General features: G+C 44.3%; 1 protein-coding gene and 2 pseudogenes across 1 annotated transcript; all 3 read right to left on the bottom strand.

Moving 5' to 3' along the window:
• Window positions 1–379: 379 nt before the first annotated feature.
• On the bottom strand, window positions 380–107,366 carry ARHGAP31 (Rho GTPase activating protein 31). Its single transcript, XM_036243259.1, has 12 exons — window positions 107,166–107,366; window positions 43,223–43,325; window positions 39,881–40,025; window positions 32,565–32,647; window positions 31,714–31,821; window positions 30,904–31,046; window positions 21,831–22,029; window positions 19,432–19,556; window positions 14,445–14,507; window positions 11,691–12,266; window positions 10,720–10,997; window positions 380–7,015 (listed from the first exon to the last, which is right to left on the bottom strand). The coding sequence occupies exons 1-12, from the start codon at window positions 107,263–107,265 to the stop codon at window positions 4,583–4,585; spliced, it is 4,356 nt and encodes a 1,451-aa protein (XP_036099152.1). The 5' UTR covers window positions 107,266–107,366; the 3' UTR covers window positions 380–4,582.
• Window positions 69,026–70,250, bottom strand: LOC118617562 (annotated as a pseudogene).
• A 26,353-nt stretch (window positions 107,367–133,719) lies between the features above and the next one.
• Window positions 133,720–134,205, bottom strand: LOC118617722 (annotated as a pseudogene).
• Window positions 134,206–142,090: the final 7,885 nt, after the last annotated feature.

Genomic DNA, 142,090 nt, shown 5'->3' on the forward strand with positions numbered 1-142,090 from the left:
AACTGTAAGAGAGTGAAGTTGCATATGTTTGACAAGTACCAAGAGGTGAAATAAAAACGAGAAATTTACCAAAGCAAATCATCAGGACTTGAAGTAATAAAAAATCACATCAAACAGAACAAACTAGAACAATGAGTCCGATGCACACAGCAATACCCTTGTCCTATTACCGATGTTGATGTCCCCATGTCCTCCTGTGGTTTACAGTGTCATCATCATAAACATTACACTTTATATCATTTATTAGAGTACATTTTTTTAAAGCATAACAATCTGTTTTAATTACACTTAAATGTCTCTATGGATAGGTTTAATATTTATACTTTTTTAATTAATAGAAAAACATTTTGATTATATCTTTGGAAACATATTCGTCAAGCTCAACAAACAGCTGAAATCATGTGACTTTCTAATAGACTCCTTTGAAAAAGTGCTTTACCTTGCAGAATTAGAAGCCAGGAAGTACGATGGCATTAAGTTATTGCAAAGCATTGTGATTCATCCAGTAAAATGCGTGGCTATTTACTTAATGGGTTTCTTTTATTTCGTTACATCCCTCCTCCATCCTCATAGAGAAGTAGAAGTGATCCCTGCAGTGCCTGTGAACCTCAAGGCTACTAAATGATCCACTGTGTGCCAATCAGTCTTTGGTGTTCCCAAATGTCATCCTATCTGGACTGACACTGATCTCAGGCAATTACCCTTCAACAGTCTCCGCCTCCTCTTCATGCGTGGCGAGGTGCCCTCGCTCCCCCCTCTGGCCTGACTTTGCTAGAAAAGGTGTTGACAAAGGACCTGTTCTTTGCTATTCCACATTTTGAGCTGATTTTCCTGCTGGAAGTGCCTCAAATCATACTCTTGGCAACACTTAACCCCAAGACTTGTATTGTCAACAGGACAGGTCGTGGTAGAATTTAGCTCTAATCAATCCTGATGGGAATTGGACCTACCCCGAACATTTCCCATTTCAACCTCAGATAAATGAATCTTATGTTCCCCAGCACCTCTTCAGGCAGGAATCCAAGGCCCGTGTAGACCAATGACTGTCCCACCCAACTTCATTGTCAACAGGAGTTAATCCATGTTGTGAGGATGGAAGTCCCTAAAACAACTCTCAAGGAGTATGGGACACTGGTATGACCTCACACATCTGCAGAGATCCAACAGGACGTCATAGCCCAACAACCAGTAAAGACCACAGAAAACCTCGGGACTATTTATTCTTAGTTCCTACTCTCTGTTTATTTTAATGATCAAAGCAAAAATCTCAGTGCCCGGGTGTCTCCCTAGTACTTTCTATTGAACTTGCAATTGTTTAATTTGATGACAGCCAGTAGGTAACTTGAACACTAGTAATAATCCTATTAAGAGATGCCATTTGCTACATTTTCCCCTTTTTGCTTTCATTTGATAACTTAATGGTTTTAAGTCTTGCTCCTGATTGTTTATAGGCTGTTACGTTTGCTCCCATCCCTCCCCCTTTTTTCATTAGCCTCTTCGAGGATTGCAGAGTTCTAAAGTGCCCAGCCACAATGTTACTAAGCTCTTGAGAAATATTATCTGTTGAGGGTTATAATGTTTACATTTTTTATTTCCCCAGAATTTTGATGTAAACAATTGTTTTGAATTTTAGTCTAACAGTAACTTAATGGGGTTCTTGGTCAGGTCTCTTCATAGTCCACATGAAGCAGAGAATAAAAACCAATTTCTTCTAGTCCACTGGGCAAATATATATATGTTACTATCTTCTTAAGCAACCATTAACACTGAAAGAAAACACTTCAAATCTGACGTTTAAAATCAGCCAGCCCCATTTAGAGGACGGATAGTTGAGGTAGCCCTTTGAGGATTTGGTTCTGCAGCCCTTTCTAGGGCATCTGCAGCTCCTCCCAACCACAGTAGTGCCTCTCCTGTCCCTCCCAACCAGCCATTCTCAGGGGTTCATTTTTCAGTCCCAAGTGGGTGACCAGATAGGTAATCTGGGGGCATTCTGAGGAACAGTTTCAGGGACAATAGATGATAAGTTTTCTGTGCATTGGAATGGAATTTCCTCAGAGCCAGGCTAGCCCCAGCCCACAGGAAGTTAATGAATATGTTCTGACAGTTGACAGGCTGGGTGACAAAGGAGAAGCCCACACTTCCGCAGTGGGACATTGAGAAGTGAGTCTGCTCCCGAGGCCTTTTGGATTGCCTGGCTAGGGAAGCTCAGAGTAAGAAATATCTCCAGACAGGTGTCACCGTGTCTCAGGAGGACATCTACATCCCCACCACGCTCCTGAAGATGATGCTACAAATGAGAGATGTCAGCCTCAGGAACACATCAGCCATTTAATACATCCACTTGGGTGCCTCAACTTGAACTCACTTGTTAATATGTAAATAGTGGCTTCAAAGCCTGTGCCCAAATAAAAAGATAGCCTCTAAATGTTACAGACATAAATTTAAAATAATCACAAAATAGTTTAAATGTTTCATGACTCGGCTCGGAGTTCTGCTGGCGCAACAAAGTGCGGTCCTTCCCTCCAGTGCATTCCCACTGGAGCAGGTCTTTATCAAAGTGCAGACACCACTGAGATGGGCAGAAAGCCTCGCTATCTGCTCACATTCTCTGATAAGGCAGGAATGCGCTTTCCAAATCTCCTGAACATGGCCTTTCTCATCTGTCACCACAATATTTCTTCACCTTGCTTTCCTTGGGGGGAAGAATGCCATACCCTTGGACTTTTCTTAGGGGTTGACATCTCATTGGCTGTTGGTCCGATGTCTTGCTCACCTAGTGGGAATGTAAAGAAACTGGCCAAAGGCCTACTGACCACTCCCCTGCTGGCTCATCTCGGGGCCCCTGAAAGCAGAACACATACGCTGGCCTGGTCCGGCTACAGACACTCACCCCTGCTGCAGACGCCAGCTTAAAGGGGACAGGACTGGGCCTCCAAACTGCAAGGCTTATCAGGGAAGAGGGGGAGAGAGGAATATGTATCACTGGAGGAGATAACTCGAGTTCATCTTCTTTCCAGCCCAGCACCAGCCTTGGATGTGAGGTACTGCCCAGAGGGACTGCTGGCCTTTAGAGAAATTTCTGCAATGACTGAGCTTCTGGACAGAGCTCTGCCAGACTTGAACCTGAGAGGAGGTGCAGAGGGCTGAAAATAGGTCTATTTTTCTTGTTTTTCAAACAAGATAGTTGTCTTAGAAGGTTTAAAGGTGTTGATACCCCGATGGGTTTGGCCTTGAGAAAGGCTCCTGCAAAGCCCTATTTGAGGGAGCACCAAAATCTGCCAGCAGGTTATATTACTTCTTCCTCTCTCCAGCTGAAAAGGAAAGAACCATTTGAAGTTCTAAATAAGTGACATAAAATCAGGTTGGCTTATTGCTTCTGCTTTTATATAGACAGGAGAGGGCAAGTTTGAGTGCCTGGGGTGGGGGGTGGATGAGGGGGATTGCGGAAGGGTGGCTCCATCTGTTCTTGAGCAATGAAGGGATAGGGAGGAAGGAAGGCATCCACGGGCTAAGATGAAAAACATCTTCAGAAGGGCGGCTGCCATCAGGTGGTGGGGATGGCCGCCCTGCTAGGGCGCCCCACCTTCTCCTGCACTTTTCTCCCAGCCGAGCGTGAGAGCGTGAAGCTGAGCTGGAGGCGACTGCTGCTGACGCCTCACCAAAGTGAACACATTCAGCGTGGAGCGTAGTTCTGTCTACGTGTCAGGCTCTCCTCCAAGGTGACCTCCTGTTTCTGGACTAGGATGCTGAAATGGAGGCAGATCTCTATTGCACACCTGAATGGAGATGCAGCACCTTTCATGGAGGTAGCCCTCAGCTTAGCCCCCACCCCCTACTGGATTTATAAATCGGAGAGAGAAGGATAGTGGCTGCTGGAGTCCCGAATGAATAAAAGCCAGAGCCAGAGAGTCTCCTTAGATTGTGCCAGTCTGAGTTGGCTCTTCAGTGTGGATTCTAATTTTCTATGCTGATATAAAGAGCTGTGTTGGGCAGGTCAGCAGAAATTCCAGAGAAAGAGCATGAGTAAATCCACCCACTGGGAGATCTAAGTGTACGTTAGTTTGCTTTTCCAAATCTGCTGCTATTCTGGAGAGTACACTTTTACAAAGCTTATCAGAAAACTGGTCTAAAAGAACACATGCCTTAACGAGCATTACAAAGCAGGAAGTAAAGAGGAGGCCTTCAAACCGCAGTAGCAACATTTTTCAACACAAAGGATCTCTCTTTCAAGGGTCAGTATCACGTCCAGCTTGCCACAGGAACACGGAGTGGCAATGGGGGGTGACGCAACCCACAGACAAGCCCCAGATCTCACTGCGGGCGAGCATTTCATCCTCTCCCTTCCCTGACCCTTCCCACCTGCTCACGCAGACTTATCTATTTCATCCCTGGTCCTTCCCTTGACCTCTCCTCTAACAAACGGACTAATTAATACATGGTCAAAAGGCTAACGGAAGAGAAGAAGAGGCCAAAGTAAGCCCAGGCTTGGATAACCTGTGTCTGGACTAGTGGTAAGTTGGCCCTATAATACGTTCCAGATGAATCGTGGCATCTTCTCCAGACGCCAGCAGAGGAACCGAAGTCACTCTATTTGCCTCCCACTTCTTCCATCCAGAATCACCGACCTCCGCTGGGGCTGGTAAAAACAGCTGGTTGAGGTCTCTAGTCTCTGGCCATTCTTAGGAATGGTCATTTTATTCCTAAGGGTAACCCCTTCCGGGGTGACCCACGTGTTTTCTGCCAAGTCCCCACACAGAAGGCCAGGGGAAACTGTCTGGGTGGGACTTCTGATAGGGGACAGCAGGGCCTTGGAATCTGAACCTGTGGAGGAAGGTGGATGGTCCATGATGGGGAAAGGAGGGCTGAATAAGATTAGGCTCTGAGGTCTTCCTGGTCTTGACCTGTGGAAAGGCTTAGCACCCCCTGATGGTCGCTCTAGTTTTAAAGAAAGAAGGTTGTCCCCAGATGGCTCTGTCTCTGATGAGCGCTTTCGGCACTGCGCTCCTGCGTCCTGGGTGGAGAGCAAGTTAGCCGCACCCGGTTCTGGAGAAACGCTGGGCCCCTCACACATACAGGATGTGGTGGCATCCACTGGCAAGGACTCCATGGCTCCTGTGTCTTGCTTTGGTTTCTCTTCCCTCGGGCTTTCCAAGGAAGAGAGAGAATCACCTTTGGCAGGTTTCCAAGAGGTCCCACCAGTTGAGCTGGGTTCCTCTTGGCTCCTGTCCAGAGGCTGCGCCCCATCCTCCGCTGGGCTCTGCGGGGGCAGGGGCTGTGGGATCTGTGTGTACTGAATCTTGGGTGGAATGACTGGCACCGCCCTGGCCTGGCACATCTTGACCATGAAGGAGGTCCTCACAGCTGACACGCTGACGGGAGCTGAGTTACGGCGGCCTGTCAGGGCGTGAGCGACAATGTCCAGGTCCTGAGAGTCCTGGGAGCAAACCCTCCAGGGGTCTACTTTACAGTGAGATGAGGCCATCCACGTGGCCTTTGGGTCTTCAGGCTCAGAGAGCTGCATTCCAGGTGAACCGAATGAGGCCACATTCTCAAAACGAAAGAGGTCAGTGATGGGGATGGCAGAGTCCAAGTTCAGGGAAGAAGGCCTATTTTTCCCTTTTGGGGGCCCACCCTCAGTGCTCTTCAGCTGTAACTTTGGGGGAGGCTGTCCAGGCGAGGTGCTGTCCTGCACACGAGGTGAATTCTCCTTGCTGCTCCCTGGTCTAGGCACACTACCTTGCTCTTTCTGAGGGTTGCAGTGTCCCAGGTGTGTCCCCAGTTCCTTTCCCTCTGCTGGGCTGACAGGGCTGGTTTCTGCTGCCTTGGGCTGCAGACCACCTGGTCCCTTCTGGCTGGGAAGAACCTCTGTCCCTTTCAGGCCAGAGAGCTCTCTGAAGGATCTCAGGGCTTTCTCATCCCATCCAGTAATCTCTCTCCGGGGTGCCAGGGGCTGCAGAGGGTCAGAGTTCCTCTCTGCTTCAAGGTCAGCACAGCTGCTGGAGGAGGGACCCTCGAGAGTCCACTGGCTCTTGGCCGTGGTTTTGCTGTCCAGAGAATGGCTCTGGCGAAGGCTCGGCCTGTGGGAAAGCCTCTTCTCCAAGCGGTGGCCCTGAGGGGCCTGCACCTGGGCCTCTTGCACATTTTTCAGGGTGGGGGAATGAAGGGGACTTGTCACCCACTGGGGCTCCTCCCAGGGCTCCACCATCTCCAGGCCATGCTGGGCAATGTCTGTCACAGTATCATCTTCGTCACAGTCTGAGGGCTCCTGTACTGAATGGGCTGCGTCCCCCTCTCTTTGTTGGGAGAGCTCAACCTCCTTTCCTGGGCTTGGAAAGCCAGAGCCTTTCGCATCCGGAGCAGCATTCTTTGACTTTTGTTTCTCGCTCTGTCCTGCAGAGGCCTTGTCTCCCTGACAACGACTGGAGACCCCAGGGCTGCCTTGGGACTTCAGCGGGTCTACATGTGGGTTTGCCCTTACATTCTCTGATGCGTCTTCCTTCTCAGGGCCATTCTTCCATAGCTGGACTTGAGGTGCCTCCTCCAGAGGAGTTAGAGGGGGTGGAGTGGGCGGGAGCAGAGGAGACAGCTCCCCTGGGCCTCCCACTTCCGCCCTTGCTTGTGGAGGAGCTGTCTCAACTGGAACGATTTCTAGAGGAGCCGGGCTGGTGGTGTCTGGGCGCTGGCCCTTCTCAGTCTCAGATCTGTGGAGGCTGCTGGTCGTCTCTGGCTTTTCTCTACTGGCTGCTGTGGGAGCCCTCTGTGTGCTCTGTTTGCCTGGATCCCTAGTCTGCTCCTCCAAAAAGGTGGAGACTGGAGCTGGGGTGGAGACACAGGGCAAGCTCCCAGGAGGCTCTGGGGTAGCAAGAGGCTTTGGACTTGACTCAAGAATGGGCTGAGATGGGCTACTCTTCACAGCAGGCGGTGGCAACGAGGACAGTTCCTCCTCAGATTCAACGATTTTCAGCTCCTGTTGAATCTCAGGCCAGATCAGGGTGCTGGCCAGATCATCTTCATCCTGAAAAACATCAAGAGACTGATCATTTTAGAACCAAGGAGTCTCAGGGCTGTCGTCCTCACTGTCTGCCAAGAGAGTGAAGGGACTGGAGCAGTGCCAGGCTGTGCTTCCTCCGCAGATAAAGGGTACAGCACTAACAATGGTTGGATGTTTACTCAGTGCGTACCATGTGCCTTAACATACAGTTGGCCCTCCATATCTGGGATTCGGCCTCTACAGGTTCAACTAACCCCAGGTCAGAATGTTACTTTGTTGCTGACGTGTACTATGTAGTTAGGCCTATGATACCTGTACTGAACATGGTCAGACTTTTTTCTGATCACTATTTCCTAAACAATGCAGTATTAACAGCTATTTACATAGTGTTTGCATGGTATTAGGTATTATAAGTAATCTAGAGATGATTTAAAGTGCTGGAAGGTATGCACAGGTAATATGCAAGTACTATGCCATTTTATTTTTTTATTTTTATTTTTTGGTATGTGCCCCTAGTGAAAACCGAATCCAGGACTCTCTGGTCTGCAGGCTGACGCTCCAACTGCTGAGCCAAATCGGCCAGGGCCTATGCCATTTTATATATAGAATAGTGGATTTTGCTCTCCAAGGGAGCCTGAGAACTAATCCCCTGAGGATACCAAGGGTCAACTGTACTTTAACTGTATTTTCTTGTTTAATTTCCCCATCAACCCTCAGAGATAACTATTACTATAATTACTTCCACTTTAGAGATGAGGAGACTTATGATCAAATAGATTAAACAATTTCCTCAAATCACACAGGAGCACAGCAGGATTGAAAGCCAGCTGAGTCTACATCAGGACATAAGCACATAATCCCTGTGCACTGATGCCTTAGGAAAGAAACAAAGCGCCTGGTCTTACTGAACTGCAGGTTTACAGAATGGTGCATGAGGAGATTCTCCCTTGGAATGAAAATGTGAACTCCTGCCCCGAAACCTGCTGTGCAAAGAAATACATATAGCTTTTTTTCCTTGTTACTAAAAAAATACACACTTCACATGGAAAAAAATTTAACACATATTAAAAGAAAGAAGAATACAAAAACAGCAAAATGTTATATTCCTATGACCCACAAATAACCACTGTCAATGTGATGGGGTGCCTCTTCCTCCACCTGGTTTATTGTCTTTTGTCTCTCCTCAAGTCCAGTTTCTCTTTGTTCGACTTCCCCCTTGCCCTACACAAAACCCAGGCTGCAGACACGAAGGGGATGAAGAGGGGCCTGGTCAGCTCCAGGGAAACAGTTTCCAGTTCCTTTCATTTCTTGTCTCAAGACCTAATGCTGTTCCAAGGAGAAGCATCCGGGAGGCATCTCCATCCTGTGGGGGTGTGGGTCTTTCTGAGAAGTCTGACCAGCTGCCAACCTGACATCACTTCTCACCTGGCTCTGATCACCTGTCGTTTCATATTACACTTTGTTTGGTGCTTGTTTCATCGTTTCTAGTGGACCGTGAGCTCCTTGAGGCCAGGGACTGTGTTTCATTTGTCTTTGATTCCTCAAGGCCAAATGATGCCCAGTACACAGTGGACAGTTGCCCAATAAAGGGTCTGCTGAGCCCGGCCTGTGTGGCTCAGTGGTTGATTATTGACCCATGCACCAAGAGGTTGCTGGTTTGATTCCTGGTCAGGGCACATGCCCAGGTTGTGGGCCCGATCCCCAGTGGGGGGCATGCAGGAGGTGGCCAATCGATGTTCTCTCTCATCGACGTTTCTATATCTCTCTCTCTCTCCCTTCCTCCCTCTCTAAAATCAATCGGGGGGGGGGGGGGAGGTCTGTTGAATTGAAATTGATTCATTGTTTTCTTTTGAGATATTTTTTTCAAATAACTCTTTATTTGTATGTTTCTATTTCATTACTAGGCTGTGCCTTCTTCAGGGCAGGGGAAGCCTTTCACTCCTCTTTACTCTCCTCAGCACCTACAGCAAGTAATCCCTCGCTAAGAAATCAATAACTTTAGGTTAATAAATGAACATCTAACCCTCCCTGCACTCCACTCTCTGCCCTATCAGTAAGTGAACTATGGTGCATTTTTTTGCTCAACTCAGAAACCTCCTAGGTGTCCTTGACTCTTCCTTCTGTCTCACTCCTTATTCAACCCTTCACCAAGTCCTGCTCACTCTGCCTTCTCCGTAGCTCCTAAAGCCTTCCATCCTCAGTGCCCCACACTGTCTTCACACCTGCTCTGCACACACTAGCCTCCTAACTGGCATCTCCCTCCTCTCTGCCCTTTTCCAAGCCATTCTCCTCACGGAATAGCATGACCTTCAAAAGATAAAATTCTAAACAAATCAGAGGAGTGTCCATTGCCCTTAGGTTCATCTCTAAGTCCCTTCCAAGCAGCCCTGCCTCTCATGGCCTCTGCTTTCCCGCGAGCCTCGCTTTCTCTGGCCCAGGTTCCTGCTCTCTGGCCTCGTTCCCATTCCTTAAACCTTTCATGCTCTTCCCCACCTCAGATTCACGGCACAGCTTACTCTTTTTGCTGGGGAGCCTTTTGCTTTCCATTTTGCTCTCTACCTCTTTCTTCTAGCTAAGTTCTCAGTCTAAATGTCTGTTCTTCACAGAAGCCTTCCCTGACCCTTTGGACCCTCCTCCTCCCTCTGGCTAGGTTGGGTTCTCCTGTTATATGCTCCCACGAAACTCTATACTTCCATATCACCCTAGACATTACTTCAGTGACCTTTCAGACCTTTCACTTGCTGAGCTGCCAGGTCCAAGAAGGCAGGGACAGTGACCATCACGTACACCGCAGTGCTCTCTCAGCAGAGGGCCTGGCACTAAGTAGGTGTCTAGCACAGGATTTTAAATGAATGAATGAATGCGTTGATGACTTTACTTGTTCCCATCAACCCAACCTGGTTCTCCTTCCAGTGCTACTTGATCCCTTCCAAAATGTAATCACTACAGTAATCTCTGTGTCCTTCTCCTACAGATGCAAACATGTCTTACAGGGAACCTTCTACAGCCTCCCGCGGCCACCATGGTGCGCCGGTGCTGCCCTAACCTCAGCACATGGGCCGTTTGTGCATGTCCTGGAAACCAAGACCCTGGACACAAGTGGAAAGAAGAGAGCTGCCTACCCCCTCCGGCACACGCCTCCAGGTCACAGAGCTGCCTCCCAAATGCAGGGATCCTCCATGGAAAACCACCTTACCCTTTCATTTTATGCATGGACACCCCAAAAATCCTTAGAAAGTTCCACCTCTAAAAAGTGGAAGAGGTTTAGTAAGCTCTGGTATCATGTTTTAACTGCTCTAGAAGCCATGGAAGAAGGAATGGATTCTGGAACTAGTACAGAAGATTTTACAGACATAGACACTGTCCATCAGGGGTCTGGAAGAAGAGAGCTGGCTCCACGAACGGGCAGCACCTTTGGGACCGGGATATGACAAGCAGATTTTGTGCTGCTCCTGGGATTGAATGTCATTACAACCTAAGGGCAGATTACTGGTTTATGGTGACTTTGGGTCAGAAATATTTAGAGTTGAGTCTGTCCTAGGGAACCTGAGCTGGGTGATTACTTCCCATTACTGTAGGACCTCTGTGAAAAAAAAAAAAATCCAAGATCTGATTAGAAGGTTGTCTCCTAAAATCCCTTTGGTAGAAATTGGTTCTTCAAAACAAAAAAAAATCTACTTGGGCAACAGAGGACTCTCCTGGCTGGGCCAGACAGTGGTGCACCTTACCATCTCATGGAGAAGCACCCCTTCTGCCCTGGCCGTGGGGCTCTCCTGCAGAGCACTGGACTCCACCTGGCCAGCCTCTCGCCCCTCCTCCCCCTTCTCTGGATCGGGCCTCTTCTCCAATTCACTTGAATGTTGACAGCTCAGGGAGATTTCTGAGGTTTTCTTCTCCTCCAGTTGGGCTCCTGGGTCCAGGGAAAGGCCTTTGCTGCACTCCTCTGTCCTCGCTGCTTCTGGTCCTGGCTTGGCGTCCTCAAGAGCCACCTTCTTAGGTACAGAAGCTGCAATGAGGATGAGAGTTATCGGTTGAAAGAGATTGATAACTCACTTTAAGAGAGGTCGTTCCAGCGGTCACTGACCTGGACTAGTCCTGCTTCCCAAGGATGGAGGGAATTCTCCCAGCTCACTGCTCTCTCACATTCTCTACAGTTTCCTCCTAGCAATGTCCTGTGCTCAGATCCCAGAATCACACTGTCAGAGATGGAAGACCATCTCGTCCAGTGGTTCTCAACTGAAGATCATTATGCTCCTCCCCTCCCCAGGGGACATCTGGTGGTGTCTGGAGACAGTTTTGCCTGTCACAACTGGGAGGTGGGAGTGGTAACTGGTGGGTAGAAGCCACAGGTGCTGCTAAATACTCTACAAAGCATAGGACAATCCCCCACAAAAAAGAATTAACCAGCCCCAAGTTCCAAGGTTGAGAAACTCTGCTCAATCCAATCTTTCACTTCACAGGTAAGTACATTCAGACCCTGAGAAGTCAAGACTTGTTGCCTACGGTCACAGAAATCTTTATTTGCACCAGGCTACAAAGGTACATTGTGACTGTGATTGACAGCTTCTTGACAGGCAGTCTGGCTCACAGCCCACAGTTTTAGCCACTTTAGGACATTGTCTCATAAACTCTGTTTAAGCAAATTTGTCTCGTTTTTAATCTCGTGCAATGGAAAGAGGGCCTCTTCCCGCTGCTTTACCTGTAGAAGTCTCAGCTCCTGGTGGTCTCTCCTCTTCAGGCCAACCTCCACTCTCTGGCCCCTGGAAAGAAAACTCTTCCAGGCTGGACAGAGACTGCAGCTCCTTTGGGGGTGTTCTGCACGGGGTGCTGTTGGTGCTGATGACAGCTGACACGCGGAGGGGCACGGATACAGCAAAGGGCTCAGAGATGTTCAGTGCCTTGCGCTGGTGACGGGGCGAGGGCTCCATCTGGAAGAGGCTGCTGGTGAAGACGGACTTGCTGGGGCTGTCGTTCGAGGTGTAGAACATCCCCAGCATCTTCGGGGCCGTCTGCTCACTTTCAGGATCCTCGATGGGCCGGAACACCTTCAGCTGCTCGGGCGGGGGCCGGGCCTGAGCACCCGGGAGTTGGCTTCGGTCATTGCTCATGTCAAAGCCGCCCTCGGCCCCCGCCGGCATCCCCTCCTGGCCCCAGTCCCCCTCCTGCTTGGTGAGGTCACAGGAGCTGCCAGTGCTAGTTGCGTGCATTTTCGCTGCTGGAATAAAAAATCCACCAGTGGCGACTGTGCGACTGAAATTTCCTTTGGTCTCTTTCCCTAGTAAAAAAGCAGACAAACACCTGGTCAGCAGCCTGGGCACACACACAACTGCACAGCCTTCCAGTCAGGGAAGGCATGCAACACCTGGACAGGCGTAGCATTCAACTGAGGGCATTGCTGCCCTGATCAGACAGGACCGTCACATCTGGTTGACAAGAAAGGAAGCATCTTCTCATGTGCCCGCTGTGTGGCGATGCCCTGATAAGGACGTTTGCTGTGTGTCACGTGTATCTCTTTCCAGCTTTGCAAGTAGAGGCGTTTCCAAAAGAAGGCCACTGCTACCCTGGCCGGTTTGGCTAGTGGTTAGAGCCTGAGCCTGCGGACCAGAGAGCCCTGGGTTTGGTTCCCACTAAGGGCACGTATCTCGGTTGCAATTTGTCCCTGGCCCCGGTTGGGGTCGTGTAGGTGGCACCCAGTCAATGTTTCTCTCTCTCTCTTCCTCCCTCTCTCCCTCCTGCTCTGTCTGAAGGTAAGTGCCAAAAATGTCCTCGGTGAGGATAAAATAAATAAATAAATACTGCTAAGATTGCGAAACAGAGCGGTCATCCACCAAGCAAAAAATGTAGATCATGGAAAAATAAAAAGACGAATGGGAGATGGCAGATGACGATTGTTCAAATTGAAGGAGACAAAAAGGGCAAAATAACAGAATCTTATTTTACTTTTTGGAACTTATTGTTTTAAGCCTCCTCTGGCAGATGGACCCAAACAGGGGTTCGATTTCCAGGCAAGGAAACAAATGCTGTTCTCAGCTAGACCTTTCTCCCTTTTCCCAGGCTTCCTCCTGCTGATTCAGAAGATGAGAAACTAGAAATGCAAATTAATTCCACGTTACAAAGCCCAGTTATGAGGAGTGAGTTCCTGGCTGACTGAGAAATGAAGACAAAGAAGAAAAAGATCTGTATGGGAAACAAGTAAGCTAGGAGATGACACGTGAGTTGCCTGGGATCTGGGAAGTAATCCCCACTAGGGACTAAGTGCTCTGCTGGACATGTGACATTAGGTCTAAAATTCTCACCACTGCTCTGCAGGGGAAGCGTGATAATCTCTAACTCCCGAGGAAAGAGACTGGCGAGGTTAGATAACCTGCCCAACGCCCATGAAAGTGCTGACCTGGATTTGGAAATGTCAAATTCTGTAAAACTGGGCAAGAATTGCCTGAAGGGGTTTTCACAACCAAAGCAAATGGATGCATAGAAAGGCGAGAAAATGAGAAAAATATTGAGTCAATTTAAAAAAGAGTTCACTCAGGGTTTTACAAGTTGATGATTATTTTTAAAAGTTGTTCTCAAGATTTTCTGTATTATTTCAGGTTGCTTCATTTATCAAAGAACAGACTGTTTTCTCTAAAGGGGTCGGAAAGTCACGGGGTAAAGATGGGGTGTGCAGGCTGTTCTAGGGAAGTCCTGTGCCTTGTAACTTGTAGCAGTGCCGTGGGCCATGTAGCAGAAAGGGAGGTACCGACAAGTCAGCCCTGAAGGCTACAGCTGTAAGAACCAAGGTAGTGAGGTGTTGCTTTGATGATAGGTGTCACACAGCTTGCAACTGTGCACACATCTACTCCCACAAGGGGGGACCAGCTACATGCCAAGCTGGTGCTTATCAATGTTTACTGATGAATGAATCTACCAACTCAAACGATCACTTGACAAGTACGATGAAGCTAATGTTTATGGAAACGCGCAAATTCAAGATTCGTAAGCATCGAGGCACAAAACTCTGAGGTATAAACCAGTGCCTGGCTCTTGCCTTGGTTTTCAGGTTCCCTTTTGCCTGGTTCAGGTGGAAACATAAGTAGCTGTTGTCTCCATCTGTGGTTAGAGGATGGCCGTTTAGGCCTTGCCCTGCAGTGGAGTCCAGGGAGGGGTTAATGAAAGGGCAATGTGAGCCCCTTTCATTCCATGGACTGAGAGGTCCTGGTTCAATTCCCGGTCAGGGCACATGCCTGGGTTGTGGGGCTCGATCTCCAGTGGGGACCACATTGATGTTTCTATCTCTCTCTCCCTTCCTTTCCCTCTCTAAAAAAAAAAAAAAAAAGCCAAGGAGGGACTTGGGGGGATTGCGCATGACTGTGACGCGACGAGCAGTCCCAGCAGCTAATGAAGGCAAGTCTAGTGTGGCAACTCCAGCCTCCCAGCGGTCTCCGCAGTTCCAGACACAACTGTAAACTCTCACCTTCCACGGGCACTGAGCACAGCGAGTCCATGCTTTTAGCTGGCCGGATAGTAGCTTTTTCCACTAAAGACAAAAGAAAAAATATCTCTGTTGAATGCACAGTAAGAGGAAGTGTTCAGAACAATAGGTCGAGCTGTCGGCACACAAGAAAACTTTCTTTAGCAAAGTTTTCCAAGTATTTATAATTTCCCCCTGTGGAAAACATTCCCCCACTCCACCCTAGATGTTCCTACTTTCTGAGTGGGACTGACCTTATAAAAACGGTGTCTGTAGATCGGGGCTGTAGTAACAGTATACAGATAAAGATCGATACACCTTTGTCAGATACTAGCTATTAGCAAATGAGGAGTCCTGAGCCCAGTGTTATTGTACAACAAGACTCAAAGATCCGGCTATGGGGTAAACCCACGAGGCTCCAGGCAGCCCCTCCCTTTGGCCGGCCAGAGGGCAGGAGTCTTGGCTACAGCCATATCTCTCTGCCCTGAGGATGTGGTACAACAGGTGAGAGGGCCCGGGGACCTGGTCACCTTCCTCCCACGTGCAGCTCTGCTCCTTGGACCAGACACCAAGCAAACAAGCCTTTTCTGAGCACCTACTGTGTGCCTGGTGGACTCTGCATCTTCATAAGCCACCTAAGCAGGGTTTTGGAAGAGTGAAGCTTAAATATAAGTAAGAACTCATTCCAGGTGCAGGATTAGGCATTTTCACAGATATCTCTTTTGAGGGAGCTGAATTAACTGGAGGGGAAAGAGGGCGGTTTGGAAGCTGAGTGGGGGCCCCAGAACTCGCGGCTTTCAGGTAACTTGAGTCTCCGGATCTGGCCTTGAATCTCAACTCTGCCACTCTTGGGCCCTGTGACTTGAGATAAGCAGTTGATCTCTCCTAACCTTCCGTTTTTCACATGTACAATGAGGACGAATAGAGCTGAGGACTAAATGAGTAATGCATATAAAATAAGTAGACTGCACTGACTGAGAATAGGGTAGATGCTCAATAAAAAGTAACTTGTTGTTGTTATTCGGGAGAGATCAGGGTTCAGCAACAAAAGGGAAGCTGGAAGATGGCTCTAAAAGAAGCACTCAGAGTTGGCCTCAACCCAAACTGAGCTTTGTTCCTCTTTGAAAGTTTCCACCTTTGTCCTCCTGCTCCAAACCCGCTCCTTCTGGAGGCTCTGCATTAGTTCCCGGGCCTCCCGCCTCGGGCCTCTCTTTGCCTGGGGCCCACGGCAGAGAGCACACAGCCGTCTTCACTCAAACCCCTGGGGATGGCAAGGGTGCCTTCACCCTCCTCACCTCCAACGTAAGTCAGAATTCTAATCTTTTGAAGATCTGCTACTTTTACACGTTACAAACTGATTTATTATCCTCAAACTGCCTGGCCAGCGACACTTGGTTCCTGTATCCTGAAACAAGCGTTTCCCTTGTTCCCTGGGAGCTGCACTTCCGCTGGCCAGCCCTGAGGGCGGGGCCCCAGGACCCTGAGTGTCCAGGGGGGGAGCCGCACTTCTGTCTGCCGGGCCATCCGTGTGCACCTCTCCTTGTGGCCTTGGTGGCCACAGCAGCTGCCTTCGGGAACAGTCACCACGGATTCCCTGGCCCCTTTTCTGGATAGACAATAAGCATTCAGGGCTCCTTGGCCCGTGACTATATTTAGATTCTATTTTCCTGTCTGGGACCTGGCAATCTTCCGTCCTTGAGTGCCCTCTTAGATGATCCCCATGGCTTTGGGCTTTTCCCGCTCAAAGGAGTTCCCTTGGAAGGGTTCCCTGGAATCCTGTTTGATAATATACAAATTCCAGTATACCAGTTTATGAGTCTTTATTCAGTCAATGCCCCAATTTTTCTTACTATTTTTGTTCCATTCTCTAAATATGGGTAAACACCCTTTTCCCTGTTGTTCCCCAACCAAAAAAATTCCCAGTGCTATTCATGGTGAATCAATTTTTTAAATTTCCTTAGTTAAGGAGTTTTTAAAAGAGATTAAAATTGATTTAAATATATTAATCCACTGATTAATTAATTCACTTTTTTTTTTTCACGTTCATATTTCAACAAATTGCAAGTGCACAGGCCACTTAGGGAGACCACGCGGGTGGAACATGATCATAAACTCCCCCACCCCCACCCCAGTCCTTAGTTTCTAGGGTTCCAGCAACACTCCTCTGGTGATAAGTGGCCACACAGGCAAGAGTAAAGTTCACAGCGAGCCACTTGTATCAACACCGATGGTTTTTTCATTTCATCCCTGCATCCTATCAAAAAGCAGCCAGTGTGATGATCTGCCTCTGGCTAGTTTGTTTATGAGATATTAATCCAGCAGTTTTCAGCCCTGGCCGCAGATCAGAGTCACCTGGGGAGCCTGTTAAAAATGACTCTGACTTCACCGCAGACCTCCTGCTGCAAAGCTGCAGTGGGCGGGGCCACCCTGTGGGCGGGGCCACTCTGTGGGGGATTTGGAGGTGCAGCCCTGCTGAGAAGCCCTGTCCAGGGTCATGTTGTGCGCTCTGTGAGTTTACCGCCATGTGATCCACCTTGGACTTCTTCCTTTTGGAAACCACACAGGGATGGAAAACTTCCTAAGTCAACACCAATGCAAATCATTTATTTTATTTTTGCTTGTTTTGTTCTGTTGTTTTTGACTTTTCATTACTTGGTGAACTTCTTTGATTGTATCACTGATTCTGTAACTGAAACTCCCTCTGATGTGCTTAAGCAAATCTCTTATTATAGATAAGGAGTTTCTTGCTAGATACTCCTCCCTTTAACTTCTTTGAGAACCCTAATTCTGCTTTGTATCTATCTGATTTATCATACCTGTGGCAACCTACCCTCTTCACCTGGACCATCTTTCCAGGGTAGTTTGTGAAATGTTTCTCTATATCCTGCATATTGATGCCTACCCAGACTCCATTTCCCTTCCCCCTTCTCACAGAGCCCTTGTCCTTCTTAGGAGTCTCCGACTGTAAGCCCATTCCTCAAGCCAGTGATTGGTTCAGGAACCCAGGCCCAAGCCAATCAGCGTAGGGCACTCCCTTGACCATAGGGATGGATCCACGTGACTCAGTGACTACGATTGAGATGGGGGAGCCTGATAGGGGCTTCTGGACAAACGGGGTCCCTGCTTAGAACAAGTGACCAAAATGATGCTCTTTCTCCTTCTGGACATAATGATGGTCAAAGGTAAAGCCCAGAACTATTGTAGCAGAACTAAAGCCCAGTACATCGCAGCAAACGAAGCAGTTTGGGAATGAAGAGGATGCACCCTGGAGGGCATAGCTGAGGAAAACATGGCGATGAGAAAGCGCCACCCGAGACCTTCCCTACATCTCTGTCCCTATAAATCCCTTCACTGCAGAAGCCAGTTGAGTTGGATCTGCTATTATTTACAACCTTAACCACTGTAACTGCTATACCCTGTGACATCCTCTTTACTCCAAGAGGCGAAAGGGAAGATGTTGAACATCTGTGCTTTGTCATCTGGCACAAGATTATCAGTGGGATCGAGAAAAATCCTGAAAAATATTCTCTTATTTTTCCTATAGGCATTCATTTCCCCTCCAAATATTTATTATTAAAAATTTCAAACATACAGAAAAGTTGACCTCTAAATCTACCACCTGGTTGGTATCCGTGGCTGACATTTTGCTACATATTTGCTTTATCTATTTCTGTATCTATATCTACCTACACACCGATGTTTTGCTGAATCACTGGAAAGTGAATTTCAGTATTGTGACACTTCATCCTTATACACTTCAACTTCAGCATGTCTTCTAAGAACCATTAGCATACTATAAAAATTTATAATTCTAATATTCGATGTATTCATCCCCCAAATTATCTTTTGTAGCCTTTTTTTTTTTTTCAAACTAGGATCCAATCAAGATTTGCTCACTGCATTTGTACATTTACCCTTTACTACTTGTTTTTTATAACTATTGTCCCCATTTTAAAAAAATCATACTTTCAATCTGTAACACTAAGGGGTCATGATGGCAAATTTCTTTGGTCTTCCCTTCTAACACGATAAGTACCTGGATTGGTTATACTCTCCTTTGCATAGTGGGTCCTTTGATTCATTCCTGTATTAATTCTTATTTACTACTCAGATATAACTCACATCTCTATTTTAAAATCATGACCCTGACTCTGGGGGAGAAGGGCCAGATCTTTATGGTAGAGTTCAATGAATAAATGTGAAGAAATAATGGAACTAGAAAATGACCATTTGGCAAACATCACAGTAACAACTGCTGTCGGCAAGACCCACTGATGGATGCTAGAATTCATGGAGGAAAGTATGGTGAGAAACATCTAGCGTAGTCTCAAAACATCTCCCGCAAGACACTTATTAACTGCAAAGGAAAAAATAGTAACTTCACAGGAACAAAAACTTGTAGACAGCACTTGAATCAAGTGATCAAAGTTATATCACCAGCCACAAGATATTGAGATCATTTGCCTCCTGATATGACACACTGAGACCGGACAACATTCATAACCTCTATCTAATCGTGAGAAAACATGAGACGAACCCACACTTAGGTGTATTCTACAAAACAAATGGCCAGTACCCTTCCAAAGTGTCAAGGTCAGAAAGACGGACAACCTGTTCTAGATTGGAGGAGACGAAGGAGGCATGGCAACCGAATGCAGTGTGGGTTCCTGGACTGGATCCTGGACCAGAAGAAGGACAACTGGCCAAACAGGAATAAAGCCTGTAATTTGTTTAATAGTATTACGCTGACATTAATTTTCTGGCTTTGATCATTTGATTACGATTATGTAGTATGTTAAAATTTGGGAAAGCTGCGTGAAGAGTGTACGCGCTCTCTGTGCACTCTTTTTGCAACTATTCTTGTAAAAACAGAAAGACTAATGTGTAAGTTTCTCTTTCAGGGCTAGTGAGGTTCATGTGACCAAGCCAAAGACTTAAAGAGCAGAATTGGGGGAAATCTCTCATAGACACGACTGCAGTTGATTCTTACCCGAGAGCCTCTGTCCTCTCACAAACACGCTCCCATTTCTACTCAGCTTTGACTTGGAGTCCGATCCAGAACGTCCCAGGTTAAAGATTGATTTCCACTTCTTCGATTTACTGGAGAGCTTTCTTCTAAAAGAGTCAAGCCATAAGGGGTTAGTGTGGTAACTAGTCATTTCAGTGGGGCTTTTACCTTGAGAAGGAATACCCCAAATGTGTTCTAGTTATGAATAGCTCTGACATTTCAGGGAATTCTTCTCTCAAGTCCAAGTTGAGCGCGACTGTCACCCTGTCTGGGGATGCCCTAGATGACCAAGCTAGGCTTTCATGAGTCAGAACAAAGGACCACATTCCCCAGAGAAGCGGCAGAGGCATGCCATTAAAGGCAGTGGTGGGGCAAACAGGCAAGGACTGATGGGAGACTCAGAGGTCACAAGCAACCACACAGTTCTGGGAATTCTGGTAGGAATTCTAGTAAGCACTTTAGTCTTGGGTTCTCAGCGGTCCCTCTTTTCTGTAGCAGTAAACACTAACACCATAGACCTCAGTCCTGTTATGCTCCCTGCACCGTGGGCCACGCTGCTGTCACATCCACAGGTGAGAAAGGGCCAGTGAAGACATGCATGGACTACAAAGCGGGTGTACGAGAAAGCGATTTGGGAGAGAGTCTGGCCTGGGAGAGTGGCAGTCTGTTGGGTGTGGCCAGTGGTCACTGCAGAGAAATGCCCAGTGTAATTAGGGTGCCTCTCATTCCCTGAAGCCTGGCACCAGGCCCTCCAGGAGGAGGCGGGGAAATGAGAGTGCTGAACTGGATCCCAAGAGCACGGCGCCGCCAGGGGTCACCGCCAGGGGCCACTACAGATGCCTTGCCCAGCTCTGGCCCAGCTCTGGCTCCGCCCGGCATTGCGACTTGGTCAAGTTCCAGGATGAAACCCTGCAACCCACGGCTCCACAAGGAACCTTTTCTCTACAGGGTTCTCATAGAGCACTCAGATATCAAGTCCAGCATGTTTTTTTAGGGGGGCTGTTAATCCTCACCTGAGGATATTTTTTCCATTGATTTTTTAGATAGAGTGGATGGGAGGGAGGGAGAGAAAGACAGAGAGAAACATCAGTATAAGAGACACATTGATTGATTGCCTTCCGCATGACTCAGACCGGGGCTGGGGATTGAACCTGCAACCAGACCCGTGCCCTTGACCTGGAATCGAGCCCAAGACCCTTCAGTCCATCAGCTGACACTCTAATCTCGAGCCAAGCCGTCCAGGGCTCGAGCCCAGCATGTTTTTATTTTTTAATTTTTTACCATCAATCAGAGTGGTGGTTTCTTTGGATCCGACTTGTTTTTTGTCAAGCACTTGGCCTTGGGGTAGATTTGACAGGGTGAGAGAAACTGGGGTATGGTGCACCTCAGGTGTGGTTGAAGGCACAGAGAAAATGCACTTGATGGTTCTTCCGAGGAACTCTTCTCCCTGCTCCCCGGGTGGAATTCACTCTCCAGGAGGGCACCATCCCTGTACTACAGGAAATGGAGGGGTTCCCGCCAGGTGAGTTCCGGGTTCCAGTCACACCACACAGTGTGACGGGTACTCCCCACAGCTGTGCAATGTGGTAGGGCTCCTCCCCCTCCCCCAAGGGACACAGTCCTGCCATCTTGGCCAGGACACTGGCAAGAGCGAGGGGTCTGTTTTCATATTGACCAAACGGGGAGGATGACACGCTCCAATGAAAGATTGCCTTTAGGCCCCTCCCCCCACCATCTGCCTAGGATTTAGGACCCCTCCCCCCACCGTCTGCCTCCTCTTTACAGTGGGGTGTGAAGACCAGGTCTGCAACAGAGAAAGGGAGAGGGAAAAAGGAGGAAAGAAAATATCCTATGGTTTAGATACTGTTCGGTGTGCTTTTGGAGGAGAGGGCGTGCTCCGCAGGCAGGAGAGGGGGCACGGAAGCCAGAGAGGGCATCTCCAAGGGCTGCATGCCCAGCCCTCCAGCCTAGAGCGGCGCTGTCGGTCAGCTTGTCCTCCATTCGTCTCCCTGCCTTTACTAATGCTGGGGGGGGGGGGGGGGGGACAAGTTGTGTTTTTTTGTTTGTTTAGAAAAATTCCTTTTGAAAATGTCAAGCCTGCTTTTTCTAACGAAGGAGTAAGAGATTTTATTCATGACTCTTGACCCCTATGAGCGCCCCCTCCATCCTGGTGCTAGGGTTCTCAGGTGAGGGATCAGGGTCTTGATAACTTTGGGGCAGTGAGAGAGTTGTGGAGACGGCTCCTTTCTCTTCTGGGGTGTTTCCTTATACCCCAGACTGTACCTCCAGCCCATGCTGCCATCATGGCTCTGAGACGGTGTCTTCTTCCTCGGTCTCCCTCCACCCAATCATCTCCCAGAATTGCAAAGAACACCACTTACTTGTTATCTGGTAACTCAAGGACAGTGTGGAAGAGGGTGCCCATGGGAGGGACAATCTCAGGCAGGCTGTTCTCCCTCCTTTCCTTCCTAGCAGGATGGTTAGTGGCGAGGCTCCGGGCCTGAGCTTCCTCCAGGCTCACCAACTTCATGGGCAGGGAGAGGGCTGGCAAGGTCAGGCTCTTCGTGATGGGCCGGTTTTCTGTGCAGAGAAGAGAAGAGCTCATACCACGCGGTGTGACGGGCACTCCCTCCAGCTGTGCAGTGTGGTAGGCTCCTCCCGACCACACTGCAGGAGGCCTGTGCACTGGTCTAGCCAGATCCCCCCTCCACAGCTCTCCCCTTCCTGACCCCGACAGGGGACTCCTCTTGGGCCTGGTGGGGTCTGGGGCAGAGTCTGCATACAGAAAACTTGACAACTCGCCTGGCCAGACTAGCCAGAGGGCACATGGGACCCTCAGGAGGTAAAATGCACTATTTTTCAGAGGAACCATTCATGTATTCATTCATTCCTATGACAGACACACGTTGAGCACTAACTGTGGGCCGGAGTAACAGCAGGGGGTCTCTAACCCTGGAAATGGCTCAGTGCTTTGGCCAGGTGGGAGGTAGCTTCACTCAGGGAGGGTAAGGCGGGAACTTCGTTCTGCAGCTGGAAACAGGGGCTCCGGGGCGATTTATGCTTGGAACCTATACTTTCCCTAGACAACCTAGGCTTGTCTCCCTGCAGTCCGAAGACATTTAACAGCCTATACTATTCTCTAAAAGATAAGGAGCTAGTTACTCAGTCCTCAGTCATCTACTAGTATTTGCAAGCTAATCCTGCCCTTCTATTGTTTTTTGTTGTTGTAGTTGTTTTCATTTATTTATTTTTTTGATTTTAGAAATACAAGTGATGATAGATCGTGGAGTCCAGGGTAATCTCTTTTCTCCAAGTCAGTGATTCTCCACTTGGGGCAATTTTGCACCCTCCCTCCAGCCTGGGATATTTGGCAATGTCTGGTGACATGCTGGTTGTCACAATACATGCGGGAGTGCTACTGTCACCAGTGGGCAGAGGTCAAGGATGCTGCTGCAACCCTACAACGCACAGGACAGTGCCCCTCAACAAGGACTCGTGGGCACTAAGAGTCAATAGTGCCACAGCTGAGAAACCCTGACCTAAGGAAAAAAGAAGCGGTCTAAGTTTGCCTCTCTCTAGTCTTTTGGCAACCTTGCCAGTTTTCCGTAACTTTGGAAGGTGTGAAGAGATTCAGAGATAACTTGGACTGCCCTGGCTGGGTGGCTTAGTTGGTTTGAGCATCGTCCCTTATACCAAAAGGTTGTGGATTCAATCCCCAGTCAGGGTGTGCATGGGAGGCAACTGATCAATGTTTCCTTCTCACATCAATGTTTCTCTCTCTCCTTCTCTCTTTTAAATTCTTTTTTTCTTTATTGATTTTTAGAGAGAGACGAAGGGAGAGGGAGAGAGAGGTAGAAGCATCGATGAAAGAACATTGATTGGCCACCTCCTGCAAGACCCCCACTTGGGATTTGGTCCACAACTTGGGCATGTGCCCTGACCAGGAGGAATCAAACCAGTGACCTCTTAGTGCATGGGTGGACACTCAACCACTGAGCCACACCGGCCGGGCTCTCTCTCTCCCACATCCCCTCTCTCAAAACATATCAGAGGGTGAGGATTAAAAATAATAATAATAACTTAGACTAACCAAGACTAAGAAATGAGTTTTTTGTACAAGACTTGCCTAGTGTTCAGAAAGCACCTTGATAGTACTGTTTCTCTTTGCAGAGCAAGACCCTCTCTGAGTGGAGGAAAATCCAACCCCTGAAAATGGGTCTTGTAGAAAACGGAGACAGGATGTGGCACTGGGGTGTTCTGGGTAGCAGGGTATGGCCGTCAGCCAGCCAGGTGAGTAAATTTGTGATCCTAAAAACTTGTCAGTGACGTTTTGACCTTAACTCGGTTTTTCTACTTAGTCCAAAGGAGGTTAAAGTATTTGAATTTAATTTACTCTCAATATTTGTTTGTAGATTCTAGAATATTATTTTGTTGCTTAATTATTTATTTACTTAAAAAATTAAATCACTCTGGGAGCAACTGGAACGGTGGAAGAAAATACAGGGTCAGGAGACCTCAATTTAGCACCTACCTCTCCCCCTACTGCTAGGCTCCAGGATCCGAAGGCTTACTCCTCAGCTCTGCCTAGATGCTCAACAGGCATCTCCAGCTCTCCACTTCATAACAGAGCTGTGATGTCTGCTCCTCACCTCTAGACCAGCACCTCCTCCCATCTTCTTCAAATTGGTAAATGGCACCATGGATTACCCAGGTGCATAAACCAAAACCTGTAATAGTTATTTTTTCATTCATTCCTTTCTTTGACGTACCCCCCCCCACACACACACATGTACACACACATCCAGACTATAATCAAGTCCTGTAACTCAACTTCTGAGATATATCCTGAATCCAGCCACGTTCCTCTGTTCCCCCAAACACACTAGCCCCGGTCACCATGACGTCCCACCTGCTTTCTGCCATAGCTCCTTAATGGTCTCCCTGGTGCCAGCCTGGTGCCTTTCAGTCTCTCCACCACACAGCAGCCAGAATGCTCAGACCCTGCACTCCCTGCTCAGAGTCCTCCAGTGCTTGCCAGGGCACTGAGAACAAACCAGACGCAGCCTGACCTAAAGGGCCCCCATCTGCTTCCCCTCCCCTCTTTGCCCACTGACCCAGTGGTCTACAAAGATACACGGAAATGTTTGAATGTATACTCCTATCATGTATATATGCATGTATTTGCAAATTACACATACTTACCACTGTATCAGTATTATATACAATTGAAAACACACAAAATCATAGAAGTTGCAAAGCATACAATACAAATGAGTGAAAGAAGAAACTGTAATCGTTTCTTCTAGCGCCCATACTTCGGTACTTTGACCTCTGGTGCCTCACCAGGTGGAGCACCCCACTTCGGAGACCACATTGGCTCTAGCTGCACTGGCTGACCTTCTGCAACACCATGAGCCCCTTCCCACCCCAGAGCTTTCATACTCCTCGCTCTCTGTTTGCAACATGCGCCCCCACATCCTCACATGACCGGTTCCTTTAGTCACTCAGGTTTCAGTTCAAAGATCACTTCCTCAGAGACCACGACCACTCTGTACCCAAATAACACCCCAAGTCACTAACCACTCCATTGGCCCGCTGTCTGTTCTTTATGGCATTTTGGTCTTTGACGTGATAATACATTTATTTGTAAACTTACTTATTGCCTGTCCTCCCAACCTGATTACTGCTCTATGCAGGGCAGCGACGTTGCTGTTTGTGTGACGACACTGTCCTCAGTGTCTAGAACAGTGCCTGGCACATAGGAGGTGCTCAGCACATACTTGTTTTAAGGAATCTTGGATATACAGCACAGTCTCTCTGGCCGCACCACTCGCATTGATCAATTAAAGGTATTGGATTCTATGAGTTCTATCATCTTTCCAGTTTGAAATAGAACCCTATTTCCTAGTCTAAAATTTCAGAGAGATGACTTACTCCATTTTGTGTACACATTAAATATGTTACCTTACCAAACTCAATGCAGATTCATAAGAAGAACATGTAAATGAAATGCATTGAATAGTAAGTACTGGAGACAATGAAGAGTTCAAGGGTCAAGAGTAAACTGGATTTCAACACGCAGGACCAAAGATGGTCAAGGCAATGGTCCCAAAAAGAACAGGCACTTTCAGGTTAGAATTAGGAAAACCTTAACACTGACAGTCATGGAGCTGCTGTCTAGAAGAACACTGTCCCAAAGTCATTCACAATAAATAAACCACAGTGGTTTGTTCATCTATTTTCCTATTTTTTTCCTCACAGAGGCTGCACGGACTTAAGAAATGCGCATAGCTGGAAGATCATAGGTTCAGTGTCAGTCCCACCAGTTACTAGCTGTGTGGCTTTGGAGAGTTACTAAGCTTTTCTGCTTCTCCGGTTCCTCACGTATAAAATGAGGTTGATAACAACTTTATAAGTCAATGAGATGAAGTATGTGGAATGCTTGCCACAGTTCTTGGCACAGAATAAGTCCACAATAAATTACTGGTTGCCTCAAAAGGAAGAATGAATGAATGAATACATATTACCTCTCACTTTCAAAAAGGATTTATATAGCTTATGATATATAATACATCTATAATGGGAGAATTAAAATAAAGATAAGAGAAATGTCAGCCGCTCCTATGTGTATAACCAAGAGAATTGAAAACATATGTTCACACAAAAACTTGTGCATGAATGCTCATAGCAGCATTACTCAAAAAACAACCCAAATGTCCATCAACTGATAAATAAAATGTGGTATATTCATACAATAGAATAGTATTCCACCATAAAAAGAAATTAAATACTGATACATATGACAATGTGGATAAACCTTGAGAACATATAAGTGAAAGAAGTCAGTCGCAAAAGATCATGTATTACATAATTCCATTTATATGAACTATCCAGAGGAGGTAAAGCCATAGGAACAGAAAGTAGATTAGTGGTTGCCTGGATCTGGGAGGAGGGGAAAATGTGCAATGACTGCTTAATGAGTATGGGATTCTTTTTTTGGAGTGATGAAAATGTTCTGGAATCAGATAGTGGTGATGGTTGCACAATTCTCTGGATACTTCCAGTAAAAAACACTGAGTTCTACACTCTGAAATGATAAAATGGTGATTTCATGGTATACAAATTTTATCTCAAAAATGTTTCTTAAAAGAATGGTCATAAACCACATAGGGAACAGGGTGAGATGGGAACAGGAATCAAAAGTTGATGGTAATTGAAATGGAGTCTGATGATTATACTTTGCTTTTCCAAATACATTAACTAAACTGGAAAAGAGCGCTTTGGTCAGCTAACACAAATAATGTATATGTGGTTCTCAGACACCACTGGCTCTCCACATGTGGATGCTGACCACTAGCAGCATCACCTGGAAACTCGTTAGAAACATATATTCTCAATAGCACTCCAGACATGCTGAGTCAGAAACTCTGGGGATGAGGCCCCGTAACCTGTGTTTTAACAAGCCCTCTAGGTGGCACTGATGCACACTGATGTTGGAAAACCACTGCCACACAAATGGTAGTAACCAGGTTTCTTTTTGTTTATTTGTTTTAATGAGATATTTTTCCTTTATTTTTTCCCCCAATTTTATTTTGGATTGGTTTCAGGTGTATATGCCAGCAGCCAAACAATCATATTAGTGTTCCCCTAGATATTTCCATTATCCCAACTGGCACCATACATAGTTACCGCAATACTACTTACCGTAGTCCCTATGCTTTGCTTAGTCCCCGAGATTATTTTGTAGCTACCACTTTTTTTTTTATATCCTCAATAGAGCAGGAGGGAGTGAGGGAGGAAGAAAGAGAGAGAGAAGCATTGATGTGAGAGAGACCCATGGACTGGCTACCACCCACATGACCCCAACCAGGGCCGGGCACAAACTGCAACCGAGGTATGTGCCCTTAGCGGGAACTGAACCTGGGACTCTCTGGTCCGTGGGCTGAAGCTCTAACCGCTGAGCCAAACTGGCCAGGGCGTAGCTACCACTTTGTACTTCTTAATCCCTTCACCTCTTTCACCCAGTTCCCCAAACCTTACCCCTCTGACAACCAGTTCTCTCCTTGTGTCTATGAGTCTGCTTCAATTTTGTTTATTCACTTATTTTGTTTTTTATAGTCCACATATAAATGAAATCATATGGTAACTGTCTTCTCTGACTTATTTCACTGAGTATAATATCCTCTGGGTCCATCCATGCTACTGCAAATGGTAAGACTTCATTATTTTTTATGGCTGAGTAATATTCCACTGTAAATATGTACCACCATTTTTTTGTCCACTTGTCTAAAGAGGGGTACCTGGGGTGCTTCCATATCTTGGTGACTGTAAATAATGCTGCAATGAACATAAGGGTGCACATATTCTTTCAAATTGGTGTCTTGGGTATCTTTGGATAAATCCCCAGAAGTGGAAAACAGGTCATAAGGAAGTTCCATTTTTAATATTTTGATAAAACTCCATATTGTTGTCCATAGTGGATGCTACCTGTTTGGAGCTACAAAGCGATCCACAGTTTATGGTTGTCTCTGCTGGGTCTGGTGTTTGTGGGAGTGGTCTAGCTGCACACCAAGGCTGGTTTTCATCAGCATGGAGCCCAAGGGCAGGTCAGGAAAAGGCCCACAGCTCCCCGAGATCTGCCCTTGCCTGTGCCAGCTAGATGCCTGCTTGGCCCAGTCCCTGAAAGAGCCTGTGGTGGTACGTGAGTTGCGCAAGGTAGGTTCTCAGTGAGCCGCCAGGTGGGGCGAGTGGTGTTCACCCAACTGGTACAGGTTCAAACTGGGCACCAGTGCTGTGTCGGTGGCCACTCAGGAGCAGTCTCAGGGTACACCAAGGTCAGCTGCCACTCGCCAGGTGCCTATGGACCATTGTGGTGGGGCAGGGTCTCAGAATTTATCAGGGGGAGGCCAGCAGTGTTCATCACGCCCAAACAGACCAAGATTTGGTGTGCGAAGGGAGGGCCTGTGCACAGGAATGGTGGTGCTGGTCTGGTGTGCGAGGGAAAACGGTCCCACCCAAGAGCAGCAAAACTCAGTTCTTCCCAGTCTGTCCAGACCTCCTGGAGACTCTTCTGTACTGGGGGACCAGGCTGGCCACAGCCCACTGAAAACATTGCAGAATGCAAGCTCTGCAGGGCAGGGCCATTGAGACTTGGGAGGGTAGAGCTAGTGGATCTCCCTTGGGAAGTTGGGGCACCACTACTCTGGCCAACGGGTACAGGGCACAACCTCTCATGCACTCTGGGCATGTGTGGCAGCTACTCTGGTTCATGGGGGTGGGGCAATGGTGAGCAGGGTGCTCCGGGCAGGCGTGATGCAGCTACTCTGGCCTGCAGGGGGCAGGGTACAGGTACTCTGGTCCTCAGGAAGCAGGCACCGTATGCTCACTGGTACTCTGGTGCACTGTGGGGAGCAGGAAGGGAAAGAGTCTCTGCCCTGGAACCACACAACTCTGCCTCTGATTCTTCCTGAGCTCACCCTCAAGATCCCTTCAAGAAAGTCTATACCACAAGCTCAGGCAGTAGACTCCTCTGCAGATCATGAGCTCGGCTGGGCAGGGGGATGAGAGGGTGGGGCTTGTGCCATTCCCCCAAGCCAGAGCAGTTTAGAGGGGAGTGCTTGACCCAGGAAAGATAGTGTCTGTGGGTGGTGTGGGAGAGGGACTCAGCACAGGGACCCTGGTGACTGTCCCTTCAACTCTTCCCAGCGTCACACAATCCAGTTTGTCCTCACAAGGCCCTAGTCCACTCTGAGCTGCCCTCCCTCTGCTGGAGCCCTGGGTGAGTGACTGTGGACCAGATTTTGTGAACTGGCCCTTTTAATCCTCACCCGAGGACATTTTTCCATTTTTTGCACAGATAGAGTGGGAGGGAGAGAACGGAAGAGAGAGAGAGAGGGAAACATCGACGTGAAAGGGACACATCGAGTGGCTGCCACCCGCACGACCAACCAGGGCCGGGGACAAACTGCAACTGAGGTACATGCCCTTAGCGGGAACCGAACCCGGGTCTCTCCGGACCGCAGGCAGACGCTCTAACCGCCGAGCCAAACCGGCCAGGGCTGAACTGGCCCTTTTAGAGGGCACCTGGGTCACTAGCAGACTTCCGTCTCTTCTTGGTGAGACCAAATACCTGCTGATTTTTACAGCAAGATGTTATGTGGGCACCTCTTCCTGGCTCTGTTGTTCTGGGCTGGGGAGCCCAGCATGGGGTTAAGACCCTATGTTCCTCAGGGGGGACCTTTGGAACTGAGATACTCCTCTGGATTCTCAGCCACCGTGCATGGGTGTAGGGCCAGCCCTTTTTGTGTTCAGCCCTTCCTACCAGTCTTGATGTGGCTTCTTCTGTAAAACATTGGTTATAAGACTTCTGTTCAGCTAGACTTCAGTTGGTTATTCAGGTTGATTGTTCTATAATTTTGTTGTAATTCCTGTTTGGTCCTGGGAAGAGGTGAGTGTAACTTCCTCCTACTCTGCCACCATTTTCTCCCACCATTTCTTCTTGGTCAATTGGATTTCTGGTTTTTATAAATTAGGCTCTCATGAGTTCAAGCAACATTACCCAATTCATTCCTAGGGTTCACTATGCCATTATAAGTTACTATGGGACTGAAATACACTATTTTGCATCCCACAACATTAGCCCAGCCTGAAATAGCTGGGCTAACTAGTGTATGCTAACTAGTCTCTGCACACACATGCCTACAAACACACTCATTTTTGTATATGTAGTATCTAGTGTAGGGCAAACAAAGTAAGTACTCAAGAAGTGCTTGGGCCCTGGCTGGTTTGGCTCAGCAGTTAGAGTGTCAGCCTGTAGACCAAAGGGTCATGGGTTTGATTCCCAGTCAAGGGCATGTACCTGGGTTGCAGGTTCTAGCCCTGGTCATGGTCGTGTGGAAGGCAACCAATTGATGTGTCTCTCTCACATTGATGTTTCTCTCTCTCCCCTCCCTCCCTTCCACTCTCTAAAAATCAATGGAAAAATATTCTTGGGTGAGGATTAACAACAACAAAAAAGAAGTGCTTGGGAATGCATTCTGAATATACTGCCTCTTATTTCATTCACTTAAGATTTCAAGCTGAAGGCATAAGGGTCTTCTGAAATATGTCATACTGAAAGTAAAGATAAATTCTAATAGTTAAAGAGGGGGATGTTGCCAGTGCCTCTAGATAATAACTTGAGTTTAAGAACTTACTGAAACCAAGAGAACATTATTACGGTTCGCCATGCCACAGTCACGGGCTAGTCCAAGTGTGCAACCGATCAGAAACATGCTATAGCCACCTGCAAACACATACAGATGTATCTCTGCACGATCCCCCAACACGCACACAGTGTTCAGCACATACACAGTGCCAATAGAACCAAGGCCACCCTAACTTATTCTTGAGCCTCATGACTAAGGCAAGAAAGGAGGATGGGCTGTTGGGATGTATGCTAGGAGGAGTCATTACCATCATTCTCCAGTGAACCGGGTGCGCCATTGTTAAAGATTTGATCCACATGATTCAATATGAATTCAACCACCACCTGCTGGACCCGGACAGCAAGGAAGGCTGCATCTCCATTGCAACCAGTAGCTTCGATTTCTTTGGACCTAAATCATGGAAGAAACACATTCAGTTCAGTGAGTCAGCCCTAGAGCAGTAAGGGGGAGCCCGTAAGTCTTTTGTATAAGCCCCATCTCTCCAATGTAAACAGTTTGTTAATCTGTAGAATATTTTAACTATTGAGACCAATGAAAGGAACTCTTCAAAGACCGTGAAGCCCAACACACTGAACAAATTGAACACAATTACCAGGAATTATACATTACAAGACTATAACACTATATTAGTGGATATATAGGAACTGATTTTTTTCATCAGACCTCCTTCCATGTCCACCCAGTTGTTCCATGGGGCAGCTCTTCATTTATGAAGTCATATGAAGCAGCTGATTCAGGTCATAGCCAGCTGTGGCCTCACCAAAACCAACAAAAGCCAATGAGCCACCGAGACAAGAAAGGTCTTTTCAAGAAATTATAAAATACTGACCCATAACCTTAATCACGTTCTGGTGGTAGCCAGAAAATGTCTTTAGAACCCGGAGTTTCCAAGTTTGCAGGCAAAAAAGTAGGCTTTTAAAATCACTTTTAATTCATAGGTGCTACAAAAGACTACAGGTTTGTCATTGAGGGGCTTCAGGGCTGAAGAATCCAGGTTTGTTTCAGTTTGTGGGCTGCTCTGAGCCCGTGGGGTGGGGGGAGGTGAGGGTGGTGTTACCTGAGGAGGTTCGGAGCCCACACCAGGGCCAGGTTCCTGGCGTGCATGTTGGTCTTGCTGCTGAAGGAGGCGATGTGGGCCAGGTGTCGGATCAGGTATTCCAAGGTCCTGTAAGGTTTGTTTTGTTTAGTTGTGTTTTTTCAAAAGTAAGAAACTTTAGGGCCTGTGTGAAGCCTGGGGATAATTTCTACATTTGGATTTGAGAGACTAAATAAATATTTCTACCTCATGAATTCTGGAGGACTATCAAGAAGATCTCAAGACGATGGAAGCAATTTTCTTGACCCTTGGCATGTTGGCCCAGGGTGGGGAAGGGGGATGGTCTTAAATGAAAAACATTTATTATTGCTAGAAAGTTCCTTCTTATACCACATTAAATCTGCCCCTGTAACAGATGGGCGGGCTCAGGGAACACTGGGAAAGGGGCGAGAGCAGGGGCTAAGTTGTGCGATTGAAATGAAAGGATGGGTGTAAGGGATGGTCCTGATACGCAGAGAGATCGGTCAGCCAAATCAGACCCTGTTTTGAAACCATCTTGGTTTCCATAGATTTGGTTACTCTACAAATCTGGGTAAGAACCTAGGATTTCACTGTGAGAATGTCCTTGTGTGATCAGAATTGGGTGGGGCTCTGGGGGATCCTGCAAGTAACTGGGACACGGCTGCCCCTTCCCATCGATGTCCCCAGTCTGACACCAACTCACTCTGAGAAAGGTGACCTGTTCCCCCACCTCAAAATGTCCCAGGAAAGCCACTGTCTACTGAACTTACTCCCTTTTATGATGCCAGCCTGCATCTGTGGTATGACACCACATTGGCCGGCTGTGCCTTTCTTTCACCAAGGACTCTTACCGGTAATGGGATGGGGGAAGCTCCTGGATAACATTTTGGATTCTGGCCAACTGGCCTTCTTCTGGGCAATGCAACACTGCCTCCTGGAGAGAAGAACAGGGAGCACCCAGTGAGTGCCGAGAGGGTGGACACACTCCTGCCAGTTTTACTCAGGCTTCTGGTACTGCGCCTTCCCACCATGCCTGGGCTCCTCCCAAGGGCACGCTCTTCTAGGGAGAACAAACAACTGAAATCTCGGAGGGCTCGTGCTGTGAACAACCTGTGCACCCTTAGATGGGTGTTAGGTGTCTGGTACAGAAGGTATAGAATCTTGAGTGTGTCTTGTGTGGCAGAGAGAGTCCTAGAGACTCCGGGAGAAATACGGAGACAGAGACAGAGGAAGACAGGGTGAGATGGAGATGGAGGGTGGTTCCATGTTTACTCAGCCAGCGGGCTTCTTCAGTGCAGACAGCCACTTCCCATCTAGCCTGCGACTCTTTCGTGACCTCACTACTACTCAGCAGCTGCCTGTTGTGGATGCTGGGAAGCGGGGAAGACGTGCCTTCTCAGCCAGATAAGAGCTTTGTCCCTGAGACCCAGTGGCCCTGCCAGGACTCACTCTGTGTTTCCTGTGTGGGTTATTTCGTGCCCCTCCTCCAGCCGAGGGCCCTTAATTCAGGGACATCAGTAAAGGTAGCGTGACCACAGGCTTGTCTGGGGCTTCCGCACAATGCAGGTGTCCCTGGGCAGATCCCCCTGCACCCTGTCCTGAGAACCTGCCCTGCTGGTGCCCAGGCTCCAGGGCCCCCTCCCAGCACACAGCTGAGAGCTGAAGAACCGCCAGCATGGGCGCATTCAAGGTCAACAGCAATCGCAACTTTCTTTTTATTCTAAGGTGTAATTTACACATATTAAAAATGTCTTAAACTACAGCTACACGCATTCTTTCATATGCATATATCCTTGTAACCCCACCCAGACCAAGGCACACTTTATTTATTTATTTATTTTAATCCTCACCTGAGGGTACTTTTCTATTTATCTTCAGATAGAGCGGGAGGGAGAGAAAGGGAGAGAGAGAAACATCAACATGAGAAGGACACATCGACTGGTTGCCTCCTGCACGACCCTGACCAGGGCTGGGGATGAACCAAAACTGAGGTACGTGCCCTTGGCTGGAATCAAACCCGAGACTCATTGGTCTGCGGGCTGACGCTCTACGACTCAGCCAAACTGGCCAGGACCCAAGGCACACTTTAAAAAGAGCTCCTGAGCCCTGGCCAATTAGGTTCAGCGGTCAGAGCGTCAGCCTGTGGTCCAGAGAGACCCGGGTTTGGTTTCTGCTAAGGGCACATACCTTGGTTGCAGTTTGTCCCTGGCCCTGATTGGGTCGTATGGGTGGCCGCCACCCGATGTGTCCCTTTCACATCAGTGTTTCTCTCTCTCTCTCTCTCTTCCTCTCTCTCCCTCCCATTCTATCTCAACAAAAATATAGAAAAAATGTCCTCAGATGAGGATAAAAATAAAAATAAAAAAAGAGCTTCTGAGTCCAACTACTGTGGCTCAGTGGTTGTGCACTGACCCATGCACCCAGAGGTCGCTGGATCGATTCCCGGTCAGGGCACATGCCCAGTGGGGGGCATACAGGAGGCAACCAGTCAATGTTCTCTCTCATTGATATTTCCATCTCTATCTGTCCCCCTTCCTCTCTCTCTCAAATCAATAAAGAAAAAAAGTTTTTTTAAAAATAAATAACTAAAAGGAGCGTCTGAGCTCACCTCAATCCTTGTGGCCCTGAATCCATAAGCACATTCCACACAGTCTTTTTTTGTTGTTAATCCTCACCCGAGGATATTTTTCCATTGATTTTATTTTATTTTATTTTATTTTTTTTTATCCTCACCCGAGGACATTTTTCCATTTTTTGTTTAGATAGAGTGGGAGGGAGAGGAAGAGAGAGAAAGAGAGAGAGAGAGAGAGAGAGAGAGAGAGAGAGAGAGAGAGAAACATCGATGTGAAAGGGACACATCGAGTGGCTGCCTCCCGCATGACCAACCAGGGCCAGGGACAAACTGTAACCGAGGTACATGCCTTAGCGGGAACTGAACCCGGGTCTCTCTGGACCGCAGGCCGACGCTCTAACCGCTGAGCCAAACCGGCAAGGGCTGATTTTATTTTTTTAGAGAGAGTGGAAGGGAGGGAAGAAGGGAGGGAGAGAAAGAAATAAAGAGAGAGAGGGAAGAAGAGAAACATTACTGAGAGAGCGACATATCAGTTGGTTGCCTCCTGCATGGCCCTGATCTGAGCTGGAGATTGAACCTGCAACCCAGGTAACCAGGTATGTGCCCTTGACCAGGAATCACACCTGCAACCCTTCAGTCCATGGGCCTACCCTCTAACCACCAAACCAAAACGGCCAGCGTGACTTACAGTCTTGTCTTGCCTCCCGGTGCTGGAAACTTGCTTTACATTTATACACAGGGTGGGCAAAGTAGGTTTATAGTTGTTTGTATGGAAAAATACATAATCCAAGAAAAAATAATAATACAAGAACAAACTGTGTTTCATGTACTCACAGCTATAAACCTACTTTTGCCAACCCCTGTATAATGAAAAGCATTATCATAAAATATAATCTTTAATTTGGGGAGTACTGCCCCCTGCAATACCACCAAGGTAAGAGCCTGACGGTGGGGTGGTTTTCTTACATGGTCCACCTCTGTTCAGCACGTAGCTGTCCTCTGCTTGCTGTGTAGAAAGGGTAAAGTTCAAACTCGCTGCTATGAGAATTTTTAGGCACAGAAAACTGGAAGGAAATGAACTTCATGGGGCACCTTCCGTTTGCCAGGCCCTAGCGAGGCCACACTTGCTGGGTCTGCTGTGTTGTAACCAAGGAGAAACTCAAGGCACTGCCCAGCCGCCCTCCCAACCCCCTCTCTTGTCTCCAATTTCCCCCTTAGCACTCACCACCATTGCATATACCATATGATGTGCTTATCTGTTAGGTTTGCTGTTTATTGTCTGTCTCCCTTGCTAGAGGTAAGCTCTGTAAGTGCCCGGAAGTCCCTGCCTGGTAGACAGGCATCCCCTGCAGACTTGGTGAATGACCGACTATACTCCATTGCCCTTCATTCCGGGGCTCTATCCAGTAAGGTTTTTTTTTTTCTTTCCTTTTTTATTTAATTGAAGTAAATATATATATATATATATATATATATATATATATATATATATATATATGTATATAAGCTTACTGTTTTAAAAGGCTATCAAAATTCTCTACATGGGAAAACTTGATATTTTGTTTCCTAACTGGAAGAAGGTGGTACTGGGAGGGTCACAGAGAATAGAGCCAGCATAAGCACGATCTCTCCCCCAATCCTCACCTTTTCTTTCATATATCTTTTAAAATTTATTTTTAGAGAGAGAGAAAGGGAGAGGGAGAGAGAGAGAAACATCGATGAGAGGGAAACATTGATCAGCTGCCTCCTGCAGGCCCCCTACTGGCGATCGAGCAGGAAACCCGGGCATGTGCCTTGAACGGGAATCAAACGGGCAAACCTCTTGGTGCTTGGGTTGATGCTCACTTTTTGAGACATGCAGGGGGTAGAGGGTGAGGGCAAGAATGGGGCTGGCAGTAAGCACCCTGACACCTCTGCTCTCCTCCCCGGAGCAGTCATTTAGAAAACAGATTTGTGGGGAGGACCCTGGCTGCCAAGGAAGAGCTTCATAAAGAGAGCAAGAGAGAGAAGTTCCAGGGGAGGGAAGGGCAAGGAATGCAGTGTGGGCCCTCCCACAGTCTATCCCACAGAGGGGGGGATGGGAGGCCTTCCTCTCCCTGTGAAGCTAGGATGAGCTTGGCAAAGCTAGCACACACACACCCCGCCCTGTCTAAAAATGTATCTGGGGAATAAAGGTGTAGATGAATTTAACAGACCACATGGAAAGTTCTTTTAATATTTTAGGAAGCGGTTAGTCATCTTTGTTCCCTAAGAGGCAGGGCGGGCTCACCCCGTGATGCCCGTAGCTCCCATTTGGGATTGGTGTTTATTTCGTTATTAACAGCTCCTCTCCATCACACCCCAATCCTAAGCAGAAGCTCTCTAGATCCCTGCTTCTCTCCTGGAACAGTGCAGTCCCTGCAAACTGACTTTCCCCAGGCAGCCCTGTCAGCAGGGTGAACCAACTGTGGCTCTTCCTTCCAACTGGACCTCAGCAGCAACTCAGCCTTTCCTTTTATTGTGTATTATTCATTTAAAAATTACAATTTTTACTTTATATTATTTCAAGCAATTAGTAAAAAGGCAACTCGTACACGTAATTTTGAAAACGCGAAGCATCCAAAGGAATACACAGAAGAAAGTTAGTCTTCCTTCCAACTTTAGACCTCAGTCTCCAGAGGCAACCACTTTTTTTATGTATTCTTTGTGTCAATAAACTGTTTAAATATAACATTAGATTTCCTTCAAATTTGATGGCAGTTTGACAGTAGTATTGCTTTGGTATTTTTCTGTTCCTGTGGGAGAACAGAATGATTGGCAATGTCAGGAACAGAAGTGGGGAGAGATACACATGGCTTTTGTTCTGAGCCTATAAACAAGATCTAAGAAGAAACTTTATTTCTGAAATTTCTAGGTAAGAATTCTTATCTAACCCCAATGATCACAGAATTAAATTTAGTTAAAATAAGTTAAATTCATTCCCTTATTTAACACGATGATATTCTATTCTATCATATTCAAGGATGATACTATTGTACTGATGAGGATTAAAACTATGTAGAAAGTCATATGTACTAATTAAAATGACAAAAAGACATATTTTTGGTTGATTCAAATTGGTAAATAATTTAACAAATTGAAAATACCCAGTGTTGAGAGTGTGAGTGTGTGAGAGACACACACACACACACACACAGAGAGAGAGAGAGAGAGAGAGAGAGAGAGAGAGAGAGAGAGAGAAATCTTAAAGTATGTCTCCTAAAACGTTAACAGCAAATATGCCTCAGTGTGGGATTTCAGGTGATTTATACTTTCTCCTTTATACTTTTCTGCATTGCTTTCATTTTTGCAATAAAATTTTATGTTGATTTGGAAAAACAAAACATAACAAAAACACTATGCAAAGAGTAAAAAAATGAAGGAAATATCCAGCTATTAATTGTAGTTGTCTTTGGTCTTTAAGAGGAGAGACCAAGGGTGTCCTCCTACTTCCCTCCATTTTCCAAATTGTCTTTTACTGAGTATGGTTTTTAAAATGAGTAAACAGCCCGGCAGGTGTGGCTCAGTGGATTGAGCACGGTCCCATGGACGGAGAGGTCCTGGTTCGATTCCTGGTCAGGGCACATGCCTGGGTTGCAGGCTCAATACCCAGTAGGGGGCATGCAGGAGGCAGCCGATGGATGTTTCTCTCTCACATCGATGTTTCTATCTCTCTCCCCCATCCTCTCTCTCTCTAAAAAATCAATAAAAGCATACTTAAAAAATAAAATAAAATGAGGAAACACTCACATATGGTGATGGTGATTATAATCTGGCAGACTCACATGAAGCCCACAACCTTTCCTCCTGGTTCCGGGGAAAGACTCCTCTAAGTCTGATGGACAGAGCCTGCCGTTATTTATGACTTAGCCACTCAGATTGGAGGCTCTTTTGCCTTCTGTCTTAGATTGCAAGGTCCCCTTGGATCTCTTAGGGTTCCCTAACCACTGGTACTTCCACATCAGCTGGTATAGGTTGGCATCTCTAGTGGTCAACAGTTATGCCCCAATTTTTTGTGGGTTTTGGCCTAATTTTTTTTTCATTATAATGCATATGATTTTGAAAGAAGCAGAGAAAACTACCTATAATCTCATCATTGAAATAAATGGTTATTAATCTTTTGAACATCTTTCTTTTTAATCATGTCTTAGCATACAACTGTATATCTATTTTTTTCCAATGACCACTATGAGTGTTTCCCTCTGTCATTAAAAACTCATATATATTTTAATGGCCTAAGCCCAATTTTTAAAAAGCACTTACTTATTCTATATCATTTCATTGAAGAACCTTTTATATGCTCAAAACAAGTTTATTACAGGAGCCACGAGAGAGATTCTTTCCTCTAGTTAGAGCCTACATCTGGCTCTTACCAGTAATTGCAACTCTTTCATAACCTTGTTTCAAACATCCCCTCTGACCACCCAATTCCAACAGTCTATTGACCTCACTGGGATGAATAATCTGTTGATCTGCTCACTGTTATACACCCACGTTATAACCTCGTTTCCTTTCTTATTCAGGCAACATTTTATGGTCAATTATTTCAACCACTCCTGTGCATACACCCTTATCTTGCTCACCCTTCTTTTGCTGGTTGAACCTCAACCTTGGTTAACCCCAACTCCCCACCTCCAACCCTGCAGCAAATGTTCGAGACCTATTTTTAATGCTATCCCTACAGGCGTCCTTTAAGCTTTATTCTCCTTTCTGCTTCACTATGGGTGCCCTCTTTGGTGACCATACAGCTGCTATTTAGGTGTTCTTCTCTGCTCTTGCCCGTCTGTCCTCCACCAACTCAACCACCAGTCTATCCAGCGCTCCCTCTTGACGGCTTTTCCCAGATTCTTCTCTTTTCTCAGCTTTCTGACCTCTCTCTTGACTTCTGTTTGTTCTCTCTCCCTTCTCTACTCACCTACCTCTTTCCACAACCCCTAAAGAAACTGAGAAGAAACAGCTTGATAAAAATGAACCAGCAGCCCAGCCGGTGTGGTTCAGTGGTTGAGCGTCAACCCGTGCACCAAGAGGTTGCCAGTTCAATTCCCGGTCAGGGCACATGCCCAAGTTGTGGGCTGGACCCCGGTGGGGGACATGCAGGAGGCGGCCAATCCATGTTCTCTCTCATCAATGTTTCTATCTCTCTCCTTCTCCTTTCCTCTCTCTCTAAACTCAATAAAAAAAAAATATTTTAAAAATATTAAAAAAAAAAAAGAACTAGCAGCGGGTATTGCATCTAGTCTTAGGTTCCTGTCCTGCTGTGTGACATTGAGTCAGTCATTTTACTTCTCTGGTTCCTAGTTTCCTCCCTAAGCATGAGATACACTTGGTTAAATAAACCCGAAGATAATTTAACCCAGCTCTTCAAACAAACAAACATGGTTCTGAAATTTTAAGACAAAAAACTTAGCATGCAGTCCCGCTACCCTCCTTTCTTCACTATACCATCCTCTGTCCATCACCATGCTAAGATAATGTCATCCATCTGGTGAGTATTATTATTGTTATTTTAGTGCTGAAACTCTTCTTGGCCAGTCCATGTGCCCGACCCAGAACCATAATGAAAATCCAAACACTTACCGTGAATTTCTCATAGAGCTCATAAGTCAGGAGGGGGTTGGGCAGCTCCCTAAAGTAGAGCTTGCAGAGTGAGCCTACACAGTGGATGTCCTGGAGGTACACTTCCCTTGTCAGATCTGGACATTGATCTGAGCCAAACTCTTGCCTGAAACAACACAGACAGAGACATAACAATCCCGGGAACATGTGTTCCATGTCAGCAGCTGTTTGGTTGCTTAGGGGTAAAGAGACCCTAAACTGCTGATCTGACTATATTTTTGACCCCGATACAAAAAGACCTTCTATTTCAGGCACAGGGAAGCTCCAGGAAGAATCCCACTTCAAGCCTGGATCTTCCCTGCCAAACAGCTGTGGTGAGAAAGACATAATGCCCACTTACAAATGGCTTTCTCGTGGCATTATGTTCACAGTCTCAGTTGTGAACAGTGGGGAAGTATGAAAACAATTTGCCAAAAAAAAAGCCTGTTGAGATTTCAGTTTTTCTAAAACGTTGTTCTAAATGAAATCCTCTTTCTTGGAGGAGAGACCAAAACCAGGGTGAGTCAGATTGTTATCATTCATATGTTCATGTCAACAAACTTGTTTTATCTGGAGACTCAAACCCAAGGTTTGAGAACTTCAATCGATGATCTCTTTGATGCTGGATGGAACCTTCTAGGCTGTCTGATAGTGACTCCCACAGGATAGAAGAGCTTATAAATGTTTTCTCAAACAATCTATAGTGTGATGTTCAGGAACATCATCAGATTCCAGGCTTCATTTCTAATTAAAAAACATTTTCTAATGAGGTTACATGAATATCCTGACTCGACTAATGTACTTTCAATTAAAAACCTGTTTAAAAATATGACAAGTTTAGCCCTGGCTGGTTTGGCTCAGCGATTAGAGAGTAGGCCCGCTGACCAAAGAGTCACAGGTTCGATTCTGGTCAAGGGCATTTACTTCAGTTGCAGTTCAGTCCCCGGCCCTGGTTGGGGTTGTGTGGGAGGCAACCAATCGATGCGTCGCTCTCACATCAATGTTTCTCTTTCTCTATCTCTCCCTCCCACTCTGTCTAAAAATAAATGTAAATGAAAACATATCCTCAGATGTGGATTAAAACATATATATATATATGACAAGTTTGAGCTTTACTACAGAAAAGAAGTTAGGCTTCTTGAGTAGTCACTTGGTCAACCAAGTAATGGCAAAGTCAACAGGACTCCCATAGCCAACATTTCAAAACAGCTTCCCCTTTCCCCTATAGTCTGCTTCTGCCCCTTTAACAGGGCGGGAAAATCCCTGATGCTGTCAGAAGCCAAAAGAAACTGAGTGGGGCCTTGAAAAGAAAACCAATGGCACCCTGGCCAGTTTGGCTCAGCGGTTAGAGTGTCGGCCTGCGGTCCAGAGAGACCTGGGTTCAGTTCCCGCTAAGGGCACGTACCTCGGTTGCAGTTTGTCCCCGGCCCTGGTTGGTCGTATGAGTGGCAGCCACTCGATGTGTCCCTTTCACATCGATGTTTCTCTCTCTCTCTCTTCCTCTCTCTCCCTCCCACTCTACCTGAACAAAAAATGGAAAAATGTCCTCGGGTGAGGATAAAAAAAAAAAAAAGAAAACCAACGGCCCCATAAATTCACAGGCATGTGTTTTCCTAAGAGGGCAGAACAAGAACAATCCAAAGCTTATTCATTTAGTTAGCCGAAAATTTCCCTTGTGGAGGCTGAGGTCAGACCTTAAATGAAAAAGAACTGGCCATCACCCAAATGTCCTTCCATGATATCAACTACTGTGTAGTATATTTTAGAGCTAAGAGTAAACCATTCAAAAGCAATTGCTGTTGAAACTCCAAAAAATGTCACACTAGTTTATTAGTGAAATTATGTATGCACATAGATCTCTTAAAATCTATGGATGCAATAAACCAGCTATTTTTTTTTAACAGCCATCACTTCTTCAGGAGTAAAAAGGATGTTTTATTCCTTTAGTATAATTTTATTCTAATTGAGATTGAGAAGGAGGGGCAGAAAACTAAATAGGAGGAAGAAGACAAAAATTGAATTACCTGTATAATATATTAAATTTTACATACTAGTCTTGTAACAAGAATGTTTTTATTGTTTTAAAAGTCTACATTTATAACTAAAAACATATAATAAATATATAAAAATAACACCTAATAAATATATGTTCTTTTCCATGTTCAAGTATGTAACTTATTGTTTTAGTCACAGGTGTGTGTGTGTGTGTGTGTATTAGTGTATATGCTTTGTACATTATATATACAGAATGGAGCAAAAGTAGGTTTCCAGTTGTGAGCATGCAAAACAGAATTTATTCTTGTATTATTATTTATTCATTATTGTATTATTTGCCATACAAGCAACCGTAAACCTACTTTTGCCTCACCCTGTATACTCTATATACAGTGTGCATATACTTACTTTATTTTATATGTAATATGCACAGATATCTGTGTTTAGTGTGAACATTACTGTGCTCTGAATTCAATGTGATAGAAATTTCTTCCAAAAAATTCAAGGACAAATTTTAGAATTGCTTAGGATAAATCCGTAGAGTTGGAAATCATCCATCTATCAGTAATTTTTAATACCGGCATTAATTAGAGAAATGCACGTTCACACAGACTTCTGAGTCCTTAGCAGATGAAATATCAAAGGTTGAGTGTGTGCCAACAGAAAAACTCACATCCATCTCCAATTCTGAACACTATGTAAGGGAATCTAACTGAGCTTTGGGTAAGCAAGTGAATTATAATAAATCATATTTTCCTAACTTGTAATTAAAATCATTGGCATTCGCCCTGGCCAGTTTGCTCAGCGGTTAGAGCATCGACCTGCGGATCAGAGACACCCAGGTTCGGTTCCCGCTAAGGGCACGTACCTTGGTTGCTGTTTGTCCCCAGCCGGGGTTGGGGTCGTGTGGGTGGCAACCAGTTGATGTGTCTCTCTCACATCGATGTTTCTCTCTCTCTTCCCCCTTCTCTCCCTCCCACTCTATATGAAGAGAAATGCCAAAAATGTCCTCGAGTGAGAATAAAAAATAAAATAAAATAAAATAAAATCATTGGCATTCAATCAACTCCACCTAAGGAGGGTAAATCTGGTATAAAACAAAGAAACAGATTAAAAGCCCTCAGGAGCTTTTGTTGGAAAGAATTACATCAGACGAGAGAATTTCCTGATTAGATTAAGAACAGGCATCTGAAAACATCAGCACTTGATCTTCTGCCCCTCACCCTCCGCTCACTCCCTTCAGGTTTTTAATACTCCCAACACCTCCAGACGGAGATATGAGCAGAGAATTATGAGAGAATTCTGTTGGGGGCTATTCTTTTAGCTTACTTTAGCCGTTGTATGTTTGAGGTGACTCCGGAAAGCCGATAAATCCCATCCACAATGCCATGAATCTCTATAAATTCTGCACAGCTCTTCAGTACATATGGAACTATGTAAAGGCAAAGAAAAAACAATTAAGTATTAGCTATAAGTCTGACTGTTCTTCAAAGATATTCTTTAAAAAATCCAGGTAACTTCAAAGGGAAATAGGTATGAAACGCTACAAGTGGAAACAATTACTTGTAAATGGTGGATGATGTTCTTTTCTATTTTTAAAAGGCATGGGGTTTTGTTAAAGTTCAGATAACTCATGTATGTTAAGATATGGGTTTTTTAAAAACAACACACAAAAAACAAAACAAAACTGAAAACTATGCAAACATTTCAATTTTGAAACCAGCAGTGACCTTGGAAATCCCACAAGTCAATCTCCTCATTTCACTGGTCCTCCAAGGTGGTTTCCTGATGAACAGCATCAGCATCTCCTGGGAACTTGTTGGGAATTGAAATTCCCAGGCCCCACTCCAGACCCACTGAATTAGAAATTCTGGAGGTGGGCCCAGCAATCTGTGTTTTAAAAAGCTTTTCAGGTGACTCTTGTGCGATAAAATTGGAGAACCATTGCTTATTCTACACACGTAGAAACCAAGGTGCAGGTAAATTTACTCACCTCACTCCAGATTACTTGCTCTTATGAAAACTAATGAACACATGAGAAAATACTTATGATACAAGTAGGTAAAAGAAAAACAAGACACAAAATCAATTATACATTATGAATTCAGCTATGTTGAAAAAAAAAAAAAACTGCAAAGGAAAAAAGACTGGAAGAATATCTGCCAGAATGTTAAAGGTGATTTAAGGTTAAAGTGTGTTGTTTTGTTTTTAAGGTGAGAACCCCCCCCCCCATAAAAGGGAGCAACATGGCCTCTTGAATTCCTGCCACTCCAGACGTTCAGTGCTCCTGTAGAAGAGTCTGGCTATGCTGTTTGCTTTCCTTGGGGCTGACTCTGATTGGCCCAGTTAGCTCAGTGACCCAGAATGGCAGCCATAAACCTTCTGGATGGCATGGAGAGAATGGCAAGTCCCTGGCCACTTTTGTCCTAGGGCAGAGCTAGCTGCGGTCCCTCCCTAAGAGTGCTGTCGCCTGAGTTTGGTGTGGAACTACCCAAGCCTTGAGCACTAACACTTTCAGGCACAGGGGTGGTGTGGGAACTCCATGAACCCGTGTTTGAGATAACACTGTGCTTACTCCCCCAAAACATATCCGATCCATTAATGCCTTAGATTAGACAAATGCCAACCATTCGTGCTTAACATACATGATCAGGCCTGCACACAGCTCCAAGCTGGATTGGCCCTGTACACGGGTAAACATCAGACATTCAGGCTCAACCTTCTCCCTGGATTCTCTATCACGATACTTCCTAAACAACTCCTCCACCATTTCCTTCAACTACTAACTATAATGTCAGGTGCTCAGTAAAATGCATCATACTTAAAGTACTTGGCTCATCTCTCAGGGGCCATGCACTCCCAGAACCATCCCCTCCAGGACACATGGCAAGTCTTGCCCCTGTCCTTCAGGACTGGAACTGGGGAGAAGCTTCTCAGTTTCTCCGGGTGGGAAGTGGGCAGGGAGTGAACTTGGAATTGGAAGTATTGACGCCAGAGGTGGAGGCCCTCCCTGGGAGTGAACACAGGGTGGGAGTGGTGTGGCGGGAGGGGCAGGGAGAGCAGACAGGGGGGGCTCTGCCTGGCTTCGGCTGGAAGAACTATACTCTGATCTGTTTTATAAAACAGGTTTCTAGTTAGATTTTTGTATCCTACCCTCATGCCAATAAATAAATAAGCAAGCAAACAAACAACATTCCAATGCTTTAAAAGAGTTTTGTGGCCCTGGCCGTTTGGCTCAGCGGTTAGAGCGTTGGCCTGCGGTCTGGAGAGACCCAGGTTCGGTTCCCGCTAAGGGCACGTGCCTCGGTTGCAGTTTATCCCCAGCCCTGGTTGGGTCGTGTGGGTGGCGACCACTCGATGTGTGCCTTTCACATCGATGTTTCTCTCTCTCTCTCTCTCTCTCTCTCTCTCCCCCTCCCACTCTATCTGAACAAAATATCAAAAAATATCCTCAGGTGAGGATAAAAAAAAAAAAAAAAAAAGAGTTTTGTGTGTTTTTTTTTTTTTAAATCCCTGTTGTGCACAGTAATGGGGGACTCTTTCCCTGCCCCACCGAGCTGCGGTTCTGGAACCTGCTACATGTGGTCTACGGCCAAGAGCACAGGTTTGGACGCCAAACTGCCTTTGTAACCTTGGACAAAATATATAAGAACGCTGTTCCTCAGTTTCCACACCTGTAAAATGAGGATGACTGAGATTAACCTCATTGCTAAGATTAAAGTGATACCTGTAAACATTTAGCACAGACCCTGGCATATAACAAGCATTCTACAGTGAAAGTTACTGAAGCTTATCTGTGACGTAAATGTATAATTTGTGAGGCGCAATCTCGGTGAAAACAGTTTGCCTCCTACCATCTAATGGGCAACTGGGGTTAGAGCTGACCAAACTCTTACTGGTCAGTACTCGTCTCTACTCTTCAGAATGGCTTCTGTGTCCTCCTCTGGTTAAATGTTTCTATTTGAAGGTAATTTTGCTCGCCTGAGGTTTCCTTCCTATGCATTTGGGTGAATCTTCATAACACAGAGGCAGCACAATCCAACAGTGGACGGATTTTGAGTGGGCGGTCCTGGGGCCAGGCTTGGCCTTGGTGTGTTCCAGTGTGTGTCTGTACTGGGTATGTGGTTGCGGTGCTGTGCAGGGCACAAGTGCCCTTAAGAGCTCTGAGCATTCCCAAGGAGGACTCGAACAAAAAAGCCTGGACTTTCTAAAGAACACTCCACGAAAGGGGTGGTTCAGGGTCACCAACCTGTCCCGCCCAGTTCTCAGATAGGGACCTCCCATTCCCATAGCTCTCCCCTGCAGCCCTCAGGCTCTGTTTGTTTTAAAAGTGGGCAAAACACATTCCCGGATAGAGCCTCTGCCATACATTTACTCTGGCTTTGGTACAGAGGCCCTAGAACCTCTTGTCCATAGCTCTGTTTAAACAGGAGGCAGTGCTAAAACAACCCAAACGGAGAGTCCATGGTCTCAGTCCCTGAGCAGTGTTAGCTTTCCTGGATTCTCACCTCAGGCCGCGTTGGAAGGTGTAAGAATTCTCTATCATACTCAGTAAATTGGAAAGGATCCACTTAACCTCTGCTAATCACCTAGCTGTAGAGCCCAGGGCAGTGGTTCTCAGACTGTGGTCCCCAGGTCAGGCCCAGCAGCAGCGGCTGCCTCCAAGTGTCTCTGATGCACACCAAAGTTGAAGAACCGCTATCTAGACCAAGCTTCTCGTTCTTTAATGTGCACACAGATTACTAGGATCTTGTGAACATACAAATTCCAATGGGGGGGAGGGTGTAAAAAATGTGCATTTCTAACAAATTCCCAGGTGACTGGGGGTACTGTGGATCTGCAACCCACATTCGGGGTAGCAGGGTCGAAAGGTAATACTGGTGGGTGGTATTGCAAGAGCTACTACTAAGAGTTTAGTGAAGTCTCAGAATTCTTTTGACTGTTGTCCCTGGGGTCCAACCAAATTGAGGATACCCAGTATTCTGGGCAGGGTAGAAGCTTGATACAAAATAGCTGAGTAGTTATAGCTGGAAAGATAGCTTCCACTGTCAATTGGGCATGAGCGAGACGTTGGGGTTGGAGTCTCAGAGCTAGTTCTGTGGGATTTATCATGGACCCAAAGAACATTAAGTCTCCTCCTACAGAGGTACACACAGCGGCTGATCATGATATAATAACTTCTTTGAATGGTTTCACTGATGGTTCTCTAAGTCCCTTTTTTGTTGTGTTTTTCCTGGATCAGCAATCTTCAACATTAAATTTTCACCCAAGCACAAAATAAATGTTGAAGTGGTTTCTGATGAAAAAGACAACCTTGCCTTTGATTTATGCTTTACCATTTACAAACATTTTAAAGTCCTTTGTCTCATTTGATCCAACCTGATAAAACTAAAAGACATTTTATACTTATAAATACTGTAGGGTACTTCTTTCCTCAATTCCTAATCTCTTCAAGGGTTTACTGCAGAAAAGGTCCAAAGTCAAATAATTTCTCTGAGTCCCCCCAGAAGTAATGTCTGCTAATGTGCCCCAGTTCCCTGTGTGGCCAGGACCTGATCAGATCTGGGGACAGACTGGAACAAGCCCCATTTTATTCAGTCAGTCATGGGGTCATGGCAGCAGAATTCTTTCATAGTGCAAATTGCATTTGTGTTTCAGGGAAATATGGCATTTCTCCCTCTCCATTCTGCATTTTTCATACTGGCTAGATTTATTTTTTTTATCCTCACCCGAGGACATTTTTCCATTTTTTGTTCAGATAGGGTGGTGGTGGTGGTGGTGGGGAGACAGAGACATCGACGTGAAAGGGACACATCGAGTGGTTGCCACCCACATGACCCAACCAGGGCCGGGGACAATCTGCAACCGAGGTATAGGTATATGTCCTTAGCAGAAACCGAACCCAGGTCTCTCTGGACTGCAGGCCGACGCTATAACCGCTGAACTAAACCGGCAAGGCATACAGGTTAGATTTTAATTTCATCCCCTCTCTGGGTCCTGTGTTCCTGTTCTTGAAAGTAATGTCCAGTGGTGTGTACACACAATGGAATACGACTCAGCAATACGAAGGCATGAAATAACTTATGGGTGACTATCGAAGAGTACATAGAGTATGCTTTCATTTAGATAAAACTCTAGAAAACACAAACTAATTTATAGTGAGAGAAAGCAGGGGAGAGGCAGGAGGTAGGAATTGCAAAGGGTCTGAGGAAACTTTTGGGGTGGTGGATACAGTCATCATCTTGATTGATGTGACAGAAAGGACAGAGAGCCACGGGTGGGTCAAGAAGAATTGATACTTGCGGGGAGATGAGCCGCTCAAGGGGAAAAACCTTTTGAGGATTTGGTGCTATGCACAGGGGAGAGGATTTAAGAAGCTTTGCTGGGCTGTGAATAAACTGGCTCTAGGGCGTTTTTTTAAAGAGTTGAAATAAAGATTTCAACTACTTTCCCATTATTCTTGATTGTCAGCCGAGAACTTCCTAGTTCCCTCTTCCCCATTATCACAATGTCTCCTATAATTTCTCTCCCCCTCTGCTAGTCCCTGCTCTTTATTTCTGGCCCATCCTTTGTCCTATTTCCCCACTTTTCTGTCCCATGCTCCTACCTACTCTCGGCTCGCCTAGAGGTCACTGTCCCCACCAGCTTTCCGTCTGATTCTTTTGTTTTAACTTGTTTCTACTTTCTTCCTCCTGTCTCATGCAGAATTAAAGAAAAGTTTGAAAGCTTGTGGTATTTATTTGTAAAAGTATAAGGTTCTCTGCTTTGTTAATAAAGCTAATTAACCGCTTTCTAATTTTCTAAGAAAAAATATTTAAAAACATGTTTAGACTTTGGCTATTTTCCATGGAGAAAAGTTTCTTTTTTAATATTTAACAGAAAATTTCTGAGATACAATTCAAATGCTGTAAAACTCACCCTTTTAAAGTATACAATTAAGTGGTCTTTAGTATATTTACAGACTTAAGCAACCATCCCATTTCAGAACATTGTCATTACCTTAATTCCAGAACATTTTCATATGAACAAGGTTATTAATTGTAGCAATTTTTGTAACAGCACAAGATTGTCCACCAATAGGAAGCTGCTTATATAAATAATGGAACATCCATACAGTGAAATACTACATAATCATTAAAATGAATGAGGAAACTTTCATAAACTGATATAGGGTGGTCTCCAAGATATTATTAAACAAAATAATAACAAGGTGAAGACCAGCATAACGATAGGCTAGCATTTAAAAAAATTTTTCCTTAATTTTATTTATATTTGTAATTCTGTAAAGTTTTACTACATTGTATTAAGGTTTTGTTTTAAATTAATTTATCTTTGTTACAGATGTTTCTCCTTTTTTTCCCCACAGACACCCTCCTACCCATCCCCCTCACCCCGTCCCCAGCTTTGTTGTCCATGTCCATCGGTTATGCGTACATGCATGTAAGTTTTGTGGTTTATCTCTTCCCTCCCCCTACCATCCCCTGGCTAGCATTTTTTTAAGAGAATAAAAGATTAGATAAAACATTCATTTGTATACATATTAAATACCCGTGGAAGGCTATATAAAGAAAGTATACGTTTAGTTGCCTACAGGAAAAGGAACTGGGAAACTGGGGCTAGGGCTATGAGTAAGAGGGAGTTTGTATATTCTCATTGTATATTCTTTTCGTACTGTTGAATTTTGAACAATAGGACTATATTACCTTTTCTAAAAAAATTTTTTTAATCCTTACCCAAGGATATGTTTTTATTGATTTTTAGAGAGAGAAGAAGGGGGAGAGAGATCAGTGTTAGAGAGAAATATAGAACAGTTGCCTCTCCTCCTGTACACACCCCAACGGGGGATGGAACCCCCAACTTAGGTATGTGCCCTGACTGGGAATCAAACTCACAACCTTTTGGTGTACAGGACGATGCTCCAACCAACTAAGCCATCGGCTGGGGCTAAAATTTTTCATAAAAGTTTCAATTCAGCCCAGCCGGTATGGTTCAGTGTTGACCCATGTACCAAGAGGTCACTGGTTTGATTCCCAGTCAGGGCACATGCCCATCCCCAGTGCGGGGCATGCAAGAGGTGGCCAATCAATGTTCTCTCTCATCGATCTTTATAGCTCTCTCTCCCTCTTCCTTCCTCTCTCTCTAAATTCAATAAAGAAAAAAATTAAAAATAAAATTTCAATTCAACAAATGTTTATTGCAAGCCTCCACTTATCCAGCACTAGGTGCCAGGTGTTGCCTGTACTTATGCCATCTCCATTACTACACTGGGAGCTCCTTGGGCACATTAAGGACAGTATTATTTGCTGAACAGGAGATGGGTCATTTTTCTCCAGACAGGTTTTTTGTGCTCCTTTGATAACTGGGTTCCTCAAAGAAGAAAACACTTATCTGTCAGGCACTGCATTAGGTCCTCCTTTTTTTTTTTTTCTTCTTTTAACAGTATTCTACATTCTATAACCATAGCCAATTCATGAAACAAGTGAAATTCTCTATTTTGAAAATATGAAAGCTGGTTCTCAGAGATGTTAGGTAAGCTGCCCAACATCACACAGCCAGTAAGTGCCAGAGTTGGGATTGAAACCCAGGTTTGTCTGACTCCAAAGTCCATGCTTTCCTTCATGGTACCACAATTGAGGAGGAATAGAAAAAGTGTCAATCCACACCTATCTGACTCAACCCCTCCCCAGCAGGAGGGCAGGTCCCATGAGCTGGTGGCCAAGAATGGAGGCACCATTTGAGGAGAACTAACTGTTTCCTTGACCTTAAATACCCAAATGTCTGAAATTCTTCCACTGCAGGCCCTACCTCACGGTGGTGGCTTTTTTTCCCCCTAAAATAAAGTAGCTATAAACATGCTACTTTATTTATTTAGTCATTTATTTTTTTTTATCCTCACCTGAGGACATTTTTTTGGTTTTTGTTCAGATAGAGTTTGAGAGAGAGAGGAAGAGAGAGAGAGGGAGAGAGAAACACTGATGTGAAAGGGACACATGGAGTGGCTGCCATCCGCATGACCCAACCAGGGCTGGGGACAAACTGCAACTGAGGTACATGCCCTTAGTGGGAACCGAACCTGAACCGCAGGCCAATGCTCTAACCGCTGAGCCAAACTGGCCAGGGCTATTTATTTATTTTAAACTTTTTCCTTTATTGATTTTAGAGAGAGAGGAAGGGAGAGAGAAACATTGATGAGCGAGAACATCGATAGACCACCTGCTGCACGCCTCCCACTGGGGATCGGGCCCATAACCTGGGCTTGTACCCTGACCAGTAATCGAACCGGCGACCTCTTGGTTCAAGGGTCGACGCTCAACCACTGAGCCACACCAGCTGGGCCAATGCTTCTTGATTTCAAACTATACTAGAAAGCTATAGCAAGCAAAACAATATGGTACTGGTATGAAAACAAACACACAGATCAATGTAACAGAATTGAGAGCCTAGAAGTAAATCCATGCATACACAATTAACTAATATTTGAAAAGGGAGTCAAGAAAATTCAATGAAGAAAATACAGTCTCTTCAATAAATAGTGCTCAAAAAATTGGATATTCACATGTAAAAGAATAAAACTAGACCCCTATCTTACATCACTTATAAAAATTAACTTGAAAGGGATTAAAGACTTAAATATAAAATTTGAAACCATGAAACTACTAGAAGAAAGCAGGTCCTGATAATGATATCTTGGATATAACATTGAAAGTACAAGCAACAAAATGAAAAATAAACAAGTAAGCCTACCTCATACTTAAAAGATTTCTGCACAGAGAAGGAAACTATCAACAAAGTAAAAAGACAACCCACTGAATGGGAGAAGATATTCACAAGTGATGTATTAGATAAGCAGTTGATATCCAAAATATATAAAGAATAAATACAATTCAAAAGCAGTCAGCGCTCTTCAGACTTGGATATATTTTTTTATGAGATCTTTTCGGGGTTTTTTGATATAATTTGTCAGATTTCATAATGGTGATTTTTCACTGACATGTGAGTAAGGTAAATGTATACAGTTGTGGATTTAATTGTAAAGAATTCTTTCATATTTAAGTTCCAGTCATTTTCTTTTACCACTGTGTCAGTGTGCAGAATGCAAAGAAAATTTAAAAAAACAAAAACAAAAGCAGAAAAACAAATAATCCAATTTAAAAATGGGCAAAAAAAAAAAAAAAAAAAAAACCAGGAAAGTCCAACAGGTACATGAAAAGCTGCTCAACATCTAGTCATTAGAGAGATCAAAAGCACAGTGAGACATCACCTCAGGCCTGTTAGAATGGCCATGACAGAAAAGAGATCATTGCTGGAGTGGATGTGGAGAAAAGGGAACTCTCATGCACTGCTGGTGGGCTTACCAACTGGTGCAGCCACTATGGAAAACGGTACAGAGGATCCTCAAAATTAAAAATAGAACTACCATATGATCCAGCAATTCCACTTCTGGGAATACATCCAAAGTAAATAAAAATACTAAGTTGAAAAGATATCTTCACCCCATCCCCATCCCCTCCCCTGTTCACAGTAGCATTATTAACAACAGCCAAACATAGAAACAACCTGTGTCCATCGACAGATGGAGAGATGAAGAAGTTGTGATATATATATACCACTAAAAAATAAGGAAATTCTGCCATTTGGGACAACATGGATGAACCTTGACAGCATTATGCTAAGGGAAATAAGTCAGATGGAGAAAGACAAATACCATATGGTCTCACATATACATGGAATCTACAACAAACAAGTAAAAACCCCAAACTTACAGAAAAAGAGATCAGGCTTGTGGTTTTGTGGTTACCAGAGGAATGGGGTAGTGGAGGGGAATTGGAGAAAGGTGAGCAAAGGTACAACTTCCAGTTACAAGATAAATAATTATTAGGGATACAATGTACAGCACGATGACTATAGTTCAAACTGCTGTATGAATATATGAAAGCTGTTAAGTCCAAGAGTTTTCATCACAAGGAAAACAGAATTTTTGTATTATTTTGCCATCTCTTTTTATTGTATCTGTATGAGATAATGGATGATAACTAAACGTATGGTGGTAATCATTTCACAATATATGTAAGTCAAACCCATATTCTGTACACCTTAAACAGATGTATGTCAATTATATCTCAGTAAAACTAGCCCTGGCCAGTTTGGCTCAGCGGTTAGAGCGTCGGCCTGCGGTCCGGAGAGACCCGGGTTCGGTTCCCGCTAAGGGCACATACTTCGGTTGCAGTTTGTCCCCGGCCCTGGTTGGTTGTGTGGGTGGCAGCCACTCGATGTGTCCCTTCACGTCGATGTTTCTCTCTCTCTCTCCCTTCCTCTCTCTCCCTCCCACTCTATCTGTACAAAAAATGGAAAAATATCCTCGAGTGAGGATAAAAAAAAAAACAAAAAAAAAAACCTAGAAAAAGTTTTTAAAGATTAAAAAATGAAAAAGATACACAAATATGCTAAGTGAAATAAGCCAGTCAGAGAAAGACAAATACCACATGATCTCACTTACACGTGGAATCTAATGAACAAAATAAACGGATGAACAGAATAGGTCCAGAAGCATGGAAGAATGAAACAGACTGACAGATGTCAGAGGGGAGAGGGAAGGGGGATGGGAATAGATTAACCAAGGAATTTATATGCATATATGCATAGCCCATGGACACAGCCAATAGTATGCTGAAGACCTGGAGTGGGGTGGAGGCTGCGTGGAGGGAAGAAGTGGGGGAAATAGGGAACTCTGTAATAATATCAACAATAAAAAATAAACTAAAAAAAAAACAAAACAGTACAGAATGTCTCTGTTTTACTCCATGCTTTCTAATATCTTAATTGATTAAAAAAAAAAATGATACCCAGTGAAATGTTAATAGTTACCTCTAGGTGGTAGAAAATAAATGATTTTTGCTTTTCCTTATTTTTAAATTTTGCTTTTCTGATTTTTTGTTTGTTTTATAATGAGTATGTGGTGTAAATACTTTTATAAAAGAAAGAAATAGTTTTTTTGAGAAACAAGTTTCATTAAAGAAGTTGGAGGTGAGGCAATTTCTAAGTGTTAAGGTGCTTTTCCAGTGACCCTGTTGAATAGAAGTATCTGCCTAAACTGCTGGCCTGGTGTGGCCAAGGACCAGCTCTGCTCTGCTGGGCAAGGCTCCTGATGGCAGACTGCGTCCTGGAGTCCCCTCACCTCCTCACTTTCAGGAGCTCAGATGCCAAGTCCATTAGCTCTTTCCTGAAGACGTGGCCCTGTCCCCCTCTGGTCCATACCCTGACTCATTCCAGCTGGGCCCTTAGATCTCTGAGATCAATACCCACACTCCTTCTCAATTACAAAGATTCTCTTTCTACCAACACAGATGCCTTGAGGGCCTATCTAGCCCAAGGGACAAAAAGGAGGATTTGTCCTTGAAAAGTCAAGAAGGGAATGGACAATCACTGTGCTATGTGCTGATCCCTGAGGCTACACTTTCATCCAGTATTTGTACCTAGAGTCCTCACAACCACCTTTTGAGGGAAGTGTTTGCCCTTCTTTATAAAGGAGGTAACTGAAGCTCAGTGGGATTAAGTAACTTGGCCAGTATAAAAATATCAAGCAAAATATGTCAAGGGTCCTCGAGAGGCACTAAAAACGTGATAGGAGTTCTTTTAAAAAGATTGCCCATGATGGGGGAGGTCAGGCAGGGCTTGCCGGTGTTCATGAACAAGAAGAGGAAGCTGCATTTACAGAGAGCCAAGAGGGGTACCCGGCCGACAGTGCTGAGACCTCCCCCCGAGGTGCCCGTAGTGCTGTGAGATAACTGGGGGGACAGGACAAATCAAGGCGATGCAATAAGAACTCTGACAGGTTTATAGGGGTGATCTGAGATGATATGATGTAATAGGATATGATCCAGTGAGATGTAATACATACTACAGCACATGCAGAACCCTTGTTTAAACATCTGGCATATAATAAAGCACTTAGTAAAAGTCACCCACATCCTGGTGGGGACAAAGCAGGGAATGGTATAAACAAGGAGAGAAAGCAAGAAATAATGCGGTGAATTCTAAGAATGCTGACTAAACCAGTCTGGGGGAAGGAAAGCATGTGTTCAGGTAAACTGGGGGAGTTTTTACTGATGGGCTAGGAAGATTTCATTCTATGTTGAACTCTGCCAGACAAATCTTTCTAATACACTACCTTGATGATAAAGCTCTCTTACTCCAAAACATTCAGTGGCTCCCCATTGCCTGTAGAATGATGTCCAACCCAGGCAGCTCTAGGACTAGACCTTCAGCTGCCTCATCAGGGCTAACCCTGGAGTTCTTCCCTTTAACGGAATAGTTCTTTGAGAAAGGTGGGTGGGGGAGAGGGCATAATATGGGAGGAAAGACTTACCACAAACATATCCCTCCAAAAAGAAAAAAGCAGGTGTCCCTTTAGGCTCAGGGGAGAGGACCTCCTAGCTTCCCAGGAGGTGGGAAGGCTCACTCTTTTCTGGCTGTTGCCTGACATTTCTTTAAGAAAGGTAGTGCCTTTTTGATCCTATGAGAAGAGGCTGGTTGGGGGTGGTAAAATATCCGGGACCAGCTAGTTAATGAGCTAGTGGAAACAGCCTAGGAGGGACTGTCACTGGTGCTTCTGGGGAGGGAGGGGACTGTGGCCTCGAGGAAGGGCGGTGCTGAGTAGAGAAAAAGGGTGGGGTGTGATGAAACTTCAGACTCAGAAAACAAACCTCCCAGGAGCCCCACATGTGCTGGGCTTAGGAGCGCCCCTTCACCTTGCACTCAGGGACCCCTTCACCTTGCACTCAAGGACCTCCCCTTCACCTTGCACCTTGCAGGGACTGTGCAGGATTCTGTCTTGGTGCCGTTAGCACAGGCTGCTAGGCTCTGCAAAGACTTCTCTGGGCTCATCCTTCCTACTGTCTGACTTCGTTCTCAGGGGAATTGTGGGGCAGACATCACTCACTCTGTGGGGTTGCTTGCGGATGACTCTTTCAGTCAACCCCCGCACACTCCCCGTTTGTGGGTAGTGATTTCCTTTCCATTGCAACAAATCATGTAAACCCTCAGTTTAACTGGATAAAGACCACGGTCAGCTTGAACCACCAGATCAAGACTTTACTTCCTGGACCAGCAGCCCCTCTTTCTCGCCACCTGCTCCTTGGGATGGCAGGAGTGGAGGTTCTTCCTTGGTGATGGGGTGGATCAAGGGGATGACCCATGATGGGGTGATGGATCAAGGGGATGACCGCAGATGCCTCCAGAGAGAGTGCTGCGGGGGAAGGGACAGGAGCTGAGTAGGTTAATGGAGCAACAGTGAAAATAAACCTGCTTCTTGAATTATATGCTTTACTAACACCAATCATCTTAACAATGAGGACAATGTAAGTTTTTTTTTCTTTTCTGAGGTATTCAGGCCACCTTTTTATTTTATTTTTTGCATGCCTAGGGGGTGGTCATGGGATGTACTAATCAAATGCTATGCAGTGTCCCAGGCTTAACCATCATTATTTCATTGAATTCTCACAACTCTGATGTGTGGTCATTACTATTCTTATTTTGTAGATAGAAGATAAGATTCTGTATTGTTGGGTGACTTGTCCCTTGCCAAACAGCTAATGGCAAAGCTGGGGTACAATTATGAGTCTGTCTGGATCCCAAGCTCATGTACTTTCCAGTACATTTTTAGGCATAAGCTCCACCCTCGGAAAACAGGCACACACTGGGCCTGGGGAGGACCAGAAAGCAGAGGTGATTTCATGTCTCAGAGCAACCTGAGGAGGGAGGACTTAAGACAAAAAATTAAGAAACCTGGGTTTTAGCCTTGACCTCCAAGGATTTCAGACCTCTGAGGAGAGTAACGGTTCTCCTTCAATTCCCCCAGGCCTCTCTCAGGTATGAGGTACCTATCAGTTAAAGCAACATGAACCAGCCGTGTGTCCTCCAGCCAAAACTAGCCCACTCCCAGCCTCAGAGCGTCCTCTGTCCTAGCAGCAGGCTCTGGGTCGGCATGATGGCGAATGTTTCTTCAATCTGATGACCCGTGAAGGTCCTGGATGAAACTGGGGAAGAGACGCTGGGCTAGAAATGAGGAGAGACCCTGCCTTCTTCCTGCAGTGTTCAGGTCCTCGCTCCTACTGCCTCTGGTTTAGATCTAGGTTCTCTAGAGCAACATGGTAGCGTTACTTTTTGTTTGTTAGTTTTGTTTTTCTCACTAACTCCCCAACTCACCCCACCCATCTGAATGAAAATTTGTATGAAATACGAACTTCAATCTCAGAAGGTTTATACATATCTCCTTTGGCATGGCTGGACTGCTGTTAACCCCAGCGCTATTTTTATTATGATGGAGGCTGCAGTCCTCCAGGGACCTGGCTTTAAATGGTGCTGAGTTCATCTGAAGGTCCCCCTGACTGATGTGACTGTGCCCTGAGAGTGAGAACTACCTCCTCTTGCTCATTGTACCTTCTGGTTTCCCAGGAGGCCAGACCTTGGGTTCTTTTTCATTTCGGTGTGCTTTTTTAAAAAAATCAATTTTGCTGATGAAAGATGAGCATTTAGAAAAAACAACCATCGGTGGCCCACTAGGTCTATGTGAAGAAGGGCCAGGTAGGGCTTATCAGCTCCTCCCTGCACCCCGCCCCAGCATCCTTTCATTTCCTGCCCAATATTCCCGAGCCACAGGCAGCCATTGTTTCCAGGCGGCTTTGCTTGGAAGCCTGGGTACCGTGGCCTCCCAGCGCTTCCTGTTGTTACAAGGCCTCTCTTTCCTGCCCGAAACAACGGCACTTCCCTGCTGCATGTAACCCTTTTGGGGCAACTCAATTCTCCCATGAGCTTGTTCAGTGCTTACAAATACTGGGTGCTCCTTCACTTTATTTTACGTAACTTTTTACTTATTATACAAGAACTGCAAGTAGAAAAATTTTTTAAGAGGTAGAGGAGCAAAAGAAAAAACCCCCCACCAAATCTCATGCCCCTCTGTTAGCACTTGAGATCTGGTTGGTGTTCATGCATCACGACCATGCATCTACGTCCACTGGATTTAGCAAAGGGACCCAGGGCTTGAAGAGACCACCATTCCCAACGGTGGGCATGGAGGCAGGGAGGGCAGCCTCCTCAGGTTCTCATACATTGGTGGGCAAAAAGGGCTCTTGACAGCTTAAGGAAAGTATAGACTCCAGGAGATTCCCCTGTAAATTCTGGGCTACCCTCGGAGAAACTCTGAAAGCGATCCTGTTTTTAAAAAAAAGGCATTGAAGGAATTTGAGAGGAGCTGGACTGGGAGGAATTGAGCATGAAGGAGTTGGGGAGCTGACGGAGCAGTGACACAGTTGGGACATTTAAGACTAGGAGTCTCCTCAGTCATCTCCCTGATGGCTGCCAAGTGGGCTTTCAAAAACAGAGATCCACTGTGTCTGTCTCTAGTGAACACCACGGTCCACAGCAGAGCAGGCTGGGTTCTTCGTGACTCTCCCGCGACCCCACCTCTCTAGTCCGGTCAAATTCCCCACAGCTCCCTGAAGACCACCGCTCCAGCCTTTGCACTCTCCTTCTTCTGTCTGAAATGTACACCCGCCCCTCCCCGTCCCTCAGAACCCAGCTAAATCAGGCCTCTACCGCCTTCCCTGTAACCTCAAATAAGATAAATTGCCAAAAAAAAAAAAAAGGGACACAAAGCTCTGCTGTGCTATTGAGAATTCTGGACGACACTATTTCATAATGCACATCAAGATATCCTAATTTTTTATGAGTTTCTGTTTTGCAGCCCCAGGGAACATAGTTGTGGGATATGATGTAGCATATTTTGGAGATGAATACCCGCCCACCCCCCATCTCCAGCTTTCTTTCGGAATCTCAGACACATCCCAACAGAAAGGTATCTCCTGCGGAGACGTCACCTTCACCTTTGCAGGTAACTGATGTGTTATCCTTCCGTAAAATCAGGCAAAACTTAGTAGCAATCTGTGGTTGTTAAATCAGCAAGAGATGATAATACTCAAGCGTTGTTTTTTTTTTATCCTCACCCGAGGACATTTTTCGATATTTTGTTCAGATAGAATGAGAGGGGGAGAGAGAAAGAGAAACATCGACGTGAGAGCAACACATCGAGTGGTTGCCACCCACACGACCCAACCAGGGCTGGGGACAAACTGCAACCGAGGTACGCGCCCTTAGCGGGAACCGAACCCGGGTCTCTCCGGACCGCAGGCCAACGCTCTAACCGCTGAGCCAAACCGGCCAGGGCAATACTCAAGCTTTTATCCCGAGGTTTTGCAGCTCAAAAATTACTTCGTACTCCTTGAAATGTCTCGTACAAAGAACCAGCACCAGAACCTGCTCACCCCTCATCTCACACACGACTGTTACACCCATGTCTCAGTGCTGTCTTAGAAGTAATTTTCAGCAAATACATTTAGGATTAAGTTTCAGTGATAGAGATGGCACCTCCTTGGAGGATGAGGAAGTCATAAATACTCTATAAAGGATGTAGACAACCAGCAAAGAAAATGCTTGTTTACCACTCAGACACATTGAGTTCTAGAGCAAGAGAAACTAGCTATCAAGCTGATCTCTTTAATTTCTAACCTTTATTCTCCTCACCCTTTCTTAAACAGCTTCAGAACTGGAATTTTCTGCTGCTTGCTGTTTGCAGTAGACAATGTCAGCAGTCATATGGTGCCGGGTGGGTATTAGAAATAGCGGGGACACTTTGTAAAGTATATGATTGTCTAACCACTATGCTGTACACCTGAAACTAATACAAAATAATATTGAACGTAAATTGTAATTGAAAAATAATATTAAAAAAGAAATGTCAGCCCTGGTTGGTTTGGCTCAGCAGTTAGAGCATCGGCCCACAGACCAGAGAGTCCCGGGTTCCATTCCTGCAAAGGGCACATACCTCGGTTGCAGTTTGTCCCTGGCCCTGGTTGGGGTCGTGTAGGTGGCAGCCAGTTGATATGTCTCTCTCACATTGATGTTTCTCTCTCTCTCTCGTCCTCCCTCTCTCCCTCTCGCTCTACCTGAAGATAAATACAAAAATGTCCTCAGGTGAGGACAGAAAAAAAAAAAAGAAATGTCAGCAGTCAGATGCTATCCAAGGGTAGGGCAGGAATGGGCAGCTTTTAAACAGTAAGGTTCATGTATGGAGTTGAGTACCTGGAAGGGGTCAGGGATGCCTCTGGGGAGCTCTGGACACCAGAGGCCAACACCCCACTTTGTGAGCAACAGTTAGATGAGGCTACTAATGAAGACTGAGTCTCTACCCAAGCTTCACACAAGAAGGCCACTGCAAAGTTTCCATGAAGGAAATGATGGCAAGAAATCAGTGTTTTTAAAGGTCTGTCAGGATCAGTTATAGTTAGGAGAAACTAGAGGCAGAGAGACCTTCTGAAAACATCCAGGCCCTGTGTGACTCATAACCAGTCACTTCCTCTGGGAAGTCCTCCCTGACCCCTCAAAGGAGGGAGAACTTATTAAACAGTCTTAGAGCAACCAGTACACAATTCACACTTAACTGAGTGGTTTTTGTTTTTCTGTTTTTAAATATCAGCTTGTTTTCTATTCTGTAAACTCCACGTGGAGCTATGTCTATCTTACTCAACTTATCGGACACTGCCCATGACCTCAGCTGGTAGTCCAGCAAGTGTCCCGTGCCTCCAGCAGCACCTGGAACACGGCAGAGTGCACACATGGACGAGCGTGTGAAAGGAAAAGCTGGGTCAGATGCATGGGCATCAGCAAGATCCCATGTAGGACTTGGTGAGATGACAGTGTCTTAGCAAGGTCCAGATTAGACGCAACGTACATTTTTTGTTTTTTTAATCCACACGTGAGGACATTTTTGCATTTATCTTCAGATACAGCGAGAGGGAGAGAGGGAAAAAAAAGACAGAGACACATCGATTGGTTGCCACCCACACAACCCCAACCAGGGCCGGGGACAAACTTCAACCGAGGTACCCTTAGCACGAACCAAACCCGGAACTCTCTGGTCCGCGGGCCGACGCTCTAATTGCTGAGCCAAACTGGCCAGGGCGCAAAGTACATTTTTATCTCCAGTGCTTTTTCCCTTCCCAATTTCATATTTATTTTCTCCTTCCCAGCTCCTTCATTCTCACCCTCAAGCATCTGCTCCGTGTGCCATTCCTCCTCTCGGATGGCGAGTCAACCAGAATCCTGGAATTTTGGAATATCGGCATTGGAAGAGACCTTAAGATCACCCGCTCAACCCGCCTGATTCAGTGCCAGGGCACTGAGGCTGCAGGAAGCTTGGGGACTTGTTCAAGGTCACCGAGCTAAAGCCATGGAGATGGAAGGAGGCCAAGGAGAGGGGACAAGAGTGCTGACATTGATTAGGATTTCATTTCTTCCCAATTTTGAGGATCACGGTCTAAGTGCCTGGCGGGCCTCTCTGCCCCACACTAACTAATCTTTTGATGTCAGAAGTAATTTAGGGTATTTAAATTTAGGTGCACCCTTAGCAGTCAAACTGAATTAAGTATGTTTATTGGATCTCCACATGTAAAACCCTGTGCCAGACTTTTGGGCTTCAAAGAAGTAGCTTATACTTAGAAGACACTGCCCATGACCTCCGCTTACAGTCTAGTTAGTGCAATTACATGCAGTTAAATTGTGGGTAGAACAAAAATGTCAGGAAGAGCCCTTTCTTGCTCATTCTACAGCTGTCAGGCAGGAGTCAGTTGGGTTTAATGATATCCCTCTGGAGAGAGGGGAGAGGGAGTCAGTTGCCAGAGGCTGTCTCTCCACCTCCACCAATTTGCTTTCTCTTCTTCAAAAGTGAGGAGTTGATCCTCAGCAAGGAGGAGGGGTTTGTTATGATTTAAAGACCTCATGATTCCTGTTTAAAGGGGGTGTAGGCTTGCAATGGATTGCTCCAGGCTTAAATTCCCTGAAGAGAGAGACCAGTACGGGTCTGAGGGTGTTCTCAGAGGGGCTGGGGCTGGGCGTGGGGGAGCCTGGGGCCAGGGGCTAAGTGGGAACACGGAAAAAGCAAGCCTGAGCTGGTTGAGGAGATCCAGGGACTCAGTGGGACTCTCAGCTCTACACAGAGGACCGAGCAGCCCTGGCAGCACAGAACCCAGTGGAGGGCAGTTGACTGGTCAGGACCCAGGTGATGTGACTCATTCTCAATCCAGGGGAGCTGAGAGAAACTGAGAACAGGCACTGGGCACCTGGGTGTTCACATAAAAGAGGTGGGCAAACTGACAGCGCCCTTCATGACTTCACCGCGAATGCAGACTTCACCTGGTTCATGTCCCAGCATTTTGGTTCGGAACCACTTGCGTAGCTCAGTTAGTGGCCCACTCTCATCGACCTTTCTTCAAACATATGGGAAGAGAGACAGATCAAGGAACAGAAAGGGGCCCCTGCCCTAGTCCTCCCCATTACTCATACTATGTTCCTGTTCCACCCTCTCCAGGAAGGCTTCCCAGATTCATTTGTCCATCAAGCCATTTTTTTTTTTCTTTGGCACCCACTGTATTCATGGGTGCTGGGTGCCAAGGACACAGTGGAAAGCAAAATAAGAGGCCCTATCTTGAGGGATCTGAGTCTACTAGGAGGGCATTCATCTAAATTAAACTCCTTTACTGTTCCTGGTTAAGAGGACAAGTTCTGGAGCCATTCTGCCTGGGTTCAAATCCTCCGACTGCCACTTCCTACCCGAGACCTGAACATGACTCCTTTAAAGTAGATGCGATAGTCCTGGTGTCCTGGGTCAGTTCCAGTTTACACCTGTTATTCTGTACAATCCCTTTCACTTAAAAAATTATATGGTTATCTTATTTATAATGTTCAGTTTCCTTACTTATAAACTGGACTTAATAATAAAATCACCCAGTGATCCCACTTCTTGGAACATACCCTAAGAAGCCTGAAACACCCATCAGAAAGAATATATGCACCCCTATGTTCATAGCAGCACTATTTACGATTGTAAGATCTGGAAACAGCCCAAGTGTCCGTCAATAGGTGAGTGGATAAAAAAGCCGTGGTACATATACACAATGGAATACTATGCAGCTGTAAGAAAGGAAGATCTCTTACCCTTTGAGATGACATGGAGGGACCTGGAGAGTTTAATGGTAAGCAAAATAAGCCAATCAGAGAAAGACAAATATCACATGAATTCACTTATTTGTGGAAAATAATGAACAAAATAAGCTGATGAACAAAATAGATCCAGAGACATGGAATCCAGATCGACAAACCTCAGAGGAAAGGGGGACGGGAGTGGCTCGGAAGAGATATAACAAACAACTTATATGCACAACCAATGGACACAGACAATAGTGTGGGGAAAGCAGGTGGGGGGTGGGAGCAGGGAGGAGGAGGTCAATGGGGGAAAAAAGGGGGGAAATCTGTAATACTTTCAACAATAAATGTAAAAATAATAATAATAACAATAAAATTTACCTCATAGGGCAGTTGTGAGATTTAAATAAAATAATCTACAAAGTGCTTGCAACAATGTCTTAATAAACTCCCAATAAATACTGACCATTACTACTGTTATTTTTTTTATTGATTGTTTTAGAGAGAGATAGAAACATCAATGTGAGAGATACGTCAATCGGCTGACTCCTACACACCCCTACTGGGGATGGAGCCCGAAACCCAGGCATGTGCCCTGACCAGGAATCGAACCGGGACCTCTCAGGTTTCTCATTCGGCCAGTGTGGCTCAGTAGTTGAGCTTCGACCCATGCACCAGGCAGGAGGTCGCTGGTTTGATTCCCAGTCAGAGCACATGCCCAGGTTGTGGGCCAAATCCCCAGTGGGGGGCATACAGAAGGAGGCCAACTGATATTCTCTCTCATAGATATTTCTATCTCTCCCTCTCCTCCCTTCCTATCTCTCTAACATCAATAAAAAAAAATTTAAATATGGCAACTTTATTCTGAGTCCATGTCTCATTCTTTGCTGCCCATGCTACACAGCGGTGTTCTCGTTGGTCCTCCTAACAAAGCCACAACCACAGGTCTTCCCTGACTCCTATTTGCCCTCTTGGCCAACCCTAGGCCCATCATGGGACACCTCTCACGACTTAGCTCCCTCCAGCATGAGAAGGAGCTAAGAAAGGGTAGGGCAGCAGAAGGTGTGCATGTGCCGAGGAGCCAGAATCCTCACTGGGTCAGAGGCACGTGGTGTCCAGGAGTGTCCATGAACTCCCCTCCCTGCAGAGATAAGGGGAAACCATTTCCGCACTTGGTCTCTGGGAGAACAGGGAGAGCAGGATAAAGCCAGTCTTGATATCTAAGCAGGGTTTCTTTGTCTCCTAAGCCTGACGCTGCATATTCCCACCTCCTGGTGACCCTTCTCCTTGCCTACCAAGTACAATTCTTATTGTATGAGTGTGTAGGAGTACCTTTGTAACTCTCTTTTAAAAAAGGAGGGAACAAGACCAGGTAATCTGTCAGTTTAGGGAGTATAAACTTTTGGAGTACCACCTCCTTCTGCTCCTCCATTTTCCTTGGAACATTTACTGTATTGAGTTAAGTCTCTCATACACATTACTTCATTTAACCCATTCAAGCCTGCACACCAAGTGTAACTATCCTCATTTTAGAGATGAGAACTCAGGGCACTCATGGACACAGACAGTAGTGCAGTGAAGGCCTGGGGGGAGGTGGGGGGGTCAGTGGCGGAAAAAGAGGAGACATCTGTAATACTTTCAACAATAAAGACAAAATTTTTTAAAAGTTAAAGTAAAATAAAAAAGAAATCAGGGCAGAGAGAAGTTTAGTTCCTTGTCGAACATCACTCAGTTTATAAGTGGTGGAGCCAGCATTTCTGCTGAGTCTCTGACTCCACATCCTACTCTTTTTTTTTTTTTTTTTTAATAATTTTTTATTAATTTATTTTTGTTACGGATGTTTCTCCTTTTTTCCCCCATTGACACCTTCTTCTCCATTCCCCCAACCCCATACCTGGCTCCGCTGTCTGTGTCCATCGGTTTTTTTTTTTTTTAAATCCTCACCTGAGGATATTTTTCTATTTGTCTTCAGAGAGAGAGGGAGAGAAAGGGAGAGAGAGAGAAACATCCATGTGAGAGAGACACACTGACTGACTGCCTCCCGCACAATCCTGACCAGGGCCGGGGACGAACTGCCACTGAGGTACGTGCCCTTGATCAGAATCAAACCTGCGATTCTCTGGTCCACGGGCCGATGCTCTAACCACTGAGCAACCGGCCGGGGCCCACATCCTACTCTTAACCAGTCAGCCACTCTGCTCCTTTCCAGGTTTCCCCCGGCACCTTCTAGGTGCTCAATACCCATTTCCTGAATGAACGCACGCTCGGATGTATAAATGATCGTTTTTAGAGCTGAGGAACCACATTTACCGCTGCAGACTCACTGGATAATGCTCATCAGCAGAATGATTTGTCATGAGTTGCATATATATTTTTTATTTTGAACATTCATCAAAGTATAATTTGTAATCAAATATTTCATGGCTACTAATTACAATATTTTGTGTATTTGTTTTTAAATAAAAACGTTTTGGTTGAAGATCCCGAGTTCCATAGGTCTTGACACTCCTAGTTATAGTTTGCATTTGATACAGTGTTTGGGGAGCGTATTTGCTGTGTAATTCAGGATTCAGCTGGCTTTTGGGAGATCATCCTTGTGGGATTCTCAAATCATAGCTTGTGGTCAGTCCCTGCCTTTTTAAGAACTCGACTGAAACATGCTCTGACCTTCAATTTTATGTGAACCATCAGTGAGCAGCAATCTCTGCATAGCTCTGAGTATTCCATTGAGAAATTTATTTTTCTTTTGATCTTGATGTACATTTGGTACTAATTTTTTTTTTTTTTTTTTTTTTGGTGTGTTTCCATTTACACATGAATGACCTCAGTCTGCTTTGAGCAGAGCGCTGCTAGAGCTGGGTAAAGAAGGGGGCTTATTAGCAGAAAAATCCTTGAAGCTGCTGGCCTAGAATAGAACTGCGTTTTCAAAGCACATACAGTCATAGTACATATTCTGTTACACACACACAGAGTCATTGGACATCAGGCTGTGAAATATAGAGGGACTTTACTTTGAGGAATGTGACAACAAATATGAAAAACTAAAACAATCACAATCTTAAGAAAAAAGTGGTGAGGACCAAGTTGGGTACAAGCCGTGCTACACAGGGCCTGGTATGGTTTAGATCAACATTCCAGGAGTGCCCAGAACTCCTAAGTCTCGTGTCAGAAAGTGAGAGGACATCTGGGAGACCCCTGAGAGGTCACAGGAATGTCTGGCGTACAGATTTCTCATTGTTACAGTGATGGGTTTTTCTATTGAGATACGTGCTTGGACAAGCATCGGCATATTTAAGAAAACGTGGGATTGTCTCAGATATCCCTGGCCATATGGCTAACAAAACTAAACTGCTCCAGAAAGAGAGTCACTTAAAATCCGGATGCAGCTTTGGCTTGTGTGCAGAAATATATCTACACCTGTGATGAGAACGAGGCTGAGTACCTCACATCCGTGGGTTTTGATCTGATCCTCATAATACCCTGTAAGGTAAGAATTACCCATCTCACTTCCAGGGGAAGAAACGGAGTCTCAGAGAAAGAGGTCCCTTGTCACATCACACAGCTGGTAGGTAGCCCAGGCTCTGTGCACCTCACACACCTGCTGCTATTCGACTGCAAATGGGGTTAAATTGTCATAGACACTAGAGCTACTCCTCTAATTATTATCTAAAGTCACTAATTCCTACTGGAATTATATATGGCACTTGTGAGTGATGCCTTTGGAGACCTTTGTGGATGTCCAATCTGGGGGTATCATTAGAGCACTTAGTTTATATGACAAAATGAGAACAAATCTCTGTAAGAGATGGCCTCTGGGGTGGACTGAAGCTCTTTTGCTGGCTAAATTATTAATTCCAGCAGACCAGACCCTCCATGTGTGCCATAAATGTGTGACTCAGCAAAATTAGAAATGACTGCACGGGCCCTGGCCGGTTTGGCTCAGCAGTTAAAGCGTTGGCCTGCAGTCCAGAGAGACCCGGGTTCAGTTCCTGCTAAGGGCATGTACCTCGATTGCAGTTTGTCCCCCGCCCTGGTTGGGTCATGTGGGTGGCAGCCACTCGATGTGTTCCTTTCACGTCAAGGTTTCTTTCTCTCTCTTCCTCTCTATCCCTCCTGCTCTATCTGAACAAAAAATGAAAGAATGTCCTCGGGTGAGGATAAAAAAAAAGAAGAAGAAATGACTGCATGGCATGCATCTCACTGCAGATTTTTTTTTTTTTTTTTGTATGTGCCCCTAGTGGGAACCGAACCCAGGACTCTCTGGTCCGCAGGCCGATGATCCAACCACTGAGCCAAACTAGCCAGGGCTCTCATTGCAGTTTTAATTTGCATTTTCTAGTGGCTAATCACAGTGGGCATCTTTTCTTGTGCTTATCCATCTACATGTCCTCTTCAGTCTGCTCATGTCTCTGGCCCATTTACTAATTGGATTATTTGAGTTTGTTTTACTGCTAACACTTAAAAGCTTTTTATACATTCTATATACTAGTCCTTTGTCAGATATGTGGTTAGCAGACATTTTCTCTCGATCTGTAGCTTGTCTTTTTACCTCTTAACCAGCGTCTTTGGCAGAAAAAAATATTTTAATTTTGATGAGGTTCAATCTATCATTTTTTGCTTTCATGAATCATCTTTTTGGTGTCAAGTCTTAGAACTCATTGCCTAGGACCAGATCCCAAAGACTTTCTTCAAATTTTTTTCTAAAAGTTTTATAGTTTTGCATTTTACATTTAAGTCCATGATCCATTATTTTGAGTTCACTTTTGATATTTAGGTCAAGGTTCATGTTTTACACTGGATACCCAATTGTTCCAGCACCATTTTTTGAAAAGGCTATCCTTCCTACGTGGCACTGCTTTTGCACTTTGTCAAAAATCAGTGTGTTTGTGTGGGGCTATTCCTATGTTCTCTAGTCTGTCCCACTGGACTACATGTCTCTCCCTTTGCTAACACCACACTCCCTTTATACTGTAGCCCTAATGTTGGGTAGAGTGATTCTTCTCATTTTCTTCTTCTTTGTCAAGATTGCTCTACCTATTTCTTTTTTTTTTTTATCCTCACCCGAGGATATTTTTCCATCTTTTTGTACAGATAGAGTGGGAGGGAGAAAGAAGGGAGAGAGAGAGAGAGAAACATCGACGTGAAGGGACACATCGAGTGGCTGCCACCTGCACGACCAACCAGGGCTGGGGACAAACTGCAACCGAAGTACGTGCCCTTAGCGGGAACCGAACCCGGGTCTCTCCGCCGACGCTCTAACCGCTGAGCCAAACTGGCCAGGGCGCTCTACCTATTTCAAGTCCCGTGTCTTTCCATCTAAATTTTAGAATAAACTTGTCTATGTCTGCAGAAATCCTGGCTGGGATTTTGATAGGAATTGCATTATGTAAATCTATTGGTCAATTTAGGGAAAAATTGACATCTTTCCTATGTTGAGCTAATAAGACCTTTTTCATTTGTTCCTTCTCCATTCCTGTAACTACCACCCAAAGGAGAATGTCATTCGTTCATATCTGAATTACTTGACCAACCTTATAATGCATCTTTGGATTGTGGTCCTCTGTTGTCCCATTCATTCTGCATAATGATACCAAGAGAATGGACCGTAAGCCCTCCTCCACAAAGTTCTTGTTTGGGAGTCTCAATGGCTTTCTGCTCCAGACCCAGGCCCAGGTTTACTCTCTTCTTCAAACTTCCCCTTTTTGTTCATTCTTGATGTTCCCAGGTATTCATGACTCTGGACCTTTCCTCGTTCTCTGTGTGCTCTCTGCCCTCCACTTGTTTCTCCTCTTGTATCCCTCTTCCCCCCACTCCCAGTGCCACCAGCTGTACCAATGTGAGGGGGACACATTTCCCCAGAGGTTCCCAGGCCTGCCCTGACCTGGTTACTCATCTTCTCCCCTCTTCCCCACCCAGCCCAGAGGAGTTTTTTGTCTCCATTTTGAGGTTCAGGGCTAGGGTTCTTGGAAACCTGAGTTGCTTCTGGCAATATCATCAATGGTGGTCAGTACCTACAGGATTATAAGTGCTAATTAATTTTTTAGCTCTAAACTTTTTATTGGCCTTTTGTCTCCCCCAAGGGGTGCCCCACTTCTGCGTTTAACGCATCAGAACTTTGGTGTCATTGTCCTCAGATACCACTTTGCTGTCCACAGTCCTGCAGGTGGTGGAATTCTGGATGGCTTATATGGAGTGGCTGCTGTCCAGACTGGCGGCAGTAGGTGGAGATATTAGCCTCCAGCTTGACCTTGATGCTCAGCAGGGACTCGTACTCCTGGGTCTGGCACTGCCCCTCTGCCTGGGTCTGCACCAGCTCTGACTTCAGGTGCAGCAGGATCCCACTAAGCTGTTCCACCTGCATGGCATGGCGTGTTTCCACCTCCCTCAGGCTGTTCTCCAAACTGGCCTTCGAATTTCTCATCAAGTCCAGATCAATCTCTAAGAACTGGACCAAACGTCTCAGCTCTGAGTGTCATCTCAGCAGCTCTTATCTCAGCAGTCTGTGAGGTGACCACTATGGTGCTCTCCTCAGTCTGCTGGGACCAGTACTTGTCTTGCTCCTCTTGGTTCTTCCGAGCCATGATCTTGCTGAATTCCTGAGATATGGAAGTATCCAACTCCATGATCAACCCAGAGTTGGCAATCTGGTTTGTAGACCATTTACTTCCTCCTCATGGTTCTGCTTGAAGAGCAGCTCCTCCTTGGGAGCCTCGAGCTCTGTCTCCAGCTGCAGCCAAGTGCTATTGGTGTCATCAGTGACTTTTCAGAGCCCACTGAAGTCACTCTCCACAAACTGGCACATGGCCAGCTCTGTCTCATACTTGACTCTGAAGTCAGCAGCAATATGGGCGTTGTCAGTCTGTAGAACAATGCAGGCATTGTCCACGGAACTTGCTAAGATCCGAACCCTCAGGTCCTCAATGGTCTTGAAATAATGCCCCCAGTCTCTGACCTGGGGACCCTTCTTCTCCAGTTTCTGATATCAGCCTTTACGTTTTGATCTCCAGTTTCTGATATCAGCCTTTACGTTTCTCACCCTCTCCAGGCAGGAGGTCAGACGGTCATATAGGCATTGCATAGTCTCCTTGCTCGAGATGCCCCTATGCCCTCCAGACCCCGTGGCCATCCCCATAGCCAGGCCCCCGGGCCCCTAGCCACCCCACACACTGGTGGAGTAGGACACGGAGATCCATGATCCGGAGTCCCCAGCGCCTGCATAGACACTGACCACGCAGGTGGCCGGCCGGGCCTGGTAGTTGGGCGACTGCATGGAGCCCAGGGTCTGGTAGTTTGTGGAGAAGCTGAAGCAGATACTCAAGCTCATGTTGTTCAGGGAGGAAGGCGAGAAGCTGAGACTCAGGTTCAGGCAGATTTTAAAGGACTAATTTTAAAGGACTTTTATGTACATTATCTCCTATGATTCTTGGAATTTTTAGAAACTGGACATTTTCTCTATTTTGATGACAAAACTGAGTACAGAGAAATTACGTAACTTGCCCCAAGTCACACAGCCAATCAGTGAAAGAACTATGATACGAACCTAAGGTTTCTGCTTCCTATTCTAGTTCAGTATTACATAGAGGAGCAGACCACAATGAAATTATAGTCTGCATAGACTTTTGTTGGTTGGTCTTGGAGCCTAACCACCATTTTAGGCTTTTTTTCTCCATGGGAAAATGAATTTCAAATTTCATGTCACCAGTGTACAAGTGTTCCTCTGAAGTGTAACTCGTTTTTAATTTGGGGGCCGTCTCTATCGTCTCTCCATCAGAGATTTCGTTTTTATTAGTTCCATTATTATACTGGTCTGGTCCCAACGGGAGGATTAAAAACAGTGGCTCTGGAGTCAGGTCCGGGCCTGCCATTCATGAAATGTAACTTAAATAAATTATTTCACTTTTTTGAGCTCAGTTTCCTCTTCTGCAAAACAAGGGCAACATTATACATAGAGGCTTATTGTAAGAATTAAAGGAATAAGGCAGGCGTGTAAAGTGCCGGTGCCGTGCTTGGTGCGAGTCCATCTGTAGTCATGTGCAATGTTGTTTTAAGTGGACAGTCAGGCTGACTACAGTTTGGAATATATCCATTGGCCAGGGATGGCCCTTTTCTATCCTATTGTACAGGTGAAATTATTAATAGCAACCCCTTCCACTTTTAAGGTGCCCCGATATGGACGGTAAGTTGTATGATCACCCTACCCGCAGATGGTTGGCTAGCAGGGCCCAGGAATTGTGATTTTAGGGGAACACGCAGCCCCAAGGCTGAAGCTCTCTAATTATAGGAAAGTCTGTCTTTGTGTCAAGGACATCTCACCAGGGAGCTGCGAGCTACTGTTTGGATGTTTCCAGAAGCAGAGTCTGGGTTCCGTTGAGAGTCTGAAGCCAGGAAGAGAGCTTGCTGGGATTAGGGAGCCCAGCCAAAGGAACCAACAGTCACGCAAACGTCTGGTCGTCCAGGAGCCCTGCCAAAGAGCCAGGCCACAGGGCAGGAGCCAGGCCACAGGCTGAAGAGGGAGCCTAGATGGCAAGCCAAACAGGAGGGGAGGGTGAGCCTCCTGTCAGGGCCACCAGCAAGGGAGGTCAGCAAGGTGCCGGAAAAGTGATGGGACTCTGTGCATAGGAGGAGGTGCTGGGCCGCAGTCCCCCGACCGTATCTGGCTCCATCCTTCCTTATCTTTAAAGGGATTGGGGCATTGTCTAGGGCACATCCGGGTTGCACCCTCCACAATGCCACACACATGCCAGGGTCGATCAGTGACTCTGAGAAGACTGCTGCTGATCACAAGGACCAATCATAATACCATGGGCCGTGCCACTGAAACCTCCCGAGGCAATGTTTCCTCCAGCTGCTAATGTCGATGTGTCACGTTCAATACCAGAATTGGCAGCTTATTTCAATTTTACCTGAGCACTTAGCTTCTCACAAAGTGACTGTCATAAAAACAGTTCTCAAAAATGGGCTGTAATGATCCAAAGCCCTGTTCATCAAGAGGCACGCTAGGGAAAGGAAAGGAAAGGAATAATGGGGCGGGAGTCAGAACAGGCTCTTTCCTAGCTCTGCTTCTTCGCAACTCTGAATCTTGAGATAAGTTCCTTCCCCTCCCTGAGCTCATCTTCCTCCACTGTCAATGACTCCACTGTCAATAGCTCCAGGAAAACAATAAAGTAGCAATATTTTCTAAAACATTTGATCATTTTTATCAAAAAAGAAGCTCAGAAAAATAACCTTATCCTTAAAAGATAATATAGCTGGGGCAAATGTAACAAACAAATTCTAGTGTATTAAAATCAGGACAACTTGAAACACTACAGAAACACTCCTTGACATGCTCCTTGAGGATGTTAGTGGGAGGTGCTCACCTCACTCCTTTCTGGAAACATCTGACAGTTAAAAAACAAGTATCTTCCCAAAAGGTTGGGTGATAGGTCCTTACTAGAGTATTAATATTAACGGAAATTCAGAGTTCCTCTTTGAAGAAGGAAGGATAATCATTTTTTCACAATTTTCACATCTCCTGATTCGAGCTAGAACGTTGAGGTGGGCTGTGTTTCCACCGGATGGAACAAACAGCACCTTTGATCAAGGCCGCGCAGTGTTAGAGAAAAAGCGTGGGCTCTGGAATCTGACGCGCCCGGGCTTCTTTCCAAGCCGGCCCTTGCTGTTTCCCTGGGACTTTCGGCTGGTGATTCAGCCTCACCGAGCCTCGGAGCTCCCACCTGTAATGACTGAATTCAATAACATCTGCCACACTTCAAGTCTAGTGCTTGGCACAGGGGAGGGGACTAGTACACGCAGTTTCTCACTGTCACTACAAAAGCATCTTGACCTCTGCCTTGCACTGCCAGGAAGTCAGGAACAAAAACCACTGCAATTGTTGCAACTGGTGAATGTGAGTGAGCCTTAAGACAAGGCTGCCAAGAAGCTAACCCAGCCCGGGGCCTCGTGAACAGGAGCAGAGGGTCTGGAACGAGAGAGAGAGAGAGAGAGAGAGAGAGAGAGAGAGAGAGAGAGAGAGAGAGAGAGATTATTATCTGTGCGCTCTGCTCTCGTTAGACCACATTTGGAGCTCTGGGTGCAGCTGTGGAAATTCATCTTAAAATACAGGGAATCCAGAGGAGGCTGAAGAGGTGGCCAGAGACCTCAACTCTACCTGCCTTGGAGAGTGTCTGAAGGAGCTGGAGGGTTAACCTGGAAAAGAGAAGTCTTAGGATAAAGTCAGAACTGTTTCCAAGTGGTCGAAGAGTTTCATGCAGAAGTAGGTAAAGATATACTCTTTGTGGTTGTAGAAGGCAAATCAGGACCTCCAGAGAGAAATGACAGAGTGCTGTTTGGCTCCAAGCAGGAAGGACTTGGAGTCAGGTGGAGCCCTTCACATAGAAGAATGTCACCGCAGGCAACCTGGGTCCAGATTCCTGCCCTGGGCTGGGCTGAGATTAGCTGCCCCATGAGGTCCCTTCTGAGTCAACTGAGCCTTAACAGAGCCCTGGTTTTAAATCCTGGTATAATTTTTTGGTTCCTTATTAAATCACATTTTATAAATCTCAACTTCCTCAAAACAGTCGGTCAAGGTGATTATGCCTGAAGACATATTAAAAGCCAGAGGAAATAGTGACTGTGTTAGAGCTGTTTTCCTTTGTCATCAGATTTAGAATGCTTTTGACGATTTTCATTCCAGTCCAGAATGAATGAAGATTTGCTAAACTTTCCAGGCATTGTATACATGCCTCCCCTGACTCCTCCTCCCACTCTCAAAATCCAACCTGGAATCAGAGTCCTGTTTGTTAGTGCTTTGTCTGAAAGTTTAAGTGTTGTTGTTTATTTTTTTAAAGCCCAAAGATAGTTAATATTGCTTTCCTTAAACCCTTCCATTTCTATTCTTTTCTCTCAAATTATTCTGAAGTTCAGAACATATTTGTGCAGAAATAACCCCCCCCACACAGAGAGAGAGAGAGAGAGAGAGAGAGAGAGAGAGAGAGAGAGAAACTGGTTAAAAGGCTGGTTTTATCCTCTTTTCCCTCCGAAGACAGCCATGGAAATGACATTATTTATCTCTTCTCCAGCATGTTGTGCTACAGAAATGTGATCCAGTGCTCAAACAATGTTCAATTTTTCAGCATGGGGTCTCTGGGGCTAAAGATTTGGGGACCCTAAGGTCCTCGCCAAGCACCCTGTGAACCCGTTTGACCAAGGGCAGACCATCAGAAGTGGACATTTGAAACATGTCAGCAGTTTCAGAGGGGCACCCAATGACATTTTAATCTGAAAAATTACAAACAACCTCACTCCCACCACCAGCCTGCCACCTCCCGAGGAATGTGCAGCGTGGCGGGTCTGAAGGAGCCATTGATAAGCACGGCAGCCCTCAAGTGCCGCGTGAGGCCAGCGTCTGACAGCGGGGATTACTCTGGATGCTTTCAAAGGCGCGCACTTTATAAATATATTACACGCAGAGAGCATGGGTCTGCTTCTATACATGGCACGTATACAGGACCTTCTATTTAAAAGCACTTCAAAGCTCATTTAATAATGGCTTCTGCTGAGTGCTTCGGGGTGAGAGATAAAGAGATAAAGAGGTCACTCCCCACAGAACCTAAGGTGCCCTCTGTGACAGACACTTCTCCATCTCCATTTTCCTACTGGACAGATAAAGAAACTGGGATTCCAAGGGAGTGGGGACTTGCTTTAAGGTTCTCAGGAAGTTAGTCCTAGAATCCAGGTTTCTTGTTTTTAATTTGTTTTCTTTATTGATGTTTAGAAGGAGAGGAAGGAAGAGGGAGAGGGAGAGAGCTAGAAACGTCAATGAGAGAGAACATCGACCAGCCGCCTCCTGCATGCCCCCACCGGGGATTTGACCCACAACCTGAGCATGTGCCCTGACCGGGAATCGAACTGGCGACCTCTTGGTGCATGGGTAGATGCTCAACCACTGAGCCACATGTGCCGGGCGAACCCAGGTTTCTTAATTCTAAGGTTGGAGTTTAGTATGTGACAGTGGAAAGAAAATATTCATACTGTAAACCACCAAGCAGTTCTGAAGATTGAAGGCCCTGGGGGCTGGGAGCCTGGTTTTTATCCCAGCAAAGGAAGGCACACCCTGCTCCATTTTTTTGGCCACTTCAACTCAGACCATGGGATGCTCGCACTGGGTCCCAGAACAGTCATGCTGCTGGCATGGAATGCAAGATGACTGGTCACTCCTGTGAACCAGCAAGCCAAGCGCTGGCATCACCCCGCTTGCAATGAGTAGAAACAGCCATGCCATGCCTCACCCCAGTACAGCCCTGGTTCTCTGTAATTGCTGTTTCAATCCACTAACGACTTGAAAAGGCAAATGGGAAAACACACAAACCCCATCCCCTCCACTTCCCCAACATGTAGCTCTTGCCTTCTGAGCCCGGTCTGCCCTTTTTCTGAAGGCTCTGACCACATACTAACTGGCGCGATTAGATCAGTACAAATAATTAGTCAACTGATTGGAAATATCTACCACATCGGTTGGTTTTATGAAGCAACTGGCTGAGTTGCTGAGGATAGTGGAAAAGCCGCTTTGCTTAGACATCGCCTCATTCTCTTCTCCACTGCGACTTCATCAGCGTCTCTGTTAACCCAGACAGGATCTCCATTTACCGGTTTCTCAGGACCAGGGAGGACCCACACAATGGAGCTTGCTTTGGCTAACACTCGGTGGGGACGCTGCAGACGCAGCCTCTCAATACCCTCATGGTTCAGTCACAGAACAGTCCGTCCTTTCACCGGCCACTGTGGAATGAGCGTGCGCTCTGTGAGCCGGCACGCAGGGCATCCTCTGTCTGAGGGCCAAGTCCTGTTTCCAAGTTCCCCGCCGTAACCCTGGATACAGCTGGATGGAGTGGGAAGGTCTGTGAAGGGCCTTTGTTTGTCACTGGAGACTCTCTAGAAGGAGGGTGTGGAGAGCTGGGTTCTGGGCCTGGCAGTGCAGCAGGGAAAAGAACTGGAAAGAAGGAACAGAGCTGTCGCAGCCCCCAAGGCAAGGAGCCAGGCTGGGCCGGATCCACTGCAATAAGCTCTCCAGGTTTTCTAGCTCCCCTTCTACGTCTCTTGGATGTTTCCTTTTAGCTGCTTCCACTCACATAGGCTGCAAAGATTACACACAGGAGAACAGGGGCCTGTACTTGGCATGTGCATTTTTTTCTGGTCCCACGATGGCACCATCAGGCTACCTGAGGTGACTCGAGGTAGACTGTGCTGCCATGTGGCTCCAGGGCACAGGCAGCAGAGGGAGATGAGCGTGGTAGCCTTCTGCCGCCACGATATGAAAGGCGATGAAGTGGCAGGGACCCCCAAAGTCTCTAGCTCAGGGTAGCCTTTGGGGACTCTGCCCACTGGACTCACTTATATTCTCGGACAGACTTTCATCCCGTAGGATTTTTAGATTCCTTCCAAGGTACATGAGGTAGCTACATGATCATGTCATGAAGTCCCATCATGGGTGATTTAATTTTCCAGTAGATACTTCTTGGAATAATAATGATTATTGTTTTTCCAGAAGCTATCTTTGAAGCATCTGTTATATGCCAAACGCCTACTTACATGATTTCATTTCCTCTCCCCAACAATCCTGAAAAGGGTATCTTAAACCCCTTTAATAAATGAGAACACAGAGATTCAGAGGTTAAGGCAACACAGCTAGAAAGGGGCAGAGGCAGCTTTCAAACCGAGGTCGGTCTGACCCAAAGCTTATATCTTTATCACAATAAATACAGATGAGAAAGTACTAAGCAAACACTGCATTCATCTTTTAAGTATTTTATACTTTTTTGTTGCATTATGCATTTAATTTTGAGTATCATCTTTCACATGAGGGCACAGCTCATTGTCCTGCTGGTTATACGGAATAGGAATCACACTGTGTTCAAAGTGTGATGTGGTTGACAAGGACACTGAAATATCTCAGGCTTCATTACCAGAAGTACAGTGTCCAGAAAGAGGGAGAATACCACTCTGCACACCTCAGTCAACACCTGGAATATTATGTCCTGTTCTTGAGAACACAGTTTAAGAGGGGCACAAGCAAACTGGGCCGTGCTCAGAAGAGTCTGAACTCGAAGGCAAGTAGACCCTAAACAATGTCCTATGCAGAAAAACTGAGGAATTGAGGTCATTTGGCTTGGAGAAGAGCTGAAGTCTCTAGAGACATGTAGGAGGTGGGGCGAATGGGGAAGAGAAGGGATATAATAGATACATTCAAAGTTTGAAATGCTGTCCAGAAGAAGAATGAAATTCTCCGCTGTGATGGTAATGAACAACTCTACATACTTATAAAAGAGTATAAAGATACTGCTAACTGCTTAACTGAAGGAAGGGCTTTCCAATACGGGAAACTGCTCAGAGATGGGATAGTCTGCTTTGTGAGGTCGTGAGTTTCCCATTACTGGAGAGATACAAACAGAGAGAGGACTTGGTGTTCATGTGACAGAGGAGACTCAAGCATCAGGACTCCATGATCTTTAAAGTCCCTCCCAACTTCCTAAGATTCACCAGTAAGTTTACCATCCTAAATGTCCTCTCTGATTCTATATTTCTTCCTCCTAATATCTCATTTGCATTTAATCTGCTATGCCTGGTGAACTTTACATTTTCCCTTCACTGGAATCCATTCTATTTTAAAATACTCCAAAATTAAGTTAATCATTGAAGGTTTTATAAAGTTTCCTTGAAGAAATTTTTTTTTAGATACTTGATCTTTTTGATCAGCCAAATATTTGTCCTAGATTTCTAATACAGAACATTCAAAGCAAATCTCTTATCCATCGGGGAAGGCAATTTATGTTTATGAACACATTACTCCAAATTTTCCTACCTAGTGACAAATACCATCATCGTTTACTCTTCTAAAATGGAACAGATGGATTTCTTTTGTTGCTCCTGCCCCTGAACATTGAATTTGCTTGTGTTGGCAAAAGCACTGTATATACATTTAATTCAGTTCATTCATTCATTCGATAAATATATTTTGGAGTGTTCAATATTGCTCCAGGAACTGGAAAACAGCAAACAAAAAATCCTCCGCTCCTATGCAGCAGCCTTGTAATGAGGACAGAGACTGTAAGCAAGAGAAAAAGGTAAAAACAGGTTGGGGTACAAGTAGGTGTACAGTTGTGAGTATGCAAAACAGAGTTGATTCTTATATTATTGTTTACTAATGACTATTATTTTCCATACAAATAACTATAAACCTACTTTTGCTCCACCCCGTGTATCCAAGATAAACTAAATATATATTCGATGGTGACTTGTACTAAAGGGAAGAATAAAGCAGGAAGAAGTGTGTGGGAGGGTGGGGGAAAGAAAGAGGATGTTTCTATTTGAATAGGGTGGCCAAGTCCCCTTACATTTTATTTAAATAGTGGGAGCCACACTAAGAGGTGACAGTTGAGGTTAAAGTCTTAAAGGCAGGAAGTGAGTAAACAGGGTCAGTATGTATGAGAAGAACATCCCAGGCCCAGGGAACAGCAGGTGTAAATGTACCCCTCCAGTCATGTTCTGAACACCTGCTGAGGGCTAGCATCCTGTGTGACACAAGGAAGTAAAACACAGGTCTCTGCACATAGGATCTGGAAGAGGAAAGAACGCATCTGCACCCAAAACAATAGGCAGTCAACTGCCAAATGCTAAATTGTGTAGATCAGATAAAAAATCTTCTCTTCTTTAGTTATATTAGACCAGCCACTGTCCCTCAGAATACACCTTGCATGTTCCCACCTCCAGGCCTCTGATGTCCGCCATGCAGGCCAGAGTGCTTTTTTCATACTTCTTCAGCATTAGAGATCTTATGCAACCTTCCAAGCCCAGCCCAAACATGTCTTCCTGCATGGAGCTCTTCCTGACCACCCAGTGCTCCTCTGTCTGAATCCAAACAGGAACAGGCCTCACCCTTGACCTACTGAATCAGAATGTTATCGTCACAGATCCACAGGTGAGTCATGTGCACACTGACATTTGAGAAGCTCTAAGCCACTGTCTTCAAGTGTGGCTGTCCACTGTCAAACCCTGGGAAGGCTTTAACAATACAATGCCTGGCTCTACCTTCACAAATTCAGATTTAATCAACAGGAGGTGAAAGCTGGGTACTGAGATTTTTTTAAAACTTGCCACGTGATTCTAATATGCAGCAAAGTTTGAGAATTACTGCTAGCTCCTCTTGCTCCCCTCCAACACCCCTCCCCACTGTTCTACTCTAGCTGACCTGCCCTCAGGCCTGGTCATCGGTTTACTTCCTGAGTTCATTTCTGTTTTCTAAATCCTCACTGGAGGATATTTTTCCATTTAACTTCAAGTAGAGTATGGGGGTGGGGGGAGAGAGAAACATTGATGTGAGAGCGACACATCCACTGGTTGCCTCCTGCACCACAATGACCAGGGCTGGGACCGAATCGCAACCAAGGTACGTGCCCTTGGCCAGAATCAAACCCGCAACTCTTTGGTCTGTGGGCCGATGCTCTAACTGCTGAGCCAAACCGACCAGGGCCCTGAGATCATTTTTTCTCAGGCACGTGGTGGCACCGAGAAGAGCTTCCCCTCGGGACCCTGTGCCTGGTCACGTGGGGGCCTTCGTGGAGTGAGGACTGACATAGGGAGCAAGAGGCCTCCCAGCAGACTCCCCACCCAGAAGTGTGGTCTTGTGGGAGGCGGCCTGGGGCAAGCCACTTCCATTTCTTCTCTTTAAAGGGGGAAGAGCAAATACTTTTCCAATCTGCCCCACGGAGTCACAAGGCCTTGGGGAAGATCAACAGAGGTCACACGTGAAAGTGTCTTTAAAACAGTCGGGTGTGAATGTGCCTGAAAGCTGACATGGCTTCTTGTCCAGTACCCTAGGATATTGGTTTAAATCTAAAAAATATCCCTTTCCCTTACTTCCCAAATTTAAGCAAGAATTTTAAACACAACTTTGTTTTAGCACCTGAAAGGATGAACGAGCCTGTGCAGTGTCTGTATTGACACAGGTAGGGGCAATTCTACCTCTCTACACCACGGTTCCCAGAAGGCAGTGCTTCTGTCCCTTGAGGACATTTTGATTAGCACAAACACCCTGAGGTGTCCAGTAAATATTAACCAATGAGGCTTAACTTAAGATGGTACTATGTAAGACCACACCGAGCCTCTATTAAAATGAGGAGTAATACTAATTGCTTACCCACATGGCTGAATTTTTACCCTTTAAGGAAACGGAGTGCATCTTCAGTTAGCCATTCTGCTGATCTGCAAACTGAAAGGCCAAGAGACTCTTACTCATTCAAACTAGGTTCTCTGTTTTACTAAAAGGAGTGGTCCATTGCAAGTCATGGTAAATGCTAAATGCCAGCGGAAGTTCAGAATAGATACAACTGACTGCTTTTACCTAGGCCGAGTGCTAGGTGTTGAGAGAGTACAGAAAGGCTCTTCTGCCCAGATATATTTTTCCCACAGCTCTCCTTACAAATTTTTGGAGGTTCTCCTTCGGGCAGTTTCTTTGAATAGAAACAAATGCCCTGTGAAGGGCAACAAGAAGACCCTAGCACCTTGATGTGAACCAGATGTTGAAAACAGCAATGGTATCCAGGATTTTTGAAATTCATGTCAATTTTAAAAGATTTTGGGTCACTTACGTAGGATTACTAATTTTCTTTTTCTTTTTCTGAGAGAGGACATCAACTAACAACAAGAACTATTATCATTTCATAACAGAACGGGCAGTTCAAAACAAAGTTATAAAGAATGTAATCTCAGAATAAGGGACTGTTCTTTTTTTTTTTTTATAAATTTTTTTTTTTTTTTTAATTTTTTTGTTATCCTCACCCGAGGATATTTTTCCACTTTTTGTACAGATAGAGTGGGAGGGAGAGAGAGAAAGGGAGAGAGAGAGAGAAACATCGACGTGAAGGGACACATCGAGTGGCTGCCACCCGCACGACCAACCAGGGCCGGGGACAAACTGCAACGGAAGTACGTGCCCTTAGCGGGAACCGAACCCGGGTCTCTCCAGACCGCAGGCCGACGCTCTAACCGCTGAGCCAAACTGGCCAGGGCGGGACTGTTCTTCTCAAGAAAGGACGGCTGGAATCTTAAAATTGTGGTGATATATACAGATAGATGCACCACATGATCTCTACTTTTCCTATGGTTCTGCATTTGTGAATATCTATGCTAGACAGCCAGGAGGATTTGACATGAACTGAGAACATTTAGTGCCCCAGAGGTGGGTGGGTGCTAAAGAAGATGATATATTCCAAAATGGGGAGAAGAAAGAAGAGAAGCAAGCTCTACAGCAATAATTTTGCCTAGGATGACATGTGGATACAGACAACAGAGTCCTTTCATGTTGGACGGGAAGGGAACTTCATCTCCTGGTTATCAAGCAGGGATGACAGCTGTCCCACACGACTGACCACCCACAATGGCAAGGGGTCTCTGGTGCTCACTTTTCTTTTTCATTCATGAGTGTAGTCTCTCTCCTTAGGGACCCACCTCTCCATTCCCTGGAGGGAAGGGCAAAAAAAAATATTAAGGGAAAGTGGAAACAATATCAACAGCCTGAAAAACTGGACTGTACTAAAATGCACCGAGGGGAGAACAAAAGAACTGGCCCAGCAGAGCTGGAGACCATCATGATGAAACAAATCCTTCCCTTTCAAAGTAAGGCTGTGAGCCACAGAAGTGATATAAACGTTTTTTATTCAAGATGAGCTCATTTTGCCTGAGAACCTGCAGCTCAGAAGACCATCGCTGGTGAGATCCAGGGCCTTTTGCCCCACCCCAGATGGAAGGTCAGGCCTTGCGCCGGCCCCCACTGGTGTTTCCAAAAGCTTTCCTCTCTGTTGATAGTATGTCATATGTGAGGCAATTAAAACAATTCCCATAAGTTCTGGTGTATCTTTTCTTCCTTTTCTGTTATCAGAAGGTTTTCCTTCTTCCTGGACGTGGTTAAAAAACCAACAAAACCCTTATTTGCTGTTCAGGGGTACCCCACCTCTCTGTTCCTGCTCCGGCACCTTCACCCTGGGGCCAGAGGCCCCCAACCTCTCCCAGGTGCCTGACCAGCCCGAGCCGGGGTCTGGAGTTGAAACGTCTGGTCTCTCCTGGGGATTCCCCACTCCCGGGAAAGTTGCGGTGGGGGCGCCGTGCGGCGACGGCGGGTGACTCAGCCCCACCCGGGCCGTTCCGGGAAGCGGCGGGAGCGAGCGGGGGCGCAGGGCTTTCCCGCCGCCGCAGGGAGTCGGGTTCCCGGCGCGGAAAGGGGATCAGAAACCCGGGGGCGGAGTGGCGGGAGAGGAAGCCAGGACGCGGCGGGGAAGCCAGAGCCGCAGTTCCTTTTGGGAGGGACCGGAGGGACGTGGCCTTGACTTTGAAAGCGGAGGATGCCGTCCCCAGGGGATAGAGGCCAGTGCGCACCCCGGCCCAGGGGCGGGGCGGGGCGGACTCCAGGGCTCCCTGCGGGGGGCAGGCCGCGGGACCGGCTGGGAGAGGAAGTGGCAGGGGGTGGGGTGGGGCGTCTTCTGTCCACCCTTGACAGGGGGGCTGACGCAGCTTCCGCCCCAAACCCAGGTCCCCAAGCACAGGACAGAGAAGCAGGCCGAGGGCCGCCCAGCAGCCCCACAGACTAGCGGTTTCTCCACCACAGACCCCTTTGTTTCCCTTGTTGGCCTCTCCGCACAATGTGGGGGGCTGGGGAGGGAGGCAGGACAGGGCGGTGGGGGGAGTGGAAACAAAGATGGGGTTGTGAGCTGGAGGTGGCTGCATGGACGGCCCAAGGAGACGTCCCAGGCACAGCCACGAGGAACACAGGCTGGCCGCCGAGAAGCGCTGCCATGAGGAGCAAAGGGGTGAAGGGCTCGGCCACAGGCCGGCAAGTTCATAAACAAAATCTCGGCTGCAATAAAAGATGTAAGATGGTGCAGGGTTGTCACTGGGTGAGACGCCTTAACTGCATTATCTTTACAATGAGTAAGATAAATGCTCTCACCCATTACAGAGACAAGGGCAAATCAGAAAGTTGAATTCCAGTCTCAGGCCCCAGCTCTCTAAAGCCAGCCCCTACCCCTTGCTTTTGTCAAGATTTGCTTATGTGAATCAATAACCACCACCCCTGTTTTTTCTTATGTAGTTTGAGTGCCTTCACTCTCAACAACAACAAAAGTCTGGACTAATCACCTTTTAATGCCTTAATGCCAAAATTTTACTTCTGGTAATCTATTCCAGAGAAATATTATAGCATACAAAAGAGTCATATACCTCAAAATATTCATGGTGGCTTTCTTGATACTATTAAAAGAATTATCATCTAAATGTCCAATAATGGTAAGGAGTAAATAAACTGGTATATTTATATGATAAAATATTACAGGGCCTTAAAATAACATTAAATGTAGGGACTGGTAACTAGAATAAAGACTTAGGTTATAATAAGTGAGAAAGAAGACACACATAATATATATATAAAATCACAATTATGTGGAAAGTATAAATACAAAAAAACTCTGGAAGTAAATTACCTCTTTTTGTGATAGAATTAACAAAAGCACTTTTTTCTTTCTAAATCATTTCTATATTTTCCAATTTCTCTACAATGAGGATAAGCATGTATTATTAAAATATTAAAACATTTATTTCAAGAACATTACATATAATATATATTTTATGATTTTATATACACACATATATATGTATATATATATATGTGTGTGTGTATATATATATATATATATATATATATACACACATATATATATAAAATTGTTACTGAACAGGAGGACGTTACCATGCCTGGGTGAAAGAAGATGTACCTGAGCAATTTTTCCATTAATTAAAATATTTTCCATAATTTAAAAGACTATGTGGAAGTTAAAGGAAATGAGGCAATTTTATATATGTCTAAAATATTAATGAAAGGGGAGGACATGTCTCAATGGACCACAGGAGGGACAAATATCTGAGTTTTAGAATACACAAAAAGGAAATGATGAGAGTATAGCTGATTCTTGATTGACAAGGGCATGCTGATTCACAGGTGGAAGGGAAGAATACTAGAATGGAACTTTTAATGGCAAAGGAAAGACTATGTTCATAAGCATAATTACTTATCATGCTTATGTTTGGCCCAAGGTTGTTGATACCAGTATTTTGCGACTCAGTCCAAGCAGATGACAAGTATGCTCATTTTGGGATGGACAATGCCTAACAATGAAGTGGTCCCTTATTCCGGGTCTATTCCTCTTCTATAGGTAGGGAAGAGGAGAAAATCAAGAAAGCCTCATGTCTACATTCCTGGTGATCCTTATATAGCAGCAGAAAATACACACAAAAAGCAGGTTTTCTTTGGTGTGAGAACTGTCCAGTCCTATGTGAGGATCTGGTAGAATGAAGAATAGAGTATTGTCCTTCAAGTAATTCTAACACTAGGTATTGTACGAAAATAACAGATGCAACGTATACTATCTTCAGAACCCATGTTATGGCAGAAGGCAAAGCTCTTGTTCTGGGATCAAAATCTAGATTCTCTGGGTGATGGATGTGGAATTTACCAAACCACATACAGAATGCCCTTTGTCTGGGTTTAAGGACATCTTGAGTGGTTCCAATTTCCCTTGACACTTCTTCCCCTGTCTGGGAGATCCCTTGGTGATCTCACCTCTCTTGCTGGTCTCACCATTTTTGGACTTTTCCCTCATTTTCACTCCCCACCTATTGAAAGCTGTACACCTTTCACTGGAAATGAGGGGGAGGATCTACTAGGTTGAGGGCTAGATCCTGGACCTTTGTGGGTTCACTGCCTTCCCCCAACAACACTCTAGTCTCCCCAACATCATCACTTTCCAGTCCCCCCAACCTAATCACTCTGTTTTGCAATCACTGGAATAGATTATGGGGGTGGGGGGCAGGAGGAACCACACATGGTTCTTTTCAGACTTTTAAAATGAAAGACTACTAGAGCCAGTAGAAGGGTGTTTTGGCACTAGGACAATGTTAGGATTTCTACAAATACTTCTTGGTTAAATAAAGAAACAGGGAGCTCCTGGCTGGTGTGGCTCAGTGGATTGAGCTTCACCCTATGGACTGAGAGGTCCCGGTTCGATTCCAGGTCAAGGCACATGCCTGGGTTGTGGGCTTGATCCCCAGTGTGGGGGCATGCAGGAGGCGGCCAGTCGATGTTTCTCTCTCACATCATTGTTGTTTCTCTCTATCCTTAAAAATATCAATAAAAACATAATTGAAACAAAGAAATAGAGAGCATGTCATTTAGTTGCATATGACTTCATACTGGTGCCTAGATGGAAGGTGGGAACTGTCTGGCTTGCTATCCTGCCACTCATGGAATGCAGTGCAACCTTATCTCCTGAAAGTGTCGTATGCTACAGTGTGCAGTGATTTCTTAATACCTCCCATCAAAATCAAAGGCGGTGGCAGGGCAGTCATCTTATTTAACAATTGCAATGGCAGAACAGAAGGTATTTCTGTTTACTTTGACAAAAATCCAAACAAGCATTTGTAGAACACTTGGGCTTGCAAAAGGGAAGAACTTTCTGACCCTATCCTTAAAAGGGGGAGGAAAAAAATAAAAAAACCACAACCCTCTTGAGACTGTTTTATAAAAATATGTGATGAAATCCAGAAGGTGCTTTTATCTCATAACACCCATACCAGAAGATTAATCTCTGTGGTCGGTGTCTTGTTCTGGTTGCGGCTACGTTTGAGCCCGGCTTTGGAATCTTCTCCAGTAGAACATCTGTTCCACAGTTGTTAATGTTTGTTTGGTATTGCCCAAAAGAAGGCTGTAGAAGGGAGGAATTTTTAACAATGAGTCCCAAGATAGGTTAGATCAGCAGCATTGCTTATTTTGAAAAGGCATTTTTTGGGTGCAATGTGACCTGCATATATATTTTTAAAAAAATACAAGGGCTGGTCATTAGACCAGGAGATGAATGTCTATCTAACACTGGAATGTAGTTTTGCTTGTTTTCTCCACTTCTCAAAAATTCCCCCTCAGAAATACTTGTTTATTGAATTATTACTACATTCCACACTAGCGGAGCTTAGTTTTTGAGTTCTTAGACAGAGACTTGAATGGTTAAGTCAAAATAATCATAAGTGAGCCATTCTACAGTATTCAGTTAGAAGTATGCAAGAATAAAAGGTTCTAGCTATCTTAGAAAGTCTAAGTAAAATATATAAATAATCCCTATCATGTGGAATTTTGCTGCCTCAGCCAAGAAAAGAGGGAACTATCATTTCTTTACGCTATGAGGTTGGGCTACATTAGTTGATCAGTAAGTGAAGTGTCTCATTGTTTTCTAAATAATGTGAGGCTCAAGAAAAATCAAGCTGACCTGCATTTGCAGAGTGGCAGAGCTATGTTTAAGGCAAAGTTAATTATTAGAAGATCTTTTTAAAAGTGATCAGAGTACAAGCCCTCTGTCATTCGTGCTGTTTTAAAATTATTCTTATTACAAGTGTTATTATTCAAGAGTTTCTTCCCGTGGACATAATTTATATCCATTCTTAGTCTTACCCGGTGAAAAACCACTGAGACCTAGCATTTGAAAGCTCTGTAGAAACAGCTGGGTTTAGTTTCAAAGCTCCAAAATTAAATTGAAAGGGGGAAAGAGCCTAATCCCTCAAACCATGTGTTCAGAGAACAGAAACACAAATGACGAGTCTTCAGCTAGAAGAACGATGATGGCTTTCAAACTATGAGTCCCTTTCCTCTTCACCATTTCAACAGATCCTCATATCATCCCTGTGAAGTCTATAAAAGCAAATATTTTTATCGTCACACTACAGATAGGGAAACTGAGGCTCCCTAGTCTCTGTCACACAAAACATCCTCATCAAGGCAGTTCTTCCATCGAGGTGGTTGGCTTCAAAAATTCTAAAGCTACTTTTCTACACCAGCTTCCGATTGCACTCTTCCTTCCTCTCCTCCTTCCTCTCTTTCCCCCTCACTTTTTTTCCTTCTTCCCTTTCCTCCCATACTGATTGGGATGCATCAGCGCTGCCAGAAATCATTCTATGTTGCTAGTGTTAACATAAGAACCATTTATATCCCTGATGGCAAAGAATTAGCCACAGAAATCAAGGGAAGTGGCATCAATGGCAGCCCTTCATCTCTGCCTTATTTCTTTACTGTTTCCATGGAAAATGGAAACTTCACATATCATATAAAACATAAAACATCAGATTGCATATGATTGCTGACCTTTTTTGGCAAGGAACTGACTTTGCGTGTATATTCTGCAGGCTCTTTGTGAAATGTCATATCACAAAACAAAACAAAACAAAACAAAACAAAACAACGCCTGAAATGTCTCAGAAGGAAGGTATTAGGAGGAGGTCAGGAGGGGGCATGGGAGGTAAATGGTTGGCTGGGTTTGTGACCCTCAGACTATAAAGAGGTTTTGCTGATTTGCAGATTTAGGCAGCAGTGGTTTTCAAACTTATTTTTTTTAAGCAGTAAGTGCTGTGTTCAGATACATTTCATCCCAAAACATAAAACAAATAGCACTCAAGACAGCAGACTGCTCTGGTTTAAGCAGGGTGGGGACCCCAGAGCCCTCCCTCCAGGCCTCTCTAGTGGCCCCAGCCACAGGAAAAGCCTAGCACAGATTTAAGGTTATTTGAACTTAAATATCCCTCAAAATAAGCAGGCAAGTCCCATTTCTTAGGATTCAAGTATATGCCCTCAAGCAACTATTTCAGGAAGAGCCCTAATCGAGCCCACTGCAACCCAGGTGTTCAGTGAGCAGAGGCAGGCCAGGAGGCTCTCCTTCCAGGAAACCTGATTACTTACCCTCAAAGCTGAGAAGCATCCGAAGCAGGACACGGGGTGTGAAAATAGAAGGTCTGGATCTGTAGGGAACGGGCTGGGGAGCCTGGATTGTTGTGGGCTGTACTAAGCATATCCAATCCTAAAATAACAGCTCTGTTCAGGGAGGGTTATTCTCAAACACATATTCCTCAGCACCACACTATTTTCAAAGCACACGATTCTTGTGCCCATTATCTTGTCAGATCCCCACCCTATGAGGCAAGCTGGACAGGTATTATATTATCCCCATTTAACAGATGAGGAAGTTAAGGCTCAGAAAGGTGAAGGGAATCCCACTCGGTCACATGACAAACACATAGGTCTTCTCATTCTCTAAGCCAGAGCTATAAACATGCCGGCTAGGTACATAAATCATGCATCCTAGGGAGTAGTAAGTAAAGGACACAGACTTGTCGTTACCAGGTCTGTGCACTTGGGGAACATCAGTGTCCTCATCTTACAGTAGGTGAAGTAATTACCTGCTTCTTCTAACTCACAGGACTGTGAAGAACAGTTCAGATGATTTGGTGAAAGCACTTTGGAAGGTGTCACCTAAGGGTTAGTTACTCCCCCTTCTCATCCCCCACTCTTGGCAGGTTCTCTGTCCTTCTATTAACTTGGACCTCACTTTCATAAACCAAAATAAAACCTGTCTCACACTCTTTGTCAGTATTCTGTAAGTCTCTCACAAATGCCAGTCGGTGGAGAGAGCAGCCAGCTAGACATGCTTTCACACAACTTCAAACAAAAGCATGCTCTCTCTCTCTCACTACACACACACTCTCTCTCACTGCACACACTCTCACTGCACATACACTTTCACTGCACACTCTCTCTCTCACTGCACACACTCTCTCACTGCACACACTCTCTCACTGCACACTCTCTCTCACTGCACACACTCTCTCACTGCACACTCTCTCTCACTGCACACTCTCTCTCACTGCACCCACTCTCTCTCTCTCACTGCCAATTTCAGAGACTCAAAGACGCATTGCCAAAGATTTCCAAGACTACTTTACCCTGAACCCCAAGCAGTGGCCATAAAGACTGTGGGTCCAGCCGATGTGTTAAGGCAGGCCTCAGGGGTGTGCATGGGGGGAGCTGGGCCTCTGTGCAGTCATCATAAGCTGGGCCTTTGTCATATCCTTGGCAGAATCAGAACCTGAACTTGGCATGTTCATCTGACAGTGATCTGTTCTCTGCAATCAAGTTCCAGTGGGATGTCTTTGTCAAGTAAATGGCAATTTCATGGTTCTTTTTTAAACAGGAATTCATGATTGGGTCTAGGCTCTATAGAGATGAGGGCCTCACTCAGGACACCAAGTTGCGTATGACAAAAGTCGTTTCAGGAAAACAACATCAGAACAAAGAAAGTTGGAATAATTTAGAGAATAGGTATGCTTTTACAAAATGAAAACACCTTATTGTCTTTTCAAAGTATAAGCATTATACATGTTCAACATTAAAAATAATTCAGGCGACACAGCAACACAACAAAGTATGCAAAAGAAAAGCATCCATTCAGAGAAGCCATTGTTAATGTTTTGATTATATTCCTCCAGACTTTTTCTTACATATTTAGTTACCCAAATTGGTTTATACTGTATATGATGTTTTGTAAACTTTTTAACTTAAGTATTGTTGGACATTTTTTTTTTTTAAATTTTATTCCTCACCCGAGGATATTTTTCTATTTATTATCAGATAGAGTGGGAGGGAGAGAGAGAGACAGAGAGAAACATCAATGTGATAGAGCCACATCCACTGGCTGCCTCCCGCACGACCCGACCAGGGCTGGGGATGAACCGAACCGAGGTACTTGCCCTTGACTGGAATCGAACCCATGACTCATTGGTCCACGGGCCGATGCTCCAACCACTGAGCCAAACCAGCCAGGGCTGGCCATCTTTCTATTCCAGTAAATCTATGTCATCCTTTAACCAGCTGTACAATAAAGGATATTTTTTCAAGCTGTGAGTAGTCTTATGAATCCTCCTTCTGTCCTAAAGGCACATCATCTGAGCCTCTTCTTCCTTCTCAGGGATCCCTGATGCTGGATGGTTCTGAGAAACACACTGACCTATTATTTCTGGCCAACACTAACAAGTGGCCAGAAACATCACCTGGCCAGCTGCATCTTCTCAGGCAGACTGTTCTACTCTCCAGGGCCCCAGGTTCTCTGTGTGCTAAATGAGAGATCTGGGCAGTGATTTTCTAAGATTCTTTCAGCTCTAACACGATACATCAGCCTCTGGTTCATTTATCTCTGTGTTTGCCTTGGCACGGGGTGATCCTGGCACTGAGTGAAAGGGCGGCCTTGGGAGCCCCAGTGGCGCACCTGCACGACATTCTTAAAGGCCCTGAAGAACTTCCGCTGGTAGCGGATACTTGAAGCTGGCAGGGCTGCGGGAAGCACCAGGGCGTGTGGGGGGTTACCTTAGAAGCAGCTCTCTGATTTCCCTCCAATATGGTGGTTGGGGATGTCTATAAGGAGGTGTCAAATTCATAGCAAATCAGTAAACACAGCCTTTGGGGCCATTCTGCCCCTTTTTGAGCGTAAGTGTCTAAACTGCAGGATAATTACAGTAATTGTTTTTCACTTAAAAAGCTCTTTTGCATGTATTATCTCATCTAATTCTCATTCCCGTCTTTTCGATGAGGAAAGAGATTCAGAGAGTGGGATGGTTTAAGACCAGATGACAACTTTTGCCGAAGGAAGACTGAACCCTAAACTCCACCAGTGGATTCCTCCTTCACCTCCACAGTCTCCACATTGGATACACACAGACACGTGACAGATGCATATATATGTGCAAAATATTCATGCAGCCCTGGCCGGTTTGGCTCAGTGGTTAGAGCGTTGGCCTGCGGTCCAGAGAGACCCGGGTTCGGTTCCCGCTAAGGGCACGTACCTCGGTTGCAGTTTGTCCCCGGCCCTGGTTGGTCGTGCGGGTGGCAGCCACTCGATGTGTCCCTTTCACATCGATGTTTCTCTCTCTCTCTCTGTTCCTCTCTCTCCCTCCCACTCTACCTGAACAAAAAATGGAAAAGTTTCCTCTGGTGAGGATAAAAAAATAAATAAAAAAAATAAAAATAAAAATATTCATGCAGAACACACCCCTCTGTCCCCACTCCACCACTAGCATTGCCCTCCTTCCCTGGACCCATCTACTCACTCAACACATATGTAAGAGCATTATGCTAGGCCCCAGTGATAAAATGATGAAGCAGGAGACATAGCTCCTGATCTCACAGGGTTGACCCAGGGTCATCTAGGGGCTAGATGAGGCAGCAATAGGATGGGGCGAGACTGGTGCACTCAGTGTGATAAGAATGGTAGTGGGGTGGTCCAGGGTAGACTGGGAGCATAGCGGATGGGCACCTAGCCCTTCCTCTCAGGGCTCAGGGAAGGCATCCTGCAGGATGAGACATCCGAGCTGAGACCTGAACCATGGGTTGGAGTTGGCAAAACCTGAAGTGGAGCATAGAGAGAGGGCGTGTTCTGTTCAGAGGAGCGTGCACACACACTTGGCGGTAGGAGGAACACCGTGCTTTTGAGGAACTATAAAAACTATAGTGAGGCAGGTGTCTGAGTGTGATGGGCTGGTGAACCTTGTTGGTAATTACGAAGTTGTTTTTGTCTTGAGGGCTTGGGAAGCCATCGAAGGGTTTAGTGAGTGACACTGGTGACAAGCTCTTTAAAGATATTCTCCTCTGCCTACTATAAGAATCTATGGTTATGCTCTGGCTGGTTTGGCTCAGGGGTTAGAGCATCGGACCACGCACCGAAGAGTCGTGGGTTCGATTCCGGTCAAGGGCACGTACCTTGGTTGTGGTTCAGTCCTGAGCCCTGGTTGATGTGTCCCTCTCACGTTGATGCTTCTCTCCCTCCCTCCCTCCCTCCCACTCTATCTGAAGATAAGTAGAAAAATATCCTCAGGCGAAAATTTAAAAATAATAATAATCTATGGTTGTAACTGATTTCTGCCCCTACTTAAGATACATTCAGGCTACAGTTTCCAGAGAAATACAGTTGCTCAACTTTAGGATACTTATGTTTCAGCTGCCACCTCTGTTTCATCGGCTTTTGCCACTCATCCTGGGTCTCTGTGGCCTGTGCTGGGTGGGCTCAGATGACCAGAGCATGTGATCAAGATGCCATGGATATGCCAGTGTGGAGGCCAAACAGCTTCTAACTGTTCCCTGCTCCCAGCCTCAGCCTTAACCTGGGTCCTAGATTCCAGCTGAAAGACTATGGATTGTCCAGCCACCATCCTTCAGAAATACAGGAAAACAGTTTAAAGTATAATCAGAAGCACGTGAGCTAGCAAAACCCACCCTCATCATAAACAAAGGGAAGCAGTATTAATATTCAGTACAGGTAACAGATACTATTAATGAAAATGATGCATGGCTCATGCAACATATTTGGTAAATATCAACTCAATTGATCAGTATTTACATGAGAAGACAAGCCTTATAGGAACTTGTAAAAAGAGTAAGATTTCTATATAAAGAAATGTTTAAATAAATTATAGTATTTTATAAAAAGCATATATATATTTGCTTGTATATGCACATACTATCTACGGAAAGCTTGGAAAATTAACACTCGTTGCTTTCTGGGGTGAAGAACAGGAGACTAAGAATGGGGACAGGAGGCAGATTTTCTGTTCTACCCTTTAAGAGTCTTACATTTTGAACCATGGGGATGAGAAACTATCTATTCAGCAGAATCCCAGTGCGGTGATTATAAAGAGTGAGATCGAGCACTGATTACAAAAATGGATAGTTTTCCAAGCTCTCCTGTTAGGTAAAACAGCACACTTCAGAAAATACATATGTTGTAACTTTATCTTCGTGGGAACAAAATAAAGAAAATCATTCGATGTGTGTATTTTTTAGTACCTACACAGAGAACAGTGTCTGTGCTGTTCAATACAGTAGCCATCAGCCAATGTGGATATGTACATTTAAGTTAATTAACACTCAAAGTTCAGTTCATCGGTAGCACCGGGCACATTTGAGAGCGAACAGCCCCAGGTGGCCAGAGGCCGCCACTCTGGACTGTGCAGACAGAATGTTTCCCCGTCGCGGAAAGTTCTGCCGACAGAGCTGGTCTAGCTGAACCCAGCCCAGACTGTTCGCCTGAACGGGACTGCAAGGATGTGAGAAGGGCCCTTGTGTTTTGTAAATCTCTGCACTGTTTGATTTTTTTTTTTACAATTACTTTTATTTATTTTTTTATCCTCATCCGAGGACATTTTTTGTTCAGATAGCGTGGGAGGGAGAGAGAGAGAAAGAAACATCGATGTGAAAGGGACACATCGAGTGGTTGCCACCCACACGACCCAACCAGGGCCGGGGACAAACTGCAACTGAGGTACATGCCCTTATCGGGAACTGAACCCGGGTCTCTTTGGACTGCAGGCCGACGCTCTAACCGCTGAGCCAAACTGGCCAGGGCTACAATTACTCTTATAATTTTACTTTTATGGGCAGGTGTTTGTTTATTCCTCATTAAAATCTCATCCTGCATTTCGTCATGACTCTTGTCGTTCCGCTCAGGAGTCAAGGGGTGGTAGAGCGTTGCCAAAGGAGCTGTTCTGGTGAGGGGTAACCACTGTCCAGAGCGGACGCAGGCCTGGAGGAGCCCTTCAGGCAGCAGCTGACCACGGAGCAGGTCTCGCTCCTTGAGGGGCCTCTGTGTTTCAGTCACAAGGGACAAAAGCAGTTTGAATTCCTGCCAGCAAGAGAAGCAGAGGCTAAAGTATATTTAGTTTTTGGAGCTCTGGAATCTGGCAGGGGCAAGGCAGGCACTGGACAAGGAGACCCACCTTTATGGGGCCCCAAGGTGTCCTCATAGATGGGGACGTAGAAGGTTCGGGGAGGACACTGGTCTGCAGGGACAACCACCCCCTAGTGTGATGGGAGCATGAGAGCCAGGCTCCACAGAGCACCAGGGAGTGTAATTAGTACAAACGATGGAGCTGATAGCCGCTTCATGGTTTCTTTAACTGGAGGAGTGACAAGGATGAAGAGGAAGCCAGGAGAGGAAGGAATGGAATAGAGTAGAAGTGTGACCAGAAGGCAGGTGGAAAGAAATGTTGCAAAATTTTTCACCTCAAATAAAACTTGGACATGAAATGTTAAACATCGCTCTGGTTATCATCCACCAGACAGAGAGAAGTGAAGTTTTCTAAGATTATAAACAGATGGAATTAACCCAGAAACTGGGCTATAGCTGCTTGGGGTACCTCACTTTTCTTCCACCTGGGGGAAGTTTATTCCTAGACTGGGGTCCAATTTTTCCTCAACAGCTATAGCAAAAAGGACACTATAGCTTTAACTATGGTCCGAGACTCTTCTTTCTTTATCTATCTGTTACTTAAACTGGCACTCTGTCTTCATCACTCTTGTTTCCCCCTGGAAGATTTAAAATGGTCATTTAGTAAGTCATTCGTTCATCTACACCTAGTCCGGAAAGTGGGTGGCTCATGCTTCACCCTCATTCTCTCTGTTCTTTTGAGAATGCTGGTCCTGCCACACTTTCACATGGCAACACCTTTGCTTACATATTATTCCATCTGGAGTATCTTCCCTCCAGACAGAGACGACACAGATTCCATTCATCTTAGAAGATCCAGCTCCTATGAGTCAGAATGGATGTCACCCACTTCCTATCATGGTGTGTGCAAGAATAAGCTGAGGATGTGTTCATCTCCGGCATGTGACAGTGAGCCCCCACTGGGACATCTGGTACCTGCTCACCCATCTCGGCTGGCCCCGTGTCCCAGTGCCTGGGAAATGTAAGTGCTTAGTAAGTACTGATGTCCATCTCTTTCTCCACTCCCAGAATCACCATCCTATTCCCTTCATTCAAGTTATTAATATCTACCGAGCCAACCATGCACTGTGGGGAAGACAGATTGTGGTATACTGAGTAATGGCGCCCCAGAGAGGTCCATGTCTTAATCCTGGAATCTGCGAATGTTGCCTTAAAAGCTAAAGGGATTTTTGCAGATGTGATCAAACTAAAAATCTTGAGATGAGCAGATTACTGTGGATTATCAGATATAATCACAGGGTCTTTATAAGAGAGAGGCAGGAAATCAGAGAAAAGGTCAGGTGAGGATGGAGCAGAGGGAGCCAAGGTGGTGTGATGAGCAGATGTGAGCCAAGGAATGAGGACAGCCTTTAGAAGCTGAACAGGCAAGGGGGTGGCTTCTCCCTGAGACCCTCCAGACAGTAACCAGCCCCACAGACACCTAACACCATCTTCAATGGGCTCATTTTCTTTTACTCAAAGGAGGAGACAATTTAGGAAAAGGACAGTGGTTGGAAGTGAGAGGTAATGAAGTTCTAGACTTCACCATTCCGCTCACCATCCTAAATATATGTCCGTGTACCAGCTTCGATGGTCGAATGGGGCACTGAGAAGTGAACACAGATTCACCCCATGAAAAGTGCAGTGTGTATCCCTCCGTCCATATGCTCTGCCAACTAAGGCTGTTCATACAGCCTAAGATTGACCCAGATCTGCCTCATTCCATCAACGGGGAAAATGCAGCTGTAGAGCAAAGAATGGGCACATGTGAAATATACAGGCCAGTGAAAACCCGGGCCTTGCATTGCTCCACTGATGATGGAAACAGGAGCCTTTCCCAGATTTATAACTGCTGAAATACAGGTGGGCACTTCAAGTTTGGATGGCTGTCACTATGATTCTAGGCTTTTGCCACAGCTCTTATTTTTACCCTTTTCAGTTTAGTTTTTAGGTTATTTTCTTTTTCTAATTACTAAAAAAAAAAAAAACTGTAAAATTTAGAAAGTTTGCCACAGTCCTACCCCAGAAATACTTATCAATAGATAAGAATCTTAAAACTAGCACTTTCTGCATTCAACCGAAGAAAATAAATCATTCTGTGTATATGAGAGAATTTTTTAAAGGAGAAGAAGCCTCTAGGGATCTATGGGAACCTTGGAATATTTGTACTCAGCTCTCTCAACTTCCACATCTGTAGCATTACTCAAGAAACACATTCTGAGTAATGAGGCTGAAATAGGGTAAGATTTCCAGTCACTAAGGAAATAATACCCATAATTAACACTTATGGAAGGTTTACTAAATTCCAGGCAGTGCACTAGTTCATTGAATCCACATAATGACCCTCTTTGATAGGTATTGTTATTATCATAATCCCCACTTTATTTTTTTTTTTTTTATCCTCATCCGAGGATATTTTTCCATTTTTTGTACAGATAGAGTGGGAGGGAGAGAGAGGAAGAGAGAGAGAGAAACATCGACGTGAAGGGACACATCGAGTGGCTGCCACCCGCACGACCAACCAGGGCCGGGGACAAACTGCAACTGAAGTACGTGCCCTTAGCGGGAACCGAACCCGGGTCTCTCCGGACCGCAGGCCGACGCTCTAACCGCTGAGCCAAACCGGCCAGGGCATAATCCCCACTTTATAGATGAGGAAACTGAGGCACAGAGAGGTTTGGTAGCTTGTCCATGGTCACAAAACTAGCATGTGGTAGAGCTGGGACTGGAACCAAGGGAGACTATCAGCAGAAAAGCCACATGCTAACCACATTATTGCACTGTTTCTCAGAGGAGAGGAAATTGATTTCACTAAACTGCATCTAATAAGGCAGAAAAGCAAACTCACAGACTTTATGAAGATTTTAAAAATAAGGATTGAAACAAAAAAGGCTTTATGGAAATTCAATAAATTAAGACACTCCCCTCCCATTAATAATTTTAACAGTTTTTTTTCTTCTCCCAATTTTAGTAGTAAAAAAAAAACAAAAACATGTTTATTGTTGAAAATTTGGGCAATCTATGTAAAAAGTTTAGTGAAGAAAATAAAAATCATGTGGTTTCACTTCATTGCTTCTTTCCACGGGCTAACGCAATGCTTTTCAAAGTAGGCCAAAGATATCAGAATCACCTGGATCTCATCTTTAAAAATGTGGATTCCTCAGACCTACAAAAGCAGAATATCGGAGGGATTGACGTCAGGATGTTGACATGCAGTCGAAGCCTGCGGCTTGTGGCCTTATCAGTGGTGGAACTGGATCAGTGGAATCGCAGGCTCGGTCTCCGCAGACCTGGTCCTACAGGACCTATGCAAATGCCCACTTGAAACTTTTATTAGATGTCTATTTTGTTTCAAGGAGCCTAAAATGGAACTGAGGGAGTATGCTTAATACTTCTTATAGTGTACTAAATTTAACTACTACTTCTAAATTTTTGAAGTTAAATTAAAATTTAAAATAAAACCTTTTTTCATTGTTCTTGTGCCCAGTAAAGTTTGTGTATCAGCCAGAGGCTGAGAAAGAGAGACCCAGAATTTAAAATGCATACTCTTCCCCCTCGGGACTCCCCCCAGCCCCGCCCCATCCTTTCCTTTTGGAAACCAAATTGTCTTTAAGGCCAGTAAAGAAAGAGGAACTGAAGAAATCATGTCCCATTTGAAAGTTAGGCTTGGGGTGAGGGAAACCAGATTACTCGGTGGGTATATTTCCCTGACTCTCGGCCACAGGCTCTGTACCCAGGGTCCAAACAGCTTCACTGCAGCCCCTGAGGGCCCCCAGCAGGTTGTGTCCTCAGCTCTGAGCCTGATTCAGAGCCTTGCATTTTAGCTTTGCTTTTTCAGAAAGCAAAATGGCTCCTCTCCATTAACAGCAGGCCAACAAAGGATTTTCCAAATATGGACCCAGAAGAGCATGTGTACTTTGAAGGCCACAATGAAGCTTAAATAGCTAAAACTCATTAAAAAGAAAGCCAACAATTGACGCCAAAAGCATGAGTCCTTAAAGAACAGAACAGCAAGACAAAAGCCAGAAAGAGGAACAAAAATATGCATTGTACGGGAGGGGTAGGCAGGGAGGTGTAGATTTATATGGAAGAGTTGACATCATTGTTTCCCAATAATACTCAGCATGCAGGAAACAGATGGGAAAGAAGTGGTGGAAGGGGCTACTTATGGCAATAGGGCATGCTCTCTGCTTCGAATCCCATTTGGGACCTAAATGCTTTACTTTGAAAAACTGGGGAGGGGACCTCCAATGCCAGAAGTTTTATCAAAGTCTAACTCAATCCTGCTGAACTGTCACCTTGGCAAAGCATGATCAAGCAGAGCTGTGCCTATCAGACCCTGATTTACCACCAGCATAGCTGTAGCTGTTTGGGTCCAGAGGAGACAAAGCCATGGAAGGGGGATTTAATGCCAGAGCAACATGGTTGAGCCCTGCTTCTCCCATGTCCTGGCTGGGTGACAACAGTCAAGTGACATACCTCTCTGAGTTGGTCTACACATATAAAAGGAGGGACAAAACAGAACTTCCCTCAGGCAGTGGGGAGAGGTCAAGGTTTCACATTTGTGCCATATAGCTCGACTGAATCAAGACACTCAATTAGGCTCATTGGTTAACATCATTTTTTAAAGTTTTATCTTTTAAGAATTCCTCATCTTCCTGCTCTTGGGCAGGGAACAGACAGAGCAAAACCAATCGTCACTCTTATTATCAGCTGTTCTGCCTTCTCCTGAGGATAGACTTACTCTCCTGATGCTGAAGACAGCCAGGGTCCTCCTGACCAAACCTGGCCACTGTCAGTCAAATCACCCGTTCCCTCCCCACTGTGCAAGAGGGTGTGACCAATTACAGGTGTCAGGCAAAACCATGTGGTTTCCTGTCTAGAAACCAACCACCCCATCTTCCCACATCTCTGTCATTCCTCACAGCCAGATGATGTTTGTTTATCATTTTATTGACTTTGCCCCCTTACCAACGCCCCATTCTGTCTGCTGGTTCTTTCACCGGCCGCCTCACATGGTAACATCCCTGCTCACATATCCTCCAGAGTCCTCATTTCCTTCTTCCTTGTACTTCTTCTAGTTCTTCTTCGATCTTACGCCCGAGCACACTAGGCTGAGAGCAACTTGAGAGCATCTTTGTAACCCAACAGTGTCTAGCACATTAGAGTCCCATTAAATATTTGTCACATTGAACTGAAAGCCTATACAAGATGGTTTCTGAATAAAACATAAAAAGAGCCAGGGAAAGAAATGTGCATAATTACACAAATGAGCTTAACTGCCTTTCACGACGGCTATAGATGTCTTCATAGTTTGCCAGAATCCTACTTTATATGTCAAACTGTTCTCTGGTGTCTCTAACAGTAAGGGCAGGTCTATGTTGCTTCGGGGAGGTTACATTCACCCCTCTCTCTGGGGGTGCAGGTGGGGAGGGGTCCCCAAAGGCATTGTGGGCCAGCATGAGGCCACAAATGTGGTGCTAGGGCCTGGGATGCATTGGCCAAGCTTGCACTAGAACAAAGAGTGCCTGAGACTCAATCCCAGAAACTCAGTTGGTTCTGGGGACCTGCCAAGAATGTGGCTCACACCAAGGAATGACCGGTGAGGCACTAGGAAAAGGCAGTGTTTCTGGGGTGTCCCGTGCAAAGTGGAGCTCAGTTTCTGCCAGGGAGTCACTATGAGCCTTTGAGGGAAACCTTAAACAATCTTAGATTCCTGATATTTCAGCACAACAGCGATGTCTCTGGGCTTGAGCTTCCTAGAAAAGATTTAACACTGGCTTCCTGAGCAGGAAATAGGGTCAGTCAATCAACTGCTGTGTGCTGGCCACGGGGCTCACTCTGAGAGGCGCAGTGAGCAACCCAATCTGCCTGAGCTGCCGAAAGCCACCTGCCTTCCGCGGACCTCACCATTGACCTGCACACTCAAAGCCAGTGAGAAAACAGAATAACATGTAGAATGGAGACCAAATTGGGTGCCTCGGACTTGAAAGCAGCAGGTGTTCCAAGAGGGAAAGAGGGTTGTGACTGCAGCAGGCAGGGAGGGGCCCGGGAGGAAAAGGTGGGGTCTGGTGGGACTTGAAAGCTGGTAGGTTTAGAATAGGCGAGTGTGTGAAAAGCGCCTTGCAGAGGGTAAAATGCTATGCAAATGTGAGTTGTTATTATTACTATGAATGATTTAGGCTGGGGGAAGTACAAAGCAGAGGGAGAAAAAGCTATTTTTGCAGGTTTGTTTTGTTTTATAAAACTGTAGAGTCAATGCCATAAAATATGCTATTCTGGGAGACTGTGTTCATGCCCAAGACCACGGCCTTGGGAGCCAGACAGATCTGGATTTAAATTCTACCTTTCCTGTCTCCATAATCTTGGCAAGTGATTTCAACCTCTTCCATCTCTGCAAAATGGTGACAAATAGCCCATTTTTACAATGTTCAAAATACTTCTTTTATGTATAAAGTGGCACATGGTAAGCAATCAATGCAGAGAGTAACTCTATTAATAAAAATAACAAGCAGGTCTGATTTGAGACACAGCCTTCATTTTGGGTTCCTCCTGCTCCTTGTCCCTTGAGATATTCAGCAGCCTAATGTTTTTATCTTTATTAGAAGTTGCTTAGGAGAAACATCTAGTATCAGTATCTACTCACCTCTGAACGGCAGTCAATATTTCCCTCCAGGGGTCCTGTACTATAAGCTTTAGCTAAAATTGCTTCCTGGGGGAAGACTTTAGGGACTCGGGGTGCTCTCCTAGTCTCCTGAAGTCCTATCAGGCAGTGGCCCCACCTCAATAAGAACTTGAGGGAGGAACACCAAGACCAGTTACAGTTAAACTCGAGTGGCATGTATGTCAGGGCTTAGAGGGACATAGCTCAGAAAATTGGGTGGAGCATGTACTCATTAGTAAAAAGAAAATTAATCTGAAGGGTGGGGAGAAGTGGGAAAATGCCACATTGCCTTAAATACATGGGAAGCAACGAATGAAAAACAAACAGCAACACCCCCCCCCCCCCAAAAAAAACACAAAAAGCAAGTAGCTCCTTGTTCGTGGGCCTCAAGACCACTGTGAAGGAACCACGCAGAGGGCAGTGGAGTCCTGAGACCCAGAGGCCAGGCTGGTCGGGCAGCTCAGCTTGATCCATCTGTGCTGGAGGGAATGAGCACCAGGTAGCCCCAAGGAAAGGGTCTATCATGACGTTGTTCCAAAAATAGTTAGCCACACTATCTAATGGAAAAGGAGTGGGAGGCACTTTTTTGAGTCCTGGATCTCTGGCTCCACCCCTTCCTCCACCCACTGCTAAAATCCCAGGAGACTATCTGCAGTGAGGTGATTCCCTGGGACAAACAGTACTTCAGAACTGCCCTGGTCAGTCGGCTTCTGACTTCGGAATGTGTTCTCCCTTCCTCCCCACTCCCACAGAACAGTTTCTAGGTGAGCCCACAGATGTCCAATGGAATAGGGGAAAAATAAAAAGAACACATGACAAACTACAGCTCTATCGGCACTGGGGAGCTTGTCCACCACTTACAGCCCCAGCTAAGGGAAAATGTGTTCCTAGTTTCAACATGTTTCCCTCTGCCCCAGCATAAGGGCGGGCCTCCAGCTCCCTCCTGCCCCAGCAGATAGTCTGCTTGGCCCCAGGGCAGGTCTGGGGCAACAGGGGAGTGGGCTTCCTTAACATCCCCAAAGTCTGGGCCTCCTGACGCTGGGAGGCATTTGGGTGGCTGCCAATGGTGGTGGGTAGGGGTGGAGGACAGGGGAGGCTATGCCTGGGGTCAAGGAGCTCTTGGCAGAGGTCTGGAGAGTGGGCAAGAGGGAGGGATATGGGTAGGAAGGAGTAGCAGTTTCTATTCTCTGTCCTGTCCCGACTACAGTCGTCCCTTGCCACCTCGCGCTTCAACGTTCGCAGCTTCACTCTATCGCGGTTTTTTCAAATATATTCATCAAAAACTTGATTGAGACAGTGAAAATGATGCAGCATGCGCTCGGTTGTCTGAGTCAATTACACACCGCTGTATTACAATTAAAGTTAAAATTACTGTACGTATGGACTGTAGGCCTATGTATTCGAGCACCCCAGGAATCCTTCAACACCAGGTGCAACCGCTGGAGTCTGGAACGGATTAACCGTGATAAACGAGGGACGACTGTATACAGAGTAAGTTCCAGTTCTGCTTTAGTTTGCTCTGGGTTTGAAGTCTTAATTCTCTTCTTTTGGTTCTTCCTGCTTCACCCTGGGAGCCCAGATTTGGGGATGCCCCTCTAAACTCAAGCCCACAAGGTTGGTGTTCTGTTTCTACAAACTCCATCTCCAGGCCCTACCTTCTTTCTCAGTTCCCCGTGGGCCCAGGAGTGGCTGGGTATCTTTTGCAGGTCTCTCTGAAGGCCCTTTCGGTTCAGGTCAATGTTTTGTTCTGCTATTCTAGACGGATGGTCTGCTCCCAGAGGCTCCAGCAAAGCCCTGCGTGAACTGGCCTTTCCATTCAGAGGGGCAGTCAGTCAGCTTCCTCTTGGTGATCGATTAATCCATCGAACCATACCATTTATTCGTGTCTTTGGAGCCCGCATTCATTCAGTCATGGATGATAAGTGGTTATGCTAGCGCAAGCCCAGGGTGTAAGGATAATAATAGCTACATTACAGCTTATTATATGCATGCCCTCTGCTAAGTGCTTTGCCCATATTAACTCATTCATCTTCACCTCAGGCCACCTATCCCCATTTCAGAAATGGGAAAACTGAGGCCCAGAGGGGGTGACTAACTTGCTCCAAGGTCACTCAGCTGGGGACAGGCAAAGTTGGGATTCAGTCTATTAGACAGAACTCCTGACAGGAATCCCCAGTGAGGAGAACCTGGGAGGAGCAGGGAAGGTTTCCAAAAGCAGCTGAGGCTCAAAGGATGAAGAGTTAGCCAGAGAAGGTGTGATAATTATGTGCCAGGCAAGATTCTGGGAGGGAAACAACGAAGCCAAAGAGAATACTCAGCCCTGGTTCTGCATTTGTTAAATCTTATCTTGAATAGAAAAATATTTACCTTCCTTGCTAAGACTTTGCTGAGTATCTCGTCTATTTAATTGTGGATCAAAAAGCTTTCACATTTTCCTCCTTCTGTTCTCCCTTCATTCATGACAGCCAATTTCAAAGCTTAATTGGTTTCTGAAAGTTTGTTCCCATCCCTTAAGTTACACTGTAAATTTCTTGAGTCTGGGGTGCACATCTCTTTCTCTCCCACAGTACCCAGCACACTGCCTTAATACACATTTGTTAAATAAATGAATACACAAAGTGAGAGAATGCTTTAGCCTCAGAAATGCAGAACAGCTACACCCCAAAGTGCCCATTGCCTTACCCTTGTTCTCTGAAATAATGGGGCTCTCATCAAACTTAAAATTACACAGCACTTACAATGGACATTTATGTATTTGCTATGAGCCTTCTGTCATCCCTCAAATCAAATATATATTTTTTTCTTTTTCTGTTTTTTCCTTTTTCAATCTGATAATAACTAGAAAAAAATCTTCAGGAATAAAAAGGCTCCCATTTCTTACCAAACATTCAGAGGGTGCATTTTGAATGGTCTAGGCTACTTACCTAGGGGGAGAATGGGCTGCAAACTCCTGCACTGCAAACAGTGGATCTTAGCTCTGCCTGCATTTCAGAATACCTAGCTTTCATAACATATCCATGCCTGGGCACCAGGAGATTCTGATTTATTTATTTACTTATTTTTATCCTCACTCGAGGACACTTTTCCATTTTTTTGTTCAGATAGAGAGAGAGAAAGAGAGAGAGAGAGAAACATCTACGTGAAAGGGACACATTGAGTGGCTGCCACCCACACAATCAACCAGGGCCGGGGACAAACTGCAACCGAGGTACGTGCCCTTAGCGGGAACTGAACCCCGGTCTCTCTGGACCGCAGGCTGATGCTCTAATCGCTGAGCCAAACCGGCCAGGGCGAGATTCTGATTTAATTGGTCTGAGAGGGGCCTGAGCATCTACTTGTTTGTTTCTTTGTTTGAAGGGTCCCTACATGATTCTAATGTGCCTACCATCATGGTGAACCACTGGACCAGAGCAATATTATTCTGTGCCAGGGTGTGAGTAAAATGATAGATTGTCTGCAAAGGTGAAGAAGTCCCCAGCCCTTTGAGTGGGGCCAGCATGAAGCAGAGCTTTCCTGACAGGACTCTCACTGGTCCGGTGACATCTCCCAGCCCGGCGGGAAGACCTAGCAGGCTCGGGTCAGAGGGGAGAGGTAGGAAATGCTCGTGGATGCACTCTGGCCTCACAGGACTTCACCCACAGCCTCCCGACCACAGGCGACAAAAACGATGTGTTTCATTACGTAGCTGCAAGCAAGGGCCTTCTTACACAGTGGTCAAAAAGAAGAAAAAGGAAAACAACTATTTTCAGCATTAACGGTGTGGAAGGGATGATTCTTTCCCTCTATTCCAGACAGGAAGAGAAAGTTATCTAGTTCCCAGGGGAGCGCTGGGGGTTGGGGAGCAGCCACTGTGCTGGAGGGGAAGTGAAAGAGGCTGCTGCCAAGTTGGCCAGGAGCAAATTCATGCCATTCTGGGTGTTCTCACCAGGCTGGAGAAAAGTGGTTAAATAAGCAAAAGGGGGATATTGTCCTTCACATTAGGCCTGTGTGCAGCTAAGGATGATCAAGAGCAGAGTCTGAACTTGGCATCTGTGTGAATGCCCACAGAAACTGTATACACAATTTGAGTGTGTGTGTTTTTCTAAGGAAAAGGGTCTCTGTTTTTCATCAGCTTCCTAAAGATTAAGGATGACAACTGGCCCTGAGCAAGATCCGCTGTAAGCTGAACACCTATTTGTCACCCACACACCCTGACCTGTCAGATTGGTCCCACTAAAGGTAGCAGGGCTGAGCCATAGCAAATTACGTAAGTAGATGACATTCATTCTCTATGCTCAGCCTCAGGGGCATAGCTTCCCCACATTCAGATGGCCTGAGCACAGCTAATTGTCACCTGCTTTGTCCTCCACCCCAGCTCGGGGCTTTGCCTCCCTGTCCAAGCACAGGAGCACGCCTGGTTTCCCCACATCTCTTTTCCTCCTTTCTGCCTTGTACTTTCTGACCTGAATCCACTTTTCTTTTCTGTCTCTACCCAGGTCCATCATTTTATCTTTGCCCTCCAAGGTTAAGTAACCATGATGTCAGTTTTCTGAAGTCCTCCCCAGCCTTTTGCTCCCAGTTAACATGGTGACTTGTCACTCTCAGGATTCTGGGCTGAACTTCCAAGGTCGTGGGCAAAGGGACAGTGCTCAGGTCAGCTTTTCCTCCAGGGAGGCAGGGTCTGGGCCTTGGACTTAATTGTCTATTAATCAATATTCCATGTCTATTAACTCATATTCCATGAGGAGGATACGTTGTTTTAGAGAAAACATCAGCCACACTAATGTGTTGATGCTACACATAACAAAAATAAGAGACAACTGCCTAACTAGTTTTAGATGTGGGAAAAAAGAAATCCTAATTCCTCTTATTTATATAAGCAATTTATTATGTGTGCCTAATTCCCACGTGGCAAAATAGTAGTGCATGGATCATGAAGTAGGTCAGTTTCCTTTCATTTCAAAGCTGAACTCTATTCAGGTATGTCAGTCAGTCTTGAAAGTTTGCTAATCCTGTGGCAGGGCTGTCTGCTTTCAATTTAGGGAGGGAAAAAACCATTAGAGGAGAATGTTGGCCTAGACATGGAAGCCAGGAGAGGAGAGGAGCCTGATAGGCCAGGGCCCTCTGAATTCTTCATGATTAACTGTGTGACCTTAGGCAGGTCAGTTTACCTCTCTGGGCCTCCTCTCCTCTTTCCCAGGGTTTGGAACACTGGGACTGGTTTTCCTTTTTTTTTTTTCTTTAAGCAGTAACGCTTCCTTTCTCCCCAAATGAAACATATATAGAACCCCAAAATATAAAGCAAATAAAAGAAAAGCTGCCTAAGGCTGCCTTTGAGGTATCTTCACAGAACCCTGGGGTTCCTAGGTGCAGGACTACCAAGCATCCCATGCAACTCTCATAGCTTTGGAGGGAGAGCCCAAAATAACACCCATGTCCTGAAAAGTGGCATCTCAGGAGCACTGATAGTGTACCTGGACGGTAACTTAAAGGCCCCAACAAAATCAGGTGGAGGGAACATTCATTCTGAATTTCTGAGGGTAGTTAGTGGTTAAGGTGTATACTTGAGCTCCTCACACCTTCAAAAAAAAAAAAAACAAACACCCTCAACTCAAACCTTTCGATCTCAAATGAACCTCTCCGGATTGTTGGAAAGGATGAAACAAATTGACTCGGTTATGTCTCACTTTCAAAAGAGGCAGTTTTGAAACCTGTGGTCCCCCAAGCTCTAAAATACTGAGCCATTTGTCCTAATGACACAGCAGGCTCTGAACTCTAGAATACCGCAGGAATATCACACCACTGCAAATTACTAGGTGGTGCTCAGTCTCTAAAAAAACGAACTGAAACAAAAGCCTTGCTCTGTTTTTGAGATGCACATTTGATATGAGCTAATCACAGAGAGTTTGAGATTATTTTCCTAGAGGCAGAATTATTTCGCACAGTTAAGCAGCCCTTCAGTTACCCCTTTTGTTGTATCTATGTGTAAACACACGGCCCATGTAGTGGATGATTTTCTCTCTCACTGAAGTTTCTAAAGACAAGGCCTTTTTGTCCCGGGTAAATGCAGGGCCAGTCAACCTTACAAAAGGAGTCATTTACTGCTCAATTTCCCCAACTTTCCTATGATTAAAAACTTCTAACCTCAAATGCCTGCTATTGTGTTTTAGATTGTTTTTCCTCCCTCCTCCACCAAAAGTTTAAATTGTCTCTACTCTGCAGGACTCCCTCTATCTCCCCCCCACCATCTGACCTTGAAAACAGAGACCCCCCCCTCCTTTTCTTTAACGTGCCGTAAACTATTTTAAAATCGAGGCCCTCTGACCTTTTTTACAACACTCTTCTTGCCTGACACACCAAATGCTGATCTGAAAGCCAAGACGAGGTAAAGGGTCTTGGGGGCTGGGAAGGGGAGGGAGGGAGGTACTATATATTTGGCATAAGTTCAGAAATTCAGAAAATGTTTGTGCAACCACTCCCCCAGCCGGGACCCACCACACGCCCTGCCTTCCAGCACATTAATAAAAAAAGATGTGAGCGACGAAACTGGAGAGCCGGAGAGGGACACCCAAGGTGGTCATAACTGTGAACGCAGAGAAGCCACTGATCACCATCCCACATGTCCAGCCCTCGTTCCTCCTCCGATATCCAGCGTTTGCCAGGAGACCTCTCGAGATCCCATCCCCACCCCCTAGAAGTACCCAGTTAAGCAGGAGCAGCACCGCCCATTAACGGCTAATGTGAAACAAACGGGACTGACACCACCTCTGCACGTCGGGGTGGCAGCGCTGTGCACCGTCAGAATCATATTGTTCTTTAAAAAAAGGAAAAGTAAAATGAGCACACAGGCCTGGAAAACATTAACTTGTGAATTGACTCTAACACACCCCAGGAGAGTCCATCGCTCCCTCAAACAAAAAGGGGGGGGGGGCGCGCGAAGGCACATTACCATCTTGTCCTGAGCTTTCCAGATATTCGGTCAGGTCACAGCCAAAGGCACTGGTGGCTCCCTTTCGTTTCAGCTTCTGCTTGGCACCCTTGTTCTTCATGAGTTAGTCCCAAAGAGGTTGCCCCTCCGCGTTCCCCTCCCCTCTGCTTGGCACTGCGCCGAAGATTGTCTCCGGGGTTAGATCACCGGCTGCAGCGCGGCTCTGGGGGGCCGCATGGGCGTCCAGAAGAACTTGGGCCCGGGGCAGTGCGCATGGACCCCGCGGGGCGGCGCGGAGCCTGAAATCCACGGCGCGCTCCTCCAGGGCCGCGGTGCCGGAGGCCGTGCAGAGCTGGCAGCGGCGGGCCGGCTTGCTGGGGAGTGTCACTTCCTCACTTGGCGTCCCAGGGACTTTCACGGGCTCCTGCGGTGTCTTCGGGTGTTTTTCTCCGCCGGGGAGGAAGGGCGAACTCGGCTTTCCGCCCTTCTGGACGCCCAGGAGCGGACGCGAGCGCGGGGGACGCGGCGGCCGCGGGCGGCGAGGGGACGGCGCGGGGACGGCGCGGGGCTGCGTGGTGCTCTTCCCGGCGCCCGCTGTCTTGCCTTCAGACGGCTTCGGAAGAACGACCGGCAAGCATCCTGTCTCTGTCGCCCGCCCTCACGCCTTCCTTTTTTTCCTGTCTTACAAATCCTAGGATCATCCAGCTCAGGAAATGCTGGAAGGAAGTTCGAGAGGGAGGGGGGCGGAGGGTGGAAATTTTTGGCAGCTCCGCGCCTGGTGAGCACGGAGCGGAGGAAGTAGGTGGGTGGGTTGAGGAGTGCGGGGTGGGGGCGAGAACGCGCTGCGCGCCGAGCTGCTCGCGACTGCAGATAACTGGGCAGCGCGGAGGGAACCGCCGCTCGGAGGAGGACCCGCCGCCGAGCCGCCGGCTCCTGCGCCGCCGACGGCGCTTCGAAGGGGCCGGAGGAGGAGCGCGGGCATGCTGGATGGAGGGGGCTAGGTGGGACCGAAAGAAGCCCTGCCTTGTTTATCCTCCTTGTCACCATCTCCTTGACACTTTCTATTTCGGTGCCTGCCTTCTCCCACACAAACCCTTACAGAGTCCTGACAGACAAAGACAGGGGTTCCAGCGGAGAAACTTGACGGGGCGCGGTTTCCGCCGGCCACGCTCAGCTTCCCCTCGGCGCCCAGGTACCCCAACCCAGCGAGCGCCCCTCCCACGTGACGGAGGGTGGAGGCTGTGGATCGAGAACCGCTGCCCAAGAAATTGGAAGTCGGGTCACAGATTCAAGTTCACACACACTCACACATGGGCATCATTGCTCGGCTTTCCGCCTCTCCGGACGCTCCGGAGCGGGTGTGAAGGGGTGGGGGAAGGATCCAGGATTAAAGGTGACTCTAAGATTCTAGTCTCACGTGGAGAGATCCGTCTGCCAGGTTGTTTCATAATTTATCTCGAGTTTTTCAGGAGGGCATGTTCTCTCTTTCTCAGTTGGATTTGAAACCCCTTGACGTCTGTGTACTCAGCACACAGTAAGCACTCACATTCTTGTGATGTAACCATTTGAGGTTTAAATTAAACTTCCTGTAAATTCAAATCCATATATAGACTTGAAGGGTAGGGACATTCATACAGTTCAGATTGCTGTTAAAAGCCTTATGTATGGTATTTTAGTTACTGAATACCTTTACAGTCGCTCATCTCCCTATGTATCAAGATAGCATATGAGTTTTGACCCTTGACCTTATCTTTTTGTCAGAGGTCACAATTGACAGCAGGCCTATAGAATCTGGTCCATACATGTGTTTGGTTTGGCACACACCATGTTTTAAATTTTACTTTATTTATTTATTTATTTATTTATTCATTCATTCATTCATTTTTTATTTATTTATGTATTTATTTTAATTTATTGATTTTAGAGAGAGAGGACGGGAGAGGGAGAGAGAGAAACATTGATGAGAGAGAACATTGATCGGCTACCCCCTGCATGCCCCACACTGGGGATCTGGCCCACAACCTGGGCATATGCCCTGACCGGGAATCAAACCAGTGACCTCTTGGTGCATGGGTCAATGCTTAACCACTGAGCCATACCGGCCAGGCCATGTTTTAAATTTTAAAAACATTAATTGCCAACATAAAAGAGTTAACAGATTTTACATAAGAGAGCTGGATTTCTGGCTTCTCTTGCAAAAATGGAAGATCTGGTACCAGCAAAAGGGCATTCCCACATGGCAAGAACTGCCAATGCCAGGTTGTGTCAGCCCCCTTGGAGGCACCCTCTTTAGAGAGATGAGTCTTCCAGTCTCTCAGCCCCCCACAATCTGTACTCCCCACTTTTGCACTTGCCTGGCCTCTGGAGCTACTTGAGTTCTCAGCCCAAGCTCTGTGTATGGTATCTCCTTCCTTTCATTTTCCATTTGTCTTCAATGACATCACCACGGTGCCCCAATCTTGGTGAGACATCTTCAAGTAACCACTGACTCATTTCTCTCTTTCTGCTCCTATCTTTAGGCTAGTCCTGCCCAGACCATGAGTCCTTCAAAATGCGTCTCCTCTGGATTTCTTCCTTTCAAGGCTCAATCCATAAGATTGTTCACTCTCCAGTTGTTAGAATAACTCCTAGTAGAGTTCACTGAGTCTGGCCTCTTCCCACTTTATCTACCCAGTGTACCAGAGGTCTGATGAAGCTTCCTGTAGAATTACTGTTGCTATATGCCTGTTTTGCTCAAAACTGTCAATGATTCCCTGTTTCCTGCTGCCAGGACAGCAATATCTAAACATTTTGTAAGCTACTTGGAGAATATTGGTAGAATATTCAGTATAATGGTTTGTTCCTTTATTTATAAAAAAGCATCTCCACATGAGACTATAATGAACAACATTTACATTTGTTTAGGGGTTTACTGTAGCAAAAACTTTCATAATTTATTATTTCATCCAACCAAGAGTGGATTTCATTACTTTGGCAGCAAAAGAGAGAGGCTGTACTTTTTTTCTGGGTCCAGGCCCCCAAGGCACAAATCATGGATAAATTGTCAAGCTCTGTGAATTACCTTTTTAAATATTTAAAAACATTATTTTAACTTTTTATTTTGAAGTAATTTCAGCTTATAAAAATTGCAAAAAAATATTCCAAGAATTCCCATATACCTTCCATGCAGCCTTCCCAAATATTGATATCTCATATAACCAGAATACAATTATCAAAATTAGGAAATTCATATTGCTACAATATTAACTAATCAACAGATTTTATTCAAATATGAATTAATTTTAAATTGCATACAATTTTTACTAAATAATGGTCTTTTTCACAATAAAGTTTACCAGTTAAGTAAGTATGGAAACAGTCATTTACAAGTAATTTTCAAAACATTTCCCAGTATAACTTTACCTATGTACCAAATCCCCTTGATCACCAGCAAAACCCAGCAGGTCTAGGTTGTCACAAAACAGGGCTGTCTAGGTGAACCAGTACAGCTGGTAACCTTGACACCACCCTAAGATTCTTCTACACTTTCCTGATGATTCCCCAAAGGAAGGAACAGTCATAGAATTTTTAACCTGGAACAACTTGAGGCCTTTTGGTTTCTGCTTCATGACCAGTTGAATTCAAGTTGTTCAGGGTTCAAGGTTGATGTAATACAATATTGAGCACTGGGCAAGGCATCCATTATGCCTGGGCCATTGAACAAACCTTTCTTGAAATGTGTACATAGTGGTTATTTGTCTTTCTCTGATAATGCTCAATTATCTACACTTTATGGTGGGAAGAACTCACAATTTATCAAACCAGAATGAAGCGACATGGTGACAGCCTTATTCAGAGAGCTGGAAAGCTGACCCTCCCCATTTGCTTTGTCTCCTCTCCTAGTCGACTACACCCTGCCACAAGTGCCAGCCTTGCCTCTTATCCTGGACACTCTTTTTCTAATGTTCTTTCTCTTTTTCTTCCCATTTTTCTCTTGCTCCGTGCTCACTCTAAGATGTGTACCTTTTTCTGGGTCTGTGGGAAAAAGTCAGATGTGGATTCCAAAGGGTTTTTCCACTGGGCTGTGGGTTTTCTAGGAAGCAGATTATATGGAGATAGTTTATGATTGTTTTTGTTTTTTATCCTCACCCAAGGACATTTCTCCATTTTTTGTTCAGACAGAGCGGGAGGGAGGGAGAGGAAGAGAGAGAGAGAGAGAGAGAGAAACATCGATGTGAAAGGACACATTAAGTGGCTGCCACCCGCACGACCCAACCAGGGCTGGGGACAAACTGCAACCGAGGTACGTGCCCTTAGAGGAAACGGAACCCGGGTCTCTCTGGACCGCAGGCTGATGCTCTAACCGCTGAGCCAAACCAGCCAGGGCAATAGTGTATGATTATTAACAGGAGGACCGATTAACCTATTTGCCCATTATATGAATTATGCCTTTAACAGATTATCATGTGACAAAAATCACTTCACTCACAGGGAGTTCATGCAGAGTTCTGTTCTTGTTTGTGATTTATCTTATCTGCAACTGTTTAAGACGAATGCCCATCAAAGCGTGCCCTCTGCTTCCTTCACTCATCGGGGATGGTAGCAATCTTCTCTGCCCTAAATAAACAGATACAGAAAACGGTATTTGGAGATTTTAATGTCACCTGTGATCTAGCCTTTTCTTTTACCCAGTTTGTCCATAGGGTTAGTAATCAGCAATTTTAGAGTAGTCTCCTCTTCTAGTGCCTAATTAAATATGCACATAGTTCCTTGTCCGTGAACTATAATTAATATGTTCTGAATTTAGCTTATCTTCCTGCTCAGTACATTTCCTCTCCTGCTGTCCTCTCCCCTTGTCCCAGTTTAAAGATGCTATTTTGTCACTGATTGTTGGGTGTTATGGAATGAATTGTTTCTCCCCATTCATATGTTGAAGCCCTAACCCCCAGTATCTCCAAATCTGACTGTATTTGGAGATAAGGCCTTTAAAGAGGTGATGGAGTTAAAATGAGGCTATTAGAATGGGCCCTAATCCAATCTGATCGGTTCCCTTGTGAGAAGAGATTAGGACACAGGGATACCAGGCATGTGTCCCACAGAGAAAAGACCATGTGAAGACACAGCAGAAAGTTGGCCACCATCCAGGCAAGGAGAGAGGCCTCAGGAGAAACCAAACCCACCAACACCTGGATCTTTTTTTTTTTTTAATTGATTTTAAAGAGAGAGGAAGGGAGAAGGAGAGAGAGACTGAAAGATGGATGAGAGAGAATATCAACCGGCTGCCTTCTGCACGCCCCTCACCGGGGTGGAGCCCACACCCTGGGCATATGCACCAACTGGGAATTGAACCAGCAACCTCTTGGTGCATGGGTCGACACCCAACCACTGAGCCACACCAGCTGGGCCAACACCTGGATCTTGAACTTCCTGCCTCCAAAATTGTGAGAAAAGAAACTTCTGTTGGTTAAGCCACCACATCCATAGTATTTTGTTATGGCAGCTCTTGCAGAATATCAAGTGAGACTCTTCTATGAGAGAGGCTTTGTGCCCCTGACCCCCAGCCCCGCACAAGTGCCCGGAAGCCAGTAGGGAATGAGAATGTCTAGAGCAAAAGGGTTTCTAGAAAGTCATATATCCGGTGCTTTATAATTGCATTTCTCTGTGCTGTGGATTCCCAGATTTAGGTTATGCTGCAAACCATTGCTTCTAAGTATCTAAATGAGGTTGAATAAACATTCTTAGTGGGGGTGGGAGAGGTTCACATTACCAATCTAATCAAACAGAACAGAATGGGGAAGAGGTGAACTTGATAGGAGAGAAGAAACAAGAACCAGAATCCGTCTCCCAGTCCTTGAAGCTGGGAAAAGATTTCCGGTGTATGTGGAAACATGCCAGCGGACCTCCATTGCTCCACCACCTCCCCTGAAAGCCAGCTTTGCCTCCAAATGTGCTTCCAAGAATAAGCAGGTGCAGTGATAGGAATGGAGAAGGAGAGGGCTTTCAAGGGTCTCACTCACTGCTTAGAAGTTGAAGAACATCATTATTATTATAAATTACTCTCCCTTGCTCTCCTCTCTTAAACATTGTGTATTTTAGTTCCCGTTCAGTTCCTTGGGTTGCAAAACTGCATTACTCAGCTCAGAGTGAGGGGTGGGGAGCAATGGGACACGGGACTTTATAGCCTGATATCCCCGGCTGAGAATGTGATTCAGTTGCTTCACCATCAACCAGGCATTTTAGAGTAGAAAGGGCAGAAGGTGAGGGACTAGGAAGAAAGAAAAAGACTTGGTTACAAAAAAAGAAGTTTTACTAACTTTTATCATAAAATGGCATTGATCAGTGCCCCCCACTTGCTGGGGCGGGGGTGGGGGATGAGAAGAGATAAACCAAAGAATGTATATACTTATGCACAAAGCCCATGGTCACAGACAATAGTGTGGTAAAAGCCTGTGGGGATGGGGGATGGATGTAGTGGGGGGACATTTTGTCAACAATACAAATACATATTAGAAAAAATACTAGTGTAGAGAAAGTCCAAGATGACTCCAAGTTTATGAGATTGGGGCTGGTAAGGATAAACACTGTTTTTTGGAGAAAGATAAAACACACTTCTCTGTACTTCAAGGGCTGTATCAGAGCTTTCAGGAGGAAATGTTTTTTATTGGTGTGAGATGTAGGAATGGAGAGAAGTTGAGAAATTGGGATTCGAGATTAGATGAGACATCTGCACACAGTGTCTGAAATTATTTGAGAAATACATTTTCCCCACTCATATTTTAGTTTTATTCTGTTGTCTTTGCACTGAGTGTTGTTTGAAAACAAGAGGTTTGGAGATCTTTGGTGTTCTGCAGAGCATGTTAAAAACTGTGATGACATCTGACCCATACTGCACAGCGGAGCATGAAATGAGTCTTCAGTGTTTCAGAACCGGTGCAGGAACAGGGCGCACAAGACCCCCTTGTCCCACTCCACCTCAGGCGCTGGATGCTGCCAAACAGCAGCGGGGGACTTCCTTCCTAGAGTCACATGCAGAGAAGACACTTCACAAGGCCAGAGGCAGAGCCAAGTGCCCGGGGTTGAATCACTATTGTACCACTTCTGAATCTGCCTAAGCCTTCAAGTCTGAATTTGGATCCATTTGGCTGGAGGCCTCTATTCAGTGGCTCTGGGAAAAGATGCCCAGGACTGTTCCTGTAGGTGGCGGCCCCCAGAGGCCTGGCTGGGTCTGCCCTGAGACCTAGAAGTAGGTCCTGAGTCCCTCTCAGCAGTTGGGTTTTAGTACCACTCCTTTCGCTCCCTGCTCTGTCTTTGGTGTTGCCAAATGGAACAGAGATTTTGGGAAGAAAAACTGGGATTCCTCGTAGAATCCAGGAGTCCTCAGGACAGGAGATGACTTAGATGATTTCAATTATCTTGGTGTTTTGTTTCTTTGCCTCTTACTCCTCCTCTGCTTCCCATTTTCCTCTGTTCATCCGCCTCTGGGCGTGTGGCCTTCTAAAAAGAAGCAGAGAGGTGGTTCTGAGCTCCAGCTGTCTCCCCCATGGTCTCTGAATGCAGCAGCAAGTGACTTTCTTAGGTGGGTGGGGATCTGTCCCGCCCCGTTCATTGTGTTCCAGAGTTTCCTGTGCATTGCCTGTAACCCTTTACCAATCTGCCAGGCGCCTTTTAACACAAAAGGGAGGAGATGGGGGAAGTACTGAGGAAAAACATCCCTATAAATAGCCCTCTTGAACAAAATTGTTTTCCCAGTACACACTTGTTGTTAGGCCTTGATGCCCATAATCTACCTCCGCACTCGCCTCTCCGCCCACTCCAGCCTTCTTCAACATGCCCGGTGTTCTTACTCTGTGTGCTCTGAGATGGAAGAGCTTTGGATCTGCCCAGGCCCCCTCACCAGCTTTGGACACACTGGCTTTGAGGTGACCTGGGTTCCATGCCTGCTTCTGCCACCTACTTGCCCCATGGACTTGGTTGGACAAATTAGCCTCTCTGAGCCTCACTTACCCTGTTACATCAAAGTGAAAATATCTACTTTGTAGGATTATTGTGTGGATTAAGTAGGATAGGGGAAGTGCCCAGCAGTTTTGTTACCAATTCAAGGTTTGTGTGCCCGATGATTAAAAAAAGGCCACTATTCAAACATCAGAGTTGGGAGTAAGGAAAGGTATATTGATCGAGAAGGTACCAAGCTTAAGACAGTTGTGGGGAAGGGGAGGAATGGGGTGCTTATAGTTTCCTCAAATCCATTTTAAGAGAGCCCAGAATTCAGGCTTCTTTTATGTCCAGGGAGAATGGGCTGGGCAAGAGGTGTGTGATGACTAATCTCGCAGACATCCAGGCACCAACAGAAGAGTGGGAAGAGCAGAAAATCTCTTAATCTCTTTGTGTCCCCCCCCCCCCAACTCATTTGAGTCTAGTCTTGAGGCTCCTGCAAATCTTGGCCAAAAGCTCAAGCCTCAAGCAGAATTCCTCTATTAATTAGCATATCTATAGCAGGAGCTACTCACCTGAAGGCCGCTGGAGAAATGTAGGCTAAAGGTAAGATAGTCAGAAAAAGTGAGTATTTTACTGTGTTACACTTTGCCTGTACCTAGGTAGGTGCTCAATACATAAAAGAAAGTGTTTGTTTGATTGATATTTTACAGAGAGAGGAAGATGGAAACATTGATGTGAGGGAGAGATACATTGATTGGCTGCCTCCTGAACACCTTCTAGTGGGGATTGAGTCAGCAACAGCAAGTGGGGCATGTGCCCTGTCCAGGACTCGAACCAGACCTCTCAGTCCGTGGGGCGACAGTCAATCCACTGAGCCACATTGGCAAAGAGAGTGATTTTAATTTTCTCACTGAGCAGTGCTTTTGTTTCCTCCATCATTATTCAGTTTCTTGGGATCTTTTTTCTATTTTCCCATCCTGGCTCCTTGTCCCATATAAAACACATTTGTAAGACTTTAAGCTTATTTTATTTTATTTTATTTTATTTTATTTTATTTTATTTTATTTTATTTTATTTTATTTATGTCATTTCTAGTTCCAACATGGTTTGAAATGATTTACTTTATATTTAAGTGCTTAGAACCTGGGAAGCTTTTCAGAAAGGGTAAGTTTGCCTCTTGTAAAACAGTTTTCTAATGGGGAAGATATACTTTGGTGGTTTTGACAAGTGGTTTTGATTGGGATTCACACATTTCTTATATCTCTGGTGTCCTGACACCTGTTTTTATTCCTATCTTGAGAATACAGTATGCAGAAATTAGTTTGAAGACAGAAGTTGTACTAGGTTACAGATATGTCTCACTTAATATATAATTGTACCCCTAAATTGTGAATATTTTTAAGTTGGATAATATATTCCTATTGCTTTTCATTATACTTTCTGGTACCAGATAACCCCCTGAATCAGAGAGGGAGCTGTCTCCTACTTGGCTCTAGTCAGTCTCACAAGAAAGATTTCAGCTAAGTGACAGACAGCAGTGTTAAAGCAAAGCAAGTGAATTTATTAAGGAAGCAAAGCAAGCAAATATATTAAAAATACACTTGGCATAAAGCACAAGTGGGCAACGCAGCTAGTCTGAGCACACTGCTCAGTAGGAGTTCAAGAGGTTTTATATATTTCTCCCTATAGGTTTCAAAGTTTTCCTGCTGAATATCTTAGGTAACAGACTAGGTTTCAAAGTCCCCCTCTACATTGTTGTGGCTTATCTCAGAATGTTTGTATATACATTTGGTCATGTTGTTTGTCAAGTCCTAAGACAGCTGACTTCTTTGATTAGTGGGTGAGATAAAACTCCTTCTCCTTTCCCCCTTCCCCCCTTTCCTGTTCTAACATCCCCCAAGTGATATCTGTCCTTGGGTTTAGCTGACATAAATGGCATTAATTGGGTCTTTGTTCTCTATTTCCCTAGGCCAGAGTGATTTAAACTATGTATTCTCTGATTAGGGAGGAGAGGTACAAACCATTTGCTGTCAAGTGTCCTTGGTTGAGGGAAGATAAGGCTTGTGATTCACAAGTTGGCTGCAAGCTGCCCAAACTGTTTGGCCTTGTTTAATTTTCTTGTCTCAGTTTCCCCATTCCACTTGCCCAGAAATTTTCCTCGCTTATTACCATCCTGCCACACTTTTGGATATGTTTTCAAGTTTGTAGGGATTGGTGGTAATAAGGAAATGGTACCAGATGTAATAAAAATTACACTTTAAAAATTGTCTATTTCAGGAAACATTCTGCTTTTTTAAAAAATCCTCAGTACACACAAAGTTAATTCTCCACATTGATCCTTAAAGAAACTTGTCAAATGCATACAAATCTCATTTAGTTGCTCAATTTTACAAAATAAGGTGTGTGTGTGTGTGTATCTATCTCACATTGATTTGATTTCGTGTGAAGTCCTTTCTGATTTCCTGGGACCTGAATATTTAGAGCAGCCACAGGTTTCCGCTCTAATTCTTGGTATTTAGAAGAACCTCTTCTGTTGGGTATTGGTCTAGGGATGTTTGAAAACCTTTCAGATGAACATGTGTATGCCTGGATTTAATCTTAAAAATGAACTTCCCTAAACCCCCGCATTTCCCAGACAATCCTGATTGCAAACATTCTGTCCTATTGTTAAGCCGTATGCCAAAGTATGTGTCCTAAATTTTGCTTTAGAAAATATGGTCAGTGTTGTCCTGGCCAGTTTGGCTCAGCGGTTGGAGCATTGGCCTGTGGACCAGAGAGTCCTGGGTTCGGTTCCCTCTAGGGGCACGTACCAAAAAAAAAAGGTCAATGCTATGAGTTGAATGTGTTTCCCCTAAATTCATTGTTGAAGTTTTAACACAGCCCCCCCCCCCCCCCCCCAGTACTGTGATCTTTTTTTGGAAACAGGGTGGTTATAATGTGAGTAAGATGTGGTCAAACTGGAGTAAGTGGGTTCTTGATACAATATGACTGGTGTTTTTATAAAAGATAGAACTTTGATCACAGGCATCCACACAGGGCAAATGCCATGGGAAGATAAGGCAGAGGATGGGGTGATGCTTCTATAAGCTAAGAATGCCAGGGATTTCCAGGAAACCACCAGAATCTAGGGAAGAGGCATGGAACAAATTCTTCCTCACAACCCTTAGAAGGAACCAACCCTGCCAACACCTTGATCTTGACTCCTAGCATCCAAGACTGTGAGATAATTTATTTCTGTTGTTTAAGCCACCCAGTTTATGGTACTTTGTTATGGCAGCACTGGAAACTAATGTAGCCAATATATTTAAGGAGCAGAACTAGCCTTGGGTCCTGCATTTGAAACCATCAAATTAGTAACAGTCTAAGTAATCTCAGAGGAAGTCTCTGGGTACAGCCCTTAGAAAATAGGTGTATCTCTAGCTGCCACTGGCATTAAGCAATTTTGTACAATGAATGCTCATTTCAGCAAGGAGCTCCAATGGAGGTCAAGAAGAATAGTTACATAAACAGCTAGGGATTTGCCTGATTGTAGAGGATGGTGGGATATGTGATATTGGGGGCACTCCTCACATTCTTCAATGTTTTGAAGGACTGTTCTTGAAACACCAGAAAAAGGAAGCTCTGTGGGGTCACTGTAGCAGTTCTGAGTGGCCTTGTCTGGCTCTGGTCCCTGCTTCTCCACCTCTTCCCACACCTCTGCAAGGACTTCCATGTAGAAGTTATATCCCATCTATATTCCAGGACCTGAAAGCTAGAATTTTTGAGTCTGCAAAGTCTGGGTATTTATACTCAGCATTTATTCATTGATCCTGCCAATCAGATTTACCATATGTCCTCTATATGTCAGACAGTGGGTTTGGTGCTGAGGACACGAAGTTGGAAAGATACTGTCCATGCCCTCATGGAGTGTTCACTATAGTGGCAAAAGAGACAGGCACATTGGCAGTTGCCATATCAGGAGATAAAAGGCATGGTGGGAGCATTGAAGTCAGAGTGTCCGATTGCCTGGCAAAGTCAGAGACAGCATCTTCGAGGAAGTGATCATGGTGGAGACTTGAAGAGTAACTAGTTGCTGCTGCAGATAATAGGAGAGGACTTTCAGGATAGCAAGGATAGCATTTCTAGAGATGCAGAGCTGTGTGAGTCCAGGACTTATTCAGGGAATGGAAAGCAAGAGAAAATGTTGGGTGTGAAAGAGATTGATGGCATATATAGCTTGTGCTAGTCTAGAATTGACCCTGTTGTGGAAATCCACTGGAGAATTTTTAGCAGGGCAGTGTCAGCTGAATCTGACAGTGATGTGGGGTCAGGGGGAGGCTGGAAAATTAGGGTAAAGGACACTACCATTTCTACCTCATCCTTCTAACCCTAAGCGAGAGGTGGAAATGCATCCTATTAAATGCCTAACTTCTGGAGTTAAATGACTTGAAATCAAATCCTGGCCTTCTCACTTCTTTAGTTCTACAATGAATTTGATGTGAAGCTGGAATATAAAATCACATGAATTAGCCCAGCCGGTGTGGCTCAGTGGATTGAGTGTCAGTCCCTTGGACTGAGAAATCCCGGTTTGATTCCTGTTCAGGGCACATGCCTGGGTTGCAAGCTCAATCCCCAGTAGGGGGCGTGCAGGAGGCAGTCAATCAATGTATCTTTCCCTCACATCTATGTTTCTATCTCTTTCTCCCTTCCTCTTCCTCTAAAAAAATCAATAAAAACATATTTAAAATCAGATGGACTAGTAAGAGAATTTAATTTATCTGCATGAATACTATATTTTGCATGGAAAATAGGTCACAGTAGACTTTAGAAACAGTTTAGCCTGTATCCCTAAAAATTATCTATAAGATGATCATCACAAAGTTAATTTGCATACTCCTTAAAGTGTACATAATATCTGGGCCTACAGGAATTTGGCTTGAATTATTAAAATGCCCAGAAGGGACATCCTAGTGATTGTCAACATTTGAGATGTGGGTTTGCCATCTAGTGGGCATCTTTGAATGTGTGTGCATTACAGACACACATACCATGCACATATACATGCACATAGTTTCCATCAATGGTTCTTACTCTTCCTCCCCCATCCTCAACACCTAAGGGTCAAATGGTATTTTGGCTCACCACTGTTTGAAAAAGTGTCCTAGTTTATGTGTCAGGAGTATCAGAATGCTTTGTGATGTGTGTGCTTGCACACACACTGAAGACTTATAGCAAGCACACGAAGAGTTCTTTTAAATTACATGTACTCCTGCACACCTGGTTTCTTGCCTCCACCCAAGAATTACTGATTTGGAAAAGAAGGTAGAAGATGTGTCACCACCATATAAAGGCATAGTGCCTACTTCCTCGTAGATACTCAGTAAACATTCGTTTCTCTCCTCTTCTTCTCCCCACTCTTTTCCATAAAAGCTGAATTCCACGTTACAGTTGAACAGTTCAATGTGCATTTGGTGTGTGAAGTCCTTGGCTGAGCAAATACAAAGATGAATAAAACTTGGCTTCTATGTTAAGATGCTTACAGTAGAGAAACTTTTAGCGTTGTAACTAAATTCCAGCAGGTTATGTCTCAAGTGTTTGGGATAGATTTTTTGGAAATTAGAATTTTTTTTTTTTTTAGAAATAACATGGCAATAATGCTAGTTCACAGACTAAAAAGAAGACCCTTGTGGTAAGGATGAAATAAACATCAGGGAAGGCTTGATTTCTATTTGAACGGGTAGAGACTTAGAAGCAGAAAGGCCCAGGAAGGGAAGTGAGAGTAGAGTGGGGTGTGTTTTGTGGAAGTTTGGAGAGAAGGAGGACAGATTTGGGAATTGCTATCGTGTGGTGTGAGATATTGAGAGAGGGTCAGGGACAGAAGATTTTAGGAGGTTTTGTTATGTATTATGAGTGGAATCCCCCTTTGATGTTTTTATGATACTGCAGTAAAGATTTAAATGGCTTCTCTGTTATTTTTGGATGTGGGTTAGTGTTTCCTTGGAAAATAAGACCGTGCAGAGACTGGCTGTGGAAGTGGCTTAGCTTTATCTGGAAAACATAAATGTGTAGACCATAAAACTTTAAAAATAGACACATCATATTTTCCTCATATGCCTTAAATCTAGAATTAAACAAAACGAAAAAGATAGCTCGGCTGGTGTGGCTCAGTGGATTGAGCATCGTCCCATGGACTGAGAGGTCGCTGGTTCGATTCCCAGTCAGGGCACATGCCCAGGTTGTTGGCCCGATCCCCAGTGGGGGCATGCAGGAGGCGGCCAGTCGATGTTCTCCATCATTGATATTTCCATCTCTCTCTCCCTCTCCCTTTCTCCCTCTCTAAAATCAATAAAGAAAATAAATTTTTTTAAAAAAGAGTATATTCTAAAATAACAATAAAAATATAGTGTAGTAAAATATAGTAAATATCATAGTCATTTATTATCAAGTATTATACATGTACATACATGTATGTGCTATATATAGTTTTTTAATCTTCACCGGAAGATATGCTCATTGATTTCAGAGAAAGGGGAAGGGAGAGAGAGAGAGAGAAACACTGATGTGAGAGAAAAATATCGATCAGTTGCCTCTCATAAGTGCACCAACTAGGGATTGAACCTGCATCCTAGGCCTGTGCCCTGACCAGGAACTGAACCCACAACCTTTCAGTGCATGGGTCGACACCCAGCCAACTGAGCCACACCAGCCAGGGCTGTGCTGTACTTTGATATGACTGGCAGCGCAGTAGGTTTGTTTACACCAGCATTGCCACAGATGTGAGTAATGCGTTGTGCTACCATGTCACCAGGCGGTTGGAACTTTTCAGCTCCATTCTAATCTTGTGGGACCACCACGGTATATGCAGTGTCATTGACAGAAATGTTATGTGGTACATGACTGTAGTTTTTTAAATGTCTGTTAACCCCATGCTGTGAATGATCAGAGATATAGCTCACTGAGACTCTCTCCATTTCTTTCCCTCTTCATGTACTTTGTTACTTATATTATTCCCCATTTTTCTTTTGGTCAGCATTTTAAATTTAAATATTATGCTTAAACTTTGATTTCTTTATTACGCATTCTTACTGACTTGTAGAAGATTTTTACACAAGGGATTTAATTCTTTTTTTTTTTAATCCTCACCCGAGGACACTTTTTCATTCTTTGTCCAGATAGAGCAGGAGGGAGAGAGAGAGAGAGAAACATCGACGTGAAAGGGACACATCGAGTGGCTGCCACCCGCACGACCAACCAGGGCCGGGGACAAACTGCAACCGAGGCACATGCCCCTAGCGGGAACCGAACCTGGGTCTCTCTGGACTGCAGGCCGACGCTCCAACCGCTGAGCCAAACCGGCCAAGGCGGGATTTAATTCTTTTATGAGTTATAAATATTTTCTCCCAATTTATTTGCCTTTTGACTTTTTAAATGCTTTTGCGATACAAATTTTTTAAATGTTTTCAATTTATCTGTATATTCTTTTTATAATTTCTGAGTGTTGAGTCATACTTATAAAGGTACCTCCCCCACACACTTGTAGATTATAACATTTATCTATGTTTTTCCACAGTGCTGACCACAATTTTATAAATTTTGGCGTATGTATACACATGTGAAATGATCACCACAATCAAGATATTGGACATATCCATCACCCCTAAGATTTTCCCCATTCCTCTTTGTTATTCCTCCCTCCTGTATCTCCCAGGCCTCAAACCCCAGGCAAATGTTCTGTTTTCTATTAGATCTGTTTTCTGTCACTATAGATTAGTTTGCATTTTCTAGGGTTTTATGTAAATGGAATCATATAGTATGTTCTTTTTTTATTGTTTAGCTTTTTTTTTCACTCAGCACAATTTTGAGATTCATCCATGGGGTTGTAATGATCAACAGTTCATTTCTTTTTATTGCTAACTATTATCCCATCATATGGATATACCACAATTTGTTTATTAATTAACCTCCTGATGGTCATTTGGGCTGTTTCCAGTTTTTAGTGATTACAAATAAAGGTATTAAGAACATTCATGTAGCCCGGCTGATGTGGCTCAGTGGTTGAGCTTCGACCCATGCACCAAGAGGTCGTTGGTTCGATTCCCGGTCAGAGCACATGCCCAGGTTGTGGGCCAAATCCTCAGCGGAGGGCATATAGGAGGCAGCCAATCGATTTCCTCTTGCATCGATGTTTCTATCTCTCCCTCTCCTTTCTTCTCTCTCTAAAAATCAATAACAAACAAACAAAAAAAGAGAAGAGGTCACTGGATTGATTCCTGGTCAGGGCACATGCTCAGGTTGTGGGCCAAGTTCCCAGTGGGGGGCACGCAGGGGGTGGCCCATTGATGTTTCTATATCTCTCTCCCTCTCTCTTCCTCTCTCTCTAAAATCAATAAAGAAATAAAAACATTCATGTACAAGTCTTTGTGTAAACATATATTTTCTTTTCTCTTAGGTGAATATCTATGAGTGAAATGGCTTGATCATATGGTAAGTATATGTTTAACTTTTTAAGAAATTGTCAGACTTTCCAAGAGTGTTTTATCATTTTACATTCCCATAGAAGTGTATGAGATGTCCAGATGCTCTATATTCTTGCCAATACTTGGTATGGTCAGCTTTTTAAATTTTAGCGAAGCTAAATGAATATGTGTATCTCCCTGTGGTTTTGACTTGAATTTTTTAAATAACTATTGCAGTTGAGCATTTTTTCATATGGTTTATTTACCATCTTTTTTTTTTTTTAATTTTATTTTTGTTACAGATGTTTCTCCTTTTTTACCCCATTGATACCCTCCTCCCCATCACCCCCGCCCCGTCCCCAGCTTTGTTGTCCATGTCCATTGGTTATGCGTACATGCATATAAGTTCTGTGGTTTATCTCTTACCACCCCCCACCACCCCCTCTTCTGAGGGTTGTTAGTCTGTACCCTACTTCCGTGTTTCTGGGTCTACCCTATTCCTCAGACTGTTATATTCATTATAGTCCATATATAAGTGAGATCATGTGGTATTTGTCTTTTTCTGCTTGGTTTGTTTCACTTAGGATAATACTTTCCAGGTCCCTCCATGTCGTCTCAAAGGATAAGAGATCTTTCTTTCTTACCGCTGCGTAGTACTCCATTGTGTATATGTACCACCACTTTTTTTTTTCCATTCGTCTACTGATGGACCCTTGGGCTGTTTCCAGATCTTAGCTATTGTAAATAGTGCTGCTATGAACACGGGGTACATATATTCTTTCTGATTGGTGTTTCAGGCTTCTTAGGGTATATTCCTAGAAGCAGGATGGGTCACTGGGTCAAATGGAAGTCCAATTTTTAATTTTTTGAGATAACACCATATTGTTTTCCATAGTGGCTGCACCAATCAGCATTCCCACCAGCAGTGCACTAGAGTCCCCTTTTCTCCACACCCTCGCCAACACTTGTTTGATGATTGTTGATGGCAGCTATTCTGACAGGTGTGAGGTGATACCTCATTGTTGTTTTAATTTGCATCTCTCTGATGATTAGTGATGTTGAGCATTTCTTCATAGTCTCTTGGCCATTTGTATATCCTGTTTGGAGAGGTGTCTATTTAGTTCCTCTGCCCATTTTTAAATTGGGTTCTTTGTCTTTCTTTTATTGAGTTGTATGAGTATTCTATATATTTTGGAAATTAACCCCTTATCTGATGTATCATTGGCAATGATGTTCTCCCATACAGTGGGTTGCCTTTCCATTTTGATGATTGTTTCTTTTGCTGTGCAGAAGCTTTTTAGTTTGATGTAGTCCCATATGTTTAATTTTTCCTTTGTTTCTGTTGCCTTAGGTAATGTTATCAGTGAAAATTCTGTTGCGCATGATGTCCGATATTTTGTTGCCTACATTTTCTTCTAGAATTTTTTTGGATTCACGGGTCACATTTAAGTCTTTTATCCCTTTTGAGTTTATTTTTGTTTATGGTGTAAGTTGATGGTCTAGTTTCATTTTTTTTGCATGTACTGTCCAATTTTCTCAACACCATTTATTAAAGAGGCTGTCTTTACTCCACTGTATGCTCTTGCCAACTTTGTCAAATATTAATTGAGCATATTGCCTTGGGTCCATTTCTGGGTTCTCTATTCTGTTCCACTGGTCTATATGCCTGTTCTTGTGCCAGTACCTGACTGTTTTGATTACAGTCGCTTTGTAGTATAGCCTGGTATCTGGTCATGTGGTCCCTACTACTTTGTTCTTCTTTTTCAAAATTGCTGTGGCTATTCGGAGTTTTTTTGGTTTCATATGAACTTTTGAAGTATTTGTTCTAGTTCTGTGAATATGTCATTGGTATTTTGATGGGGATTGCATTGAATCTATAGATTGCTTTGGGTAGTATGGACATTTTAATGATGTTAATTCTTCCATTCCATGAACAAGGTATGTGCTTCCACTTTTTTATATCTTCCTCTATTTCTTTTTTCAATGTCCTGTAGTTTTCTGCAAATAGGTCCTTTACTTCTTTAGTTAAGTTTATTCCTAGGTATCTTAAATTTTTTTGCCACAATGGTATATGGGGTTGTTTTTTCAGGTTCTCTTTCTGTGAGTTCATCATTGGTGTATAAGAATGCCGTTGATTCCTTGATGTTAATTTTGTATCCTGCTACTTTGCCAAATTCATTTATTAGGTCTAGTAGATTTTTGATGGAGTCTTTAGGGTTTTCTATGTATAATATCATGCCATCTGCAAATAATGACATTTTCACTTCCTCTTTTTCAATTTGGATCCCTTTTATTTTTTCTTCATGTCTGGTTGCTGTGGCTAAGACTTCCAGTACTATGTTAAATAAGACTGGCGAAAGTGGGCATCCCTGTCTTGTTCCTGTTCTTAAGGGAAATGCTTTTAGTTTTTTCCCATTGAGTATGATGTTGGCTGTAGGTCTTTCATATATGGCCTTTATTATGTTGAGATATAATCTCTCTATTTCCACATTGCTGAGCGTTTTTTATCAGAAATGGATGCTGTTGAATGCTTTTTTAGCATCTATTGATATGATCATGAGGTTTTGATCTTTCATTATGTTTATGTGGTGTATCACATTTATTGATTTGCGAATATTGTACCAGCCTTGCATCCCTGGGATGAATCCCACTTGGTCATGGTGAATAATTTTTTTGATGTATTGCTGGATACTATTTGCTAGTATTTTGTTCAGGATTTTGGCATCTATGTTCATCAGGGATATTGGTCTGTAGTTTTCTTTCTTTGTAGTGTCTTTTTCTGGTTTTGGAATTAGAATTATGCTGGCCTCATAGAACGAGTTTGGAAGCCTTCCTTCTTCTTGAATTTTTTGAAATAGTTTGAGGAGAATGGGTGTTAGTTGTTTTTTGAATGTTCGGTAAAACTCCCTGTGAAGCCATCCGGGCCTGGGCTTTTGTTTGCTGGGAGAGTCTTGATTACCTCTTCAATTTCCTTAGTTGTTATTTGTCTGTTCAAGTTTTCTATCTCTTCCCAGTCCAGTTTTGGGAGACTGTGTGTTTCTAGAAATTTGTCCATTTCCCTTAGATTGTCAAATTTGTTGCTATATAATTGTTCATAGTAGTTGTTAACGATCTTTTGTATTTCTGTGGTGTCAATTATTACTTCTCCTCTTTCATTTCTTATTTTGTGTGTTTGGGTTCTCTCTCTTTGTTTCTTGGTGAGTCTAGCTAAGGGTCCATCAATCTTGTTTATCTTTTTGAAAAACCAGCTGTTTGTTTCATTGATCTTTTAAATTGTTTTTTTGGTCTCTATGTCATTTATTTCTGCTCTGATCTTTACTATTTCCTTCCTTCTACTTGCTCTGGAGTTTTCTTTTTGTTTGCTTTCTAATTCTTTAAGTTGTGAGGTTAGACAGTCAATTAGAATTTTTTCTTGTTTCTTGAGGTAGACCTGTAGTGCTATGAACTTCCCTCTCAGAAATGCTTTTGCTGCATCCCATAGATTTTGTGTGGTTGTGTGTTCATTTTGAGTGGTTTCCAGGAAGTTTTTAATTTCTTCCTTGATCTCCTCAGTAACCCATTCATTGTTCAATAATGTGCTGTTTAGCCTCCGTGTGTTCAAATGTCTTTGCATGTTTTTGTTGCGATTGATTTTTAGTTTGATGCCATTGTGATCTGAGAAGATGCTTGATATGATTTCAATCTTCTTGAACTTGTAGAGATTTAGTTTGTGTCCTATCATGTGGTCTGTCTTTGAGAATGTCCCATGTGCACTTGAGAAGAATGTGAATTCTGTAGTTTTGGGGTGTAATTCTCTGCAGATATCTATTAAATCCGTTTGTCTAGTGCTTCATTTAGAGTCTCTGTTTCCTTGCTAATTTTTTGTCTAGAGGATCTATCCAGTGGTGTCAATGGGGTGTTGAAGTCCCCTGCTATGATTGTATTGCTGTCGATTTCTCCTTGGAAGTCCTCCAGAAGATTTTTAATATATTTTGGTGCTCCTATATTGGGTGCTTATATGTTTATCAAGGTTATATCTTCCTGTTGGATAGATCCTTTCAATATTATGTAGTGGCCTTCTTTGTGTCTAGTTATGGTCTTCATTTTGAAATTAATTTTATCAGATATGAGTATTGCTACCCCAACTTTTTTTTTTCTTTTTGTTTGCTTGGAAATTTTTTTTTCCATCCCTTCACTTTCAACCTATGTGAGTCTTTTGTTGTGAGGTGGGTCTCTTGTAAACAACATATAGATGAGTCATGCTTTCTTATCCAATCAGCTACTCTGTCTTTTTATTGGAGCATTCAGTCCATTTACATTTAAGGTAATTATAGATATGTACTTATTTATTGCCATTTTTGTTTAGTTTGGTTATATTTTTCTTCCTATTTTTTTCTACTAATTACAGCAGTCCTTTTAACATTTCTTGTAGTGCTGGTTTGGTGCTAATGTATTCCCTTAACCTTTTTTTTCTGGGAAGCTCTTTATTTGACCTTCTTTTTTTTTTAGTGGTACGTGCCCCTAGCGGGAACTGAACCTGGGACTCTCTGGTCCACAGGTCGATGCTCAACCGCTGAGCCAAACTGGCCAGCGCAGACCTTCTGTTTTGAATGATAGCCTTGCTGGGTAGAGTAGTCTTGGATTCAGATCCTTGTTTTTCATGACCTTGATTACTTCATGCCATTCCCTTCTGGCCTATAGTGTTTCTTGTGAGAAGTCAGCTGAAAGCCTTATGGGATTTTCTTTGTAGGTAATCTATTGCTTATCTCTTGCTGCTTTTAGGATTCTCTCTTTGTCTTTAATTTTTGGCATTTTAATTACTATGTGTCTTGGTGTGGGCCTGTTTGTATTCTTCTTACTTGGGGCTCTCTGTGCTTCTTGAACTTGAATGCCTTCTTCCTTCACCAAATTAGGGAAGTTTTCTGTCACTATCTTTGAATATATTCTCTAACCCTTGCTCATTTTTTTCTTCTTCGAGGACTCCTATGATGCGAATATTATTACGTTTCCAGTTGTCCCACAGTTCTCTTAAGGTGTCTTCCTGTTTTTCAATTGTTTTTTCCTTTTGGTTTTCTGATTGGTTGATTTTTTCTACTCTGTCTTCTAATTCACTGACCTGGTCCTCAGCTTCCTCTACTCTGCTCTTTAGATCTTCCAGTGTGTTATTTCTGATATGTCACTCTTTATCTCTTCTTGGTGGTTTTTAATTTCCATTTGGTTTATTTTCAGCATCTCTATGTCCTTACTCATGCTGTTGAGCTTCCTCAAGATCATGGCTCTGAATTCTAGCTCTGTTCACTTGCCTAACTGTTCCACACTGATATCATCTTTGGTGGAGGTCTCTTGTTCTTTCATTTGGCTTTTGTTTCTGTGTTTCACCATTTTAGCTATCACAGAGGGCTTTGGACCCTTCCAAGTTTTCCCTGTGGGTATTGGTGTTCTACTGTTTGTGGCTCCCTCTCCTGGGTTTAGATGAGCTTAGGGAGGACCCACGTTAAACATCACTGTCAAGTCTTACTTTCCTGGTTAGAGTTGCTAGCCCAGGAATGGTACTGTTATCCTCTAGCTTTTTGCCTGGAGGCTAGCAGTTCAGGTTGTTAGTTGATTGAAATACTCCCTCAGGTGCCCAGTATAAGGGGATTTCCCGAGGGTGGGGTAGATGCTGGTTGTTAGTGAGCCTCAACTTGCATTTCAATGGCCCACAGAGTGGGGTTGAATCTCTGCGGGAGGGGCTACTACCTCTCCCCAGAGCCCTGGGAAGGAGCAATATGGCCACCATCCTGCGTGGCTGCAACTCAGCAAAAGCTCTGAGCGCCCTCCAAATCCTGAGTGTCCCCACACAGTTCCAGTCCAGTCTGCCCTCCCTCTGCCGGAGCCCAAGGTGAGTGGCTGTGGCTATTTTAGCGTCTGTCCCGGCTCTGCACTGTAGAACCTCTTGGGAGTTCAACCCGAGGGTGCTGCTCCCAGCTGAGGCCGCTGCCGAGCTACCTGCCGACCGTGTGCTCCCAGCCCCTGTCTCGCACCTTTGCAATCCTACCAGGATCGAGTCAGTGCCCCTGGTTATATGGTCCTTGCAAGCTTCTTTTCTGTTGCTTTTCCTCATCGATTTGTAATTCCAGTTTGGTCCTGGGAGAAGGTTTGTGTAGCTTCCACTCACTCTGCTGCCATTTTGGAATCTCTCCTCTTTTTTTTTTTTTTTTAATCCTCACCTGAGGACATTTTATTTTTGGCATTTATCTTTAGATAGAGAGGGAGAAAGAGAGATGGAGAGAGACACATCAACTGGTTGCCACCCACATGACCCCAACTGGGGCTGGGGAGGAACCTCAACCGAGGTATGGTGCCCTTAGGGGGAACTGAATCCAGCACTCTCTGTTCCGCAGGTTGACGCTCTAAGCGCTGAGCCTAACTGCCCAGGGCCTATTTGCCATTTTATATCTTCTTCAGTGAAACGTCTGCTCAAATCTGTTGCCCATTTTTTAAAACTTGGGTTATTTTCATTGTTGTTGAGTTTTGAGTGTTCTTTATATGTTTTGTGTATAAGACCTATGTCATATGTATTTTTTGAAAAAATTCCTCCCAGTTTGTGGCTTATTTCTTTAATTTTTTAATCAGAAGTTTTAATGTTAAAGTCCAGTTCAAAAGATTTTCTCTTATGTTTTCTTTTAGACATTTTATGGGTTTGCGTTTTACATTTAGATTTGGGTCTTTTTTAGTTAATTTTTGTACGTGGTGTGAGGTAAAATATGTTTTGTTTTGTTTTTTCCTCACCTGAGGACATTTTTGCATTTATCTTCAGATAGAGCAGGAGAGAGGGCGGTAGAGAGAGAGAGAGAGAGAAACATCGATGTGAAAGCAACACATCAAGTGGTTGCCACTCACACAACCCAACCAGGGCCGGGGACAAACCGCAAACGACGTACATGCCCCTAGCGGGAACCAAACCCGGTCTCTGGACCGCAGGCCGACGCTCTAAACGTGGAGCCAAACTAGCCAGGGCTAAAATATGTATTTTTAAAAGGAATATCTAGGTGTTCAAGTTGTTTTATTTATTGAAAAGGTTATCCTTTCTTTATTGCCTTGCATTTGTGCCTTTGTCAAAATCCATATAGGTATGGCTTTGTTTCTGGAATCTCATCTTCCATTAATCTGCCTGTCTTTATGTTTACACCACACTGTTTTCATTATGATAGCTTTATAATAATTCTTGCAATCATGTAATATTGTTATTTTTTAAAGTCATTTTTAAGAATTCTAGGTCCTTTGCATTTCCATATGATTTATTAGAACCAACCTGTCAATTTCTGAAGAAAAACAACCTGCTGGGATTTTTATTGAAAATGCATTGAATGTAGAGATAGATATCAATTTGAGGAAAATTGACATCTTGACAATATTGAGACTTCTGATCTCTGTACAATGTATATATCTCTATTTACTTAGGTCTCTTGAATTTCTCTCAGCAATATTTTGTCATTTTCAGTGTAAGACTATTTACATTTTTTGTCACATTTATTCCCAAGTCTTTCATATATATATATATATTTTTAATCCTCACCTGAGGACATTTTTCCATTTTTTGTTCAGATAGAGTGGGAGGGAGGGAGAGGAAGAGAGAGAGAGAGAGAGAGAGAGAGAGAGAGAGAGAGAGAGAGAGAAAGAAACATTGACGTGAAAGGGACACATCGAGTGGCTGCCACCTGCATGACCAACCAGGGCCGGGGACAAACCGCAGCCGAGGTACATGCCGTTAGTGGGAACCGAACCCCGGTCTCTCTGGACTGCAGGCCGACGCTCTAACCGCTGAACCAAACAGGCCAGGTCTCCTTTTTTTAAAAAAATTTTTTATTGATTAATTTCTAGAGAGAGAGATGAAGGGAAAGATAGAAACATAAATGAGAGAAAAAGACCAACATCTTTTACAAAAATATGTTTTTAATAATTTTTGGGAGAGAGAGAGGAAGGGAGAGAGAAATAGAAACATTCATGTGAGAGAGAAATATCAATTGGCTGCCTCCTGCACGCCCCCTGCTGGGGATGGAGCCTGAAACCAGGGCATGTGTCCTGACTGGGAATCATCCGTAGGACCTCTTGGTGCATGGGTCAATGCTCAACCACTGAGCCACACCGCAGGACTCTCTAATTCCTGATATTGATAATTTCTGTGTTTTTCTTCTAATTATTCTAACTAGAACTTAATTCATTTTATTGATTTTCTCAAAGAACCAGGCTTGCTTTATTTGATTCTCTCTATTGTTTTCTCCTTTTCTATTTCATTAACTTCTTCTGCCTTGATCTTTATTATTTTCTTTCTTCTGCTTACCTTATATTTAATTTGTTCTTCCTTTTCTAGTTTTTAAGGCAGAAACTGAGATCATTGATTTGAGAGCCAGCTTTCTTTCTTTCTTTCTTTCTTTCTTTCTTTCTTTCTTTCTTTCTTTCTTTCTTTCTTTCTTTCTTTCTTTTTTTCCTTATTCATTTTTAGAGAGAGAGGAAGGGAGAGGGACACAGAGAGAAACATCATTGAGAGAGAATATTGATTGGACACCTCCTGCATGCCCCCCACTGGGGATTTTGCCCGAGAATTGAATTGGCGACCTTTTGGTGCATAGGTCAACACTCAACCACTGAGGCACACTGGTCGGGCGACCTTTCTTCTTTTCTAATATAGACATTTAGTGCTATAAGTTTTCCTTCAAGTACTGTGTTAATGGCATCTACAAGTTCAGATATGTTGTGTTTTCATTTTCACTAAGTTCAGTATTTTCCAACTTCTCTTTTGATTTCTGTTTTGATTTCCCAATTATTTAGAATAGTGTTGTTTTGTTTTCAAATACTTGGGGGTTTTCCAAGGATCTTTTGTTTACTGATTTCTAATTTAGTTCCTGTGTGGTCAGAGAGCATGCTTTGTATGACTTGATATCAATTTAATTATATTGAGGCTTGTTTTATAACCCAGCATTCTTTTCTATGCACTGGAGACAAATGTGCTATTGTTGGGCAGAGAGTTCTATAAGTGTCAATCATCAGATAGTTAACAGTGTTGCAAATCTTATATATCATTACTATTTTTTTTTTTGTATACTTGATCTAGCAATTATTGAGACGAGTGTTGGAATCTCAGGATATAATTGTAAATGTATCTATTTCTTGTGCAGTTCTACCAGTTTATTTTATTTATTTGTTTATTTATTTATTTATTTATTTATTTATTTATTTATTTTTAAATTTTCTTTGCCACTCTGTAGTTTATAAGGTTTTCTTTTTTTTTATTAATTTATTTTTGTTACAGACGTTTCTCTTTTTTCCCCATTGACACCCTCCTTCCCATCCCCCATACCTCGTCCCCAGCTTTGTTGTCCATGTCTGTCAGTTATGCGTACATGCATATAAGTTCTGTGGTTTATCTCTTACCACCCCCCCCAACTCCCTCTCCTGAGGGTTGTCAGTCTGTACCTTACTTCCACGTCTCTGGGTCTACCCTGTTCCTCAGACTGTTATGTTCATTATATTCCACAAATAAGTGAGACCATATGATACTTGTTTTTCTCTGCTTGGTTTGTTTTGCTTAGGATAGTACTCTCCAGGTCCCTCCATGTCGTCTCAAAGGATAAGAGATTTCTCTCTCTTACAGCTGTATAATATTCCATTGTGTATATGTACCACAGCTTTTCTATCCATTCGTGTACTGATGGACACTTGGGCTGTTTCCAGATCTTAGCTATTGAAAATAGTGCTGCTATGAACATGGGTGTACATATATTCTTTCTGATCGGTGTTTCAGGCTTCTTAGGGTATATTTCTAGAAGTGGCATCACTAGGTCAAATGGTAGTTCAAATTTTAATTTTTTGAGGTAACACCATATTTTTTTCCGTAGTGGCTGCAGCAGTCTGCATTCCCACCAGCAGTGTACTAGAGTCCCCTTTTCTCCACAACCTCTCCAACACTTGTTCTTTGATGATTCGTTGATGGCGGCCATTCTGACAGGTGTGAGGTGATACCGCATAGTTGTTTTAATTTGAATCTCTCTGATTAATTAGTGATGTGGAGCATTTCTTCATATGTTTCTTGGCCATTTGTATGTCCTGTTTGGAGAGGTGTCTTTTTAGTTCCTCTGCCCATTTTTTTATTATTTTTTTAGGACACCAAGTTTTCTTTAATTATTTTTTTTGGGGAAGGGACATCACACTTCTACTCAATTAAGAAACATTTTTTTATCAGTACAGAGGTCTTCTTTTTACACTTATCATGCCATGAATTCATAGGGAATGGGTTCCAGCAGCTCAGGCTCCTTTCCATTGGTTCTCACAAAATGTGCTTCTCTGGGAGGAGCAGGCTGACGCTTCAGTTGAACCCAGGTACCTTTCTCTTTGGCTTCCTTTTATTTCTGACCATTTTCTTTCACATGTTTCAGGAAGCTATCTCGGCTCTTAGAGTGCTTAATATGCTCAATGCGTACATTAATTCTCTTGGCAAGAATTTTGCCCTTGACTTGTTTGTTCACAACAATGCCCACTGCATGCTGGGTGACATTGTAGACTCTTCTAGTTTTGCCATGGTAACATTTGTGGGGCATTCCTTTTTGAACAGTGCCCATTCCCTTTATGTCCACAATATCACCTTTCTTATAGATTCTCATGTATATAGCCAAAGGAACAACTCCATGTTTTCTAAAAGGCCTAGAGAACATACAGCGGGTGTGTCTCCTCTTTCCCTTTGTGTGCGTCATTTTGGCGAATTACTGGAAGATGAAAGTTCCGACCGAAAAGAAGCCCTCTGCCCATTTTTAATTGGATTATTTGACTTCCTTTTGTTTAATTGTATGAACACTCTATATATTTTGTAAATTAATCCATTATCTGATGTATCATTGGCAATTATGCTCTCCCATACAGTGAGTTCTCTTTCCATTTTGATGATTGATTCTTTTGCTATGCAGAAGCATTTTAGTTTGATGTAGTCCCATATGTTCATTTTTTCCTTTGTGTCTATTGCCTTAGGTGATGTATCAGTGAAAATACTCCTGTGTATGATGTCCGAAATTTTGTTACCTGCATTTTCTTCTAGGATTTTTATGGATTCACGGGTCACATTTAAGTCTTTTATCCATTTCGAGTTTAATCTTGTGTATGGTGTAAATTTGATGGTCTAGTTTCATTTTTTTGCATATAGCTGTCCAATTTTCCCAACACCATTTATTAAAGAGGCTGTCTTTACTCCACCTTTGGTATGGTGGTATGCTCTTGCCACCTTTGTCAAATATTAATTGAGCATAATGTCTTGGGTCAATTTCTGGGTTCTCTGTTCTATTCCACTGGTCTATATGCCTGTTCTTGTACCAGTACCAGGCTGTTTTGATTACAGTAGCTTTTTAGTATAACCTGATATCCGGTATTGTGATCCCACCTACTTTGTTCTTCTTTTTCAAGATTGCTGTCGCTATTCAGGATCTTTTTTGGTTCCATATGAACTTTTCAAGTATTTGTTCTAGTTTTGCGAAATATGTCATTGGTATTTTGATGGGGATTGCATTGAATCTATAGATTGCTTTGGGTAATATGGATATTTTAATGATGTTAATTCTTCCATTCCATGAACAAGGTATGTGCTTCCACTTTTTTATATCTTCCTCTATTTCTTTTTTCAATGTCCTGTAGTTTTCTGCAAATAGGTCCTTTACTTCTTTGGTTAAATTTATTCTTAGGAATCTTAATTTTTATGCGGTGATGGTAAATGGAATTGTTTTTCTAGTTTCTCTTTCTGTGAGTTCATCATTGGTGTATAAGAATGCCGTCGATTTCTTGATGTTAATTTTGTATCCTGCTACTTTGCCAACTTCATTTATTAAGTCTAGTAGATTTTTGATGGAGTCTTTAGGGTTTTCTATGTATAGTATCATGCCATCTGCAAATAATGACAGTTTCACTTTCTCTTTTCCAATTTGGATCTCTTTTATTTTTTCTTCCTGTCTGATTGCTGTGGCTAAGACTTTCAGTACTATGTTAAATAAGACTGGCGAAAGTGGGCATCCCTGTCTTGTTCCTGTTCTTAAGGGAAATGCTTTTAGTTTTTTCCCATTGAGTATGATGTTGGCTGTAGGTCTTTCATATATGGCCTTTATTATGTTGAGATATAATCTCTCTATTTCCACATTGCTGAGCGTTTTTTATCAGAAATGGATGCTGGATTTTGTTGAATGCTTTTTTAGCGTCTATTGATATGATCATGATATGATCATGATATGATCTTTCATTATGTTTATGTGGTGTATCACATTTATTGATTTGCGAATATTGTACCAGCCTTGCATCCCTGGGATGAATCCCACTTGGTCATGGTGAATAATTTTTTTGATGTATTGCTGGATCTTATTTGCTAGTATTTTGTTCAGGATTTTGGCATCTATGTTCATCAGGGATATTGGTCTGTAGTTTTCTTTCTTTGTAGTGTCTTTTTCTGGTTTTGGAATTAGAATTATGCTGGCCTCATAGAACGAGTTTGGAAGCCTTCCTTCTTCTTGAATTTTTTGAAATAGTTTGAGGAGAATGGGTGTTAGTTGTTTTTTGAATGTTCGGTAAAACTCCCCGGTGAAGCCATCCGGGCCTGGGCTTTTGTTTGCTGGGAGAGTCTTTTATTACATTTTCAATTTCTTTTGTTTTTATTTGTTTGTTCAAGTTTTCTATCTCTTTCCGGTCCAGTTTTGGGCGACTATGTGTTTCTAGAAATTTATCCATTTCACTTAGATTGTCGAATTTGTTGCCATATAATTGTTCATAGTATTTGTTAATGATCCTTTTTATTTCTGTGGTGTCAGTTGTTACTTCTCCGCTTTCATTTCTGATTTTGTGTATTTGGATTCTCTCTCTTTGTTTCTTAGTGAGTCTAGCTAAGGGTCCATCAATCTTGTTTATCTTTTTGAAAAACCAGCTCTTTGTTTCATTGATCTTTAGTTCTACCTGTTTTCTCTTTATGTATTTTGAAATACTGTTATTAGATTCTCAAATGTTAGGCTTGTTATTTCCTCTTGATGAATTGACCCCTTTATCCTTATAATGTTAAAATGACCTCCTTTGTCCCTAGTCATATTTTTTTACTCTGATTTTAAAGTAGCTAATCTTGTTTCCTTTTGACTAGTGTTAGTATGGTATATCTATTTTCTAATTATTTAAAAAAAATCCTCACCCAAGGATATTTTTTCATTTATCTTCAGATACAGTGTGAGGGAGAGAGAGAGGGAGAGAGGGAAAGAGAGAGAGAGAGAGAGAGAGAGAGAGAGACAGACAGACAGACATTGATGTGAGAGAGATACATTGACTGGTTGCCTCCCATGTGACCTCCACCAGGACCAGGGACTGAACCGAAACTGAAGTATGTGCGCTTGACCAGAATCAAACCCGTGACTCTTTGGTCTACAGGCCAATGCTCTAACTGCTGAGCCAAACTGGCCACAATGTTATATCTATTTTCGTTCTTTTACTTTAACCTATTTGTTATATTATTTTATATTTAAAATGCATTTTTTTCAGGCAGCATATAGTTAGGTCGGATTTTTTATGCGATCTGATATTCTCTGCCTTGTAATCATGGTGTTTATACCATTTACTTTTTTATTATTATTATTATTATTATTTTTTAGTCCTCACCCGAGGACATTTTTTGATATTTTGTTCAGATAGAGTGGGAGGGAGAGAGAGAGAGAGAGAAACATCGACGTGAAAGGGACACATCAAGTGGTTGCCACCCACACGACGCAACCAGGGCCGGGGACAAACTGCAACCGAGGTACATGCCCTTAGTGGGAACTGAACCCGGGTCTCTCTGGACCACAGGCCAACGCTCTAACCGCTGAGCCAAACTGGCCAGGGCTATACCATTTACTTTTAATGTGATTATTATTGTTGTTAGGTGTGACTGTATCTTCTTGTTACTTGTTTTCTGTTTGTCCCATTTGTTTTCCCCTTTTCCTATTTTTCTACCTCCTTTTGGACTAATTGAATTTCTTTTTTGATTTGATTTTATCTCTTTTGCTTTTAATTATAAATCTTTATTTTGTTATTTTAGTGATTGCTAAGGGTTTATGGTATACATACTTGTCTATCACAGTGTATCTTAAAGTGATATCATACCACTTCATGTGTAGTATAAGAACCTTACAATAGAATGCTTTCATTTATCCCCTCTCACCTATATGTTATTGTTAGCATGCATTTTACTTTTCATCTCTAAAAGTTCAACTTGGGTCTTTCTTTATACCTTTCATATCTCTAACATTTTGAATATATGTAATAGCACAATAGTAACTGTCTTAATGTTCCCGTCTGTTAATTCTAACATCTATGTCAGTTCTGGGCTACCTTTGACTGATTATTTGTCAGTGTTTTCCTGCTTCTTTGTATGCCTGGTAAACTTTGTTTGGATGCCAGATATTGTGAATTTTACCTTTTTGGGTGCTGGATATTTTTGTAGCTCTATAAATCTTCTTGAACTGGTTCTGGAAGACACATCATAAGTTATTTGGATAAAGTTTGGTCCTTTTGGGTATTGTTTTTACAATATAGTAGGCAGATGTGGAGCAGTGCTCATTGTAGGGTTAATTTTTCTTTACTAGTGAGGCAAGACTTTCCTGAGTATTCTACTCAATGCCTTGTGAATTATGACTTTTTCCAGTCTAGTTGATGGAAATAGGCACTATTCCAAGTTCAGTGTGAGTGAAAGGAACTTTCCCTCTAATCCTCACAGATGTTCTTTCCCTGGCCCAGAACAGTTTTCTTACATGCATGCATTGATCATGAACACTTGACGGGGCATACTGCAGGTCTCTAGTATTCTGTATCTGCATCTGTCTTTTCTCTGTTATTTTGTCCTGTGAACTCCAGCTGTTTTAGTCTCCCTGGACTCTAGGCTCTACCTCCTCAACTCAGGGAGTCTGCTAGGCTCTGTATCAGGATTCCTTCTGTCTGCCGTGGCTTGGACAGTCTTTCAAGGTAGTAAGCTGGGGCAAGTGTAAGACTCACCTTCTCTTTTTTCTGTTTCTCAGAGATCACTGTTCTTTGTTGCTTGATTTAGAATATTTTGAACACTGTTTTTTAAAATATATTTTGTCTTTTATTATTATTATTATTATTATTATTATTATTTCAGATGCTTTAGATGGGATGGCACGTCAGGTCCCTGTTACTTCATTTTGGCCAGAAGAGGAAGTCTGGTCATCACTTTTTCCTCTTCGAGATTTAATTCTTTCTTTTTTTATTTCAACTTAAACATTTTTTTCAAGGCTTAGGAAATTTATAAAAATTATTCAAGGAACACCTGTATATGTTTTGTCTAGATTCAGCAAATGTAAACATTTTGTTACATTCTCTCTCTCTCTCTCTCTCTCTCTCTCTCTCTCTCTCTCAGACACACACATTTTGGTGCATGGGTCAATGCTCAACCACTGAGCCACGCTGGCTGGGCATCGGACATACACATTTTAAATAAACTTTTTGGGAGAAATTGCAGGCATGATACTTTGTTAAATAATTCCTAATAATAAGTCATTTTTCTATTAACCACAATACAACAATCTAATTCAAAAAATTTAACATTGATAGAGTACTATCATATAATATATGGCCTGCTTTGATTATGTACTGCTATATAGCAGATGACCCCAAACTTAAAGACTGAAAGCAGTAAATCTCATGATTCTGTGGGTCAGGAATTCAGGTATGGCACAATGGGGAGGGCTCATGACATCTGTTCTATGATGTCTGAAGCCTCAGCTGGGGGTGACTCTGAGTGGTTGGGGACTGGAACAGTTGGGAGGTGGCTGGGCATCTCTTGCCTTTTCCCCATGGCTAGCATGGCATGGCAGCCTGGGGGTAGTTGGGCTTCTTACATGGTGGCTTAGGGTTTCAAGAACAAGTGATACTTGAGATTACCAATAATACAAATTGGCGTCATGCATAAGATGACATCCTGAGCACATAATATCACTTTTATCATACTTCTGCCCAAAGTGCATAATTGGAATTTAATCATGAGGAAACAACCAGACAAGCCCTAAGTAAGGGCTATTCTATAAAACAACTGGCTATACATTTCAAAAATGTCAGTGTCATAACAGATAAGAAAAGGTAAACTATTTCAGATTAAAATAAGCTGTCTTAGTTTTCTAAGGCTGACATAACAAACTAGGACAGACTGGGTGGCTTAAACAACAAAGGTGTTTTTTTTCTCTCATAATTCTGGAGCCTAGAAGTATAATACAAAGTTGTCAGCAGATTTGATTTCTTATGGGGCTGCTCTCCTTGGTTGGCAAGTGGCCATCTTCTCCTTGTGTCCTCAAATGGTCATCATCCTCTGTCCGTGTCCTAATCTCCTCTTCTTCATAAAAACACCAGTCATATTGGATTATGGCCCACTATTTTAACTTAATTACCTCTTTAAAGGCCCAATTTTCAAATACAGTCACGTTCAGAGGTACTGGGAGTTAGGACCTTAACATATAAATGGGGGTGGGAGTTGGGGAGGATACAATTCAGCCCATAACAGAGACTGAGATTTCTTTTTTTTTTTATTTTTTTATTTTGTTGTTTAATTTTTTTTTTTTTATCCTCACCCGAGGACATTTTTCCATTTTTTGTACAGATAGAGTGGGAGGGAGAGAGAGGAAGAGAGAGAGAGGGAAACATCGATGTGAAAGGGACACATCGAGTGGCTGCCACCCACACGACCAACCAGGGGCCGGGGACAAACTGCAACCGAGGTACATGCCCTTAGCGGGAACCGAACCCGGGTCTCTCCGGACCGCAGGCGGACGCTCCAACCGCTGAGCCAAACCGGCCAGGGCGAGATTTCTTTATATGTGGTCTTTTTTCTTACATTGAAAAAAAGTTGTTATAAGGTATATTATTGGGACAACTGGAAATGGGTATGTACAATGTAGTAGATTAAAAACAGCCTTGAATTATTTGACATTTCTCTCACTGTGACATGGGGATATATTTCCCCTTTAAATCCAGGCTTTTGTGTAATGCTTTGACAAAATATAGCAGAAGAGGAAGCAGAAACAGCTTTTTTTAAAAAAATTAATTTATTTTTGTTACAGATGTTTTTCCTATTTCCCCCATTGACACCCTCCTCCTGATCCCACTCACAGCATTGTTGTCTATGTTCATTGGTTATGCTTATATGCATATAAGTTCTTTGGTTTATCTCTCCTGCCCCCCTCCGACCCCCTGAGGTTTGTCAGTCTGAACCCTACTTCTATGTCTCTAGGTCTATTTTGTTTATCAGCTTATTTTGTTCATTATATTCCACAAATAAGTGAGATCATGTGATATTTGTCTTTTTCTGACTGGCTTATTTTGCTTAGCATAATACTCTCCAGGTCCTTCCATGTCATCTTAAAGGATAAGAGATCTTTCTTTCTTACAGCTGCATAGTGTTCCATTGTGTATATGTACCACAGCTTTTTTATCCACTCATCTACTGATGGGTACTTGGGCTGTTTTCAGACCTTAGCAATTGTAAATAGTGCTGCTATGAGCATAGGGGTACATATATTCTTTCTGATTGGTGCAGACAGCTTTTTAAAGGTTGGATTCAGAACTGGCATAGCTTCACTTCCACTCTACTTCATTCGTCAAAGCAGTCACAGGCCAGCTCAGATTTAAATGGGAAATATATTCCCATTTCTCAGTGAGAGGAATGTCAAAGAATTTGAGGCTACTTTTAATCTACCACAATGTACATATTCATTGCCAGTTGTCTCAATACTTGGTAGCATTTTTTTCCAATGCAGGAATTTAGATGGCAAAATTCCTTAGTGTCCTTTAATCTGAAACAGTTCCTCATCTTTTCTTGTCTTTCATGACATTGACATTTTGTAGAATATCCCTTAGTTTGGGCTTGTTTGACTGCTACCTCATGATTACATTCAAATTGTGTACTTTTGACAGGATTACAATAAAGGTAATGTCATGTCCTCAGAGCATCACCTCATGTGTGATGCTAAATTGTACTATTGGTTAAATTAACTTTGAGTACTTGGTAAAGGTGGTATCTGTCAGATTTCTCCAATGTAAAGGTACTCTATTGCCACTGTAATTGGTAATTTCTAGGGAGTCCCCCCTTTTTTTCTCTCACAGATCTAGAACAATTACTCCAAAAATCTATATGAAACCAAAAAAGACCCAAATAGGCACAGCAGTCTTGAGAAAGAAGAACAAAGTAGGAGAGATCACAATACCAGATATCAGGTTATACTACAAAGCCACTGTAATTAAAACAGCCTGGTACTGGCACAAGAGCAGGCACATAGATCAATGAAACAGAACAGAGAACCCTGAAATCAACCCAAGCCACTAAGCTCAATTAATATTTGACAAAGGTGGCAAGACCATACAGTGGAGTAAAGACAGTCTTTTCAATAAATGGTGTTGGGAAAATTGGGCACCATACACAAGAATAAACACAAAATGTATAAAAGATTTATTTATTTATTTATCTATCTATCTATTTATTTATTTTGTATGTGCCCCTAGCGAGAATTGAACCTGGGACTCTCTGGTCCACAGGCTGACGCTCCAACCACTGAGCCAAACCGGCCAGGGAATGGATAAAAGATTTAA

The sequence above is a fragment of the Molossus molossus genome, unplaced genomic scaffold (assembly GCF_014108415.1).
Source record: "Molossus molossus isolate mMolMol1 unplaced genomic scaffold, mMolMol1.p scaffold_m16_p_5, whole genome shotgun sequence".
In the NCBI taxonomy this organism is placed as follows: domain Eukaryota; kingdom Metazoa; phylum Chordata; class Mammalia; order Chiroptera; family Molossidae; genus Molossus; species Molossus molossus.

Bases quoted from the DNA above. Each gene is read 5' to 3' on its own strand.
- ARHGAP31 (XM_036243259.1), bottom strand. From the start codon at position 107,265: ATGAAGAACAAGGGTGCCAAGCAGAAGCTGAAACGAAAGGGAGCCACC. The intron at 32,648-39,880 runs GTAAGTGTTTGG...TCTTCTCTCCAG, and splicing joins AGCTCTATGAGAAATTCACG to GAGGCAGTGTTGCATTGCCC. The intron at 31,822-32,564 runs GTAAGAGTCCTT...CAAACCTTACAG, and splicing joins CTTCCCCCATCCCATTACCG to GACCTTGGAATACCTGATCC.